Source organism: Amphiura filiformis, chromosome 17 (assembly GCF_039555335.1).
Source record: "Amphiura filiformis chromosome 17, Afil_fr2py, whole genome shotgun sequence".
NCBI classification, from domain to species: Eukaryota; Metazoa; Echinodermata; class Ophiuroidea; order Amphilepidida; family Amphiuridae; genus Amphiura; species Amphiura filiformis.
The window spans coordinates 25,031,745-25,175,923 of NC_092644.1; the positions used below are offsets into that span (position 1 = coordinate 25,031,745).

General features: G+C 37.1%; 1 protein-coding gene across 3 annotated transcripts; it reads right to left on the minus strand.

The window, feature by feature from the left end:
* Positions 1 to 27,110: 27,110 nt before the first annotated feature.
* LOC140137515 (E3 ubiquitin-protein ligase TRIM45-like) lies at positions 27,111 to 84,166 on the minus strand. Of its 3 annotated transcripts, none has more exons than XM_072159231.1 (7): positions 84,032 to 84,166; positions 69,649 to 69,687; positions 47,076 to 48,330; positions 42,700 to 42,829; positions 34,571 to 34,685; positions 30,255 to 30,381; positions 27,111 to 28,713 (listed from the first exon to the last, which is right to left on the minus strand). In XM_072159231.1, exons 1-7 carry the CDS (start codon positions 84,104 to 84,106, stop codon positions 28,199 to 28,201), a joined length of 2,256 nt encoding a protein of 751 aa, XP_072015332.1. In that variant the 5' UTR covers positions 84,107 to 84,166; the 3' UTR covers positions 27,111 to 28,198. The 3 variants fall into 3 exon arrangements, with proteins under 3 accessions (XP_072015332.1, XP_072015331.1, XP_072015333.1); XM_072159230.1 differs by lacking the exon at positions 84,032 to 84,166 and adding an exon at positions 70,542 to 70,774; XM_072159232.1 differs by lacking the exon at positions 84,032 to 84,166 and adding an exon at positions 51,272 to 51,371.
* Between the last annotated feature and the right edge of the window lie 60,013 nt (positions 84,167 to 144,179).

A 144,179-nucleotide genomic window follows, 5' to 3' on the forward strand; every position in this document is an offset into this window, starting at 1 on the left:
GGATGATTGTATGGACCATCCCCTAACAATATATTGGGGGGATTTATGCCCCCTCCCACCCCGGATCTACCCCTATGTCATTAGCTAAAAATGACTGTTTGGAGTTATTACTCATTGGAGTCATAGTGTTACACCCAAATTGTAAAGTGCGTACATTTTGTTGATTTGTAGCTTGAGATTACAAAATTGAATACTTAACATTCGTGCCTTCTTGTACATTTTACTCCGGAATTTTACCCTCGAATTTTTTTGATCCCCCTCTATTAAGGACTGAATTTTTTTTGATCCCCCTTTTTAGGACCCAAAATCCTAGTTATTGAACATTAATTTAGTTCCAAAGATGTGAACAGTTGAAGTTTTTCCAAAACAATATGCAACAAAAAAATTATTTCCTTGGCAAATCAATGAAAAACCTGCTTTTCTGGGGAACGAATCCTACTTATGCTATATTCATTCCTGTCACTGGCGTTTAGTTTTATTTATCAGTTATCGTCGCAGAAAGTTCGCAGAAAATATTTCACGAGTGATCGTGTTCACAGAATATTTTCAGAGCTTCAGAAAAATGATATTAAAGATTATTTTTCCCGTCTTGATTTTTTTCTGCGACTCTGAATATTTTTCTGGGAACGCCGGTACCACGATACCGGTGATTTCGTAGCCCTGTATGCCGCCCTCTTTTGATTACTTATTGTGCTGTTATCATCTGATCTCCGTTAAAAAAATGATATGCTGCCCTCTATCATGTACAGCATTGATCCCTTGTTCTCTAATTCAAATGTAATGCATTCGTAAAATAAATTTACCAAAAGACGAATCCGGATTCGGCCGTCTGCCGTATTCATAACGATATACTGGACTCTCTAAAATTTTTAGTCAGGTCAGATTTTTTGTGTAGGGCGAAAGCCTTGATGGGTTTGTAATTGGATCAAATCTGGCCCTACACAAATGAATGGAATAGCAAATACTCTGCAACACAGATCTGAAGAAACCGATCACAGGCTTACCCTGTTTAAGTCACTGCTATTTGGGAATCATAACTTTAAAAAAGGACCAACTTTGAATTTCATTAAAAAAAAAATAATGCTTTTGTTATGAAATGTTCAACAAGGAAGAACTATAGCCCATTCTTTGGAAATCAAGCTTATACCCATCACAAATGAAGTGACATTATTTGTATAAATATTATATATTTCTTTTTACATTTTGTGTATAATTTGCAGTACAACCCTACTAAAATAAATGGACTTTCCCATATTTTGAAAAATAACTGAAAGCCTCCTATGGTGTATTATGTAATCAATTACCAACTCTACAAGTCCGAGCGCTGGCAACATGAGCTAGGGAGGCAGTGTGCCTTGTGGGGTGGGCATGGTGGGCATTTTGCTCAAACACTACCCCTGTATTGCACAGTATGCCTGGAGTAAAGTAAGATAAGAAAGTCAACTATCTGGCCTCAACAATTCAAATCAATTTGTACAAAGTTATGATGGTAAATAATTATTTCGAAAGAATAACTTTTGAAATTTTTAGAAGATGTGGCAAAGCTTCCATGAATTTTACATTCTCTAACTATGGATGCCAAAGGACTTGAAGCAAGTCTAGTATATAAGAGATAAAGTACACATTAGGGGTTTAGGGCAAGAAAACCCTATCTGCAATAGCTGCCAGGTGTAAAATGTGTACAATATTGAATGCAGAAATTACCCAAATGTCTATGGAGCAGCTATCACTGCAAACCCAGAACGTCTAAATTCAGCAAAACTTCTAGTATTGGAGATTAGATATGAATCTAGAGTATTAGCCTTTGTTAAACTGATACTGGACAAAATTATTTATGGAAACAATTATTATAGACACATTCATGGTCTGCTAGCTCCCTCCCAATTGGTTTGTTATACACTTTTTCTGAAGATCACTAACTATTATGCAATGTTGATTGTTGTACAACTATATGTAAAATTACTGCTCAAATAATACTATTAATAACATCACCATTGAAATCCATGCTTATTGTTTGCTAGCAATTCACTGAACTGGAAATTGCTCCTTTGCAATGATTTAAATAAGAGCCCATAATGTTACCCATGTTTGCTTCTTATTGCAGAATCACCCATGTGTAAAATGCACCCTATGCTATTTTGGGCTTATAGTGTCTAATTTTGAGTCTATTTATCAGACTACATTTGAGGTCTGATCTTCTGGATTGTATACTCCCCAAATAGTGGTCTAAATTTGTGCCTATATTTAGTAATTAATCCTTCATTGTTACTGCCAAACCAATTTTTGAGGATATGCTGAAATATAGGCACTTTGGGTTTGCAGTGTATGGTCCTAAACCCTCAATATAATTGTTTCTTGTTTTCCTTCTCACCCAGTTGTTTGTCTCCAAGATAAGTACTTAGTGGTCCAATTAACATTATTGTTATCTTATTGACTATGCCGCTCGTAAACATTTGGCCCTGCTTTGTATTAAGGTGAGACAGGTGTAATCGGTTTTTGTGTGAAGATCATAGAAATTTAAAACTTGGTACAAAGTAATTGATATAAACAAAAAATACTCAAATGTTAAGCATATTAATTAACTAATTTGCATATTTAATTAGGGAAAATGAGCTACAGCACCATTGGTGCTCTTGTATTTTTTTGAATTTTGACCAACTTTGAGAAATTTGCACCAAAATTGGTCAAAAATGCTTAATTTTCAAAAAATCATAAAGAAGTCTGAATCTTGCAGTATTGAAACTCAAGGGTTTTTATTTTAAGGTGTTTCATAAAGCAATTTGTACCAACAAGTTCCTTTATAAAATTGGTAGATTTGATAATTCCCCACTCCGTGGTTCTTGTAATAATTCTGAAGAATCCTTGGTGCACTTATTTGGTGATTATGATAAAATCAAATTATTTGTGGAACAGTCAGTCCTAATTTATTGAAAGTAAAACTGGTGATAATATTACACTCTCTAACTACCAAAAAATGTTTGGGATTAATGTCTATGAGTATATGACTCTCGAGCAAATGTCATTAACTCTCCTGTTTTTTATTTAAAGTTTTAAATTCATTGATGTCTATTTCTCCAGACTTCTCCTAGTTTCCAAGTTTTTATGAACTTTGTGGGAATGAAACTTAATACAGATTGCTAAAAGGTAAAGGTAAATTTGACAAACATTCCGAGAAATTTATGTGTGACTTAAAAGGGCATTTCGTGATCCACAGCCTCATCCCCCCCACTTTTCTCAAAAAAGTTGAGATTTTTATATCACTGGAATACTCTGGCTACATAATGTTTATGTACAAAATATTTCTTGCAGATTAATTCGTTTAGCAAAGATATCGCGAAATTTGAATTTCGTTCTGGTGCACCAGAACGAAATTACAACGTATTGTCTATGGAGCAGTGTAATACACATAATCATGCATAACTCGCAAACGCAAAATCGGAATCAACTGAAATTTTGGGAATATGCTTTTTTCGTGGATATGTACTGAAAAATGTCATAAAAAGAGGATGCTAGGATCACGAAATAGGATTGAGGTCACTTAGACTGCCAATTTAATATATAAACAAGGGAACAGGCTTACCATCATACATGCCAATGCCATACACTGGAACATAGAAACATTCAAACATCTACATCTCACCAGGATACTCTATAAAGTTGGCAAAAGGCAATATCTAACTGAAAATCAATACAATACTGACTCCGGTCACACATATCAAAAACTGACAAATAATAAATTTACACTTAAAGGGCAGGTCTATTGCAAAAACAACATCATATCATTAGCAAGCTAATATTATAAGGACAATGAAAATGAGAAAATAAGACGTTTAAAATTGATATTCCGCAAAAACCAACTTAAGTGGTGAGTTCCTTCGAACGAGACAGATTTGGCCTAGAATAACGGTGACGTCATGAAATGAGATGTGCCCGCTTTGAGAAAAGGGACTATAAACGCTCTCAATGGACAGAACGTATACTGTTGTTGTTCACAGAAAAAAAACTCTAAAAAGTATTACAAATTTAATGGTTTTCAAACATATGGATAAAATCAGCCGCTTCTTTTTTATATATTAGTAAATTGTGATATTACAATTCATATGTATATCAATATCATGAGAAATATTAGGCCTAAAAAATAAATAAATAATTTGAGCTTAGAATTTCATCTGAGACTAGCATATAAACTGTGTTAAGTCCACAAACTCATGTAGTTATTATAGTTTCAGTTGGATGAAATATTACAAAGCAAACGCATAGTAACGATACTGTGTGGGCTTTGTTGCGAAATGAGAATAATAGTGTATATTGTTATGCAGCATTGTTATGGTAAATGATAGTACAACTCATTGTTGCTAATGTCAAACTTGTCAAGGTGCTAACATTATCAGAGATTTCATTGATATAAACAAGGAACATTAGGGGACTTAAACGGAACCTTGAGGAATGCCCGTTTTTATATGCACAGGTTTGGATATTTGTCCTTGATGTTAACCACTGCATTATCCAAAATTACAAACTTGTGCACGAGATCAAATTAATGATAATCATTATTCCTACCATATCAATATACAGGGGAAAGAAGAATTATGCATAGCACAATTAAACATGAAATTACAAATGGAAACATGACATGCATAGGAAGCTATACCAGAGCATAAACTCCGGACGTACCTGCCTGTGCAGGGACTTGAACCTCAGACCTCTCACTTGCAGGATGAGTGCTCTAACCCGGGGCTCTAACCACCGAGTTACATAGACTGTCCATCTGGAGAATCGCAAAAAACATAGATATTGGTACCTTTGTTAGTGTCATAGATGTGCTAACGTAGCCCGATAGTGGTTAAGTCGAAAGCTGTGTCTTAAAGACAAATTCAGACAATTTCTCTACATAAGTAGAGAGCTATATATATATGGGAGTTCAATTTTGTAAATACTGCTGCTTTGAAACGACATAATGATGTTATGTCATCGTCCGAAAATGATCTGAAATAACATTGTTATAACACGAATACAAGTTCACAAATTTATGCATTTACAATGTAGATGACTTTTATACGATGTAACAATGTAAAATTGTGGGCTGGTATGGGTTAGACTCATTTCCTCGATCGTGTCACATGTCTTTTTGTCTCTGATCCGTACAATCACAGAAAAATGTGTTCAAACCTTTAATTCCCATATTCTTCTTGCATACTACATACCCAGCAAACACAAAAACGTTTTAAATAAGTTATATTTTGGTTTTTGGTTTGGGTAAAAACGCTTTAATAACATTAAAATGTCGGGTTATATAAAGGTCATGAAAACGTTTTAAAACGTTTTGTATGAAAACACACTACAATAATATTTTTTAAATGTTTTCAAAATTTTATTGTAAACTATTTTTGCAAATATTTTTTGCCAAATATTTTGTCAACACTTAAATAACATTATGTTAAAATATTTGCACGCACCAAACACAGAAATGTTCTTAAAATGTCTTTTTCAAAACGTTTTAATAACATTTAAATGTCGGGTTGTATAAAGGTCATGAAAACGTTTTTCAAACGTTGTAGCAAATATTTTGGGCAAACATTTTTCGCAAAATATTTTTTCAACCCCAAAATAACATCCTGTTTAGAATGTTTTGTATCAAGTTTTCAAAAATGTTTTTGGAATGTTATTAAAACGTTTCCATACCCTTTATATAACCCGACATTTAAACGTTTTCTGTAAAACATTTTGTGTGTGCTGCAATGAGCAGTAGATTATCAAAAAATGTTTTTTAATGTTATGAAAACGTTTTATACCCTTAATATACCCTTTATATAACCCGACATTTAAACGTTTTCTGACAACCTTTTTTAACCTTTTGCGAATGATGTCGAAAACGTTTTGTGTTTGCTGGGTACATATGAATCACTGGAACCTGCAAATTCTAAAAGTGTTGCCTCAATTTTCATCTTCCATACACCCACAGTCCCCTTTCCCTTCCAAACAAATTATGTTGGGAGAAGATATGGTGAAGATATAAGCATATTGTGCATGACAACATTGTACAGGGCTTTGAAGGTTTGTTTTAACATATTTTTTTTTTCTATGATACAATCAGAATCAGAATTACAATTATTCAATTCAGTAGCTAGTGAACATGTATAATAGACAAAAATAATAGACTTGGTTTAGAAAATAATAGATTGGTTTAGAAATTCATACTGAGTAACATATTTTGAAGAAATTCATAGTGAGCAACACATTTTACATTTATTCTTCCATTGGAAACATGTTGGTCTTTTTGTTTACATCGTAAGGTGTACGTAGGTGTGACTGTGAGTGTATATATTTATTGTTCCGCTGGAAATGCTTTGCTCATTTTCTTTCCATCATAAGGAGTATTTTGGTGTGACTGTTGTCGCGGTTGTGGGTGGTAGCCCATTTGTCTTGGTCCACTTGGTAGTAGTTTCTGCTGTCTCATCTGCCGCTTTGCTGGATGAAGTTGCTGCTGCTGTTGCTGTTGTTTTTGTTTCACCTGTCTTTGCCTTCTCACAGCTTCTATCTGCTTTTTGGCTCCCATGATCATTTGGCTGAAATAATACCATAAACAGTAAGCTTTAGGCTATTCATAAGCAGAAATAGATATAATTGCTACATCACCCAAGGGTGCCGCCATAACAAGACCAAGTTAGTGATCAGGTGATGGATTGCAATATTTAAGATAAATATCATCAATGTTACTAATAATTTACATGTATATTGCTAAATTTTTACACATGGGGATTCTTAATTTTCCAAAACAAGAACTATAGTTTAAAAGTATTCACTATTTACCGACAGGAGCTGACAGGAAAGAAAATTTAGAGACGGAAACTCTTACAAAAGCAAATATGTTGAAACAAAATCTGGTCATACATGCTACCTTTCCATTCAAATGTACAGGAAGACCACCTGCTATGTGCCAAAGGTCACTTTCCAAACTTCCTGTCTGGAAACTGTATTAAACGTCACTGCCTATCTGGTCATGTGGTGGTTAAATATATATAATATATTTTGTGTTTATAAAATAGCCTATTGCCGTCCGGGGTCTTGAAAAAAATTTACGGGATGTGCCACGCAGACTTTCGGATGCTGACTTTCTCTATACCTACTTTTTGCTGATTTTGCCACCCATCAGTATACCAATTTTTCACAAAAAGCACCCAAATTTGCCCTAATTGGCGCTTTTAGGGGCACTTTTTCCCAAATTGGGCGCATTGGTCTCCACTGAAAACCCACCCATCGATATACCAAAATTGCTGAAAAGGCACCCCAAAACCGTGGCACATCCCCGTATACCTTCAACCAGGGAGAACCCCCTCCGGGATTGCTGTAAGCTAATTGATAACTAAAATAGCTGATTGAATAGACTATGAAAAGATTTTAGCTGATTGCATGGGGTTGTTTTGTGACCGAACATGCAAAATTACATCACATTAATTGGGGAAGAGGGGCCGAGATGCTTCATCTGTCTTTCAGTACCTCCCAAATTAGCTGCTTACCCAGCAAACACAAAAACGTTTTTAACCATATAAATGTTTTAAAAGATTTTTTTTTAATTTTGGTCAAAACGTTTTATTCAAATGTTATGTGAAAAAACACTACAACACTTTTAGAAGTTATCATTTAATGTTTTTGTCAGACATTTGGGCAAAATATTTCATCAACAATTGAACGCTTTACAGCAATGTCTGTGAATGTTATCCAAACATTTTATACCCTTTACATACCCTTTATATAACCTGGCATTTAAACGTTTTCTATATATCGTTTTGTATTTCGAGCCATATCAGAGTAAAGTCTTCCCGACAAATGACCCCTGTTATGCCACTGATTACAAAAACTAATTAACCCACTTACTTGAGTCCTCTCAGTTCAACTATAATACCATTGACAACATTAGCTGCTTCAATGTCTTCAGATCGCAGAGTAGATGAGGGACCACATGGTAGATTTAAGACACCTGTTGATTTCTCTTCCAAACCTATTGGAACACTTTGCCTACCACCTGCCAGCTGGTTGTTTTGTGAAGTATGAATATTCGATGGCTGTATGAAATTCAGATTAGAAGGGTTCTTTGCCGATGCACTCTCTGTTATTGAAAAAAAAAAAACCTTTATGTGAAATGTCACAAGGTTAAGCCATTGCTATATGTAATCAGGATTATGATACCAAAATGATATACAACTTGTCAGGGTTGCTCCCTTGGTTTTCAAAAGTTTTAACGAGGAATGCGTTTGTTTTCTGGCATGTAAAATAAGCCATATTTCCTTTCCTTCCCTGGTGAATTATATTTTCAAAGACATAAAGTACTTCTTAATTCAGTTGCAAACTCTGTTCCATCACTCTACCATCTGTCAGTGACACATGCTTGTTACTTAATACTTCCTTTACACAGTCTCTGTCAAGGAAGTACGAAGATGAAGTTGACTGATCATGCTTCCTTACTAGATACTTACAACCAAGATCATATAATTAAAATGCTTTCTAATTAACAGATCATGACACAAAATGCCCCTTTTTAGGATTTCAAGAACTTATCAATTGGGGAAAAAACGCTTTTTGGAATTTTAGAAAAAAGACATTGTGAAAAATCTATTACCATTACTATAATCACCCAGTTTTCCACAAGAAAGTGTGTTTGATAGTTTGGAGATTGACAGGCAAAGGGTTGTAAAATTAAACTTACTTTGCTGATTAGATGAGCCTTTGTCCAATGTATTCACCATTTTCTTGGCCTCTGTTGCCAGACATTGTTCTTCCATCTGACAGACTTGGGAATATGTGAAATCCATTAAATCATCATCCTGTAACTCATTCTCTGGGGTAATTTCGCCTGTAAAAATCAATCAATCAAGCAATTAACCAATCAATCAATTAATCAAATAAATAATAGCAAAATAAATTTCAATTTGAAAACTGATCAACAAAGACTAAGCCAAAGGGATAGAGCATTGGAATTTACAGGTAGTACATAAACTATTATGAATTATTAAAAAATTATGGTCAAAAAGACCTGATCACATCAAGTTCATAATCAATTCCTGCAGCAGCTGTGCAAAAATGTCTTTTTTAATAAAATTATCTGAATGTCACTTTCAGGTAGACCAGATTTGAAAAAATTAAATGCCCTGAATTAGATTTAGCTTTAGATTAATCACCTTAATGTAATTAAGATTAATCACCTTTAATGTAATTAAAATCAAATTTGTATTTCCCTAAATAATTCAATTATTATTATTATATTTGAAAATATGCACTATTTTTACAAGCTATGAATCTCATTAAACATAAAAGATGCTATAAATTCATTTTATAAAATGAACAAGCAAGGATGTACACATATATCTCATCACCTTTGCCTCTGTTCCTGAATGGGATGTCAGAATGGTACAGCAAATCTCACTTAGGCAAGGGAAACAAATTAGTTTGATATTTCAATCGAACATCGATGCTTGTTCGATCCTTATGAAATCAGTTAATTAAACATTGTTAAAGTGTTATAACTTACGAATATTTGCCTGTGTTGATATTGACCACTATAAATTTAGCATTGATTTTAATCAATTAGGGATTAGTTCATTAATAACAAGCATCGAAGCAGCATCGACGGTCAATCCAAAGATGGAACAAATTTAGTTCCGGTGCCTTATTGCCTCTGCGTTTATCTGGCATGTCATAATGGTTCACTATATGCGACACATGAAAAACTGTCATTTCCTCTCATCTCATGACCAAATTCAAGAAACTAATACTTCCAGGAATAAATGTGACTGGGAGGCTTACACACTGAATTGTTAGGCTGCTAACAAAATTACATTATAATTTTCATACTAAGCTTGCTCACCTGTAATATCTTTTGCAACAACTTCTCCTGGATGTACTTCATCTGTTTCAAGTATATTATCCTGGCCTCCTGTCATATTCCCAGCATCATTATCTTCATTTGCTGGTGTGGCCTTAACTTGTTCACCCTTTTGTCCAGCTAAAACATCAGGTGCATTCTTCAGCTGTGTATTGCCAGCAGCATCTTTGGTTCCTTTATCTATTTGAGCAGATAAAGTCGGCATTCTGCTGTTGATATCACCTGGGCTTGAAACTTTCAACTTCGGTTCAGACATACTTTTTACTGTTTCATTTCCATATTTATTACTTGATTCTCCGCTGCCACCTTCACCGCTCACACCGCCACCACCACCAATACCACCACCATCACCACCCATTATTTGCTCTTCATCATCAATCTTCTCACCACCTTTTACAACATCCTCTTCACCCTTATCACCACACCTGCCTTGACTCCCCTCAGGTCCTGCTGTACTCATATCATTGGATGCTCCACTTCCACTTGATAATCCATTATCACTAATCTCTGTCTTTTCCATCTCATCTTTACTTTGCTCTTGCATTATACTGTCTTTATCATCTGTCCCCTCACATACTTCACTCATGGGATTATCATCTGTGCCTTGATCCAGGGTGCTCTCTGCTCGTACTTTATCAATGCTTGATTGTGCCTCCCCTGAAAGAGTTTTGTGGGATTTTTCATCCTTCACATTAGTAGAATCATCACTGATCCTGATCTCTGGTATCTCTGGTACGAGCAAAGTTGGTGGGTCTGCATTATTCTTGATCTGACTCTCACTTTCACCTGGAATTTCATATCCTCTTTTGCTTCCTTCAATCAATCTGGTTGGTGTGGGATCAGACAAGTTTTCTAGTTCTTCTTTAGGATCTGGTTGATTTGCTTCAGTAATCATCTGCAACAACAATTATGTAACACCATTGTTTATTTAAGATGCAAAGGTTTATTTCATTTTTTACTATCTTCAGTAGATAGCACTTACATTCAACCATTATAGATATCATTTCCAACATGTTCAAATTCTGTGCCTCCTTTTTCACACAACTATTTTTTTGTATGGGAACTGTAATGTTGATTTTTCTTCATAATTGTTGTTGCCCTTTCACATTTCCAAAATTGTTTGTACTATTAAGCAATGATGTAAAATATCTGACAAATTTTGACCTTTTCTCCTTCAAAAATGATAAAATAATATCACTTTTTCACTAATATAAAACTTTTTTTTTTTTTTTATTTCAAAATAAAACATGAAAGTAAATAGCTATTTATTTTTTTAATCTGACAGTAACTATTGGCTAATTCTATCCCGTGATCCTGCCATGAAATCCCATAAGCCTTTGCAGGCAGACCTTTGATATTGTCAAGCAGATGTGCACATCGTTACTGCGCACTTCATGCCTTTCAATTGCACAGTAACAATGCTCGCTAAATGATGTGCACATCGGTGTGTGTGTGATGTCAAATGATGACATCTTGGGTCAAACCACAAATAGGCTTATGGGATTTACTGAAAAGGTCAATTACATTTACAACAGCCATTTGCAGTGCAAAAATTAGTTACCTTATCATGGTGATCAGGATTCTCTTCTCCCCCAGTAAGTTGATCAGCCTGGTCAACATTTCCAAGCAGTTGACTTTTGTCACCTCCCATTTGATCCACATGTTTGGTCAAAGAGTGTTGCTCCAAAGATTGATTTGAAAAATCAGAAGCTTCTCTACTTTCTTGGTGTACATCACTTTCACTCCCTTTTGGTTGCAATGATGACAATGTGATCTCCTGCTCTTTGGAATGACAGGTAAAATCTGCTTGATCTGTGGATGGTCCTGCTTCTTTATTTCCATTCTTTACAGGTGACTTTGGTGGGTCTTGCTTGAATGCTGTAGCCTCTGTTGATAATTTCCTATCTTCAATTTTGTCATTTTTGGTTTTAATATCTTCATCTTCTTCTATCTGCGGAGGTCTACTGGTGACCTCCGCAACTTCCACTGATGTGGTGATTTCCTTTCTCGTCTCCAACATTTCATTCCCTTCAAATTTATTCTGAGAAGCTTTCTCAGCTTCACTCACATCATTGACGATGGCAGACACGTTGTTGAGTTTCTCATCTTCCGTACTTAGTCTGTCTGCTTGTGGTGCCCCCATTGAGGATGTGAGTTTGGCGCTATTGTCAACTGGGGTTGCCATCTTCTTTTTACCAAAGGTTGGTACCAGTTTCTTTGGAGTGGTTTCACAGTCTTTGACATCCCTGTATTAGAAAATGAAATAGGGGTGTAACACATATACACCCAGGGGAATATATTTTTTTTACAGAAGGGCTTACTTTTCACTGTGATTTTTTCCATACCTTATTTTAACGAGATGTTTATATTTCCATGATATGTTTTTTTCTTCCATAACTTCCAAGCGTGCTTATTTTTTCATAGCCAAAAAGCAGGGAAATATCAAGTTTATACACCCCTGTTAATACACCTATATATCAGTAAGATGCACTAAGAGACCAGGCGGAAGAATCCATGTGGATGCATCATGAATTACCGGCAAAATGTTGACTCAGGGTACCGTCTCATTCTACGGCTTATAACTGATAGCTGCATTAAATTTAAAAACATAAAAATCAGTAATATTTTTTTGACATGTTTAAAGAACACATTATGATTTTAAACTACAGAACAAAAATTTTGTCTTTTTAAGTTTTATAGTTTGATAAAAGATTCTTGCAAACTTGCTGAAATAGTCGCAAATCACATTGAAGGCATAAGCCCTTTCGCAATTTCAGAAAACTTGGACAGCGCATCATCTGCGCATCAACATCCGGGTCTGTTTGAGAGATAACTACGATGAGGCTACTGTACATTTTCAATGGGGTGAACTTTGACGCTTGCATAAAAACGTTTTGTACTGGAATTTCGCTGACAGTTTAATCTTCATTTCTTCACAATATTTGTATTTCACAGGAAATATTAACATATTTAGGAATGAATAAAAAATGTTTTACAAAAATATGTTTTTGAAGGAAGTACAAAGTTCACCACCATTGCAAATGCACTGCATCCTCCTCATGTTTATCTCCAATTCTATCAGCAAATATTACCCAGGATGCATCATGATTCTGGAATTGTAAAAAGGCTTATTCTGCATGGGCCATATGTACAAGGTGTATTCAAGTCATGTGATACAAGCAAACAAACAAACACCAAAGTGCAAACAAGCAACAAACTTACAAAACTTTAGATGAGACCGGCAACTTACTTAAGTTCCTGAGATTGTGACTGCGAGTTCTCTTTAGACTTATTCCTTGAGAGTTTTGTACGCTTTCTTGGTGGAGACATTACATCATTGTCACTTGTTGAGGCAACATCTACTACAACAGAATTAAAAGAGAAAAAAATCAGTTAAAAGCCACTATCCCCATGGATATAAGAAACTAACACCATGTTTACAAATTACATTGGGGAAAAAAATTTAATCACATGATTTTGGTTTTGTATTACCTGTGTTGTTAGGTGTATCAACAAAAAGAAACTAGCTGAAACTGGCCCTGCATATAAATTAATACGGCTTAAAACCCAAACTATTAGGTCCTGATTCATATTTATTCCTCATTGTGGCCTAGGTAATAGATTGTCCATGAAAAATAAGCAGATCCGACTTTTTATGAAGATTTGGCTAAGCTTTCATAATGTGTTACATTTTAGAAACACCAAGATATTTGTGAGCTGGTGTAATGCTGGTTTCATACTACCCTGCCGCTTGTCAGCTGAGCGGTGTGGCGCACGCACGTATTGCAGACAAACGGACACAATCAAGGCTTGTCATTGGTTGAACGCCCTGCCGCTTGCCGCTTGAGCGACAAGCGGCAGGAAAGTATGCTGGAGGCTTAAGCTGTGTATGGGCTATAGGGTGATCTAGTTGGCAATTTACTGCAAAAAGTCACTGGGCTCTGTATATTATATGTTTTCACTGAACTGGCTGTCTTTATCTGGCCTTCAACTTGCAGAAAGTGTTAGTTTTAAAGAGCTGAGTCCCTCTCAGGTTGACCCCGTTTGTACATGTACAGAAAGTCAATGTGGACTATTTACTGGTGTGCACCCAGCCGTCATTTAAGTCGATAATCTATTCTACAAGCGTTTTAACTTGGTGATAAGCATGGAAGGGCAACAGCCATAAGGTACTTCTAACAAATATCACTGCACTTGCTGAGAGCTCCATTGATTGGGCTAAGTAGCTGCTAAAAAGACGAAGGGAAAATCTGTACAGATTTGCTGGGTCTGTGTTTTGGGATGATTAATAATGGTATAGCCTGCCCTATATTACCAGTTTAGTATTCATGGACCCAAGGGAGCTTCTAAAAACACACACAGATACATGTAGCTTTTAAAATGTGCATTTTCACTTTTTAGATATATTATATATAATTTATAGACTTTATTTCAACACGGAAAGCCCAATTCAACAAAAGTTGTTCTTCCTTGGGGCCGTGCATATACAAACATACATGTACAAAATAACAAACAATTACAAAAGCTTATATTATCTAGACTTACAGTACACATACAAAAATGTATGACAAACTCAAAATTATTAACTTGTCAAAAGCAAAAATGATACTTATGGTTACATACTTACCAAGTTTACAGGCATGGCTTTATGATTTTTTAAGATTATTTTTGAAAGTATACAATGTTGGAGAATTTTGGATATTATTTTCTAGTTCATTCCAGCTTACAGCACCTCTTTTTTTTTTTTTTATGACAGACTGCGCTGTTTGTACTCTGTTCTTGGCAGGGGAATAGTTACATTACTTTGGCTTTGACGAAAATTATAGCTATTGTTTACATGACTGAAAATATGACTCAAATAAGGAGGTGCAAGATGATTTAAGATTTTGTAGGTTAAAATTAAACAATTTGAGTTTTGTCTGTCAATTAATGGTTTCCAATTAAGTTCAGCACGGACATCTCTGCTAGGTGTGTCCCATTTTGCACCACAGATAGTTCTTGCAGCCCTGTTTTGAATTACTTGAAGTTTCTTTGAAACAGTAACACCACAATTTCCCCATACAACATTACAATAATCTAAGTGTGGCAGAACAATAGCATTAATATACACAGTACATAAAATATCCTTAGGGAGACAATTTGCCCTGCATTGTTTTAGCATGAACATACCTTTTAGGCTTTTTTTACGTACATTATTGATTTGCTCATTCCAAGATAATGTGTCATCAATTAATTACACCCAGATGTTTACATTTATTAACTTTCTTTATAGTTACACCATTTATGTTGATAGATAGGTATTGGATAGGGTTTTTTCATCAAATTATGAAATTGGGCCCAGAAGAGGAAAAAAAAGTGACCCAAAAATGCAATAAATTGAAATCATGCATATCACATAGCCCTAGAACTAATTCTTGATTAATTCTTGGCCTTTATGGAGGAGGTCTATTTTGCCCAGCTGGAGAATCGTGCACTACTTGCTTTTGCTGAAAATATATTTTTTAAAGTTCATTTTCCCTATTTTATTCATTCAGTAGTAAACTTCAATTGTTGACTAAAAACACGGCAAGCTATTAACTGGCAAAGTATAAGTAACTTCCAAGTGTGCACCCAAGAGGCATTGCCCTATATTATAAGTGGACACAAATGGGAACCAAAATTCTGGACTTGACTCGCCAACAATTTTCAGTAACATTGTGCCAGTTCGCCAACATCAGACTTGACTGATGGATGGTCCGGTCTGGTCATGTGATGGTAATTGGAAAAGAAGTTGAGGAGAGGAGGTTTGAGAGGAGAAAGAATGAAATCATCTGGGAAAGAGCCGAGCAGCCAGCATTTAATTTAAAAAAAGGTGGGTCTCTATTTCCGCATGCCGGTGATCTACACAACAAAGGATTGTACCGAATTATGACCGAAGGAGTGGCAATACGTATTGACAACATCGACGCTGGTAGTAAATCCCAATTTTCTTTGCTTTTCCTTTGCCTTATAGTTGTTTGGCTCAAAATTAATCGGGATATCTAACAGTAAATGAACTAACATTTTATGGCAAAGAAATACTAATCTATTTTGTATGAAAATGTTTGGCTTTAAAGTTTTAAATTACCTTTAGTAATCTTGGTTGGTTGTCTCTTCTTTGTTTGTTTCTTCATCTTGTATCTAGATAGGAGTATGGTAATCAAGGCTTTTGAACAGTCAGCTTTGCAAATGTGTCCTGGTAGCAAGAAAGTGAAAGAATGTGTGAGAATATCTTTAAATCATTGGAACTTAATATATAAATTTACCATCACAAGCTTGAGACAAACAATAAAGACAAACAAGTTACATAATCCGGAAAAGCATGAAGGTCCTATATTTTTTGTTGCAACAAAATCGCTTACATTTTCAGGATGATCTTATTTCATGTTGTTATAAGCAAATATAATGTTCCAGATAACCCTAGTTAATAAATACCGTACATTAAGAAAAAGTACCCTAACCCTAACCGCCTAAGGGCTTTTTGGCGACGGGAAGGGAAAGAAGGAAAGAATAAAGAGAGAAAAGAAAGAACGAAGTTGTTTGCTCTGTCTTGGATTCGAACCCGAGACCCTCGCATGCCAAGCACTCGGTCGGCGACACTTTGCCACGGGTCTTGGGCTTCATTGGCCAGCGAAACCGTGCCTATATATCACTTTTGCGATTAAGCGCCATCACACCACGTGGGATGCATGCACTAACAGCGCATATATCAAGTAGTATTTTGTAGTATACAGGAGGGTTAGGGTTAAACTAAAGTTGCACTTTCTGTTTATTATTCCTTTTTGGACTTTAACTTTTTAACATGTTCTAGCAGCCCTATAAAAACTGTGACACTCGAAAAGCCATATCTCTGGAATGGAATGTCCGATTATTTAAATGCCAAAATGTTTCTTTCATAAGTCCCAACCATAGGTTAGGTCTGAATCAATTTATAAGTACTTCAATTAATAGTGGACATGCCTAATAAAACTAAAGTCACCAGCGCTTGCAAAAGTTACGAATGAACGCTATTAAACTCGTCACATGTATGTGGGTGGGTCGACCTGGCAAAAAAATCCTGGGCGTTTGCGGGCCGAAAGTGGCAACACCCAAAATTTATGGTTGACCTGGGACTGGGAGAAACCGATTTACGATAACTTCTTAGGTGGTCTGTCCAGTAACAATATTATCAATACCGGGTCGACCTGAGATTTTTTTTTTCTCAGCTTGCCCCAAAACGCCATAGCAAGAGCCTTGGGGCCCGGCCTATGCACATGGACATGCAGCAAGGACAAGGACAGGTCAGGAGCAGTGCGGGCCCTAAAAACACTTTCCCTTTTCCATTGGCATTGACCATGTTTCCCCTTTATTTCGCTTTTGCTCGGGCCACTGAACCCTCGGGCCCCTGGACTTCATCCTCCCGTTTGCTACCCTGTTTAGTTTGTAAAGGAAATCTGCACAATATTATGATATGGCTGGGCATAGGGCCTAGCCATGCATGCATGCCAGCACATACATGCATAATATAATGATAAGCTTATTAAAAGTTATTATTACCGTAATATTAGCTTCAGTCACAAATGAAGTGCAGACATTGATGTACTTTACACTTACACTGGGCTACTATTATGAAATCATAAAAATACTTACAGGTTTTAAGTGACAAACTTTGCATGCTTTAGTACTAAAAAGACAGTTTTAGTTCACTTCAAGCCCGGGACCAAAAGCTTAAAAATCCTCTCCTCGAATTTTCTCCCTATCCACTGACAGTCCACAGACAAAAACGTGTTAGCGCCCTCTTTTGTTATAAAAACTTTTGGCCAATGATGACGACATTGATTGATTTTTTTGTATGGTTTTTTAGTTCAAAAAGCTATTAGTATAAAGGTATGAAAATCATAATTAAACAATTCCTGCAGAATATTTTACGCACTGGCATTGGACAATTCTGTCAAGTTGTTGTTAATGTTTATTATTATTTTGTTAATGTTGATTTTGTTTGCTTTTGTTGTTTTGGTGTTTGTTTGGGGCAATGACAAATTTCATATCTCTTGCTTAGGGGGCTATCATTTTCTTCGGAAGGGGGGTCCCATATATACGAGGACTGGGGGGTCATATAATTTTAAGACTAAAAATAGGGGGGTTATAATTTTTTAACACCCAATATAGGAGGGGTTAGGGGCTGGCATTTTCTTGGAAGGGGGTCCCAAAAATACAGGGGGGGGCATAGAATTTTCAGACCAAAAATAGGGGGGTTAGGCCTATAATTTTTTTAACCTCTAAAATAGAATTATTAAGGGCTGGTGACTCAAAATTTTCGCATGCTGCACGCACTCTTTAATTTCGCAATCGAAATGTGCGTTACAATCTATGCAAAATTTGTATGTGCTCCATGCACGCCTTCTTTACACTTTACAATAAAAATTTTAACGCACTCACATTAATTTCTTCATTCTTTAAGTTTTGGCGCATTCTGCGCCTTAGTTCCAGCAATGAATAATTGAGTCTGTGTAGGTGGAAGGGGGCCATAACAATTTTTGACCCAAGATAGGGGGGGTCGTAAAAATTGTCTCCAGTCACCGACATATTTGGGACCCCCTTCCGAAAAAAATGCCAGCCCCTTTATAGAATTATTAAGTGCTGGTGACTCAAAATATTTTCGCGCGTTGCACACACATTCTTTAACTTAACAATTAAAATGTGCGTTATATGATGCAAAATTTTATGATCGAAATTTGAACGCACTCCACACATTTTCTTTGCTCTATAAAGTTTTGGTACGCTCTGCGCCTTTCTTCCAGCAATGAGTAATTCGTCTTGAGTCTGTGTAAGCGAATTGACATATTCAGGATCTCCCCTCCCCCTTCCAAAGAAAATGACATCCCCCTTATCCCTTGTTTGTTTGAAATTTTAATGGAAAAAGCCACTTTCCAGATTAAGGGCTCAGATAATGATGTTTTCACATATTTTTGTGGGATCTGAGAGCACATCAGACATATCGAATTGCATTTTGAATACGAGAAATGTCCTTCTAATATCAAATAATTTAGATTTTTTTTTTTTTCATTCGCGATATAATACACATTTTATGGCAAATGATTAAAAATTGATATTTTTGAAATTTAACAGTCCTCGAAGTAAATTGTATAAATCTAATGATATGTACTCAAAGTGTATGCAGCTGGAATGAAAAGCCATCCATCATATGAAAATTTTGACCTTTCATATTGAAGATATAAAAATTTTCCCAAAAACATCAAAAAACTGTAGGTCTTTTGGGGAAAAAATGTATATATTCAATATGAAAAGTCAAAATTGATAGTCGGCTTTTCATCCCAGCTACATTTAAGTACATAATATCATTAGATTTATAAAATTTACTTATCTAAAATATCAAAATTTTAATAATTTGCCACAAAATAATTAAAATTATTTGATATCATCAGGACATTCCTTGAATTCAGAATGCAATTTGATATGTCCCATGTGCTCTCAGGTCCCACAAAATATATTGTGCAAACGTTGCTATCTGATTCCTTAAGGCTGTATGAAATTATTTTAGTACTTCTACATTTGCTTTTCATTGAACTGGCAATTCATTTTGAGATACACAGTACTCTACCCCTCAGAACTTTTAGATAAAAAGGTCTTGTTGTTTTCAAAGAATTTGTCGAAAAGGGCAATTTTGTATTGGGAAAAACTCCCATCCACCCAAGGCTGCGAGTGAGTGAGCGAGTGGGCGGGCGAGCGAGCAAGTGAACCAAAAAAGAAATGAAAGAATGAAAGAATGAGTACCTCCCTACAGGTGGGGGTTGTAAGCTGAAATTACATATTGATTGACTGGTTGGTGTACGCCTCGGGGTACCTCTCATGTATAAAAGTTATAAGCATCCGTGTGAATTGACTTTCCAAATTGACCCAAAGCTAGAATGTCGAAAAGTTGTCAAACTATCCCAAAAGAGGATTTCACTCAAATAAAAACACCCAAAGGGAGGAATTGGTTATGAAATTTGCCCTAAACAAGGATAGACATTTTCACTCAAACACCCGGACCCTGTGAGTTGGAAATGGGCTCAAACATCCTGCACAAGAACACAAAAACATAAAGCTACAAGATGGTCACGTGGGCATTAAATTAAGTGCCTTTATTGAAAAACCCTAGTGGCACCCCCTTACCTACGGGCCTGCCCAAGAACAAGAGCAGAGACAATATGATCTCAAGTAGTGGCTCCTGGTAACTCCTGTCAAATAAGTCCAGATAAATAAAAACACATCCAAATTTTCAATTTTCTGCAGTATTCAATAACTACTTTTATTGTAACAATACCCTGCTACAAAACTTTATACAACATTTGCTCATGAAATAATTAACTTCTAGCCACAAATAGAACTCACTCATTGAGCTTCTCTTAATAGCTTTATGATACATGTTTCAAATACTGCTACACGTCTTTTCGTGGTACCATATTTTTCATTAGGGATGGCTTCAAACCCCAACTGCCTGCGTTCTGGCAGAGCTGGCGATTGGGCTGCCACTGTTCGGAATAAACCGACAGTTTTGGTTGACCGACAGTTAGGTTTAGAATCCATCTCTTACAAGGTATTTTATCACACAAGTAATTGTTGCCATGAGAACACATATGTAACACACCTCACATGATTCACATGCACAGAATGCAGTGGCAAATGGTGGTGAGTGGAGGAGTGCTAACCACCTGACAAATCTTCAAAATCAGCAAAGTTTAAATCATGGTTACAGTTGCAGCAATGACATACGAGGGGGTATCCAAAAGTTTTTGACATCACCCAGAAGGGAAGGAGCTATATCGATGAAATTTTGTCAGTGTAATCACTGGTCCTTATGTACATTATGGTCCAAAAATGGTCTCATTAGTTTACTTTCTTTACAGGTGGCGCTAGATGGGCAGTAGGCGCATAACCTTTTCATGATAAGATCCTCCACTTTCTTGAGTTTCTTCACAGAGGCCGCATCATCCGAAAGTGATGGACGTCCACTTCTTGGCTCATCTGTGAGGGACATGTGGCCAGTTTGGAAATTCCTTTTTCAAAAAGCAATAGTGCCATATGATGGGCAATCATAAACGTAGATAGCTTTCATTTCATTATAGATTTTCTGAGCATTGTAGGCCTAACCCTTCAAATGCAGGAACTTAATCATGCTGCGTGCCTCAATTTTCACCATTTTACAGGTTATGCGCCTACTGCCCATCTAGCGCCACCTGTAAAGAAAGTAAACATACTTATGAGACCATTTTTGGACCATAATGTACACAAGAATCAGTGATTACACTGACAAAATTTCATCGATATAGCTCCTTCCCTTTTGGGTCATGTCAAAAACTTTTGGATACCCCCTCGTACATGTTTGGCACTACATTTAGTTTGGGTGGCCCGATGTGTACCAATGGCTCGTTCTATCATACATTGTACCCTATTTTACATTGCATCATATTCATTCACACAACATGTAATGGCTTTCTACCAATCATTATTATGCTTGATGCAATGTATTCTACATCACAGGGGTACGATAGACAGAGCTATCTGTACCTACCCGGGCACCAATATCGCTATAGGACCAAATTAGACATGATTCCTAACATTTAAACATGTTAAAATATCAGGGCACAAATAGCACTATCGGGCCAAACTAAATGTGGATGTGGTGCAGGGAATATATCTCATACATACAAGAATAATATTTCAAAGAGTCATTAAAAGAGCAGAAAAATCATTAATAATTTCAATTAATTAAGTTATATTTTATATCATGGGAGGCTTGAGAGAATGGATGAGTGAAAAGAACTAAGATTGCGAAGAACTTAATAATAATTAGTGGACAGTGTGTTATTTCTTACAATTTAAAATGCCTTTTCAGGCAAAGATGACAAGGCATGCTACAAGTCCCTAACTTAGAGTTCAGGGCACATGTTGGATCTATTATTTAATAATATGAATACTTCCTAAATATGTGTGTCCACTTCCTATCATAAAACCCAACATTTTTCCCTGGGGTTACACTCATACATGAACATGATTTAATTTTATAGTACATAAACTTGAAAGTGATGAATATTCAGTGTGCCATGTGTATGCATATAAAGTGTTTCCATATGTTAGAGAAGTTTGTGGTCATTTTTGGCAGGGCTATTTCTGAAATAATTATTAAGGGGGTACTACACCCTTGCCTAATTTTGTGCCTAATTTTGCATTTTTCTCAAAAATTATAGTGCATTGGTGACAAGTAAGATATGTATATTATAGGGGCAAGGACTACAACTACTGCACTGAAAATTCAGCAACTCAAGATAAGTAGTTATTGATTTATTGATAAAATATTGGTTTTCCCTCATTTTTGACTGTAACTCCACAACTGTTGTCTGTGCAGAAATAAAATTTCCAGTGCAGTAGTTGTAGTCCTTGCCCCTATAATATACATATCTTACTTGTCACCAATGCGCTATAATTTTTGAGAAAAATGCAAAAATAGTCACAAAATTAAGCAAGGGTGTAGTACCCCCTTAAGGGTTTAATTATCTTCGCGTAAGTTGCAGGAGATTAGATTGGGGTAATTGGATTCTAATTGAATATTTAATTTTTTTGGGTTAGTGTTTAATTATAAGTTGGATTAATACTATTAATGTTCAGGGTTTTGGGTTATTAGTCAGGGTGTCTATCAGGTTAAAGGTCAGTCAAGGGTTAGTGGCTAGCAAAAATCTGACTCCTCCCTGCAATGTGTGGCCCGGGAACGCAATGCTATTTAGTTTCCTGAGGGCTGTACTTTATTGGAACACCATTACTAACATGTGTTTACTATGGAGTCAGAGGTCTCAGTCCTGCCAGGCTTGTGCCTTTTTGTTTTAGCATTGTGTTGTGGTCCTGGACAACGGTGGTTTATCAGATAAAGGTTTGAGTTTGTGAGCAGGATGACAAAGGTTAGGGTTCGTGGTTTAAGCTACAGCTACCATATTCAACCTAACTAGTGCCCTACCCTAATAAGCACCTATCAATTTAATGTGATTACTTGTCTAATAATTGGCCTTTTCAATCCACCTGTACAACAATTTCAAATTAAACATTTACCATATAGGATTATGATGATTTTAATTTCAGACACACTGTATTTTATGTTTTAGGGGTGGTGCAATAATTATGTGTACCGTGGGGGGTGAAAAATAGGGGGGCAAAGATTTTTGGCAGGCCAAAAGGGGGGCAAGCATTTTTGGCAGGTCGAAAGGGGGGCAAGCAATTTTTGGCAGATATTTTGGGCACCGTTTCTATATTACGTCCTAAAAAGGCGAAGGAAAACGTTACGAACACGTTCAAATATGCAAAATTTCCTGCTCGCAATATATGTTAAGACAATTTAAGGTTTTAAATTCGGGTTCCCCAAAATCTTGCATGTGTAAGGGGGGAAAAGATTTTTTGCACATCAAAAGGGGGGCAAAGGTTTTTGGCACGTCGAAGAGGGGGGCAAAGGTTTTTGGCATGGCCAAAGGGGAGGGGCAAGCAATTTTGGCAGACCATTTTGCACTACCCCTTAATGCGTGTGTAAGTTCCCAATTTTGATTGTGATTTTATTGTTTTAATAAGTGCACTCTTAAAGTGACAGACTTAAGCACCTGGGCGCTAATTAGGTAGCTTTGGCAGTTTAGTCATTAGGGTCACCATTGGTTACTGTGTAAGAGTTAGTGGGTTAAAACAGTTCAATGTTCTGGTAAGTGGGCAGGGTGACAATTAGGTTAGTTGTTACGTTCATAGTAGTTGCCAAATTACACACGGTGCCTAACATTTGAAGACATTAACTTATTAAGGCATAAACAGCACTATCGGCCTAACTAAATGTGGTGCATTATCACTTATACACAAACTAAAACTTGCAAAGAATAATATTTTTAAGAAATTTATAAAAAGTGTAGTTAGGTAAGTGGGCAGCAGAAGTAACATTTGGTTTAGTCATTAGAGTTACCACAAGTTTAGTGGATTAGGGTTTGTGGTTAGTGTTGTGGGTAACAATTAGTTAATATAGCACCCTCTCACCCCCAGATTGCTAGTGATGTCAGAAGGCGTATCTGCATGCGTGGCAACATTTCAATTTTGCCACCTTTAGACGCAAGTGTATTATGGTTTGTGCTGCGATTCTGAGAACAATGTACAATCTAAAACATGCAGAGCCATCACTACCAATCTTGAGGTAAGAGAAACTGTAGCAGCTCAATGTTTGGGTTATAATTTGAATTATTTCTTAGCATGAGTTAGTTTAGTCCTTAGGGCTACCATGGTTAGTGGGTTAGGGTTAGAGGTTAGTGTTAGGTCCCGTGTTGGGTTAGAGTTAGTGGTTACAAGTTAGTGATGAAGTTTGCAGTTAGCTTTAGTTCAGTGTTTGGGTTAGTGGGCAGGGTACTACATTATTTCCTAAGAGTTAGTTGGTTAAGTCATTAGGGCTACCACGGTTAGTGGGTTAGGGTTAGAGGTTAGTGTTAGGTTAAAGTTAGTGGTTATAGATTAGTGTAAGTTAGCTTAGTTCAGTGTTTGGGTTAGTAGGCAGGGTAATAATTTGCATTATTTCTTAGTATGAGTTAGTTTAGTCCTTAGGGCTACCTTGGTTAGTAGGTTAGGATTAAAGGTTATTGTTGGGTTAGGGTTAATGATTACAGGTTAATGTTAAAGGTAACATTTAACTTTAGTTCAGTGTTTGGGTTAGTGGATTAGGGTTAGAGGTTAGTGTTCCAGATTAGTGTTTACAGTTAGCTTTAGTTCAGTGTGGTTAGTGGGCAGGGCAATAATTTGCATTATTTCTTAGCATTAGTTGGTTTCGTCATTAGGGCTACCATGGTTAGTAGGTTAGGGTTAAAGGTTAGTGTTTAGATTAGCATATGTTTAAACTGGTTAACATGCAGAATTATACAGGTTACCATTAAAGTTAGTTGTTGGTGTTTGTTTAACATGGTTGGTCTTTAAGAAACCAAGCCAATAAACTGTGTCTAGTATGAGAGTTCAGCTTTAAATCTATATTCAGACTTTATTTTGATTTTCAGCATTTTTTCTGCACTTGCCCTGTACAAAAGTATAGGAGCTTTTCTAATTTCAGAGATTTTTGTTACAATCACGCCTATGATGGTAAGGAGCATAGTTGCCATGTATAAATACTTGTAGCTCACAGTGATACTGGTCTTTGCTACAAGTATCTATACTTTATTTCATCTCCAGCTTCAGAGTGACATCAGTGCTTTGCGCTAGCATGATGATGAAGCACCCTTGCATTTACATAATAGGCATTCTCAAATTGATATTCTGGAGTGCCACTGCCCAATGTGTGTGAGCGGAGCTTGTAACGGGTGGGTCCAGGGTCCAGCTGTAAGCCCCTGGTGGGGTCCAGAGACGAAGCCCTGGGGCAGAGCTCCCGGATGCTCTTGGATTTGAGCTTTCTAAAAGCCACTGGAAGGAGCTCTCCTGGCATTTTATTGTACAAGTTTTCAAATTTAAACAGTCATAATTATACTTCCAAAAATGATTACAAATATAAACTCCAAAGAAAGTAATTTTATTGACTCTGTCAACCAAACACATGTCTCTGATAAATCATATCAATGGTATTACAGGTATTATACTGGTTGCAGAGTGTGTGAAATTTTATTAAGACTTTTTTTCCTGAAGTGAGGTTGCGTGCCATTTTAAATCCCGCCGCACACCACAAGTGGCACGAGCATCGCTATTTGAGAATGCCTGGTTTACACTCATTAGTTTAGCATGACATTTTGATACTGCGATCAGCGAAATACACACCATCATCACTACAAAATTCAAGGTGAAACACATCATCATGTTGAACAACATTTTTCTCTACCCTCATGTATTTCTTATTTATTGCTATCTTGCCTAGAAAAAAGTTTACAATGTACACATTCCACCTTTATTTCTATTATTTCTACTTATAATAAATACAATTAAGATTACCTCATTACAATATATTATTTATAAAACCATTTCAAAAGTTAATTTACAAATATAACAAACAGTACTGTTCCACTATAAACTGCATAGTGCTGTATACAAACTATATATATAAAAATAAGCATAAGATTTCCCAACCGGAATTCATAATAAGTTATAGTATTTCTGCATGTAAGCATTTGGTTATCCGATGCAGATGGTCCCTGTGTGAGTGGTCGCACTTTCATCAGATGTGCCTCTGAATTCATCAGGCCTCTTGGTCTTTGAGGTTATCAACAGATTTGCCAATTTTCAAGAGATAAAGAGGATCTTTATTGAGAGTGTGGTACATGTAGGTATCTCCTTCCAAAAGGAGGTTGTTCATTTTGTCCTGATGAAGTCAGAGACACATCTGACGAAAGCTCAACTACTCACACAGACAGGGACCGGCTGCAACGGTACTGCGTGCTTGTAGAAATAATATGACTTATTTGATATAAATTAATACTATTAGATTACAAATATTGAAGAAAATAACCTTGTTCTACAGGCAAATGACCCGGCTGTAAAATCACACAAATTTGTAACAAACTTGCATTTTGTTTTCACTTGCTTTGCTTGCATTTTTTCATTCAAAACAATTAATTTTTGTCAAAAAACAGCATGTATAAAGCAACAACAGCACAAAAATCCTGAAACACAAAATCTGGCTCAGTCTGGCCTGTAGAACTGGGGTTTTGATTTCATCCCCTTATCTTTTAAAACCTTATTGCATCTTGATGTCTGAAGATTGCATGACCTATACAAACTATATACATGGTCAGGCCTGGAAATATGAGTATTCACCTTCATTTGAAATCATTAAAACAGATTTTCAGGCCTGCAAATGACATAAAATCCTGAAAAATTCCCCCATCATATATTAATCAAAAGTAAAAAAGGTAAAGCTCTATTTCATCCCCTGTTAAATTTGACTTCTTTCCCACAGCCTTTTGCTTCATATGGAATTTGTATTACTTGGTGCAAAATATTTTTTGAATACACTACCCTAACACAACATGATATCTGGTATATATCTAAATACAAATATCCCTACAAATACAAATTATACAAAATACTGCTTATCACAATTCCTCTTACACCTGTTCAATATTTTTAGAAACAATTAAGAGTTCAATAATTGTTAAAGATGATTAAATATACAATTTATATTTACATAATTATATGCATTAAAATTATACTTATTTCAACCAGTTATCAGAGAACTTACATGTAGGCACTTTCTTGTTACTGTATATAACATGTGTACATTTTGATATGTACACATATATATATTCACTATCATTTTTATCAGATGAATATAATTAAATTACCACAACACAATAGAAGTCAAAACCTAAAATAAAATTGGATACCACATGCTTTCTTCGTGCACACAAGATATCAGAGAAGTTTGGCCACATTAACACATACACATCATAAACACAGAAGTGGGTTTCTGATAGGCTGATTGAGTCATGAAACGCTATGAAACATCGATACCTCGTTCAATGACCAAGCCGCGTAGTATCATATGATCTAACATGAACCTATTTTTTTACATGATAAACAGAGCATGTGTCGGCCAGTACCAAACTTTCCTCGTAGCAATGGGTATATAGTCTGTATATATCTACCTTGAGTCACTGGCACTAGTTTTGAAGTTCAGCGTGTGCTGCATTGGCTTAGCGTGGTTTGTTGTGTGTACATATGCGGCACGTTGGTCGCGCACGTAAAAGTATGTACATGCACCAAGTAACGCTAAGTTAACGCAGAACACGCTGAACATAAAAGCTAGTGCCGGTGACTCAAGATAGACTCTAGACAGAGTTAACCTAATAAGACAGGGATTATACAGGTTATGGAATAATGCTGCATAATCCATCAATGAAGTAAATATATGCATTTGTAGGATTGTAGATTAAATAATTCAAACATTTTTGCTAGGCAAATCCAATGAAAAATTAACTTAATACTTAAACTTTCGCCATCTGGGCTGACGGCTTGATCACAACTGTCTTGGTCCACTGCTTTTCCCGCAAAACGGCTTGTTCACACTTTTCATTGGATTTGCCTAAACAGTTTCCAAATTCAACAGCCTTAATACTTCAGAGAGAATTAAAGTACCTACATACTTTTCTCCTACATTCATGTCAGATCTTGGCTTCTGCAGATTTTGGCTTTTACTGTGATTAGAATGTTTATATTTGTTCCAAAATTTCCCAACTCTAAATTTTAGTAACTCACCCACTGTCCCTTTAATAGCAATATCCTCTTTGGTTGTCATTGTGTTGAGTATTGGAAATTTTGAATCTCATGATGCTGTGTTCATATAGAAATAGTTTTGACTTGGTTTGATGTGGAGTTCATAACAGGACTAGGTGCTTTCTTATGCTCCTTCCTCGAACTCATTCCATTCATAGTGGAAGCATAAATACTTCCCTCTCCCACCATAGATGCAGCGCTTGTCATCCTAGCTGCCGTCAAACCGCCATTCTGAGATGTCGTCCCATATCTTGTAGCTTCCCCTCGCGACAGACTCCCTCCAGATCGTGATGAGCCAGTAGTGCCTGTCCCCAATGTCCCAAATCTAGTTGGTTCCCCTCGCGATTGACTCCCTCCGGATCGTGATGAGCCTGTCGTACCTGTACCCGATGTTATTCTGGATGTGCTGATGGCGCCACCGGACACGGGTGCGGTTCCCGTTTTAGATGATGTTGACGTTGGGGAGAATGTAGTGACTGGTACACAGTGGTTGGATTCTTTCTGCATACTTGCACAGCATGACCAATGCCATTGCCCTGGATGACTAGGATGACCATGACCACACCCCTTGAAGCCACCTGGACACAAAAAGACAAAAATATAACCAAATGATTTGGACTTCTGTTGAACAAATTTAATGAGATTTTGAGATGATTAGTTTTTCGTACATGCTAATATTATTGTCCTTTCATCTACCAATATTAGTAAAATATAAATAATTTAAATGGAAAGTCCACTGCACATGCACAACTAGGCCAAAAAAAAAAAGGTGTTTGTTTGCCCAGACACGACCGACCAAAAAATAAAAAACATCATACACTTTTTTTTTTTTTTTTTTTTTTTTTACAATATATAAAAATAAAGAAAATTATGTTTTTCCCCATGAAAATGCCAAATGACACTTGAAAGTTAATATTCCTGTCACAGCTTTCATGTTTCCTATTTAGCCCTCCCCAACCATGCCAACAATATTTTACCATCAATCAACATCAATATAGAGAACCAAGCATGACAAGTACATGTACTAGTATGATCAGGGATTTTGTACTCCAGCCCAATTTTGTTACCAAAGTTAAACTTTATATGGTAAGGTTGAAATCCGGGGTTGAAATACATTCATACGCTCCTACATGTATATCAAAGCAGCCAATCAGAAAAGCGGTTAGAGAAGTATGCGGAGTACATTGATTGTGTATAATGTGCAATCCGCGTACTATGCGCAGTGCTTTCGTACGCTATCGCATAGATTTTCCGGGCAGGTCGTGCATTTATATTTGGTCCTATTTTCCAACATTTTTAGTGATAGTTTTGTTATAAAAACAGCAAAAATCACATGTTTTTTTTTCTTCTCGTGTATGAAATACTACTCAAATAGGTTAATGAACATGTATTACTTGTTGCTCGAGAAATTACACTATTAAAAAAATAATGCACTTGCGCTGGGCATCAACATCAGCGCGCATGCATTATTTTTGTCTAAATTCTCTCCGAACAATACACGTTCATTAACCTATAATTGAAGTTTGACACAAGTACAAAATGTAAGGTTGAATGTCTTACATTTTCTCTTACTCCACTTGCTGCAACACATGTACAGATCTAAAAAAAAAAAAAAAAAAAAAAAAAAAAAGAAATCGACCTACCGACCCACTCCTTTCTACCCCATTTCTGGGAAAACAAACACTTTTTTTTTTTTGCCCTATGCTGATTCCAAATAACCTTTTACAACTTCTGACCTGAACATAGCTGCACCCCATATATCCTTTTGTGCATCAATATGTAAGAATACAAAATGGATGTCTTTGCACTACATTAGGATACTTGAATTATCCATGTTAAACATGCAATTTCAAATATGCCAACTAAAAGTGTCTACCACAAGTTTGACAGGGTGATGGCCAGATAAGTGAAAAAATACAGATAAGTGAATTATATGTAATTCTGCATTGAATGTCTGAAGTGAATGTCTAAAGTACCCATGGCTAAGTGGTTGAGGCACATATCTTGTAAACCTAAGGTCCTGGGTTTGATTCCCAGACTGATCACTCTTTCTACTTATCTTCTGTATTTTTACTACAGAGAACTTAGTTCAATTCCTATCAATTTTTCAATGTCTCACCTGGCATAAATCCTCCACATGCGCATGTTGCCTGCTTGTTTCCTTCACTGGAACAGAATGTACAGCATTGCCACACTCCTGTGTGCTTCTGGGTTGTAGGCTTAACTCGTACTTGGAATGGACTACCCTGTATGCGAAAAGAAAAAAATTATTGCATGGCTTAGTTTTCATGGGAAATGAAGTCACATAAATTGGTTGAGTAAGGCTGACAAAGAGCTATTACAGAGTATCCCACTATGAGTGAGCCCCACCCAACCAAGGGAGTAGAGTGTAGATCCAAATGTCACACAAGTCATTTCAGGAAACACTGTACTAACCCCGACTCCCGCCCGACTGTACCATGTACAAAATACTACTCTACTCTATGACTGCAACACCAAACATCACATGTGATCTAATTGCATAATCATCTGAGACTAAACATGCACTCAAAATTGATTGCATGTAATTCTCACACACGTGACTTGCTATCCCTGTCTTCTGCTCCATTCCTGCGGGTCGGTGGTTCAAAACCATGCAGGGTGGAGAAAACAACTATTCTTTTCAATTTCTTTCTTTCTTCCATCCTTCTCTCCTTTCCCCTTCTCCAAAAAGCAGACGGGTTACCTAAAAAACTAGCATTCCCTAGCACTCACTAGGCATTCCATTGAATGGTAAAGAACCAGTAATGAATGCCTAAATGGTGAATGCCTCCAATACTGTAACATTGAGTTAATAGGCGGTTGTTAGCACTCAACCGCCTGTTTGCTAGCCCTCAACCGCTTATAGTGGTTCATAAGTGGTTCATAAGTGGTTCATAAGCCCTCCTCAGAGGCGAAATATGTAAATGAGCTAAGCACTTTCGAACCACTAAGGAGGCATTCGAACCACCAAGGAGGCATTCAAACCGCCTAGCATTTAAACCACCTAGGAAGCATTCGAACCGCTTGGTAAGCATTCCAACCGCCTAGGAAGCATTCCAACCACTAGGAAGCATACCAACCGCCTCAGAAGCATTCCAACTGCCTACAGGTTAGCACTCGAACCACTTAATTAGCCCTCAACCGCTATAAGTGGTTCGTAAGCGTTCTTAAGTGGTTCATAAGCCCTCCTCAGAGGCGAAATATGTAAATGAGCTAGGCCTCGAACCACTTAGTGGCATTCCAACCGCCTATGAAGCACTCCAACCGCCAAAGAAATTTCCAATCGCCTAGGAAGCATCCCAACCGCATAGGCATTCCAACCACCTATAGGTATTCCAACCGCATATACATGTAGGTATTCCAACCACCTACAGGTGAGGCAATCGAACCATTATATAATTATATAGCTATGCTGGCTAATCAATTCCACAAGAGTGAGAAATAGAATGCACTGCAGAAAATCACACATAGTAAGCCCAGAATATACTCCATTTTTTATCCATTGTGACAGACGAGAGGCATTCTGTCTTTGTCGAGCCGAGATGTGACTCCAAGTTCTTCTGGTTGAACGATATAATTGTCCAATTCTTATCAACAACTGTGGAGGTCCAAACTATTCCTTCATAATAAATGAAATCAAAAGTGAAAAAAGAAAAAATTTCCCTAATGCTTTTTCAGATCAAATGAGGCTCATGATAATACTTTTCCATATGATTTCCCACGTTTTTTTCCCTTCAAAAAATAGCACTTAAACCCCTATATTATAGGGGTTGCTATAGGAATTCTAGGAGAGTAAGGATTAAGAATATGCACAAATTGAACTTGAATATCAGCAAGTATATAGCCATGTGCATCAGCAAGAGCCACTAAATTGCATCAAATTCATAATGATAAATTGAGTAACATATCCCAGTGGGCACAGGTTAGGATTTCGACGTTTTAACATTAAAACAACATCGAAGTTTCAACCTAACCTAATTTCAACCTGACGGTTAGTTGATATCATGTTGAAATTTCAACGTTAATTGATACAACATTGAAACAACCTGATTTCAACCAACTTTCAATGCAAAAATTAAGGAGGTTGAAATCAGGTTGAAGTTCATTTGCAAATACAACCTGATTTCAACCAATCGACATTGATATTTCAACGTGATTTCAACGTTAGGTGCGCCCACTGGGATCAGTGTGTTTTATAAATATGTACACAAAATAATTATAGCTACATAATGATATAATTTGTTGTTGTTGTTTGGTTTCATTGAGGTTTCATTGCTCTGCTTGAGCTCTTCTTGCGCCATATGAGTGCTTTTTAGTGTATTTGTGTGTGTGGTATAAATGTACACTATTATTATTATCAATAATAATGCCCCAACATACTAACTAGCTCCTCCTTCCTAGCACCAGACCATTTCATATTTCAAGAAACTGCCTACATTACATCAAGTCATATAAGCTTACCTATACATACACCATCCATCATTGTGGCATATTATTGCACACAAAGATAACTACATGGATCACATACATGTATGATGTATAATATGCATTGTCATGTAACATCCCAAATGTAAAAAGTGGACAAATACGGCCTATAATAAAGCTGGAAACATGAAAGGATAAAGAGTCCACCATCTCTGCATTCACACCAGTTCAAAATGGCAGTTAGAAATATATTCCCATCATGCACCTGTTTGACCCTTGGGTCAACCACTAAGGAATGCTACTCAAGGCTATTAGCAGAATGCCTAATTGAATGGAATGCCTATTACTTAGACATTTTTTAACCGAATGCCTATTACTTAGAAATTTTTAAACCGAATGCCTAATACTTAGAAATTTTTCAGTGGAATGCCTATTACTTTACAAATTTTTTAACCGAATGCCTAATACTTAGAAATTTTTTCAGTGGAATGCCTATGACTTATCCGAATGCCACTGAGTGCCTATTGCAAACCGCCTAATCCTAGAACCACTAGGAATGCCTAAGTTACGAATGCCTAAGTTAATAGATTGAGCTTTAATGAGGGCTTAATGAGTAAATAGGCATTCGGTAGCATTCTTGTGAGGCATTCAGAATGCCTGTGAACCAGCTCTATAGGCATTCATTAGCTGCTGAGTGCTAGTGACCACCTAGTACCGCTATCCTTAGCACTCGAGGGCTTGGCGAATAGCTACAGAATGCCAAATAGGCATTCATGTTTGGTAAGGGGGAGTATATATAATGGTATATTACTACATGTGACAGTAAAAACCAATGTAGCAGCTGGTGGAATCTTACCAAGCTCAGTGGCATACTGGTAGGGAATGGAGAGGCAAGTTATCCAACACTGGGTTGATATACTGGGGCAAAATTTTCAAAAATTTGCGCTACACCATTTCATTTTAGGCCAAAATCTGATTTTGACGATTTTATTATTAAAACTATATACATTTTCAAGTGTATTTGTCATTCCGGTAGTGGATCAAGGGGCTTATTTTGTATTTTCGACCATTTGGTACATCACAGTTGGTTTCTGAACAAAAATGTTGAAAATTGTACTGTCAGCAGTAAGTTACAGTAAGGAAATGGTAAGAAAGTATGGTAACAAAGTTGTACTTTATAATATCAGAGAGCTTGCAATTTCCAAACATAGGTATCATATATGCCCGAACATCTATTCAAAATCACTCTCATGTGACGGGACTTTGAATAGATGCACGGGCATATGATATGTAAATTTGGAAATCAAAAGCTCTGTATATTATTATTATTTATATTAGGCACAATTCAAAAACATGCATAAAAATACATACTTGTTGGCTTTCTCTCAAAAAGTTGACAATGCTTGAAAATGATATACACTCCCAGTTAGGGTTATACACCCCATAGCAAAATTCTTTCCACATTTGGTTTTTAAAAACAGAATATCAAAGAAAATAAATTATTCATTAATATTCTGGAAACAGGAGTAGGTTCAAAACTGTAAAAGTGGGAGTTTTTGCACTCAATACAAGTACCACTAAAATAAAAATGTGTGAATGTGTTATTTCATACAAGTCTATGTATGGCGATAACTTGAAATCCTGATCTAAGAAAATAGTTGAAAATCAGCAAAGCCAAAAAAAATATGTGTGCGAAAATTTAAACTTTGACAGTATATGTCGTCGTTGGGCAGGAAAAAATTCTATGTACTTGTGGCCCTTCAACAAAACTGCCAAGAGGTTACATAATTGAGGTTTTGCTTTAAACATGTTCAGGGGCCAAAAACACAAGGAGGTTTTTCCTGCCCAATGAAGAAATGTTGGTACAAACTTTGACACTGGCGATTGGAAGTGGTTTGGCCACTGCACTGCAGGACCTCTTCACCCGATCATGACCATTTAGGGATCAAATTGATTAAAGTTAATCAGGTATGTAATTAAACCACTTACCTTAATATGGGTGCCATTAACACACACACTAAGTGAGTGCATGCCACTTTGCTGCGCTGTGTATTTCACGCCATATGTGCCATCCTGGTTATCCTCAACAGGGCACGGAAGTGACCTTTAATAAAAGAAAAACAAAAGTTTATACATATGAAAAGTTAATATAGGGTGAAATAAGGGTGAAATAAGGGTGAAACTCATAAAGAGGATGCAATAAAGCACTGAAGGTGATATGGTGGATCAACAAATGAATAACTTGTAATGACTATGCAAAACAATTTTCTGGGGGGAAGGGACTTTCAACATTTTCAACTACAAGTTTAAACAAATAACATTGTTGTTGATTCATTTGCATAAATTACTAATCAAATTGGGAAATCAGGGAAAAAGTTGAATTCAGTGCCAAGTATGCCTATACTGTAAACAGGTAAAATCACTTCAATTATGACTTCCAAAGTTGTTATAGACCCTTTCTGGAAATTTACAAGAAACACCAATCATGCGCAACCATCAAAATAAATTCAACCAATCAATGTTGGTGATTTAATATGTCTTCATCGAACACACAGTAAATACTGCATTCAATACACACTGACTGACACTGTCGCATTAGAATGTGATTGGCTGGGGTGTAGGGGTGTGATTTTCAGGTAATTTTGTGCCTGGGTACCCGCTGCATTTTTCGGGCGGGTATTATGGGGTATTTCTTGACTTTCTAGTTGAAAATCACCTGAAGAAACAGAAATGTGAGGAATGAGCAATTACGGGGTCTTTTAGAGCCGAGATTATCAAACTCTTTCAGAGCTCTATTTTGGTCAAATTTAGGGTCTCTTTCAGAGCTGCGAAATCCAAAAAGGGGGGTCTTTCCAGGGAACATACCCATAATGGTCACGGGTAATACTCTCTAGCAATTGAATTTGAAGCTGAAATCAAGCTACATATCTGTTAATAACTAGTGTAAATGCCAATGGGGTCCTTTTCCCATTCATAAGCACCCTTTGCCATCCCTGCTCACAGTGTCGCCGAGAGCTATTACGGGCCCGGGGTAAAATGAACGCCACTAGTGCCCTCTTTTTACGGACCCCTCTTTTCTTTGCTTTAATGGGACTCACTGGGGTATGTTTTCTTTATTTTTACGGGCTCCCTAGGACCCCGGGCCCAGGGGTAATGCACCCACTTAACCCCCCTTGTCGGCGGCACTGCCTGCTCATACAAAATATGTATGTGCTCCTTATCTTGGATTACAGTTGCTAAAACCTGTTTCCACTCATTACAGAACTTGGTTGTTACTATCTCTCCACTTTTAACTTAATTATTACAAGACAATCTGTCACATAGAATGAATCTTCCCAATTATCCTGTCAATTATCATCACACAAGTAGTAGTGCAAAAGTTAAGTCTATGACCTCGTTTACACACAGAGAAGTCGACTTCAATTAAAGTGACTTCGAATTCAGATTACAAGGATTAGCATTTAAATTATTTGCTGACAGCAGGCCCGTACGCAGGATTTCATTGGGGTGGCAATTTTGTGAAAAGTGGACTCTCTTTCCAAAATATGAACCTTTTTGTCCAAAAAAGCGTAAAAAACCTGATTTTTTTGCTCGCTACACTTGTAAATTCTGAAATTTTGGTACTTTTTGTATACTTTTCCAAATTTGGGGGGTGCGTTGAACCCGCTGCGTACAGGCCTGGGTGACAGGGTGTTTGAAGTTGACTTCAAAACAAACTTTTATGTCATCAACTCATGGTTTAAGTAAATTCTAATTTTGTGTTATTATTTAAACGTTTTCTTTAAAATGTGGTGTGTTTGCTATGACATAACTAAAGCAGAAAACCCTGCAAAAAAGTCTTTCCTCGTCTTTTCTGGAAGCTCTAAGTATCTCTTTCATAGGTGATTAATTACCTTTATCAAATAATGTGGCAGTTTACCTATTTAGACTTGTCTTTATATTTTTAGTACTGATTATATAACCCAGTAATTGCGACATTGGATTTATTTGTGCATGATGATTGACAGCTGCATTCTAAGAAGGTGACTGGAGCGATGGTACAAATATGTGATCTCTAGGAATTATAATGAGTAGGATGCTCTATATAATGAGTAAGACACTCTAGATAATACGAACACTGTTCATCACTAAACAGACTTGAGCAGTGGTACAGAAGTCCTATTTCATAACTATGGTGACTTCAGTATAAGCAGTTTGTAACTATTATGCTTTATGACCTGACTCAGTTGTGACACCATTTTGAATCACAACCTTCAGGTTCCCATTTTCAACAATCTGTGCATTCAGTTGACCAGGTGGGGGTGCGATGGACTCCCATAAATCTGCAAAAGGTCTGCTTTGTGTGTAAAAAATGGCAAAATTGGGCCAAAAATGTCAAGAATTTTGATAAATATAGGCCTACCCCCAAATCATGAACTGAATTCTGTGAAATTCGTCAAAAAATAGGATCCAAAAATCAATTGCAGACGGACAAAGGTCTACTTTTGGTTGGAATGAAGATTTCTCTTAAAAAGGTATGCATTCGGAAAACTGCACCTCCCCCTCCCCTCCAAAAAAATCTCTGGCTACGGGCCAACAGAACAAAATGATTAAGGGGAATGAATCGGATGTCGCTAATATTGCTTTTGAGAAATTGGCAAAAACAGTGTTTTAATTTATATTATTTTCAGCTATTGATAAATTGCTCATAACTTGGTAATCAGATGTTACAAACTTTTCTAATTGAAAATTGTAAACATGTGACTCAAGAAAAAAAAGTGAGGTTTAGGGTATACATAAGTCACATGCTCTTTCTACCAGTCCCTATGACATGCATTATACAGGACATGTTATAAGCTCAGCTCCACTAATTCCATTTGACAATGAGTCCCTTTTAATTTAACTCCTAATACAGTATGGCTTAGTCTGACTGTGACTTTGCACAATTCTGAGACATTCAAATTGAACTAGCAGACTCCATGCTTTTCTAACGAAGTTTTGAAATCAGAGAATTCCCTTGACAATGAGTAAATGTGCTGTATTAAATCCAAATTGTTAATAAGTCTCACTTACTGAGTAAGAAGTTTCTTAACTCTAACCGAACCCATGTCTCGTTTTTTTTGTTTTTTTTGCTATCGGAAGGGAAAGAAGAAACAAAAAAGGAGAGAATGTGAACAAAGAAGTCATATAGGTACCCCTGGGTTTCGAACCTCGGACCCTCGCATGCCAAGCAGAAGATCACAAACAAGTAGCCACTTGGGTTTCGCTGGCCAGGCCAGAAATTTTGTGGGTATATATGACTAACGTTGATTATGCCATGGCATCACACGTGATGCATACATGCGCAGTAGTTTTTCATAGTTAGATTTAGTGAATTTTAGTTGTATTAGGGTAAACTTTTTGGTGTCTCTGGTCAAAATGTACCACTAAACAAACCTTAAATGTCAAATTGTTGGCCACTCAACCGCATCACTTTCAAGTTGAATGTATGCAGCCACAGATATAATGCAGCCTGGACCCTGGTCTCTGCATTGATTCCGTGGGTAGGCATATAATGCTCTTCATAAATTTCATGAAATAAGGGGTGTTTTTTCCAGATGTGGCAAAATGATATACCATTTATTTATTTCAACTTTCTTTATACAGGGTAGCTCCTTCAGTGTAAAAGCACTGCTATTCTTGGAGGCCCTGTGACATACATGTACAGGTGTAATTCACTTAAATACATTTATTACACAAATATTACAAGAAAAATATGCAATACCATATTACAATGTATAAATAAATTACAAGAATCATGAAAAATAGGAAAATCAATGAACAGTGTGGATTGTGAGAGCTCTTGATTTAAATTCACTTAGGCTCAAGGAAATATAATTAGTGCGAGTGTCAACATCAACAGAACTATTCCACAGATTTGCTGCTCTCGCCTGAAACAATCTCTTACCAGAGTTATTGTTAAATTGAGGAACAACAAGTGAATTGGAGGAAGTACCTCTTGTGACATGATCATGAGTGAATTTGGTAAATGAAAATTTGGAACAAAGATAATCAGGAGCTCTGCCAGTAAGGCATTTAAATAACATAATAAGAATATGATTATTCCACCTTTTATCTAGTTTAAGCCACTTGAGAGAAGACATCATTGAATCAATATTAGTTCTGATATCAGCAGAAAGAATAATTCTGGCAAGGTTGTTCAAGAGAATTTGTAACTTACTTGACAGAGTAAGTGAACAGTTGGACCAAACATGACTGCAATAATCAAAATGTGGCATGACAAGAGAATCAGCAAGTTTTTTGAGAATATAGTTTGGAAGATAATATTTCACGCGACGAATAACACCACAACGTTTAGAAACGTTGGAAGCAATTAAATCTATATGATGTGACCAAGTCATGTGACTATCAAAAATAATTCCAAGATATTTGAAGTTGTCAACTCTCTCAATAGTCTCACCCTCATAAATTAAAGAAATATTTTGGTACTTACTAAGATTTTGAGGGGTACCAAAAAAGCATCAATTTAGTTTTGCTGATATTCAAAGTGAGGTGGTTCTTTTTAAACCAGCTGGCAATTTTACACATGTTAAGATTGAGACTGTTTTGAAGACATACAGGATCTGATGAGCTAACAAGCAATGAAGTATCATCAGCATACATTATTGTTTTACATATAACACTATCAGGCAGATCATTTACAAAAATAATAAATAATAAAGGACCTAATATAGACCCTTGTGGAATTCCAATGTTAATTGGTTTTAAATCTGATAAAGAACTGCCTACTTTTACTGACTGCATTCTACTTATGAGATACGATTTGAACCAGTTGAGTTCAATGTCCCTGATGCCAAACTTCTTGAGCTTATTAAGAAGAAGACTGTGATTGACAGTGTCAAAGGCTTTCTTAAGGTCAAGAAATATGGCACCAGTTACCTTTCCTCGTCCATGTTCAGAAGAATAAAATCTTCAACATCAATCACTGTTGTTGCAGTAGAATATTGTGAACGAAAACCAGATTGTGATGGATTTAGAAAATTATTTACAGACAAATAAGAATACATTTGATCATGAACTGCACGCTCAATTATTTTAGAAACAATACTTAGCACAGAAATTGGACGATAATTTTCAACATTAGATTTACAACCAGCTTTGTAAATAGGAACAACTTTTGCATTTTTCCAAACAGAAGGAAAAACACCAGTAGCTAAGGAAAGATTACATATATACAAGTGATTTACAAACAATAGGAGCAGCAGTTTTGAATAATTTGACATCAATATCATCAAGACCAGGAGATTTGTTATTTGAGAAATTCCAAATTTGATCAAAAACATAATCAGCAGAAATACAGTAGAAATTAAATTTACAAGCATCATTCACAGCATTATAATCATGACACAAATTATTAATTTGAATATCATCTTCATCATGAGAGTTAAATTTACTAGCTAGGTTAGAGCCAATAGTAGTAAAGTAATCATTAAAAACATCTGCAGTATCTTTGTCATTAGTAGTTACTTTATCATCAACTTTAATGTTAGCTACTGAACTCTTAATTTTACCAGGAATAACCTTCCTGATGGTTTTCCATAATTTCTTAGAATTGTATAAGTTATTTTCAATCTCTGTGTTGTAGTAATTTTTCTTAAGAGTTTTACGCAAGTTATTGACTTTATTGCGAAGAGTTTTGGCTTTATCCCAATCAAGTGGGTCATTAGTTTTATGAGCTTTATCATAATAGAATTCTTTATCTTTAGTAAGTTTCAGGAAGTCAGTAGTTACCCATTCAGGGAGATATCCTCTAATCTTCTTTTCCCTAATTGGGGCATGATTATCACATACCTCGTTGAACATATCAAACCAGACTGCCCAGGCAGAGTCAACATCTGAGTAACTAGTAACTATATCCCAGTCTTTAGTTTTAAGTGAGTTAATAAAATCAACATCATTGAAATTTTTATATGAGCGAGATTTAATTAATTTAGGAGGGTTTTTAATTTTCTTACTTATACGTACAACAAAAATTAATGAATGATCACTCAAGCCAAGATGATGTACTCCATGAGCAGTGATCATGTCAGGATGTGTTACAAAAGCAAGATCTAAACAAGATCTTGTTTCAGGAGTAATTCTTGTAGCTTCAGTGATCAATTGAGTAAAGTTTGAGTTTTTAGCCAAGTTTTTAACCTTTTTACAGAAGTTACTTTTAAATAAATCAAGGTTAAAATCACCAACAACTATAACCTCATTATAATTAGCCACAGCATTCTGTAACACAAGATCAATTTTAGTTAAATACTCAGCATTTGAACTAGGCTGTCTATAAACAGTACCAAGCAAAATTGGTTTAGTACAAGGTAAATTGATTTCAGTGAATAGAACTTCAACATCATTATCAATACTTATATTAACCTCTTCATTGTAATCAATACCATCTTTTATATACACAACAATACCACCATGTTCCATACCAACACGGTCTTTTCTATATAAATTATATCCATCAATAACAATCTCGTTATCATCAATGTTAGGTGTTAACCATGTCTCAGTGACACATAAGATATCAATATTATTTGAGAAAAGAAAAATTTGGAGATGATCTGTTTTGTATCTGAGACTCTGAATATTAATGTGACAAATTTTTAAACCTCTATTCAAATGACACTTAAGATCAATAAATTGGCCCTCACTGAAAGGAAGTTCATCTAAACAAATTCTGGTAAAGCAAGAATTACAAAGCCAATTTGAGTGGTGATGAACAGAATTAACTTTGTCAATATCAGTACAATCATAGTGAAAGTCAAGAGAACATTGAGAACAAGAAACTGAGTTGTTTACAAATACCTTTTTAAAACATTCTCCACAGGTGGAGGTTATCTGAGAATTTTTGACATTTATACATTCATTTTTAGAAACATTACTAGAAGAATTGACACTTGTATATAAAGTAATATCATTAGAATTAGAAACATCTTTATCAGAGTCTTTAGACCCTTCATTATTTTGAGAGCCTATATCTGTATAATGACCATTATCAACATCACATGCAGCAGAACCTTTACAAACAAAATTATTAATAGTACCACCAGAACAATTATGATTAACAACACTTTCAACATAAATATCAGATTCAGAAAATTTCTGAATAGGCTCACTAAATGCATGTACATGTATATCATCATGATCATAAATTGCACTCTTAGCAATATCACAATTAGTGGAGTTATCAAAAATAACATCATCTGGCAAGTCATTTCCAACATTAGAAAAATATTCATTAGTATTATTATTACAAGGAATTGAGTCTTTGTAAAGTTCACTTTGAAAGTTCACCTTCTGCGATAAGGATTCACTGTGTTGGATCCACCTGGGGACAGGAGATACTTCAGCCAGTCTGGAGCCCCCGGGGGCACGATGAATTGGGGTTTGCAAGTATATCTGCCTCTAAAAGCCACTAAATGAGTGTTTTGGGGTTTATTTTTTGATGAAAGAAACAAAAGGCAGATGCCTTCCACAAAAATATTATAAATATGGACTTTGAGCAGCTATATTACTGATACAAGTATTATTTTAAGACCAATCTTTTGTAATGTTTTTGTGGAAAATGTCTGGTTTTTAGTCTCTTTTGTCAAAAAAACACTCATTTAACCCTTATGCTGCCCATGGTTTTTGGCTATCAGAAAGGAAAGAAGGAACAAAAAAAGAGAGAAGATGTACAAAGAAGTTGCTTGGTAGCCTTGGGATTCAAACCTTGGACCTCTCCCATGCCAAGCACAAGATCACCAACCAGTGGCCATGGGTGTTTTGCTGGCCTGGTCAACAAAACTGGGTGTATAGGACTCCCTATGGGATGCATGCATGCACAGCATTGGCTCCAATCCAACTTGAAATGTGGGGGTGGACATTCACCCAAATTGTCAAAAAGTGGCTGAAAAGAACAAATATTTTGCCAAAAGGTGGGGGACACCCCCGATTGATGCTCATGATGCGCAGTGCTTTTCCTTGTCCAATTTTGTAAGATTTCTTGTGGTTAGGATTAGAGGCATATGTTTGCAGATGGAATTCTACAGTATCTGCATTCATATAATACTCAGAATTCCACAGAATTGTACATGTTATATACATACCTTCCTGGCTTATTGTTGGCTGATATTTCTGCCGTCACATTTTCTCCCCCTTGGCAATGACGCTGTCCCTCATTATCGTATGTAATCACCTTCAAACTAGCAGACTCCCCAGCTTTTGCACTGCTGGTTCCTGTATAAGTAAACAAGAGAAAATACTATAAATGGATACTGGATGGATATTGATTTGGTACGTAGCATGAGTCATCGGGGATGGGGGGGCACCGACCATGATTGGGGGGCAGTGGACCTGGTTGATGGGGCACAAGTCATTTTTCAGCAATTTTCCTATGGGATTTTCTACATTTTCAAATCAATGGGAGGGGGGGGGGCTTCCATGCCAGGCCAAAAAAAAATGTTTGGTTGCCCTCAGAGACCGACCCAAAAAATTTGAAATCTTGGGTCGTTTTTTTTTCCCAATCACTTGTTTGAAGAAACCTTAAATTTGGACAGTATCAAGGACATTATATGTTTGTTATTCACTCCTTTTATTTATTAAATGCATATTTGATTCAAACATGAAGTATTTCCATTTCAATTCAGCCCAAAAACACATGATTTTTTTAACGCAAAATGATCAAGCATTTGACAATACTAGACTTTTCAAAATGGAGTGAAAATGCAGGAAGAGTAGATGAAAAAAAAATTGACCTACCGACCCTCCAAATTTTTGTTTCGGAAGGGCAACCAAACTATTTTTTTTGGCCTGATGCAATGACATTGATTTTGTAGCAACAATAAACTTTATTTTATGTGAAAGGTTTTTGTACACATATCTATATTTTGGTTGATCAAAAATGGTGTATCATGTCAAAAGTTTCATCTTTAATTGTGTATCTGGAAAAAGAATGTATTGAATGTACCTACATATTGATTCATTTTGCGCAACAACAATTATTTGTTTGCTTGCTTTTTGAAAATTGGGATCTCAGCAAAACAAAATGATAACATCAAATTCAAAATAATTAGTTCCAAACTACAAAGATTGAAAGTTCATTTGGAATAAAACATACTATAGTATACTCCACACTAAAGTTTGATCCTCAGTAGAGTAATTGGAGCTTAATCACGTAGTGACCTCTGTTGACCTATTCCACACATTTCATGCTGGGGTCATGTTTTGGGGGTAAATCTGATTTCTCATGAGGCAGTTACCTGTCAAAATGTTGATCTTGATTGTGATTGAGCTGCTTTGTGATAAGTTTATACATGTAGGCCTTCTGAAATACACATGTAAAATATTTTTTTGCCCTCAAAATAGCTTTACTTTATATAAACACTGAATGAACACAAGAACCAAAAGACCTGGTAGTTTGATAATGAAATAAGAAAATAGCATTTAATAGCATAGGCCTGTAACCCTCCCCCCCATTCATAAATGCCCAAAAAGTCCCCCTCTTTAACCCAAAAAGTCCCATTTGCGAGCATAGCAATCGAAAAAATAGAGGTTTTTTAGTCCTTTTTTGGTCAAAAAGGTCCAAATTTTGAAAAAAGTCCACTCTTTCAAAATCTGCCCCTCCCCTCAAGTCCACTTTTTCAAAATCAGCCCCCCAAAAAAAAAAAAAAAATCCTGGTTATGGGCCTGACCAGACATGATCAGCTCTGAGACCAACAGCATGAAGTGAACCACACGCCATGTTGCAAATTATATTTTCAGATGTGAAATACATACAGTACTGTCTTCACAGAAAGTTCACCACTTCAAAAAAGATGGTAAAATGATAAAACTGTAATTTGTAAAATCCCAGCACATAGTGGGAGGGGTAGTAGATACACACCACATTGTGTATTTAAATAGATTATACAGTCATTTATTTTAACACCAAAACATATGACTGGCCTGAGTTGCGATTAAAAAAAAATTCAACTGGAATGGAATGTAAACTCATATGCTAGATCGTAAACTCATAAAATAGATCATGGTCCCTCAGTTATATTCCCTCAAATACTTTTTGGGACATAAAATACAGTAAAAGACAATTTTTAAAAAAATTCCCCGACCCCAACTTCCTAACCCACCCTTGACGTCTAATAGTGCCTCCCTAATATTATACTACTTTTCCAAACACATTGCATACTACTTTTCCAAACACATGGCACTTCACCTGATAATTCAACACCAATTCTGAATTAGAGCATAGAATAGAAACAGGATGGGGGTTAGCTACCTCTGATGTTGACTTTGGCACACATCATGACCCTTCATTTCCTTTAGGGTAGGTGTGCACAACCTGTTATTTCTGTGATACAACATCACAATTTTTGAGTTACCACTGATGGCTGCTATTGTTGCATACTACGAAGGGTTTATTTTAGGACATTTTTCAAAATGATCAAAATCTAACTTACATCCAACGTTAACATATTTGTTAATTGTATTTACAAAGAAATTGCGACCCATAGCTAAAATTAAGGGTAATGAAAATGCTAAGCGAATCTGCCAACTTCCCACCTTTCAGGCTTTTGTAGGACATTGCACATGTAAGTGACATCAACAATATCACCATGGTATGACTGGTATGTCAAAAAGCAAAAATATACAGGCGATATGTTTATGCATAAGATGAGATCTCCCATATGGAATCGCACATTCATTACATAATTACTTCAAGGCACTTCTTATAAGCTGCAGGTACATTTCTAAAAGAGGTTTACCCAGCTATAGATTTAACACTTACGTTTATTTGATGGATCTGCGGTACAAAGACATAACTCCATAGCTGCTGTGTGCATGGTATGATTGCCTGTGATATTCATGAGTTTACACACAGTGAATCCTTGCGTGCATGCAACAAGAGTGCACAGGTGAAGTCACACAGGCAATAATTATTACAATTTACTTAGTAGCTAATATGGGTTACGTCTTTCTGCCACTGAGCCATTGCACTATGATAAACTTCCCTTTGGTTGCAACATGTAATTAAGAGATAGTTGTTTTCATCATCTGTCATAATAAACACCTCAGCAATGCACTAATTGGTTCTGCAAAATGAACACACTGGACTTTTCTAACCAAATGGTCAATTAAACGATACTACAGCAAACTGCCCAAGGATGTTGTTCTGTGACATTTGTATGTTACATTCTTTAGGAAGCAAAATGGGTAACAGAACATTGGCATGTAGCATTTAAACTTTGCAAAGCCTTTCATATATCATTCTTCTTCTTAGAAGAATTTAAATATAAGCAGATTGAAAGGAAAAATTTTAATGATTTAGGCCTACAGCCCTGATCAGTCAAATTACCTGGGTAGGGGGATCGAGAGTCTAAATTGTTTGACATGGGCCAATTTTACATTCATGTATGTGATTTTGAAGATTTGCTGGCTTGCCCAAGATCTGCCACTAAATTTGTTTCATTTAACAATTAATTTTTAATAAAATTGCTAGCAATAGCTTTTTCTATGATTTGTACACATAATCTCAATTTTGATGAAAAAACAAATTCCTGAAATACAATCTTATGGTTCTTTTAGTGTCTGTTGGCACATATTTTACTGACAGATTGGCTTATAAATAAAGCTTTCAAAATATCCCATCATAGAATTAGTATTTTCTTATGATGAACAATTTTCTTTAGTATTTATTTCCATTAACATCCTATAAACCCTGCACAAAAAAGATCCTTGAATTATATCATAGCTTTATTAGCAATATTTTGAGAGTTGGAAAATAGAAATTAGGCAAGATATTGTCAGAGAAGATTAAATCTTCTTTCTTCTTTCTTCATGGTTGCACAAACACTTGTTAAATCGTGCAATTCAAAGATTTATTATTCAAAAATTTATAAGTTTATCTTGCTTTTAGTATTTCCATGCTTTTAGAGTGTGTACTGACCATGCTGACAGCCCTTTTTGTATGAATAATCAGCATTTCAATCCAAGACTTCAAGACTAAAATTATCTCAGTTCATGAAACATGTTTTACAAGATTGCAGGTCCCTAGAAAATTGCATGTCCCCTCACTGTGAAAATGTAATAGTCACATAAATTAGGGAGGAGAATCCAGACTTCAGTATACCCCCTGTATATTGGCAGGGTCAGTTAATGGGGAAAATAATTGTAGCTATTCAGGTTTTTGCTGACAGCCTCATGCGAAGCGAATGGCAACAATTCAGCATCAAATCATGATGCGAGCATGCCTGTGCCATTCCTGGAGTCCGTCAACACAAACAAAGCATGTCAACTGCACCTCAAGTCATGCACAAGCAACGCAACGATTAGCTGCACATGCTCTCCGAACAAAATATGAAATTCCCACATCCCTGATGATGAAGAAGGTAGCGAGTCCTGATTCTAATCCTCCATTTCTATGACAACATTAAAGTACATCTAATTTATAAATTTTTGTTTGGTTTAGAACACAAATTATTTTTCTCACCTTGGCCCTCGGCAGAACATCTGTTTGGGTCCACGGTTTTGTTCTCCAAGCTCCCATACATCCTGAACCCACCAACATTCCCAACTGAAACGGTCGGTTTAAACTTCAGATTCAAATCGCCTTTCGGAGTACACTGATAGGTCACACGGTTGAGATGACTAAGGCGAAGACTGAGGGCTGGCTTCACTGACAACAGTTCTTCACTGTCACCTTCCGCCAGCACTCTTGAGGAAAAATCGCAGCTGTGTTGCATATCGGCGAGAACTTGATGCAGCTGCAATTTGTTCGCTTGTAGTGACTTCAAACGTTTGTCGCACACCTGTGTGACTTTCTTCAGGAGAGACTGTCTGTGATTTTGTAATATTTGGAGGTAGTTGTCGAAATAAACGTTAATATCTCTAGTTAGGTGGATGGTGTGGTCGTTGAGTGTGGATTCAGCTTTATCGATAGTATTAATCCCAGTACCAATAGCTTGGATGTGAGGTTGCAACCGAGCGATAAGATTGGTGATGATGCGTCGATGATGATCTACCGCATCCTCTGTATATTCCACAAGATGCTCTCGATGCTCCACAAGACAGCAGTCACGACACACTGGACAATCACACGTCTCGCAGTACATTTTAATTTCTTCCTGAGGATGTTTGGTACATGTGACGGGACAACGAAGACACTGTGCACCTCGCTGCTGTGCCTCACCTAAACTTAGCACAACATGACTTGCCGTTCTACGTTGTCGCTTGTGTGCCTGTACACAGAACGCACACACATTTGCCATGCATTCCATACAACGAGCTTCAGCTTGTGCATTATCGGTACAAAGGTCACAGGTCACTTCGCAGGAATCAGGATTCAACGCATCCAACAGTAGCAGCTTACGAGTCACAAAATCAATTGGTAACTCTTTCGGGCCACGTCTTGGCAGCTCAACTTCCACATCACACTGTGGACATAGAATGGATATATTTCCTAGATTCTTTCCATGTACACTATTGAGACTGGTTTGGGAACCTATACTACTCTGGTCATCACTGCTCACAATGTAAGGATCAAGAGTACGTACGCAAGAACCGCAGAATGAATGTAGACATGGCAAGAGACGTGGATCTTTGAAGCGTTTCTTACAGATGGTACATATCAGGCGAGAATTATCAGAATTGGTAGGGTTCGCCGGGATAATTCTAGAGACTGTCACAGAGGACTTTGTCTCTTGGGTATCAACAGCATCCGACATCATTGGCTCCTCATGTTCCTCCTGTATACAGAACAAAGAGAAAAAATGTAAAAAGTTTTAAAAAGGGCACATCTATTTTAAAAGGCAATTACATGTTAAAGAATAGCAGCAATTAATAGGAACATCAAGGCAACTGGTAGGGGCACCAACGGCAATTGTCTTCAGTGCCTTCGGTTATTTTGCAGCCTGGAGATGGGTGTATTAAAGGGAGATACAATAATTATATGATCCAGAGAGATGACTTATAGGGGAGGGGCAAGCAATTTTGGCTAGCTATAGACTGGGGATAAGCAATGTTTGGCAGGTCAAAATGGAGTGTGCAAGTGATTTTTGTTCACATTTTTGAGGCACCTAATATTACACCTTAAAGAGGTCAAAATAACTGTTGTCATATTATTGTATTTCTTTCAAATACATGTCCAAGCTTGTATGTCTGTGCCCAAAACCATAGCCAGGGGGTGCAGAAGTGCGATGCACCCCACCCCCATGGCAATTTGAATAAAAAGGTCCACTTTTTTCTGTACAACCATGAAAATAAGCACTTTTTTGAAATGAAAAAATCACATAACATCCATCTTTTTCACTGAAAACATTGAAAATCAGCCCTTTTTTGAAAAAATATAAAATAACCTTTTTTGAAAAATTTTGCAATTGGTCATTTTTTGAAGGATTTTTTTTTTAAACGTCCACTTTTGAGCCTGCTGCACCCCCAATAAATCCTGGCTACTGTACAGGTCTGTTTGCCCCATCAGTAAATACACACTATAAAGTCAATATAACCAGTCTTTTGAAATGGGGGTTGTGTCATTTGCAAAGGTCTACATTTATAGTTATACACCTCAACATAAGCTCAATAAAATATCAGCAACTGAACACAACCACAGATCCTGGAAAGAAAAATATGACCTTAGAACTTTTATTGTTTGGTGTGAAAAAGAAAACTAAACTTGAACTTAGCAATGAATTAGCTCCTGCACAATCAGCTGATCATGCAGAGGTTGAAAAGTTAAAACTGGCTTTGAATAAGAAAACTTTTGGTATAAAAATAGAGTGAAATGGAAGAGAATTGTTTCCAGTCAATGAATTTTATGGCATATTAATTAATTGGTGTAGATGAATAAACAATATTAAATAAAGATTGACTCTTCCAACACAACCCTAAACTGTATTTTCACCAGCGCTGAAGTTTACGATAAATTTTAAAGTAAAGGACTTTTTTTATTTATTTTTTCAATGAATTTTAAATGCAAATTAATATTTTTTACAAAATTTTTTCATTAAATTAATAAGCAAGTACTAAATTAACATGCAATGATACTGTTTATTGAAAGACAAAATCAGATGTAGAAACTCATTTTGCAAATGTCACAGTAAAATTACTTTTTACTGTCAATCATTACTGCAATCATTTTAAGGACATGTGTCTGAAAAAAATGTATAGATACCAATTATAGTAGATTCTCTAGAGCATTTTCAACAACATTTCGGAAAGGTTATTATTAATCTGAATTTTACTGTCATTACAGGGAAAGCATGTTGCATGGAAAAATTTGAGGTATAATGTTGCACAAACTTATTTTGCCATCAATAGAAATTTAAATTTATAAAACTGTAATTTGTCTCAGTATACTTTTAATTTCAACAAAAATAATATTCCAAATGAAGTATACCATTACCAATATTACAATGTAGACTTAGATATTAACATAAGACTTTATGGCATTTTATCACTCAAATGCTTTGGATTGAATAGGAATTCTTATGCATCTGTATTTAGTCAATGATCTGTATCAAATTGAATACAAAAACTGTACATATTATGGCATATATATACAACAATAGATAATTCTTCTATACGGTTAGTTAATGGTATAACTGAAAATATTATATTCATACAAAATCATATTGTTCACAAATTTTGAAGTTTTGATTTTGCTTGATGGAACATTTAGTGATTTTGACTCGAGCTCTTTTGTTTTTCATTTTCAAAGGCTAAATTTGTATAATAACTCGAGACTTAGATTAATAAATAACCTAACAATATTTTGAGATATACAATTGACTTTTACAGATTATATTTTTTATTCAACCAAAAAACCTGGCCATAATCATATTTTATTTTCTCCATTGAAGATGGATTATGAAAATTGTATGTAAGTTGTAACATATTAAAACATAATATAATAAAAATTTAATCTTATTTTCCACACCACACTGATTCTGCACCAGGGATCTGAATATTTTGACTGAGTCCACTTTTCCTACATCCCTTGAAGGAAATAAACTATAGAACTTTAGTGTATACGCATTGTATGGTCTATGGTCACACTTTGTACAATAGTGGGATTTGCCCCCCCCCATCAGCGATCTCCCTCCCCCAATTGTATGCCAATTGTGTGGACATTTCACGATTTTGGACTCCACCCCCCCCCTCAAAATTCACTTTGTCACCCAATGCCCCTCCGAAAACTGGGGCAGCATGGAGCGCGCAGCATTTCATGTTATTTTCCTAAATACAGCCCTTATTGTTGCCATTAAGCAAATATTTCGAAACACATGATTGTCCCACATCAGCATACAACATTTCATGTGGTAACTTTCAGCATGCATCACACCGTGAAAGTGCTACCTTTACAAAAGTATAGTTACTAAACCAGAAAATGATTCTACCATGATACTCAGTACAACATTGTTCTAAAACCCCAATAATATTGGCCTAAGTGTTAATATTTAAAATCAAAATAGCAGACAAAATAGCAAATGATACCAACCACAAATATTAGGCCTAAATTAAATGTTAATATTTAAAATCATAACTGATAATATTATATTTCCACTGCAAACCTAACACATCTATCCATGAATTAAATACCAACCAACCAGTAAGACAACCATGACTTTACAGTTGTCTCATACCAGTTACACTGAACTTACAGATATCTTTTTTATATTAATACTTTACCATTTGTGATGCCATAGCTAGTCATAACAGTCATATTGGTGTAATTCTGCTTGTTTTAGAACCCTAGGCTTTATCATTCAGTAGACCATATCCCAACTACCTACGTGTAGACAACCAAACACATGTACATGTATAATTATACCTGATTCCACTTTTAATATGGAGGCGTGTGTGCATGGATACCTGATCATGAGGGCACTATTAGTTTCTGGTTTCCAGTAGACCACATTAACAGTGATTGGTAGTGGGCTGATGTGCTAAATCAAGCGGAAACATTGTTGAGATAGTATTACTATCTTATTTTTGATTATACAGGGTGTGTTAAATGTTGACTGAATAAAATTGAGATACAATTTTTGACTGATTTCAAATGATTTTGAGTGGTCCATCATTTTATATTTACCTTGTGACTAAAGACAATAAAAACTACAAGAATACCTAGAAAATAAATGGCTACAGCAACTTGCATTCTTTCTTTCTTTCTCTCTTTATTTTTTGCTCCCCTCTCCCTTCCTTTCTTTCTCTCTTCCTTTCTATCTTTCTTGATTTCTCTCTTTCTTTCAATTTTTCTTTCTATCTTTCTTTCTCTTCCTTTTATCTCTTTCGTTCCTTCATTCTTTTTTCTTTCCAGTAGCGTAGCCTGAGGGGGGGGGCAGAGTGCCCCCTGACAAAAAAAATGAAAGAAAAAGTGCCCTCTGACAAAAAATGAAAGAGAAAATCAGGAGGGCAAAGATAAAGAAAAAGGGCAAGGAGCCCCTTTTCTAGCAAAATTCAGGGCCAAAATAGTGTAAAATACACATTGTTCCGCGCTACGCGCCCACATTGCAACAATAAGGCCCTTTTTTTAGTCGGATAATGGATAATGTTCTTTCTTCCTTCACTCTCTTTCTCTGCCTCACTCACTTTCTTTTCTTTCCATCATTTTCTTTATTTGTCACCTTCTGTATTTGTATATTGTATAATCATTTTTAAAGCAGTTTGAAGTTTCCCTGGACTTCCCCTCTCCCCACTATACATGGGTAGCAAATCATTACCCTGCATTAGCAGCGCAGCAGAAACGTCCCGGTTGATAATGAGAGGATTGAAAATGTAGAGGAATAAAAGCATGGTAATGTTAGGCACTCAATATAAACTTTGATAAACATACCCTTCATGAGTCAAGATGAGCCAATGGGATGAGGAAGTCTACTAACATAATTAAAATATGATTTATGGAATCAACCTCTAAAGATTCACAAATGTCATCTGTCAATTGATTTATATCATACCCAAGTTCAAGGTTAAGATTTACACAGGTAACCATGGCAACTTGTCACTCACAAGTTCAAGTCCGGTACACTTTACTTCTGACCTGTTTTCCTTCATCTTTTATAAAAAGTAATTTGTCATGGGACTTAAACAAGTTCCTAGCCCTCAGATGACCAGTTCAAACAGTAGAGCTCAGTAGTCATTTCTACATAATACATGCAAAAAAAATATTGTTTCCTATGAGTGTCCCCATGTTAATTGACAAGACTACCGCTTCCACATGCAACACATTACTCCCGTTTCCAAAATAATATAGCACTAATTCTTAAAGAATTATTTTATTTTGCAAGATGAAACATACATGTAGGTCAATAGCTCTGTGTATGTTTTATACTGACTAATAGATTAGGGTAAAGTACACTGATGAAAACATCTTTCAGTGTGTTTCTATACTGAGCAAACGGTTGACAGGTATAAATGCACGGCGATGCCAGGTAACATCCGGGGTGGATAATATGCTGTAATGGCCAGTAGAAATGGTTTGGGTGAAGGGGGATGTGGGGTGATGCAAGTTAAACCTCAAGGTGATTAAAATAGTAATACCCATCTTTTATAGAAGTAACTCATCTTTTATCCGTGGCGTAGCGTCATAGGGGCACAGAGGGCATGTGCCCCCCAATTGATCTGAACATTTCGAAAATCCCATAGGAAAATTGCCAAAAACGGCATGTGCCCCCCCCCAATCAGACCCAGTGCCCCCCAATCATGGTCGGTGCCTCCCCAATATGATGACCCATGCTACGCCACTGTCTATAGAAGTAATTTGTCATGGGACCTTAAACAGTTCCAAGCCCTCAGACGATCAGTTCAAACAGAAGTCATTTCAACATACAACATGTGCAAAAAATGATTGTTTCCTATATATGTTGTAATTGACAAGACAGCCACTTCCATAAGTGCAACATAATTACCTGGCTTAATTACTCCCGATTCCAGAATAATGCAGTAGTTAATTTTTGGAATCAAAATCTTTTTACTTGTTTTGCACGATGAAACATAGGTCAATTGACCGTTTTATAGGGTAGGGCAAATATAGCTGGGATTCTGGTATAGGTTCCGAGCACTATTTGAGCGCATTGCAAAAAAAAAAGAGCCAGTTATAGCCCAAACCTGTTAATTTTACCAGTAGACCTACAAAACTGCAGCAACAGGGGACCTGGGGTCTCAATTTTTCAGAGTTGGGGTGCCAAGTAAACATGCAGTGTTGACAGCTAGCTTCCATATACAAATTACAATACATTATTTGTGACACTAAACAGCAGTGATTGTGTTTAGGGTTCCCACTTCCCAGAAATCCCCTGGAGGAATAATCTCTAGGGTCCTTACACAAATAGAAATACAGCTTACCTATGAAGAAGGTCTTTTCCAGGCCAGTACGCAGGATTCTTTTGTGGGGGATGCTGATTTTGAAAAAGTGGACCTTTTTTCAAAAGGGGAAGGGGCAATTTTGTGAAAAGTGGACTTTCTTCCCAAAATTTGGACCTTTTTTGACCAAAAAAAAAAAAAAATTGCAAAAGTATACCCCCCCCCCCCCCCCCTCTCCTGTTCTTTCGATATTGTCCATCCACATTTTGGAATAAAGAACCAAATTAATTTATAAGCCAATGACCTTTACATCAAAGATGAAAATTTATTTTACATGTGGAGTGCAACCTTGTAAAACACACTACTTACCATACTCTATAATCCAAAACCCAATCCTAATCCTAATCCTAACCTTAAATCTTATCCCTTATCCTAACATGCAGGGGCGGATCCAGGAATTTTCAATAGAGGGGGCGCCGAGCCACCACCGCCGCGGCTCGGCGCCCACACAAAGTCAGGCACCGCTCTGCAAAAATACACAGGGTCAGGCGCCGATCTGCAAAAAATAGAGGGGGCGCGCGCCGGGTGCGCCCCCTCTAAATCCGCCCCTGACATGGTAAGGTATATTAAAAGTGTATTCTATTTGGAGGTTTCTTGATAATACAACTAATAATAAGGAAGTTTGTGTCACGTTCTGAGTCAAGTTTGAAACTTTTCATCACATCAGTTGAATTAATACATATAGCCTTCATTATGTCTGACCTGTGTTCCTGCATGACTTGTCAAGACCATGGCCAAATTCCATGGACCCAAATCCCCAGACTCCTTAAATCCCTGATGACCTAATGAGCTCAAGTATTTTATTTTTGACCTGACATTGACAACACCCCCTGTGTTAACAATAATGAAATAATTAATATAACATATGTATCTCTGTCTTCAAATAATTATTGTAATGATTGTTGTAAGGGACCGTTCAGAAACACTTCAGAAACACGTTGCAAAAAGGGGACCTGAAATTTTTGACCCTCCTAAGGGGGGGGGGCCGAAAAAAAAATGACCACAAATTTTCCTGGAAAAATCAAGTTTATATGCTTTTCTATGGGGGTTGACCCATAATTTTCATTTCAAAAAGGGGGGGCCCTGAAATTTTTGAGGTCTGTAAAGGGGGGCCCCCGAAAAATTTTTGCGACGAAATTTTTTTGCATCAGGCCCCCCTTTCAAGTGTTTGTGAACGGTCCCTAAGTTCATTCTATACACAAGATGAGCTATTGCTATTTTTCAGTGCTCCAAGTTTTACAAAAAGTCAAGTTCAACCTGATTTTGCCAACCTAAATCTCTTCTATTTAAAGCCTATACCTCACAAATATTACTTTCTTAAATATAGCATCTTTTTTTATAACATCAGTACAAACCTCTTACTACAGAGGGGGGGGTTTGGGGCAATTGACGAATGGGCATTATCCACGAACAAAGATTAAAAAAACCACCCTTTTTTAATTCAAAAAATTAGGGTTGTTAATACCTTTTCCAGATTTTCAAGATTAAGGTGACAGTCGAAAAAGGACAAGTAAACAGTTTGTTTTTCTTTTCGCCTAAGAATGGGATCTCTCGCTGATGTTGTTTTGAGCCACTGTTTTACTTCTTAAATCAACTTCTTCATAATATAAGAAATAATATGCATTGTCCACTTCACATCTATATTTTGTTTGGCTTATTATTGGCAAAGACTCATAACATAATAGATTGATAAAGAATTAGAATGGCGTTCACACAGTTGGCGCAGCACCTACACTTTTTGCGATTTGTATAAATGCAGGCCCGTACGCAGGATTTTGTTTGGGGTGGTGCTGATTTTGAAAAAGTGGACTTTTTTCCCAAGGGGGGGGGGGGGGCAATTTTGTGAAAAGTGGACTTTCTTTCCAAAATTTTGACCTTTTTTGACGAAAAACCCGTAAAAAAACCTGATTTTTTTTATCGCTACGATCGCAAATTCAGAAATTTTGGGACTTTTTGTACACTTTGGCAAATTTGAGGGGGTACGACGCACCCCCGCACCCCCCTGCGTACGGGCCTGCATAAATGCGCGACTGGTGCGCATCAAGTGCAAGTTGGGACTTTGTTGATGTGCGAAGTAACACAGTAACACAAGTTTTTGCCTTTTACAGTCTTCAACATGTTCACCTCACATTAAATCTACCATGTCCACATGCCAGACATAAAACCTTCATAGTATCGTCCTACTGGGAAATGCAAAAATATCATTCACAGTTTTTCAATGAATATAATGGGCTTCAGTCAACCTGTACTCAATTAAACTTGCTTCCAGGTAAGCTAGACTAAGAGAAGACTAAAAACCTTCATTGATCTGTTAGTGACATTTCAATTTCCACTTCCAGACAGTAATGTCACATACACTTTTCTTCTCAAAAAGTGCAAACTTCCATTCATACAACTGGCTTGAACTCTTTTCAAATAAGCTTGCATTTATACAGCTAATCCCTCGTGCAGTTTCTACACGGAGTTGAATAATTTGATAAGATTTCAACTGATGATGAACTTGGTAAGCCTAATGACACATTTCCCTTTAAAATTCTTGAGCCATTGTGGGATCTAAAATGTTACTGGGTAATATTAATGTTTCATGGTTATTTATTATCTCACTGTGCATTGTGCATGTCACAAATGGGGGTTGGGGTTAGGGTAGGGGGGGTAATGGAGGGTGTTGCCAGGGGTGGGGGTGTGGTTGCCCTCCTGCCCAGACTTTTTAGGGGGGTTGTCATTTTGGGGGTAATGAACATACTGAGGGATCATAATTATTTTACATCTGAAATAGAGGGGTCAAAATGCTTTACAACAAAAAATAGTATTATCAAGGGCTTGTAATCAAATTTTGGTAACTGTGCACACATTTTTTTCCAAAAACTGGAAATTTCAGAGATTAAAAACAACTCTTTTCCTGCAAAAAAGCGTTTTTGACCCGAATCACATTCATTCTGTTTTTTTCCCTGTTATTATGAAGTTATGCAATGTGTACAGTCAGTGCATGGATAGGCTGCTGTGGTGATTCGGTGATACCTGCTTAACCAGCTAGAGGCACCACTTGGGCAAGGGATGCACAAGACAGACAGAAATGGAAGATTCCAGGGGGGGTACTCAAGTTTGGTTTTGGTAGGGACATGCCACTGAGAATTTCGAAGTGGACCCATAAATATACCAATTTTTCAAGAAATTTGGACCCATTGATATACCAAAAGTCAACATTTTCGGCCGAATTTAACCCAATTTGTCTTACTTTTTATAAATTTTCCCAAAATTTTGGGAAAATTGAGAAAATTTTGGCTAGGTTAAGGAAAAATTGGGCTATTTTCCGAAAAATTGAGAAAATTGTGAAAAAGGACCCATTCATATATTTGCGGCACGTCCCCGTATGGTCATTTGTACTGAGTCCCCCCCCCCCCCTCCCGGAAGATTCTTGAAGAGGGTTTCATACTACAGAGGATGAAACAGCCTATGTGAGGTGAGGTGAGGTGAGGTGAGCTTGAGCTGATTGGTTTTGGGCCCTTTTGGGCTTACACAAATGGCTGCAACATATAGAAGGAAGGAACAAAATGAGGTGCCAGGCTAAATTCAATTCCCCATGATCGGTTCAAAAAGCCAGTCTACCCTAACAGACCAAATAATCCTATTTCTACCCAGACATGTATGCTGAAAAAGACTTACAGGAGACTGAAAGGATTACAATCCAAAGTCAACTCACAAACATACTGAACACTGAAATGTGTACAAAAATAACAGTTACAAAAGGTCAACTTTCAAGTGTAAAATATTTGAAAAGCTGACAATAGTCAAAGTTGAAGTCTACATATTGCACAATATGATCCATATTTGGAAATCCAGCTCAACTCTCCTATCCCTCCCAGTGGAGTAACCAAGGGGCAAAAAAGGGGGGGGGGGCAACTGTGCTATCTCTAAGAGAAGTCTTGTCCCCCTCTCATCCCCTGTGGGATACTGTCTGCCATGTTATTTTTAAAAGTTTTGTAAGCTTTTATTGTACCTCTTCATGATTTTCATCTTGCATTGACCATTTTCATCCAAATTGCCCCCTTCAACGTTGCCTTGTTCCCCCCTCTGAAGAAGTTCTTGCCAGCTGCTCCCAATAAATTTTTGACTATGGTTTGATTATGACCAATGAAGTTCATAGTGACATTTACCTGTCTCAGAGAGAGGTGACATTCTAATGAACTTGTGGAATTGTGAATCATATTGAAATGACTGAAAATGTACAAGGAGAGCAATGCAATGAAAGATATCTCTATCTACAGTCAAAACACAAACATCTGTACACAGATCAACTGCAAATTAGCACCTAGCTCTGTGCACATACACTGTGCTAGCTCTCTGATATCTACATGATCTAAATAAATTAGATAGACCCAAATATTCACATCAATTAGCTTTGCTTGTTCTATACTACGGGCCATGCAGGATTTGCTGATGCCCACTATTCAAAGGACACTGCTATCAAGGGTGAAATTAAGAGATCTTGAACCAGGGGCCACTTTGGCAAAAAGGGGCCCCTGGTTCACCAATATTTGGAGGAACCATGGGCCGTTTCCAATTACCAAGGGGCCAATAAAAATAAAGATGTGCTGGATGAGTTAAATAAGCACCAGTTGCTTTGAATTTGATACTTTTGGTTCACTATCCAGGGGGCCAGTTTTGTAAGAAAAGTGTCCCCTGGTCAACTAAAATTGAGATGGAACCAGGGGCCATTTCAGAGTTTCTGGGGGCCAAACGGCTCCCGTCTCCCACTTAATTTCACCCTTGACTGCTATGCTGTCCAGGAACTGAGCCCAGGAACTGAGCTACAATCCTGGAAAAAATGTTGGCATACTTTGCCTGTCTTTTGGTATTATCTCTGCCACCCTCGATCTGCCAATTCAATGTTGGAGAAAGCCATACTGTGAACAGATCTGTGTCACGACACCCTCCAATATTGAAAGAAAGTGAGAAAAGACAATGAGAAGAGGGAAAGGAAAAAAGAAAAGGAAAGGAAGAAAGAACAAAATGAAATGACAAAAGTATGAAACAAAATAGCGAAAAGATAAAGAAAAGAAAGAAAGAACAAAAGAACAAACAAAACATTAGACTGCACTCTAACACTTATTTTCAGCCTACCTGTATCATCTTGGCTCATTTGATTCCAAAATTATAACCGATATAAATTGAAGGATACCTACATCCCGGGATTCACTTCAAATGGTATAAGAGGGTCTGAGTAGCTTTGCTCCAAAGCCAACCTATTTTCCATCCAATTGAAAGAAAAAATGAAAAAACCATGCCATATGCCCTCTGACACTATAGTAAAGACCGGCTATAGTAAAGACCGCTGGCGCGTCGGTCACTGGACTTTCGCGGTTGGTGTGTGGAGTAGACCAATATCTCAGGTAGACAGTGATCTATAAGTGGTCCTACTTTACTTGTTGGTGACTCACACTCGGCAGTCCACGCTTTATAATGCGTGCCGGTTCGAAATTCTGAAAATTGGTGAAAGCGTGGGGGTTTAAACTTTTTGGGTAACAAGCGTGGACTGATATAAAGCGTGGGATTAAAATAAAAAGCGTGGGGCTTCTTCCAACTTACAGTATATTTTTATTGAATGATAAAATAATCATAGTTCCAAGAAAAATCACCAAAACTTGCACACTATGTCGCAAGATAAAATTCCATTTGATGCAGGCTCGCGCTTGTTTACGTGAATCCAGTGCAATGTACACAATATCCTCCCCGAAGCGCTGCCAAAACACCTACGCTATATGCAAATGTCCGATTTTCCATGACGAGGTATTTTGCTTTACATGGATCGTATATGAGTGACGACATTAACATGCATAATTGATTGAGCGAAGCAGCACGGAAGAAGTAGGATATAGTCGCTGAACACAGCGTCGCCAAGTTTCATGACAAGAACAACATTTGAACACCATAAAAGTACAGTTATTCATTAAAATGCTTATTTTACAGTGCAGTAGTAGTTTTTCACATATAATTTGCATTGTTCACGTAATGTATCAATTAACTTATTGGAGAGAAAAACATCGGACTCGCACATGTGAAATAGGTGCAGAATTCGGCGTACTTGATACTTACGCGTGTGACTTCGTCAGTGTTTACAAATAGTGGAAAAAGCAAAAAGTGGTGGGGGTCAAGAATTTTCAGTATAAAGGGTGCCTCAGTAAAAAGCGTGGGGGTCAGGAATTTTCAGTATAAAGGGTGCCTCAATAAAAAGGGTGGGGGTAAAATAAAAGGGTGGGAGTCAAACCCCACTGCCGAGTATGTGACTTGCCTATAGTGAAGCTTGCCTTCGGCAAGCTCTGTACAAATACATGTACTGCTGGGTGATGCATGGGAGTGGTATTAATTTTTTACAGAATGGATTGGCCTATATACATTTTCTTTTACTAATACTAGTCACTTGCTTGGGTTTATTTTACTTGGGGATCTCTGGATCTTCTAAGGTACTGCGAGGGCTCTGATCAAGAGCTAGGTCTGAGTAGCACTGTGGTACTGGTTCATGTGATAACTGCATAATGATAATATGGGAAGACTAGCATGCTAAGGTCTTGTATTTTAAGCTATCTTATAATCTTCTAAGATCCTAGTACTCTATTTTCCTAATCTGGATGTATACCCTGTGTGGGTAAGTCATACTTCAGTATGACTTACCCTGAACGTCCAGATATACGCGTAAGATATAGAGATATTGCACGAGAGCCTGCCAATTTAAGCTTCCTATAATATCAATTTCATTAAATATACGAAGTCACAAACTTACAAACTTCAATATGCACTTCAAATACTGCAGACCAGCTGTTAATCATTACCGATCCTTTAGAATAAATAACTCTTGTTGTTGTTTGATGCAAAATGTGATTTCACTTTTCCGTTTTTCCTCCATGAACTGTCAAAGTGTGCGGAAATGGTGCAAGGCATTATGGTCGGTATCTAATAAGTTGCCAGATAAACAAAATATGCAAATAGCTTATGAATATTAAATAGATCAACGCCATCGATTTATTAAATACTCAGTAGACGCTTATGTGCGATTTGTGATCGCTGGCGATATGAAAAATAGATAATTAATATTTTAATATAGATTTCAGTGTTGCCAAGTCAGCAGTCGCTCAAAATTTATAGAGAAGTATGACCTGACCAGCAGGATGACACTAGCCAGGTTAAATGTCGCAGTTCAATAAAGAGATGATATAGAGGCCTTGCATTCGTTTATCGATTGGCTCCAAACAAAGGATTTGAAGCGGTGTCCTTCACCGTAGTTATGGCGGAGTGCAGTCCATTCAATCAAATGTTGTCATCAACCTATTTGATCGTAGTGCAGGGTTATGTGTGTGAGACGAACTGTCACGGTAGATTGCAATCATGCTTTTGTTGAATGCATTTGAGTACTCCGCCATATTTACGGGATGATACGTCACATGGAAGGCCTCTATAGGCCTACCCCCCATTTGCGGAAACAATAAGGGAGCGATCGTTATTTACGCCACGGTGGGGGGGGGGGTCTCCCAGTCAGAACCCCCCCCCCAGTAAAAACCCCAAAATGCAAAAAATTGTCCGTAACATTTTTTTTTGTTTTCCCCCGCCCCTGAAATTATTTTTCTACTCAATGCCCCCCCCTAAAAAATTGGTGGCGCCGCCATTGAGGGGGGGAACCCTAAATTTTGTGTGGGCTTTGAGGGGTGAATTTTTGGTAGAAACAGGAGGGGGGATATTGAATTTTCAATGGAGTAATGCGGAACAACAAGGGGGAATCCCAGGGGGGATGGTTGATACATTCACCCCCCCAATGTTGAGGTCTGGTAGGCCTAATGGGTGTCTGTCCAAGTTGACCTCATTTTTAGCCCAAATAGTGCAAATTGCGCACCTCGTGGGGGTACTGACTCAAAATGGGTAACGGGGATGTGCGGCCACATTGACCCCCATTTGAACTCCCTCGACCCTCTCACCCCCTAATTGTTTGTTTTCTTGAAGTCCCCCTTTTTTCACAAATTTGTGGGAACATTCTGATAATCTCTCACTGAATGATATCAGTTTTTTCAGTAGGCCTAGACTATTTTGTCTCGATCCAAAAATGTTCCCAGTCTTATTGAATAAGGGGCTGTGCAATAATTATGAGCCCTGGGGAGGGTAAAATTGGGGGGGCAAGAAATTTTTATGAGCGAAAGTTATAATTTAAAGTTATATTGTATATTCTGTTTTTTGCTGTAATTTTATGTTGAATTTTAATCGAATAAAATCAATCAATCAATCAAAGGGGGGGGGGGGCAAGAAATTTTTGGCAAGCCGAGAGGGGGGCAAGCGATTTTTGTACGCATTCACAGGGCGCTTTTTAATAAAACGCTCTAAAAGGCTTAGGAAAACAGTACGGAAACGCTTAAATATGCAAATTCTACTGCTCGCTACGCTCGCAACATAGGGCCTACATCTAGACCCTTTAAAGTTTGGAATTTGGGATCCCAAAATTTGGCATGTTCAAGGGGGGGCAAAGAATTTTTGGCGGGCCGAGGGGGGCAAGCGATTTTTGGCGGGCCGAGAGGGGGCAAGCGATTTTTGGCGAGCCGTTCAGAAATTTTACCCCCCCGGGGGGGCTGATAATTATTGCACAGCCCCTAATCCATTTTGGGTCCAATTTTTCCCAGTTTCACTGAAACACCCCCTTTTCCGGGGTCTAGGCTTTCACCGAAAGACCCTAGTTTCGAACTGCTGTCCGCATATCCCTGTCACTTGAAAGTCAAGTGCCCCGCACCAAAAAAAGTGACACGTTTTAGATTGTGAATGTTCATTACATTTTCATATACAAAATAAGTGTATCCACATCAATGTGGCATCACCAGTGCCATTCCTCTCATGGCTTCAATAACAAATCGTATATTTCTCTGAGAGGCCAGTCTAAAGGTATCAGCCAAAATCGGACGTTATTTGGGCGCACTAGTCCTAATGTTATTGTTTCTTTTGCCAGTCGTTTAACACGCAGCAGTCGTTTAAAGTTATTTCACGCCGTCGCAGTGTGGAAGATGTGTCAGCCAGGCCCGAAACTAGTGGAGGGACAAAATCTCAAAATGCCGACAAAAGTGAACCAAATATCCCATTTCTTTCTTTCTTTCTTTCTTTCTTTCTTTCTTTCTTTCTTTCTTTCTTTCTTTCTTTCTTCCTAAGTTCCTTCCTTCCTTCCTTCCTTCCTTCCTGGCTTCCTTCCTTCCTTCCTTCCTTCCTTCCTTCCTTCCTTCCTTCTTTCTTTCTTTTTTTCTTTCTTTCTTTCTTTCTTTCTTCCTTCTTCCTTCTTTCCTCCTTCTTTCTGTCTTTCTTTCTTTTTTTCTTTCTCTATTTTTCCAATCAAAACAGGATAACATTTTGTTAATCACAAGAAGTCATAAATGTAGCCTATTGTCTGCAATCGAGAATGTCGACTGCAATAAAACGACTGGACAACAAAAACTATTAAGGTGTTGCCACACAACCTGTTTTGGTAACATTCTACAATCGTTGTCACCAAAATCAATACACACGCAAATATATGCAAATCAAAATCGATCTGACAACGTCAAGCCTGGTCAAAGGTCAAACCTGGTCATAGGTTAAATTTCAATTTCTTTTGTCGTAGTCGAGATAGCATGGTGAGGCAATGATTCTGCTGAAGAATTTTTATCAATTTTGTTCATCAATATAGTGGCGATGACCAGTGTTTACGTACATTGAGGACGACAGGCACGCTTTGTTCGTGATAGGGTAGATTAGATAGCTGTACAAATTGTACAAAATATCAATTTGATAATGACCTGAAATTGTTTACAAAAATAAATTTCTCCATACGTTGTCATTGTATCCAGTGGTTCGACATTTAATCTGGATGCCTGGATACTGGTAAAACAGACTGATAAAGAATGGAAAATAAAGTGATGGACCAAAAATGTAAATAAGTAAATAAAAATATGTACATGGGCTGGGATGAGGACAACAATACCAAGCGTCCCTATCAACCTTTGACAGGGTTAGACTTAGGATTGGCGTAAACACAATGCGAGTAGCCGAGTACCCTTTGATACCACAGAGACCTGAGGTTAACCATCAACATGTACATAATAATTAACATTTTATAATATATTATACTGCAGCCATCTACAACTTAAGTTTCTGTCTCAGGCCTGGAAAAAATGTTCATTTCCCAGGAATGTAGACAAATTTCCCTCCAACATATCCGGATTTCCCACCATATCTTATGTATTCCTTTATCCCCCCCCCAAAGCAATTTCCCTCCAGATTACCAAATTTTCTGGGAATGGAATTCCTGAATTGCCCATTTTTTCCTGTCTGTCCACGTAAAAAATGTTGCCATACTTCAAAACAAGATATGTTCCTTCAAGTCCACTATTCTGATCTGATGAGTTTTCCTGGTTTCCGTAAGGCCATTATAAAATTAATATTTTGGTTCTCGTCCCAGAGGATTTTCATGAATTGATGAGGGAGGGAGGTGTTTTTTTTGTTTGTTTTTTCAGTGTAAAATCAGCATTGTCTGTAGTTTTTGGTCTTTTCCAACAGTGCTCGAGGAAACGATGAGGAGTGTGATCGGAATCCGTCCCTCACGTGAGGGACGGACATCAATAGATTAATTGCTGTGTTTAATTAACCCTTGTTAAAATTTATTCCTTTAAGTTAGGTTAATATATAACCCTTCAACCAATAGTTATTTCATGCATGAAAATGTTGCCACATGTGCATCAATTATTTCGCTATACAAAATTTTCACGTGTGAGGGACGGAAATCAATAGAATAAGCAATCACCACCATTAGTTACATCTTCAAGTTTTCTATTGAAACTTATACACATGTTTAATCAATATATACTTTTCATGAAAGAGTAATGTTCCATCCCTCCAAAAATTAAGAAATTTGACTCGGTTTGTTTTCAAGGCGCCTATGAAGCGGGTCCAAAGTTTATGTGAGGGACGGACATTTTCTATGTGAGGGACGGACAAAATGTTACAAAATTTCAAATTTGGCAAGATTTCTCCAAATCCACCCCTAATGCTATCCTTGACATCTAAATGAAATGCAGTTGTCAAAATAATTCAAGTTCAGTGGAAATATCATATGATTATACCCGCTAAATACTTGTGTGAGGGACGGACAGCTTGTCTGTGAGGGACGGACATATGATGGCCTAAATATCTTATTCAGTGTGTATTTCACTTTTAATTTCAAATTACACAGAAGTTTTACTTCATGCTGTTTGTTTTCAATATCCAATTGTAGTTTTACTGATAAAGAAGCAGTAATTAACAATAATATTAATTTTAATAAGTTGGTGTGAGGGACGGACAGACCCTCTTTTTTAGCAACAGGATCTTCAATTCCAAATGTTTGGGAGCATGACCTTCTGGGATTGGCATGAATTTGTTTTAGACAGTCTCTCTGACTGGGTAGAAGAATTGGGTTTAATATTTAGTGGCCAAATATTTTCACTCAACATACATTGGTACCTGTACATCCAAAATAAGTTGGTGTGAGGGACGGACATGTCAGTCCCTTAATTAGTTAAGGACTAATAACTCTTAGATTTAAAGATTGGTAATTTTAGTTTCTTTATCTCTAGTAAGGTGAGCACTAATATTGATAGATGGGGTGTATGCTATTTTAATTCCTTAGAATATTGCTCAGAGAAACAACTTTTTTGGATTTTTATCTGTGAGGGACGGACAAAATTTCTAGCATTCACCTTCCATGACCTCCAACTCTCTTCTGAAAGACATGTAATTAAAAATCTCATTGATATTTCATGTGGCAGGGGTTGCACTATTGATATGTAAAAAAAAATATTTTCACTCAACATACATTGGTACCTGTACATCCAAAATAAGTTAGTGTGAGGGACGGACATGTCCGTCCCTCACATTAATTAAGGACTAATAACTCTTAGATTTAAAGATTGGGAATTTTAGTTTCTTTATCTCTAGTAAGGTGAGCACTAATATTGATAGATAGGGTATATGCTAATTTAAATCCTTTAAAAGTTTCCTAGAGAAAAAACCTTTTTTGATTTTTTATCTGTGAGGGACGGACACAATTTCTAGAGTTCATCTTCCATGAACCCTCCTATCTTCTGGAAGACATCCAATTAAAAATCTCATTGATATTTCCTGTAGCAAGGGTTGTACTAATAATCTGTAAACAAAAATTGACAATAGCATATAATCTCTTCCTAAGAGAAGTATTTTCATAAAAATGCAACATAGTGTCCGTCCCTCACGCTACAAATAATGCACGCAACTTTAGCTTTTCGATTATTAAAATATAATCCTTTCCACCAAATTAAAACCATTTTTTATGGAAATTTGAATAAATCCTATTTTTTCACCAAATGTTACCCAATTTCCGATCACACTCTGAGGCACTTTTTTTTTTTTCAAATGTGAGATTCTGAGGAATAAACCCCCTAGAGTACCACAAAATGACTTGGAAGTGGTCCTTGTTCTCTAATAAACTTATTTATATGTATGCAAAATTCATCAATCATTCCAAAGTCTAAAATAATTGAAAAATCTAAAAAAAAAAAAAAAAAACAAACAAATCCCAAAAATTGAGGAGGAAGGGAACGAGAACCAAAATATTCATTTTATACGGCCTAATGTTCCTTTTGTTATAGATTTAAATTGCCTATTCCTTCCATTTAATTTAAGGAATATGGGTCTTTCCAAACTTGTTTTACAGCATGCCAGTAAGTTGTAAGATACACTGATTGATAAAGAAACAAATTGACATAATAAAGATAGAGACACAAATCACTATGCAAACTCTAACACTGTTAGTATTTGTGTAGTGATTTGTGTACAGTAATAACATAGATTAGATTCCAAAGATATTTAGCTACATATCATATGAACTGCAAATGAGTTGGATGTCAGCCATAACATGAATCTTCAGATATATGGTGAGAGTCTTGTTTCTAATATCTCTTGCATGCTATGGTTTTTACGCCATATGAAATTTTAAAAATTACCATTTATTATAAGATCTGAAAGAAAGGAAACCCAATTTTTCAAAATAAAATAGCGTATTTATATGAAGTCATAGAACTACATACAGGACTACATACTAAGATAAAAATTGTAACTTCATTTGCTAAACAAACACATAATAAACAAAAAAATATAGACATTTCGGGCTATTCCATTGAAGTCCACACTACCCCTGTGGAAGATTTTGGAAATATCTTCCACAAGGGATGGTATGAATTTAATAAATACCTCCTTTTGAATTCATACATCATACATGTATCCTCCAAGAAAGTATCAACTGGAATCTTCCATAGAAGGAGGGTGGGTTTCAAATGAAGTTGGCTATACATTGTATGTTAATTTAATTTGAAATTCATACTCCCCCTGTGGAAGATGTTTCTAAATCTTCCATGGGGGAGTGTGAACTTCAATTAAGTCAATAAAGGCAAATTTCTTTAGGGGTCCCAAACCTTTTGCCTTGGTTCCCCACCTACAAATCTGTATCTTAAAAAACATATTCGGTAGCATGTGCATACTGGAATGGTCTGAAAATGGGTGCCTTCTCAAAATAAAATTTTACCCTGCAACTTTCATCCTTTTCAGTACTGGACAAGAACATCACTTTGGGACACCTGCATAACAGTCACTACCAGGTACTACTCTTTACCAGAGGGGCTTTCCCTTAAGTACTTCAGGAAATGTCCAACACGCTTGAGTAGACTCTAATAAGCCCCAATTGGCTTTGCAATTGAGACCTTAATCATCGCTATCTTCTGCATCACTAGTTGCTATGACGATGATATCTAAATGATCGCTATAATCAGCAGCATTACATTGGTTAGATTTCCTATATATTTAATTTTTTTGTGAGGAAATTCTGTACATGACAAAAGTTTGTGTAACATAATTTTGTGAGAAATTTCAAAAGTTCAGTATTATTTTATTTATAACCCAAGTGCTATTTGTGAAGCAAAATGTCAAAAATGTTGCAGTCAAAACATTTCCATTTTCATAAATTTACCTGTGGATTTTTTAAAACAATTTTACATACAATTTGAATTTACATTTCATTCAAGAATGTAGACATTTATTAAGTTCCTCGAACTTTCCTTCAACTTTTGTAGATTATAGCAGAAATTCTTCTGAATCCATTTAATGCCAATTGCAAATGAAATTTACTTTTGCATGTAATTTCTACTTCCACAGCGCACACAAAAATGATTTAATAACCATAGTGACGGAATATAAAGAGATCACCAACGTTACGGGAATTGCTTAAAATATCAAATGACAAATTTACATGGCTTTCTGTAGTACTAGTAGGGCCCAATATAGAATATTTATTTTATCATAATTATACATTCAGGATTCAGATGCTGGTTTGTTGGCTTTTTTTAGAAATTTTTGCAAGTGATCATAATAATTTAAGAAATTAATTATGCAATAGGGTTAAAAATAAGCAGGAACCAGATAGTGAAGCAAACAGCAATTGGTATGGTTATCAAACTTTTTAAAACACGCCTTAAAGTACCAAAATGTGATGCTGCGAATGTGCCAGCAGTTATCACATAGTCTGTCTGACTCATAATTCGGTCAAATTAAGCTTACTTCCATATTGGGCATGTACCTATTTCATCACTATTTACATTACATTTCTTGCCTAAACATGATAATCAAGTGCTCATTCAGCATGTTTACATCTGTGATTCACACAGAATATCATATCTTTCCTGTAAGTTTTTTTTAAGTTGATCATACAGAAAATCAGCAGTTTACATATGCCACGTAGGTGCCAAATGTTTCAGAGTAGGAGGGGGGAGGGTCTTGATTTTGGTAGAGGGTGCAGCTGAGATTGCAAATACCTACTCCTAAAATGTACTAATTTTCTATTATTTCTGTTCAAAATTAGAGTAAATTTTCCCAATTTCTGGAAAATTGTTATATAAAAATAAGTTGAGAAATTTGAATTTTCCAGATTTTTGAAGACAATTTTGAAAAACATCCTATCTTAAAACCAGTTTTGTAAAAAGTTTTCTAAAACTGTACAACCAAAATCTACCCCAAAATGACTGAAAATGTTCTCCATATCTGTGGCACTATGAACATTTCCACCTGAGCCTTCCAAATGGTTTTAAACAGGTTAAAATGGTTAGCAGTGACACATATTTTTCTCTGTAATGTACAGCTCTGTTCGGGATTACTTGGACAATAAACCTTTGCCCGTAGTACTCTATTGCCAAACCTAAAGGAACTATCACCCCAATACATAAGCTTAACACCTATTCGATGAATCCAGTTACAAGAGTTAAATTAAAGCCATAATGCACAATCTTTTAAGAAATTGGTAAATTTTTTCAAACCTGATTTTTTGGCATATTCGTAATGTTTACACATGTCGAAACTTACACCAAAATGGAATCATCAAATATGTTGTGTTTGTCAGGTCAAAGAACAATAATTTTTAACATTATTATGTCATAGTTTAGACATTTAAGTTATTAGAACTCGATCCACTGTAAACAGCAAAAGCTTTACCTTGTTATTTGGCATAAAATGGACAGAAACATTTCTTGACAGTCAATATTTGAATAAAGAAAAACAAAATTACAATTTCCAATTTTAATGGAAATCGTGCATTTTAAGGCTTTAATGTGAAAAATAGTGGTCATGATTATCTTTGTCTAACGACTTACCACAAACGGAACTGTCTCCTCGTATTTTGATCCTTCAACCTGCAAAGAAGTAAACACAAAAAGCAAAAAAAATGAGTGAGGCACCAGCACCAATCAAGCTGCTACATCCATCACTAGATAGTTTTAGTTCAGCTGCGAAGGTGCCATCCCTTGACAACACTACATCATCACGTAGTGAAATCCAACATCTCACCAAGTTTAAGTCAGGATGTACAGTGTATTTTAGCTCTTTCTGATTTGATGTTGTTCACTGCATACGGCATACATATCATAGCCTGGATTTGAATATTGATGAGTATGATGGCGATGTATATATGAGTACTATTAACCATATGTACCATACCTTTTTACTTTATGTAGCTGTAAGAGTTAACATCCTCATATTCAAAAAAGGTTTATGCATCTACTACACAGCTAAACCCAAGCCCCACCCCACCGCCTTTTTCAATGTATGCATTTTAAAAGTTCTAGATCTATTTAGGCCCGCATGCCTTTCCCGAACAGACACTGAATAAATGCTACATGTTTTCTTTTAACCCATTCTTTTATTTCTATGACAATAACCAGTTCAAACCACTTACAAATTACAGACCATGATGGATCTGTGCCAAACTGATGACATTTTAAGAATCTATTTATAAATTGAGAAAACTTTTATGGATATAAACCTACATCTGGTTAGAATGGTTCATAGAAATATGTACCTGAAATTACACAACCAAGTTGTCCAATCAAGTTGACCAATCAATTTTTTAAATCAAGCATGGTGGTCAAACAATAGCATGATACGCTACAGCATAAACACCAAGCATAGTCTCCTGCACAGACACCTCAGCACAATACGTATTGTGCCAACTTATAAAGACTGTGCATGGTTATGTCTGTATACATACCCATTTTTGATGTAACTTTGGATAGAACCAATACACACTGCAAAACAACACATAGATCAACAGTACACTCAGCATTTTCAATATAAATCCTCCATCCTGCATCAAAAACTACCCGATCCTAGTAAACTAATCCTAAAACTAACAATTTCCAGCACATCGCTAGTGCGTAGTGTATCCATACTCTTTCATCACCACAGAACTGATCACGTCTACCTCTGTCTGCTCTTCAACACAAATTTAATTAACTGCAAAAGAGCCCTCTATCTCGCATATCTTTCCGATACATGCGCTCTTAGTGCACTTAGTGCTTACACTGCCCAGCACCATTGGTTACAACTTGAAGTATTCCAATCCCCATGACAAAAGTTCACTGACTCACCCAATACTTACTTAACCCAAAGCATTCTTTAGTACAACCTCATACCCAACTGAACTGCTCCACACAAATTCACACAGGTTGTCGACCTTTGTCAAGGAAATTGAGTTAATATATGTACCAGTGCTAAGCGCGTAACTTTGTACGTTTTTTATCTCAGGGGAGCCAACCCATCCTGCGAATGAATTTGTCATTTCCTTTCCTGATCACTGTACACTAACTCGTTCCCTATGCCTCCTAGGCAACCCTGTCATGGGGGTCTAGCATGGTAAGAAGGCATGGTAAAACTGCTTTACACTCAAGTTAGCTCCATTTCCACTCAGAAATCACTTCTTATAGAGATTTCAAATTTGGCACGCTCAAGATTAAAGTCTGTTCACTTGAACTTTGTTGGGACTTCATGATCAAGGTCGATATCCTGTGATACTCTTTCATTCTGTTCTTTGAATCTCAGCTGACAAGTGCTTTTCCTCATCCAAGTTATTAATTCAAAAGTGTGAACTACATTGTACAGATGTTTAAACATCTATTTTATTAGAGAAGAGAGTGACGAGCAAGAAACAGATATTCTGCATACTCGTACCGTGAAAACAAATCAACTGCAGTAACGTTAACAACAAACAAACCCAGACCAAAAATTACGGTACAAAACTAAAGAACAAAAAACAAAAAAAAACCACAGAAACACCTTTTATGCAAAATTAAATTAGGATTAAATATCACTTGGTTAGATAGGGGAAATTGTAAAATAATTTATAACTTATAAATTATTTTACAATTTTCCCCCTATCTACACCCTGAGCTTCATTCTTCTAAAATCATTTTCTAAACACTGTATAAAACTGTAAAAGTAATTCAGTTTCAATTTCCTGGAATTATTGTACAATGTAGTTCAGTGACCTTTTCACTGTAAAGCTTACTTAAGAAAAATATTCATAATTTGCATCAAAAGCAAACAATCTATATTTTGGTAATATTTTTAAGCCATATAATTTCGGTCAAATTCAATGCCCCCCCCCCTCCCCCGCCCCTCTAAAATCCACATAGATGAACAAATAAAGCAATATTCCTTTTCAGTGCAAAAAGCACTGTCATTTAGGCCAAAACAGGGTAAAATTGCACAATTTTGTGTACTTCACTTACACTGGCCCTTAAAATACCAAAATATACTTTATTTTGGGCAAAAGTAGTCTGAAATTGAAATTTGTACACATGCATATGTCCCAGTAAAACAAGCATTAAATATACTTGTACACACCCTGTCCCCCTAAATTTTAATACTTCCTCTGCCACTGGTTATCATGCTGTTGTAAGCAAAGTACTATGAAAAGGAAGGAAATATACAGGTAATGGGAACTTTATGAATACATGCATGTTGATTTAGTTTCAGACATTTAATATCTGATCAAACACTACAAGACATCATATCACACACACACCCCCACCCACACCCCGACTGAACCACTGATGACTGATACTCACTCACTCACTCAACAATCATTCACTTACTTGCTCACCTTTTCACTCACTCACTCACTCACTCTCTCACTCACTGACCCACCCAGTCACTCTGACATTTGTCCATTCACCCTTTTCTTATTCACTCAATCAGGCAATCACTCACTCATACACACTCAAGCAATCACTTCTCAAGCAATCACTTGCTGGCTCACTCACTCACTCACTCACTCACCCCTACTTACTCACTTACACATTAGCAATGAGATAAGTACATATGATGAAGCTGTATTTCAGTTGTTGTACATGTATCACACCTATTACAATAATATACATACAGTACATTGCAAATTGGTGGAACACCATAGTCATAGAAACACCCACACCTTAGGGGGAAAGGCGGGTGTGTCAAATTTGAAATGATGTGACATGCACTGGTTGTCATGTAGAACATATAATACCGGGTGTCCCAAAAAAAGGTTACATGTAGATTTTTGAAAATAATCTAAGTTAAAGTTGACAAACATAAATATCCTTTTCATGACATAATCTATGTACCCTCTACTAGTACCCCTGTGAATGTCAAGTTCACAACCTACATGCTTAATCTGCATTCCACGCATTCCTGAGCAAGCTCTTTACGCGACACAATGGAACACAAGGTTCATTATACCACCTTCACAGCCACCGTGTATTTGGCGGGGCACATGAGTAGGCCCAGCCATAGCATGGCAGATGCAGTATTTTATTCTGATAAATAAAGAATAGAACTTGTTCAGTTTTGTTTCAAGAGTTCAGTCAGAAATGTAAAAACAAACAGCAGCGATTTCAAGTCAACAAAATCCAAACAAGGCCTGAATGCAAAATATTGTTATTCATTTCACTATGTTGATGACATGAGATACAGCGTGCAGCAAGCGCGGATCCAGGGGGGGTGCTTTGGTGGCTGCAGCACCCCGGGGTATGAATCGCAAAAAAAAAAAAAAAAAAAAAAAAGAGAAAAAAAAAGAGAAAAGAAAGAAAGAAAGAAAAAAGAGGAAGAAAGAAAGAAAGAAAGGAAAAGGTATGCACCAAATCGCGCGAATTGAGTTCAGAAATGCGAAATTTCCCTAGGCAAGGGGATGCAGCCCCCTTCCAACACCCTGGTCACTTACTTTACAGCAGGCGCGATTTGGGGGCGGGCCCTCTTCCCACAAAAAAGGAAATGAGAGAAGAGAAAGGGGAAAAGCTAAAAAAAGGAGAAAAGAGAAGAAAATGGAGAAAAGGAGGAGAGAAAAGGTTAACTTGCACGTAATTGAGTAATTGAGGTTCATGCCTAAAAAACCGCAGAGTCGGGTCGATCGGAAGTAGGCCCTATAATATGGGCCAGCAATTTTTAGGCATTGCTTGAAGGCGGGACCTCGTACCAAAAGCATTTGAAAATTACTGCGGGCCCATAGGGCCTATCACATTTTGTCACCAAAGTCACTACAATAATAGGAAAAACTTCATGGACGGGCCGTCATTCACAAATTTTCGGCTTTTTCAAACTAAAATATTTTACACAATAATAATACCAAAATGGTCCACCAAATCGCTTCAATTAGGTATTCAGTTTGCAAAATTTTCCAACTTCTGAGGGGGAATATATCCCCCATCAGACACCCCCCAGAGGATGATTTAAGCACTTCCCAGCAAGTATTGCGGTTTAGCACAGCTGTGTGAGTGAATATGACACCACTGCCCGCACACTGCATACACACGTGCATGGTTAAATTTGAATTTGGACAGATATATTTACAATAAAAACACCTTCAAAAAGTTGGTCGATTTCACATTTTATGTTATCTACTCTCTAAATGTGAAAGAGTGAAAAATCACTCAAAAAGAGTGAAATCTCACTCTTTCAAAGAGCCATCTGAGTGACAACTCTTTTAGTGAAGCTCACTCTCAAGAAAGAGTGAAAAAATTAACTCCGGAAAAGAGTGAATCAGAAAAGGGCATTTATTTATTTATTTATTCATTTAGGCCTATTTTATATACAAGAATATCACAGCAGTTCAAAACAGCTACTAGGCCTATGTGCTTTAAATTGTTGTGAGGCTAGGCCCCAGGTTAGGGTAGGGCCCGGTCTAGGAATATTGAACTGGTCTAAAGCTTAAGCACATACACAATGTGTCGAACATCAGTGTGGGATGAATGATGAAAAACTATGGATTTAGTAAAGCTAATAGTCAAACTGTTCAATGGTGAGTACACTTAGTCTGGAGAAGCGTGATGCGGCGTAACCTACATAAGCTTACATATGCGTACATGTAAACCGGCACTGGGCGGTAACAAACTGCTCACATATGACTTAAGCTTACTGCCGCCGTTGTCTCCAGACCAAGTGTAAACCTATACATTGTACTTTGCTTTCTGAGTTATGACCTACACATAAATGTAATCACTATTGAGTATGCTGTCTATTTCTTCATCAAATCCGCTTTCTTTTAGCCATTCATTCACACACTGTTCGCCATTTTGTTACACAAGTTTAACAAACATCGGCCGATTTTCGGCGCTTCTGATTGGCTGACAGTTCACTCCAAGAAAGAGTGAGATTTTGCGCCACTTTTGAGCGAGTGAGGCTCACTCGAAATCGCGAGTGAAATTATGTGTACTGTTTTCACTCTTTTAGAGCTAAACCCCACTCTTTTAGAGCTAACTTAAATTCACTCTGAAATTCAGAGTGGTTTTTCACTCTTTTACATTTAGAGAGTACAGAAGATGTGAATTATCCTTCATGCATACATCACTTTAGATCTGAAATCGACCAAGTAATAATGACACACGGGCAATTCTAAAACAACGTCTTTTGCACGGAGTTCAATGGGATTTGAAAAGTAAAGTGGCAGTTGAAACTCTAGTGATAACACTTTTACAGTGCATGATGGGGCTTCCTTAAATCATCCTCTGGACACCCCTTACGTACTGGATAAATAAGTGGCCAATTTCGTTTCTGCTCATTTATGTTTCAAACAATTTATAGGCCTACAACAATAGGGAAGCGAAAGGCTTCATGGCCCGTCATATCACACATTTTCGGCTTTTTCAAACTTAAATTGTACACCAATAATGCCAAAATGGTCCACCAAATCGCTTCAAGGAGGTCTTCATTTTGCAAAATTTCCAACTTCAGAGGGGGGGACACATCCCCCTCAGACACCCCCTCAGTAGTGCATAAACAAGTGGCCATTTCGCTTCTGCTTTCAAAATTAATTTGTTTTAAAACAATATATAGGCCTATAACAATAGGGGAAACTTGTCCACGAAAGGCTTCATGTCCCATCATTTCACAAATTTTCGGCTTTTTCAACATGTTCAAACAAAATTTACACACTCTAGTGACAAAATGGTCCACCAAATGGCTTCAATTAGGTCTTCATTTTTCAAAAGTTTCTTACTTCTGAGGGGGCACATTCCCCTCAGACACCCTAAATCAGCATAAGCCTTGACGCGATGCTTCGCTTTCAGCCCATTTTTACTTGTTTGTGATTTTTTAAAGCACCCCGGGGGGAAGCAGTCCTGGATCCGCCCTTGGCGTGCAGAACTGCTTTCACCAAAAACGTGTTCTTCTCTAAAGACCACCTTCCTTTATTTGTAACCACCAAGAGTCAAGAAGTTCTAAAACTGATTTATTTTCAGTGTATACAATATTTTATTTTTAAGTATGTTTCTTTTGTTCAATAAGTTCAACAATGAAAAATAAGAGAAACATAAAAGGTGATAAAGAAAAAAATCTGAAAATAAAGGTGTGCGTGTGTTCAACTTTCGTTGTGCGATATTTTGATGGTTAGCGACTCTTGACACCCCTGTCATCTTAAGCTCATAAGTGAAGTTGCTTTTAAGATACGGAATTGAAACTTAGCTATCAGTTACAGGAAGGATCATTAAATAATATCTGAAAAAATGACATTGTTTTGTTGTACCATCACAAAATGCGGTTCATTTTCTACATGTAACCTTTTTATGGGACACCTTGTATATTCTTTTACTTTAAATCTTTGGTAAGCTGAGAGGGGAGGGACAAGCAATTTTGGCACACATTCTTTTAAATATGCTCTAAACAGGAATATAGTACAAAAAACGCTATATATGCTAATTTTCGCGCTTGCTGCGATCGCAATGTATATCTTTACTGCCTATGCTCCCAGATTGTGGAATAAACTATCAGGTCAAATCAAAATTGTATTTTTGAACAGTTTAAGAAACTCCTGAAGAGCCACCTATTTCAGGATGCTTCGCAGTAGTTTTTGAGCTAATGAGCGCCGTTGAACATTTTGAAATGATTTTGGCGCGATGACATATATGTAACTGATTGATTGATCTCAAGACAATTTAAGGTTTTCAAATTGGCGATTTTTGGTATGCTGAGGGTTGGAACATCCGACAAACATTTATAGGCACACTTTTTGGAAATTTCTTGCACAGACCCAAAATAAGTTCTTGAAGCAATTAGGATTCAATTAAGTCTGAACTGTGAAAAAGGACTAGAAACTTTTACAGTACGGTAATTTAAAACAATATTGCAACCATTTAGCTGTAAAAACAGGAGCAGTGGCAGCACTGGTAATTTTTTTCATGGGAAGCAATGGGGGGGCAAAGTGAATTTCAGGGGGGCAAAATCGACAAATTTTGCGGAAAATTGCCGCATAAATTTACGTAATTTGGAGGATTTTTGCCTCAAAAGTTAGGGGGTCAAACTGGGGACAAGAAAAATATTGGGGAATGCCCCCCCGTAGCCCGCCACTGATCACTAAGTGATCAGGAGAAACTTATTCTTACCTCCATGTATGGTACTGTAGAATTTCAAATTATAAATAGTTTAAACTTTAATTTTTATTTCAGCGCATTTTTGTATACCGCTCATTCTACGAAATCGGGTGCCAATAGCCTTTTTTCCATTCTTTGGTCCACAAACACTTTGTCAAGCATTTAGGGCATCAAATATGTTGTTTTTCTGGTAGAACTCAGCGAGATCTACATGGACATATATAGTTTTCCATACTTTAAATGCTTTCTTCAGCCTGATTAACCCTTGCAAAGGCTCAAAAATAGCTAAAAATGCTTTTCCACTGCTCAAGTGTCAAATCTGACCCTAAATATTTCCATTGAATAAATGCGATTTTTTTTACATATTTGGTTTTTTTTTTAGATAAGGCCAAGTAACAAAAAATAACATGTATATCGTCCCCGCCCTCACCACTTTTTGGAGATTTTCAAATATTTTTGTTATTTTTCTTATTTGCACCCTTACTTAATTTCTAAAATTGTTGTGATGAAAAGACATGTTCAGAAGTTCTTGGTTGTCATTTATAAACACATTGCAAACACTTTCTTCAAGCTAGGGGTAGGGCTTTGGAGAAATACATGTAACAAAAATATCTGGGGGCCTCCCTGATTTGATGATGTGTTGACAAACGCTTTGCAATTGCAATATTACACAGAAATGAATGGTAAAAAAATAACACAATAACAAATAATAAGGACCTCCCTCACCGATTTTTGAAAAAGTCCGGACGATATACAATGTACATGGTCGCATGTCATAAGTTGGGTATGCAAAAAGGGTGGAGGGATTACACTTTTCTGAAAATTGCGATACAAATTTGATTGGCTTTCCGTAACCCCATATCCTACAGCAGTGGTTGATACCTCATTTTAAGCCTAATTTTATACTCTTTCAGTCTACTGAAGCATATAATTATACATTATTCAGTAAAAAATCACATCAGTTGAAATGAAAAATGCCAGGGGTGGAGGAGCAGGCGGATGTGGAGCAGGCGGATGCGGGAGTGTGCAATAGGGCCTATGTGAAAATTCACATGTCAGCATGTCAAAACTACTGGTTACTTTTTCAAATCTAGTGAGGGTATGATGTATTGAAAGCTTTGAATGTTGAATTTGTACACCTAAAACAATTACTAACTATTTAAGGTGGTACTACACCCTGTGATAAATTTTGTGACTATTTGCATTTTTCTCAAATAACAAACTACACACTGGTTACAAAAGTTATATGTATATTATAGGGGCACGGAATCCAATTACTTCACTGAAATTTCAGTGATTCAAGACAAGGGGTTCATTATTATGTTAAAGGTGAACCTCATTGAAAATAAAGTTATATATCAATGGAAAGCTTATGATGTCAGGATATTAAAAATTATTTTTTCCGATTTTTTTGATGGCCAATAAAGCTGAAAAATTAAAAAAATGATTGAATTTTTGGTCTTTTTCAAGGCGCCCAAAAAGCACCCAAATCAATCGTCTATGACCTTGAGAATGCTCGTGGCGTAAGCTCAGGGTTCGCAGTCACGTGATCTTACTCGGAAACGTGTAAACAAGACTTGCTTCCTGTACTTTGCAAGCTGCCCGGCAAGTCTGATTTTCACAATAAAGCTTGAAATTAGAGGAATCTTCAAGTTGCTGGTTCCTTCTATATTAGAAATAATAGAATTATTGTCAACACATAAATTTTCCGTAAATTTTTGACAAAATCAGTCATAACTGGCTGGGTATAACTGGGTAATAATTGAGTTTGAATTTCGCTGGGATCAATCCCATGCGCAAATGCTTGCTGCTACCGTTCATGTGTCATGGACTGAATAAACATGATCGAATAACAAATTAAATACTTGTTTGTTACATTCCCTATATATTCTTGATTCATTGTAAAATGTCTGATTAACAAAATATCGTCTTGCAGTAATCCAAAATTAATAAAACCGCCGATTTCATCAAATCCAGCCCATATAAAGGTTTTCATATTTAGCGCATTGCGGTAATACGTGTACACGTTCTTTCCACACAATCACGATTGAAAGAAATAGGCCTAGATACTTTATTATGAAATAAATACAATTTAGACTTAGTAGACCGTTATTTGATGGAATTCTGAAATCTGAATAAAATTAAAATATTGTCGCTTGTGTCATGATTCTTTAATGATAGTACAATCAGTGTACGGTACTGAAAAAGTGAAACATTCATGTTTTATGGATTACCGAACACGATGCGTAAATTGCTGCTGAAGTGCAGGGACGGATATGCACAAACACAGCGACTCGCCGATGCTTCGTCCTCTGTGTTTCATGGGGTGTTTCAGCAAATTTGATCAATCGTTCCCTTATATTTGGAACATTTACAGGAATAAATTTTGCTGATGAAGTAGCAATAAGTTGGAATTATCAGAATGTGAATATAATTGGTCATTTTGTCTGCAAGTACAGTACAGTCGCGGATACTGAACACTCGGCGTAGTGAGACTCATTCAGTTACTGAGCTCATCCCGTATGTATCTATACGAGTTCGCCTATCATACATGACCGGATGTAAAGCTAAGAAATAATTAAAAAATCCTGTACATGTACCTTATTCTATTCCTTCATTTTCTCATTGTGATAAGTTCATCTCAACTTGGTGTGACGATCTGAACTGGTAGCAGCACTAGCAGTTATTTTTGTAATCTGTTTTCATTCCGGTTCTTCGGCGAATCTTCGCTCTTAGGTGCTTTACTGTAATATTCCCTATGCATATCGTGGATGGCTTGGCCTATCCCAAATCACCCGCCAGCACTTTTCCCATTTTAAATCCACACACTTTATTCAGGAACTTCATTCTTAATTTGATCATGATATTTCCTTCACGTTATTCTTATTTTATTGAAGATATTTTTCATGTAAAGTAAGTTGACAATGACTGAATTAGTGCATTGGCCCGATGCATGCCACAGTAATACACGGACATTGTGTTTACAATCAAACCCGGAAGTAACTGTGTGTCCCTGGGCTGACGTCATCAACGAAAGCCCCCAATTTGAACGATTTCGTTTTGTAATTTAGGGGGGGTGCCAATATCCAATCTTTGCATGGAGATTATGTCTAGCCTGGTACGCTATGCAAAAAAAAAAATTCTTTCCTGCTTCCTGATATCATAAGCTTTCCATTGATATATAACTTTATTTTCAATGAGGTTCACCTTTAAGAAATGAGGTACATTCTAGCGGTACCTCTTTTCTTATCATAAATAACGTACCGCTTGTCTTGAGTCACTGACATTCCAGTGTAGTAACTGGATTCCTTACCCCTATAATATACATAAACTTTTGTTACCAGTGTGATATTATTTTTTGAGAAAAATGCAAAAATATTCACAAATTTATCAAGGGGTGTAGTACCACCTTAAAGGGTTATATGTTCCTTTTTTTTCATTTTTAATGAAACCCTAGTTGAATTTCAGTATTTTTAGCAATATGCTAACAAAAAAATGTACATTTCTCTTCTTGATATTCATTTCCTCAACAATAGAATAACCATCTTGCTATATTACTCGTAAAAAGGTCATTGACCTCCACAATGTAATTAACATACATACAATTATTTTAAATAGTTCATTTCAAGCATTAATGTATTGAGAACATATCCTCCAAATCTGATGACATTCTTATATAAAAAAAAATATTTTACAGTCATTTTTGTAATTGAGGTCCGATTTGAGAAAAATGCATTTGAAAATTGAGATTTACATAGACGCCTTTGTATTAGGTCGCATGTCATAAGTTGGGTATGCTAAAAGGGTGGAGGGATTACACTTTTCTGAAAATTGCGATACAAATTTGATTGGCTTTCCGTAACCCCATATCCTACATCAGTGGTTGATACCTCATTTTAAGCCTAACATTATACTCTTTCAGGGTACTGAAGCATATAATTATAAATTATTCAGTAAAAAAATCACATCAGTTGAAATAAAAAATGCCAGGGGTGGAGGAGCAGGCGGATGTGGAGCAGGCGGATGCGGGAGTGTGCAATAGGGCATATGTGAAAATTCACATGTCAGCATGTCAAAACTACTGGTTACTTTTTCAAATCTAGGGAGGGTGTGATGTATTGACAGCTTTGAATGTTGAATTTTAAAGGGTTATATGTTCCATTTTTTAATTTTTAATGAAATCCTAGTTGAATTTCAGTATTTTTTAGCAATATGCTAATGTACAATTCTCTTCTTGATATTCATTTCCTCAATAATAGAATAACCATCTCGCTAATTACTCATAAAAAGGTCATTGACCTTCACAATGTAATTAACATACATACAATTATTTTAAATAATTCATTTGAAGCATTAATGTTTTGAGAACATATCCTCCAAATCTGATGACATTCTTGCATAAAATGAAAATTTTACAGTCATTTTTGTAATTGAGGTCCAATTTGAGAAAAACGCATTTGAAAATTGAGATTTACATAGACGCCTGTGTATTAATTAATTAGTAATTAAGCATTATCTCAAAAATTAAGCAGGTGTTAAGGTTAAAAATGGTGTTGCTTATTAGAGATTGTCAATATTATATACAACATATCAAAGAATACATTTTTTGTCATTTTTTACCATGTAATGGAAATTGTACCCAACTTATGACATGCGACCATTAATTAATTAGTAATTAAGCATTATCTCAAAAATTAAGCATATGTGCTAAGGTTAAAAGTGGTGTTAATTGTTAGAGGTTGTCAATATATACAACATATCAAAAAAATCATTTTTTGTCATTTTTGACCATGTAATGGAAATTGTACCAACTTATGACATGCGACCACATGTTATTTTTGTTACTTGGCCTAACGCTCCATCATATTGTTTATCAACATTATTTTTTAGTGATTAAAAGCGTCTTTGTGTAATTCTAAAATAAATTGCACTTTCCGGCCACCCGTGAGCTACATTAGGCCTACCCCTTTTTAACACACGTTATTGGAAAGAAGTAAAACAGAGGTACATGTATCATTGACAATGTAGTTGGCAGTCATAGAGGTTTTTAAAAATCACTATCACTCTATCTTCTATCCACACAGTAACTATCGTGTCGTCGTGGATAGTAGATAGATTTCTCGATCAACCCCCCCCCCCCAAAGAAAATGACGTCGGGGCTTCACTCGGCCCGACATCCGGGAACATTGTCCCTTCATCCCTTTGCACAAGCGCTTGCATAGCAACCAGCTCGAGAAAGGGGATCTGGACATCGTACACTGGTTTTACTTGTAAGGATATTTCCCCTTTGTGACGTCAGCCCGACCGAGAGAGAATCCATGAGCAAATTCGTTGCTTGTGTTTCTCGAGCAACATCCCTAAAGCTGAGTGAAAGTATTTTTACTCTATGACATATTGATATTCAGCTAGTACGAGGAACCCATACCGTAGTAGCTCTCTGCACAACGGTATAGGATGAAGTGTATTCAAAAAGCTAGTGCAACGTTGCACTAAAAAATACAAGGCTCCTGTAGCTAAAATAGTTGCATGTTTGTCATAATATTAAGGGGGTACTACACCCCTGGCCAATTTTATGCCTATTTTGGCATTTTTCTCAAAAATTATAGCACATTGGTGGCAAGTAAGATATGTATTATAGGGGCAAGGACTCCAACTACTGTACTGAAAATTGAGCAACTCAAAGCAAGTAGTTATTGATTTATTGATCAAATATTGGTTTTCCCTCATTTTGACTGTAACCCCACAACTGTTGTCTGTGCTGAAATACAATTTCCAGTGCAGTAGTTGTAGTCCTTGCCCCTATAATATACATATCTTACTTGTCCCCAATGTGCTATAATTTTTAAGAAAAATGAAAAAATAGGCCCAAATTTGGGCAGGGGTGTAGTACCCCCTTAATTACACAGCTTCTTGTACTTCTTGTCTAAACTCTTAAGCTGAATTTATACTCGATCGCTTTTGCAGAAAAGCGATTTTCACGCATGCTCAATGTTTACTTACATTCCAGAGCGTCAAGCCGATCAATCGATTCAAATCGCTGAGGCATAAACGACGTCGCTTTTGCAAGTTGAAGAAATCTCAACTTCCCTGCGATATCGCTTGACACGTGAATGCGTCAACCAATCATACACAACCATCTGGATATATTATTTTGCTAATTAATTTACCTTTCTCGATTATTAATTTTTGATGATGAATTAATTCAAAGCAATAATTATTGACAGCAACTGATGTTTTAAAAATGTATTTTGTGGCATTTAGAATATTTTAATTGCCGTCTGCAATCGCTATCGCCGTGATAAGTATAAATGCAGCCAAAAGCGATGAGCGATACATCGCAAAATTCGGCGATTGTCCATCGCTTTTCAAAAGCGTTTAATCGCAATCGCTCGGGGATTGAGTATAAATTCAGCTTTATGCTTTTAATTGTAATTAATACCCCATTATTTATCCAGAATAAATAAAAATTCATTAACACATGATCCACATCGGCGCACCAAAACTGAGATGGCACTTCAGTGCAAAGAGATAGGGCAGCACCAATACGAAAATGTCATAGGCCTACCGATAAATGATATGTCTGTTTTGCCCGTTATTTAAGTTTGTGTTGCGAACTAATATTCAGCATTTATGTTTCGTATATACGCATGACAAGTTAATTCATAAGCTTTTATATTCATATCATTGTCATAATTCATTGACTGTACAGTATCTGTATTAAAATTAAACTTACAAGAGTACAATGTGAATGTGTAACTGTAATCAGTAAGCTTTAACATGTTTAAGCTTAACTGTTAATTAAAAAATGCAAACAAAGGGAAACTGATTGCCATGATTGTTTATGAAGTTCAAAATAACCTACCTCTTGGTTACTTTGCAGAGGTCTGGGAGACCTAAAAGATGATGGTCCAGCAGAATTCTGATTGAATGAACTCATGAAAAGAAACAAATTTACAATATATCGGAGATTATTAAACACAAGTCATTCACACCCAACTGACGAATGCAAGGCTGCCAAATTTTGTTACCCCATCTGGGTTGCCAGTTACATTTTGTTGTAAACAAACTTTTTCTGAATCTAAAACACCCTCTGGCAAATCGCTGCACGATACACACACTGTCATGTCACACACACACACACACCCCGGCACACACCCCACCCCGCTCGGCTATTTCGATCAACTTTCTCAGAAAAAATAAACTTAGTTTTTCCAGCTGAAAACTTTTTTCTCACATGATTGAAATTTTCCAGGGATCAACTGAAAAATTTAATAGCAGATAAACTTAGTCTCTCTAACTCCGATAAACTTGTTTTTAAGTAAAAAGTTATTTTTCCTCAGATAAATTTAGTTTTTCTCATTATACATATTTCAGCCTCAGTTGACAAACTAGATTTATCAAAATCCCTGGATCAAAATCTTGTTGTAAAACTAAGAGCAACTAAGTTTATCTGATATGTTTAAATCTACCTCGGGTAAACTAAGTTTTTCTGAATTACTGAACATCTAGCGTCAATATCAGACAAACTAAGTTTTTCAAAATGGAAAAAGTTAATGTCGTATTAATTAGACTAAAGTAACATTGCACAATTTTGCCCGCTTCGTTCGCATTGGCCCATCAAGTAGCAAAGCACACTTTCATTGGGGTTAAAATATAGTCTGACATTGATATCATCCCTCCACCCCTAAATTCCACCGACATTGCCTGAGGGGAGAGTCCCCCTCAATCCCCGACTGAGGCACAAGCATGACAAGGTTTATTTGAGATATACGGTACTTTGGCTAAACTAAGTTTTAATGCATTTGTTAGGAAAAACTATAGGTTTCATAAACAAAGTTGTATTGTTAGCATTCACGTGAACGAAAAGGCGGAATATGCGGTGGCCTGTACACCATCCGCGATAATGAAAACGCGTAAAAAGGGTAGTTTTTCGTGGATATGCACGATACGCGCGTAACGTGTTTAGGGTGTCAAAAACATGAAAAATTGGAAAAAAGGGTATCAAAATTGCAACTTGCTAATACGCGGAAATGAAATTTAGGGTATGAAATTTGATGCAAGGAATAAAATCCCTGTTTAGGGTATCATTTTAGCCAAGGGTTAAATCCTTGTTTAGGGTGCTTTTCAAAAGTTGATTATCGCGGATGGTGTACAGGCCACAATGGAAGTGACCCCCCCGGGAATATGTAAGGGGTTTTTTTTTTGGGGCGTGTTATGATATGTCAACTTCAAAACTTAGGCACAGCCCCGTGTTATAAGGACAATTTTTAAAATAAGAGTATATCTTTTTCGACTTGAATATCCTTTTACATTCAGTAACAAAGTTCCTTGTATCTGATCCAATTATTACACTTAGGCCTGCTTGTGAACGTTTCAACAACAGCACTTGATGAGGATTTCTCATCTAGTGTTGACAAAGGCAACAGTGGTTGTTGAAACGTTCACAAGTAAGTGTATAATTGGATCAGATACAAGGAACTTTGTTACTGAGTTTACTCTACCGATCCTGATGAATTTGTTCAATCATATCCTTTTACATGTTTACCGAGCAAAATCCTTCTTAAGGTTGGTCTGAACCCTGGAATTATGGAAACTTTCGGGCCTCATAACTGCTAAATTGTTTATCTAAAGTATATAAAAGCATACATATTTAGAATGGCAAAGTCTTGATAAGTTCATCTGTGAGGTCAAATTTGGGCCAAAATGCTCATTTTTAGCCCAAAATCCCAAGAAACTGTTTTTTGGCCCACTTCTTTTTCGTGCATCCTACCAAAAAAATTCTTGAGCCAAAATGGTTTTTTTATTATTAATTTTTAAAAACTAGATAAAAATATCTAGGAGCCGCTTTTTCATTTGTTTGAATTTCGACCAACTTTCGAAATTTTGGTGAAGTTGGTCAAAACCAACCTTAAGGATCACTTTTCATTCTTTTGAAAATTGAAAGTTTAAAGCTAAAAAACGCTATCAAGCCAGTCTAAATAAAAATATTAAAAACAAAGAAAAAGGCAAAAAAGAAGGAAACCAAACAGATTTGAACTTGAAGATACAGAATTTTAAGGATAGCAGGCCTATACTATCTACAGTAGATAGCAGGAAACGAATATAATGCTACGGTATACCGGTATTCCATATAGGCCTATCAAATTTTGATAATTTCTAAAAAACTGGTCATTTTTGCAGAAATCTATTATGCCTTTCTAATGTGTATTCTTATTATACAGTTCATCATTCTCTCTTAAATTGCCCGATTGAATATTCAATCAAAAAGATTGAATTTTCACTCTCGCCTTCCCGGATTAGGGACAAACCGTTTTCGACTGTATGGCCTATATAATTATAATTCGGTCGGGTGATTTAAGGGTTTTTTTCAATCAAAAGGAGTGATTCTCAATCTTTTACACTCTTTTAGTGATTAAAATTATAGGGGCAAATCTTTTTCGATTGAATTTTCATTGTTTTTCAATCTTTTGCCGTGCCAAATTAGGGCCAAGACCATTCCAGTTGAAAAAAAGATTGAAAATGTTCACTCTAAAACAGTTTGAAATCTCATTCCAAACATATGCAACACTTGTCATTTGGCAGTACATTATTAGGAATAACATTTGATTAGATAGTGAAATTAGTCTACAAAGAGTGAAAACAAAAAAACCATTTCAATCTATTGATTCCTATCATCAATCGTTAAAAATCGTTAAAAGACCGGCCAAAAAATAAGAGACTTACATTAATTAGAGATACAATAAAAAACAATATCTAAATTACTGACTCGAGGAAGGTATACAGATATCCAGTATAGCATGAAACGAATAAAGTGCTGTACATTATAGATAACAGATAATGAATACAGTGCTATCTACTGTAGATAGTAGGAAACGAATAAAGTGCTGTACATTATAGATAACAGATAATGAATACAGTGTTATCTACAGTAGATAGTAGGAAACGAATAAAGTGCTGCACATTATAGATAACAGATAATGAATACAGTGCTATCTACAGTAGATAGCAGGAAACGAATAAAGTGTTGTACATTATAGATAACAGATAATGAATACAGTGTTATCTACAGTAGATAGTAGGAAACGAATAAAGTGCTGTACATTATAGATAACAGATAATGAATACAGTGCTATCTACAGTAGATAGCAGGAAACGAATAAAGTGCTGTACATTTTAGATAACAGATAATGAATACAGTGTTATCTACAGTAGATAGCAGGAAACGAATAAAGTGCTGTACATTATAGATAACAGATAATGAATACAGTGCTATCTACAGTAGATAGCATGAAACGAATAAAGTGCTGTACATTATAGATAACAGATAATGAATACAGTGTTATCTACAGTAGATAGCATGAAACGAATAAAGTGTTGTACATTATAGATAACAGATAATGAATACAGTGTTATCTACAGTAGATAGTAGGAAACGAATAAAGTGCTGTACATTATAGATAACAGAAAATGAATACAGTGCTATCTACAGTAGATAGCATGAAACGAATAAAGTGTTGTACATTATAGATAACAGATAATGAATACAGTGCTATCTACAGTAGATAGCAGGAAACGAATAAAGTGCTGTACATTATAGATAACAGATAATGAATACAGTGCTATCTACAGTAGATAGCAGGAAACGAATAAAGTGCTGTACATAGTAGATAACAGATAATGAATACAGTGCTATCTACAGTAGATAGCAGGAAACGAATAAAGTGCTGTACATTATAGATAACAGATAATGAATACAGTGCTATCTACAGTAGATAGCATGAAACGAATAAAGTGCTGTACATTATAGATAACAGATAATGAATACAGTGTTATCTACAGTAGCAATAGCAGGAAACGAATAAAGTGCTGTACATTATAGATAACAGATAATGAATACAGTGTTATCTACAGTAGATAGCAGGAAACGAATAAAGTGCTGTACATTATAGATAACAGATAATGAATACAGTGCTATCTACAGTATATAGCATGAAACGAATAAAGTGCTGTACATTATAGATAACAGATAATGAATACAGTGTTATCTACAGTAGATAGTAGGAAACGAATAAAGTGCTGTACATTATAGATAACAGATAATGAATACTGTGTTATCTACAGTAGATAGCAGGAAACGAATAAAGTGCTGTACATTATAGATAACAGAAAATGAATACTGTGCTATCTACAGTAGATAGCAGGAAACGAATACAGTACTGTACATTATAGATAACAGATAATGAATACAGTGCTATCTACAGTAGATAGCAGGAAACGAATACAGTGCTGTACATTATAGATACCAGATAATGAATACTGTGCTATCTACAGTAGATAGCATGAAACGAATAAAGTGTTGTACATTATAGATAACAGATAATGAATACAGTGCTATCTACAGTAGATAGCAGGAAACGAATAAAGTGCTGCACATTATAGATAACAGATAATGAATACAGTGCTATCTACAGTAGATAGCATGAAACGAATAAAGTGCTGTACATTATAGATAACAGATAATGAATACTGTGCTATCTACAGTAGATAGCATGAAACGAATAAAGTGTTGTACATTATAGATAACAGATAATGAATACAGTGCTATCTACAGTAGATAGCAGGAAACGAATAAAGTGCTGTACATTATAGATAACAGATAATGAATACAGTGCTATCTACAGTAGATAGCATGAAACGAATAAAGTGCTGTACATTATAGATAACAGATAATGAATACAGTGCTATCTACAGTAGATAGCAGGAAACGAATAAAGTGCTGTACATTATAGATAACAGATAATGAATACAGTGCTATCTACAGTAGATAGCATGAAACGAATAAAGTGCTGTACATTATAGATAACAGATAATGAATACAGTGCTATCTACAGTAGATAGCATGAAACGAATAAAGTGCTGTACATTATAGATAACAGATAATGAATACAGTGTTATCTACAGTAGATAGCATGAAACGAATAAAGTGTTTACATTATAGATAACAGATAATGAATACAGTGTTATCTACAGTAGATAGTAGGAAACGAATAAAGTGCTGTACATTATAGATAACAGAAAATGAATACAGTGCTATCTACAGTAGATAGCATGAAACGAATAAAGTGCTGTACATTATAGATAACAGATAATGAATACAGTGCTATCTACAGTAGATAGCAGGAAACGAATAAAGTGCTGTACATAGTAGATAACAGATAATGAATACAGTGCTATCTACAGTAGATAGCAGGAAACGAATAAAGTGCTGTACATTATAGATAACAGATAATGAATACAGTGCTATCTACAGTAGATAGCATGAAACGAATAAAGTGCTGTACATTATAGATAACAGATAATGAATACAGTGCTATCTACAGTAGATAGCAGGAAACGAATAAAATGCTGTACATAGTAGATAACAGATAATGAATACAGTGCTATCTACAGTAGATAGCAGGAAACGAATAAAGTGCTGTACATTATAGATAACAGATAATGAATACAGTGCTATCTACAGTAGATAGCAGGAAACGAATAAAGTACTATCCAGTAAATAGCATGAAACGAATACATAGTGCTGTACAGTGGCGGCGCCACGGGGGGGGCATGAGGGGAAAATACCCCAGTCAGAACTCTTGCCCCAAGTAAAAACCCAAAATTTCCACTTTTTGCCGCAATTTTGCGCAAAATTTGTTACCCACCCCTGAACTTCACTTTCCTCAATGCCCCCCCGAAAAAACATTCCTGGCGCCGCCGCTGGTGCTGTTCAATAGATAACAAGGAATGAATACAGTGATAATCTACAGTAGATATAGCAGGAAACGAATATAGTGCTGAGATATAAAATGGAAAAAAAATCCCTATGTTATTCCAGCACCACTTCCTTCCTTCATTCATTCCTTCCTTAAAAGTGCAATGCTCACATTAGTGAGAACAGGCGCACTTAGATTGTGACATGTGTGAACATGGTTGATTTAATGCCTGAATTCCGAACTTTATTGAAATTTTATCATATGAATTGGTCAAAATCATGAGAAAAACAAACAAAAACGCATCCCCACAAAAAACAAAAACAACTAGCCTATATGATTCGACTTTTGAATGGCCTATATAAATATGTGGTTTAGGCCTACATTTACAATAACATGAATAGGCCTATTTTATACTCTCTGCTTTGAAGTTATAGTTCTTTGCATAATATTTTGATATTGTTGGTAAAACATTTTGGATTTCAAAAAGAAGGCCAATCAGCTTCAATTGTAGGCATAGGCCTATAATAGCTTCATCATTCACAAATATAATCCTGTAGTTCTTGATACGTACGGCAAGTTGCGCTTTTGTTGCCATCTGCATGATCTGCGAGATCGAGAGAGGGCATTTGAAACGTAGGCTAGACGGGTCCATGCGTAATTACGCGCGCGTGTGCGTCAATATGTCGTGTAGTAACAAATGGTCAACATAATCAAGCGTAATCGTGGCAACGCTTCAGACACCGTATTGAACTCAAAGAGTCCAGTGCATAGTCTCGCAGCTCTGCGATTTGTAAGTTTTTTAGACGTTTACTAGTTTGTGATTTTGAGTCATTTTCGTTTAGTCGAAGTGAAGTCGGCGTGAGAAGTCAGTGAAGTCAGTTTGCGACGTGAGAAGTCGCTGATTTATTTTAGTTCGAGTGACGAAGAGTTTCGGTAAGTACATTTTTCTCTTACGGTATCATATTTACCTCTACCTCTACGTAAATACTTGGCAAGGTCCATACGTCCATAAGTTTGGATGTAGGCCTATATTGAATTTGGCACAAAATATGGCAAAGATTGGTCTAAATTCTGAGGTAGGTCTTTAGGCTCGGCTAACTAAGTAGACCTATTGCTAAAATAGATGGCACCGGCTATGTGGGGGGGCACCGGGTCTGGTGGGGGGGCACCGGGTCTGGTGGGGGGGCACAAGCCGTTTTCGACAATTTTACTATGGGGTGATTTTCTCAATTTTCAATTTGCAAGGTCGTCTCCCTCTCTTCTTTCTTTTTCTAACTTCGTCTAGTTTAAGTTCGTTGTTTTCCCTCCTATCTCATTTCTCTCTGGCCGCTCCGCTTCTCTTTTACATCTGCCTTGTCTCTCTTTTCCCCTAAAGCACATCTTTAAAAAATAGTTTGAATTAGGGCCTAAAGCTCTTGCGAGCGTATAGTAAATTTGTAGCACTATGTTTATTTTTCCATTCATGTTAATTATTGAACAGAAAACATCGCAAGTAGATTCACATAGAAAAAGTGTTTTCAATGTCTTCTGGTGGTCTCAATCATGTCAATACCACTCATTTGACTGCATCCTTCCGGCCTACCTTTGCTTTTCTTAGCTTCTCTAAAATTCGTTCGCTTCTCTTTCTTTCTCTGAACTTCACTTCTCTCCCTCTGTGGGGTGTGGGGTGGGTGTAGGTGAGGATGGGGGTATGTGCGCGTAGGGGAGGGGGCTAGCTGTTTATCATGCCTATCTTTTTAATTTATCTGCACTAGCGGGATACCCGCGCTTCGCGCGGGTCCCCGCTAGATGAGTAAATGGGAGCGTTCACTATAACAGGAAGAATTACTGAACAGGTAGAATCATTGAAAAGGTACATTTTTATTTATCTAAATCTGTCTCTTCTAACATTTTCTTTTTTAGTTTCCTCTGCTTAGCTTGTGATTTTCCGTTTCCATGTTATTTATTTATTTAACCCAGTTCCCATTATTTTCTAAATCTGTCCTTTCTTACATTTCCCTTTTAGCATCTTTTTTTATTTGCTGCTTGTGATTTCCCGTTTCCATGTTTTTTATTTAATTCTGTTCTCATTATTTTAGCTTCTTTTTTTCTTACATTTCCTGAATAGTTTCTTTCCTTCTTTGTTTCGTTCCCGTTTCATTTAGTTACTTTAACCCGTTGGTCTAATTACTCGTACCTTTTTGTCCTCATTTTAATTTAATTTTTCTTTATAGTACCGCTTGGCGTAATGCGCATTACGCACGCGACGCCGACGCGCTGCCGGCCAGCTGCAGTGACGCGTAGGCTGGTAAACGATTTTCATAACGAAACCCCCGTTTTTACCCATATTTTCACTGTTTTTGCAGCCAATTCTTGACCGTTTTCAACCAAATAAAGTTTAAACACGTCCCCGTATATTCCTCGATCTCCCGTATGAATTTGGCGACATTTGGATCGAAACTGACGGAGCCTTTATAGGCATACATAGATACATAGATAGATAGATAGATAGATACAACATTTCCCTATTTATAGTAAGATAGCGGGACACCCGCGCTACGCGCGGGTCCCCGCTAGGTGAGTAAATGGGAGCGTTCACTAAAACAGGAGGAATTACTGAACAGGTAGAATCATTGAAAAGGTAAATTTCATTTATCTGAGTCTGACCCTCGTTAAGCCTAAGTTTCCATTTTAGCTTCTTTCTTTCTTTTTAGTTTCTTCTACATGGACCAATTTTGTTCCATTTTTTAAAAACATTTTGCTGCTAAGCTTGCACATTTCCGTTACCATGTTTTTTATTTACTCAATCCCGTTCCCATTATTTTCTAAATCTGTCCTTTCTTACATTTCCTGTTGACTTCATTTTTTATTTGCTGCTTAGCTTGTGATTTCCCGTTTCCATGTTATTTATTTAGTTCTGTCCTCAGTTTAATAGCTTTTTTTTAAATTTAAATCATCTAATTTTATTAGATTTTATTATTCTTTCCTTCTTTAGCCTATTTTATTCCCGTTTTCATTTTCTTACTGTGACTAACTATAGGCTAACCCACATACTCGTAGGCCTACCTGTTTGTCCTCATTTTGTTTTCTTTTTTAATTACAGTAGGCCTACCTCTTCATGTTGTTTGTACTTTTTAACGCGGCTGTGTACTCTAGCCATTGTTTCTTTCTCAAAATTGAGTTTTTATGATATGTTTGTACCTTGTTATGTTTTTTATAAATACAAGGAATGAAAATCCAGATTTGTAAACTCCAACTGCAATATTTTAAGGATTTTATTTCACTATTCCACTCGTGTTTGAAATTGAAAAGGAAAGAAAATCTTTGTTGTACCAGCAAGGTACACGCGCGCAACAACTCATCGCGTTGCGTATCGCGCAATTTGTTAACGCACAAATACGCGACGCATACGCGACGCTTATCTGCATGCGCGGCGCATCTTATGGAAACACCACGGAAGCACTGATTTCACAAAAACCTAGTGGTCAAATGGCTCCGTTTTAGCTGATAAAATCTGGGTTTTTTCAAGTTCTTTCCCCCGATTTAAATATCAAGTTATGAATGGATTTCGCTCAAACTTCTCAAGGGGCTGTGGATTTACCCGATGTTCACGTAATATAAGTTACAAAAACGAAAACTGTCGCATTCTCCTGTGAGATTCGATGAAAGTGCAAAATGTGACCACTTTAAACTTCAACGGCCATTATTTCAATGTTCATTTTCTCGGTAAAATGACGATTTAGGTACACGATAACTCAATAAATACAGCATCTATAGGTAAGCAAATATGATCATCGTAAAAAGCATGATCGACTCAAGAAACGGTTTTCTCATTTTTTTATATTTTGGTCTATTTCCGATTTTGGGCATCATTTTGTGCAAATAGGCGTTTTTGAATTTTAAAAAGTTCATTTTGATGCCTTATATGGTCAATATCTCAAAAAATAAGGCCAATATCAAAAAATAAAAAACCGTTTTTGGAATGGAGCCTCAAGATTGAGCTAAAACAAAATAAAATATTTTGGAAAGAGTGTTTTTTTTTTTTTTTGTACATAAAATTAAAATAAAAAAAAACTCACTTTTTTGTGATTTTCTTCAAAATTGTTGTTTTTACTCCAAATCTGTATTTATATTAAGATTTATTGATGTCTTGCCTTCATAAAAATGTATACTTTTATATGTTTTGCGCGAATAATTACAAAGTTATTGCACTTTTACTACATGCATGTCTGAGAGTACACAGCCACCTTAACACACATCTTTTCCCCGTATTTATTACGCCTACGGTCGGTCGTTCACCCGTATTATCATTCATTGCGCGACTCTGCGTCGTTTACTCGCGACATGGCGTAGTGCTGCGTTACCCGCGCGCTATCGCTGCGCTACGCGAGCGGCTTGGCATTAGATACGCCCGTACGACGCGCACGGGCTAGCTTGACAACTGACTCCCGTTTTTGTTTACCCAGCCTAGCAACGTACCACATTTTCACTGATTTTGAGGCCAATTCTTGACCGTTTTCAACCAAATAAAGTTTAAACATGTTCCCGTATATTCATCGATCTCCCGTATGAATTTGGCGACATTTGGATCGAAACTGACGGAGCCTTTATAGCATACATAGATAGATAGATACATACATACAACATTTCCCTATTTATAGTAAGATGATTATTAGGCCTTTGCATACCGCGGAAACATACCTGCGGCGCGTCATCGGTTTCCCGGCTACACACATGGATAAACATACGCGCTTATACATACGCATTTGAATAATTATGCAAATCACCCACGCGAAAACATGTAGGCCCTAATGGTTAATGATTGCCCAGAGGTATAAGGGGGCACACCACTAAATAATCGTCCCATTGAAATACACGTGAAAACACAAGAAAGTAAATTCGTTTTTCTACCCTTTTGCCTAAAGTTGAGAAAATGTCGTATGGATTTTCTAAAAGTATAAAGTCTGAAATTTAATAAAATTTATTTTTGGGGGTCCTTCAGTCGAACTTTTGAGCTACGGGCGCCTGAACAGCGCCCTCACGAATTTCAGCCGATAATTTCGCCTCTTTACCAGTTCTGGCCTTGATATTATTCCGACAGCCTGTCACTAATTCACAATCGATTTGAAACATTTTTGGAACAGATTTTTAATGTTGAGGTGCTACTCTATTCTTTTCATAAAAACAAGTACGATTCACTTCAATTCAGTACCCTCTAGAGGCTGATATATTTCGCCCAGGCGCTATTTTTTACCGGGACTAAACAAGGTTACACCAAATGCGGAAGGATTTAGTGTAGTGCCCCCATAATATGTCTTGAAAGCGAAACCACCGCCAGTGCAAAGGATCAAAGTTGGTTTACTCACATGTTTCTGTCAGACCAGCCGGGGTGCAATACAGATCTGCATGGGGTTAGGGGTTTTAAGAAATGATGATCTTGAAAACGTAAAGAATAAATGCGGATGTCTGATTAATTTGAGTGTTGATGTAGGCCTATACTCTCCATTCTCTTGGTCGGGCTGACGTCACAAAGGGGAAATAGCCTTGTAAAACCAGCGTGCGCATGTGCAGTTCCCCTTTCTCGAGCTGGTTGCTATGCGCGAGCTTTTGCAAAGGGGACGAAGGGGATAATGTTCCCGGATGTCCGACCGAGTGAATGCTGCCAGATTTTGGCGTGGATAAAACAAATTTTGGGGGCAACCATTTCACAAATTCAAAAGACGTTTAAGACAAATGTTAGTACTCGTGGGATGTAGGCCCTAGGCCTAAAAGTCACAACAGAAGACAAATAAAGCATTACTTGCCATGTGCATTTGTCTTCGTAGTATCAAAAACACTTGTTTTGGGACCAAATAGGGCAAAATTGCAAATTTGATCCACAAAATAACAAAACATACCTCATTTGGGGCTAATGGTCTGAGAATAAACATTTTGGTCGCTTCGCGGGCGTAAAAATACCCCAGTAAAACCGGAACAAATTATGCTCGTCCACGACCCCCCCCCCCCGCCCTAAATTTTAATGCTTTCGCCAACACCGCCAATGGCGAAATTAACAGCTTGTTACGAAAACAACACTTACTTAATTTACTTTGACTTTCAACCAACCAGAGAGAAATATGATAGACCCGTCTGAATTGAAGAGAGTGAAAGACCGACATGGAAACGATAGAGTCGTCGGGAGTGGCATATTCGGTGACTGCATAATCAGGAGATATCGAAACAAACTTGTAGTAGAGAAGCTACTGCGATTGCGAGATGTTCAGAACATGAGTAAGTTATTATAACCAGAACTAAACCTGAGACGAATATCCCAGACTAAACTGCACTCAAGCAGAAACATGCAATAAAAACATGCTAATCCTGTCCATCAAAATGAATCAAAATTACACACAGGATTACTTCATACGGTACTCTATAACACAAGTCAGTAACTAAGCAGTTGCCCAACTGACACAACAGCAAATTACACTAACTTGGCACAGCTTCCTGGATCACACATCACAGTCTATTTGATGGTACACACCGACATCGCCCCGGTTAATAATTACATTATACAGTCAGAGACACTAAAATGAATACCCGGGATCGATACACGTGAATGTGCTATGCACGATTGATATTCAGACGATAAATCTTTGGATACCGGGGTAGAAAATGATGAATATCTCCCGTAAATGATTTCGTATAAAGAAACCAGATTTGGTTCCTTGCACTTGAATATATATGTTCAACGGATATTATCGTCGTTAGCTAGCGTCTTGAGAAAGAAGCGAGCGTCTTGAACTCAGAAACTGACAGAAATGTTCTGATTTTCTTATGTGAGCGCTCACTCACATGGCGTAGGCCTATACATGCTCACACACAGAGAAGTCAATTACCGAGCTATAATTGTCAGAAGCCTTTAGTCGGGATGTCCCTCGGCTCATTATGCGTCTCAAAGGTCGGAACAAAATGGCCATGCGTGGCTGTGGATTCAACCTACCATGGCGATTTCTACCATGAAGATATCGGGGCGATTACACTGTGTGGTGTAAAGCAATTGTATCAGCAATGTGGACTTTCCAGTCTCAGGATTACCTCACAAAAATAACACTCGTATACCAACAAACATAACTTCACACCTACCCCGACGCGAATACGTATACATCATACGCCCCAACACTTTCTCACGAATGTCTTCATTGGTTTTGAGTTAAACCTTTTTCAGGACCCTGGGTCAGACAATGGGTCCATTTTGAATTTAGGGTCGATTTTGGCTATCGGATCCACTGGCCACGCGTTACACCCCATCACGGCCACGTGATTCATTTCAAAACACTGCCCGTAAATGTTCCCACTTTCCTTAATTCTTTTGTCTTCGTTTATTAATATATTACTTTCTTCCCCCTTCCTCTCTGGAACGTGGGTCCAGGTCCTAGATTAATCTGGTAATGGCCCTTTTGATAATCCGACCCTGATGGCGTAGTTCGTACTATAGTGAGCTCGGATCTCTAGTCTTGTTTTGGGTATGTGGTATTTTAGACAGAAACATCACCATATATATATATGCTAATTAGGGTTAGGTTCAGGAGTTGTTTGTCTTAAATGCAACATTTACCTTGTATTGTGTTTGCTTCTGAACAGCTTTACAGGTTGCCGTACACAATCGTACGAAGGCACTTAACAAAGAGGTGAAAGCGTTTAAGGCTGTATCTGGAGTTGCTGGATTCCCGGAATTTTACGGGGTAGTCGATCGTACCCCTGTCGATGCATTTGTCATAGAATTCATTGGAGACCACTCCACTTTCAAGACCTGTACTCTAAATGACGTACTACGAGGACAAAATTGCCCACCACTAAACAGATGGGAACTTGTAAAGGTAAGGGGCATATAAAACCTAATATATATAGTTTGATCAGATCGTAATCGGCGGGCCTTATAACATCGCGGATTAATATCAATAGGCGGATATTTTTTTTGTGAGATTTGTCTTGTAAAATGTCGCCACACTGCAAAAACAAGTGTTTATATTTAAACACCATATTGTGTTTATCAGAGCAACACTTAATAAACACATAATTCATGTTAATGGTCTAACACTAATGTTAATGGTTCTAACACTAATGTTCATGTGTTATATTACAAACATTAGTGTTTGAAATATAACACCAAGTGTTAATTTATGAACATTAGTGTTAGGCCATTAACATTTTCATTTCATTTCATTTCATATTTATTTAGTCTTATCAACAACAACAATTGACATTTTAAAAGGCACATATAGAAAATACTTAAATACATTTTTATAAAAACAGAATAAGAATATAAACAGCACATATTTATAGAGAGCACGTTGATAAGACCAAGGATAGCCCAAAAAGCCATGGAGGCTTATTTCCATTGGGGTCCTTTAAAAGGGGACAACATCAATGACAAAAGAAGGCAACAAACGAATCAGTCAAGTACTAGAACTACCCCCCTCTTGTGATCTTGCTTTTGTAGCAAGATGAGCTTTTACTTCTTTTTTGAAGTTGGCATAGCCATTGATGGATTTAATATTGCTTGGGAGACAGTTCCAGGCCTTGACTGTAGTGTATTGGAAGGTGGTACTACCAATTTGCCCATGAAACTTTGGAACAACAAAATTGAGGTGGCTATCCCTGGTATTATACCGGTGTCTTTCAGTTACTTTTATAAAATGGTCACTCAGATAATCTGGAGACATGTTATTAAAAATTTTAAAAGCATGGTTAAGCTTCAATTGTTTAACTCTATCAACAGTATTTAAAAACTCAAGCCTATCAAGTTCAGTCTGGCCAACATGTGTCCGTGAGTCCAGACCAAGAATGAACCTAACAATTTTATTTTGCATGACTTGAAGTTTATTTTGGAGTTTTTTAGAAAGACCAGAGAACCTAGAAGAACAAGAATAATCAAAATAGCACTGAATCAAAGCAGACACTAAAGTTTTGCGAGTTTTTTGATCAAGAAACTGAGCTTGTCTGAATAAAAATTGAGTCTTGCACCAGCCTTTTTTAGAACCATATTAGCAATTGATTCACCTGATAAGTACTGATCTAATGTGATACCCAAATATTTAACAGATTGGGTAGATTGGATAGGTTCATTATTGCACATGACATTAAAATCACATTGTTTCTTCAATTTCCTGTGTGAACCAAACAGAATGGCCTCGGTCTTACCCAAGTGAAGAGACAGCTTATTGTCAATAAGCCACTGTTGACAAGACTCCAATTCCTTGCTGAGCTTGGAAGAAATTTCCTTTGGATCTTTGCCGTCAATAAGCAATGCACTATCATCTGCATAAAGTAAAAGCTTACAGTCAACACTAATCGGCATGTCGTTGACGTAGCAGAGAAATAAAAGTGGCCCCAGGACACTGCCTTGGGGCACACCGCATGTAATTGCCATAGGTTTGGAGTTGGATTTATTAACACAGACTATCTGCTGTCTCTCACTTAGGTAAGACCTAAACCAATCTACTGATTCAATCCCCATTGCACGGAGCTTATTGCACAAAATATCGTGGTTGACCGTGTCAAAGGCTTTCTGTAGGTCCAACATCACCATACCAGTGTAATTGCCTTGAGAAATCTGTGTACGCACGTGATCAGTGAGGTGAATAAGGCAAGTGTCGGTAGAGTAAGTACCTCTAAAACCAGATTGATGGGAATAAAGAAGATGATGGTCAGTTAAATACTGGTAAAGTTGATTGTGCACAGACTTCTCAAGAATCTTTGAGATTACACTTAGTATGCTGATGGGCCTATAGTTACCAACCATTGATCTACTACCTTTTTTAAATAGTGGGGTGACACGTGCACACTTCTATTCCACATGAACTGAATTGGTTAAAATAGACAAATTAATAATAGAAGTAATAGGATCTTTCAGGACAGAAGCCCCATCCCTAAGAAATTTAGCAGGAATGTTGTCCAATCCAGTACTTTTATTAGGATGTAATTTGCACAATTCAGAAAAGACAAAATCAGTGGTAACAGGAGAGAGTTTAAAACTACATTCAGTGATACCTTTATCAGAATAAAACTTCTGGAATTTTTGCGAGTCAGTGCTGAATTCATTTTTAGTGAGAGGAAGCTTTTTGACAAGGTTACTAGCAACAGTGGTATAAAAAGTGTTGATGTGATCAGCAACTTTAGTAGAATCAAAACAAGTTTCACCGTCAATTTCCAAAACAACTTTGCACTGCTCTTTAGTTTTAGTACTGTAGCCAAGGGCTTTCAACTGCTGCCAAAGTTTTTGGGGGTTATTTTTATGCTCATCAATTTTACTACTAAAATACTCAGCTTTTGCTCTTTTAATATCCCTTTGAATTTTGTTTCTAACTTTACAGTACTGTTTGTAAAGATCAGCATTTGAGCGGTCTTCCTTGAAATCATAAAGAAGTTGGTCCCTTGTCCGAATACTTTCAAGAATTGTATCATCCATCCAAGGTTCTGTTCTTGACTTCAACCGGATTTGTTTCATCGGTGCAATATCATCAATAATTTTCAAAAGTATGGTACTAAACAGGTCCCATGCATGGTTAACATCAGTACATTTGTACACAGAAGAGGACAGTTTGGACAAGAAAATGTCTTTACTGTAGTTCTTAGTAGACCTGATATTAATAACTCTATGCTGACCTACCTGACCTCTGACAGCTTTTCGAGTACAAAATATTAGGAGATGATCGCTGAGACCAATACTGATCGTACCAGATTGACACATCTTCTCAGGATTGTTAGTGAGAATATGATCAATACAAGTTGATGTTGTATCAGTAATACGAGTGAATGAATTATGTGTTTATTAAGTGTTGCTCTGATAAACACAATATGGTGTTTAAATATAAACACTTGTTTTTGGAGTGACAGAAGCATCCCAAATGATATTTCAAGTCCTACTTTCTTAAATACGCACAATATAGACCAGACAGGTCAACTATATCACACTTAGCATGGAGGGTCTACTTTTTGGCGTAGTGGTTAGGGCAGGATTTACCATTGGGCCCGATGGGCCTTAAAATTTGGGGACCCAAAATTGCCCTGTGCATCTTCCATTTTAGCCGAAAACACCATGTTTTGGGCCAAAATAGGGTACGAAATTGCAATTTTGTCGCGCGCACTGGCCTGCAGTCATAATAGCAAATTTCAGCAAATAGCAAATTTGGGCTAAAATAGTCTTAATTTGAAATTTTTTTCGCGCGCATCGCGTGAAATATCCTACTAAAATCTATGCTTGTCTCCCTCTAAATTGTAATGCTCTCGCCGACACCATTGATCATATAAAACTGAAACTGATATCTAAACCAACACTTGGTCACTTGAGTGCACATGCCTTCCTCAAGGTGCGTTTTTTCAGGCCCTATAAAAGACAACCACACGGGCCAATCAGTGGTTCACAGCAGCTTAGAGTGGGGGAAGGGGGTTGCTGGCCCCTTCACCCCAGATACTCACCTAAGCGGTGCGGTGGGGGTACACACTATACATGACCTAAACTGAAAACATCCTGACATTCAGAACAGTTTGGGCATCCAGATGGCAGACGATACCTCTCGATCAAGGATAGGGTGGTCAATGCGTTAGGTTAATGGCAGACGATACCTCTCGATCAAGGATAGGGTGGTCAGTGCGTTAGGTTAATGGCAGACGATACCTCTCGATCAAGGATAGGGTGGTCAATGCGTTAGGTTAATGGCAGACGATACCTCTCGGTCAAGGATAGGGTGGTCAGTGCGTTAGGTTAATGGCAGACGATACCTCTCGGTCAAGGATAGGGTGGTCAGTGCGTTAGGTTAATGGCAGACGATACCTCTCGATCAAGGATATGGTGGTCAGTGCGTTAGGTTAATGGCAGACGATACCTCTCGATCAAGGATAGGGTGGTCAATGCGTTAGGTTAATGGCAGACGATACCTCTCGGTCAAGGATAGGGTGGTCAGTGCGTTAGGTTAATGGCAGACGATACCTCTCGATCAAGGATATGGTGGTCAGTGCGTTAGGTTAATGACAGACGATACCTCTCGATCAAGGATATGTGGTCAATACTTTAGGTTACACCCCTCACTACCCTCTCATTTGGGGCCTCCAAATTTTAGCCTGGCCCTAGGCCCCAAAAAGGTAGATCTGGCCCTGGTAGTGGTAAAAGCCTAATCATTTCTGTCGATTACGAGCTGATCAAACTACTTTTTGCAGTCAGCTACCTGCACAACCAATTCTTTTGTTCTGCAAGGCTCACTCAGTCATTTAATGAGGCAATACAAACGATCGAAATTGGTGTTGAAATGAGCAAAATTTTGAGTTACACCTTTTCAGTGTAAAAATGTTTTTCTCAGCCAAATGAAAAGCAATAATTTTTATTTTTTCAGTAAATGGCTGCAAAAACTATAATGCTTGATACTGATTTTTTTTTAAAATCCTGGTGTTAAACTTAGGCCTGAAATTCAGTCATTTAGTGTAAGATATTCGATTTTTATAGGCTTCAGCTCGGCCCGCGAGCTTTTTCTTGGATCAACCTTTTAGCTTTTCAAAGTAATATAGTTCGCTAATGAAGGATTTTCCCCAACTTTCTAAGGCACATCACCGTGAGCTATATATCATAGTTTTGTCAGAATTTCCGTTTTGATTTCACCATCTTTCACTGTCGTCTGAAAAATTTCTAAATCAACACGTGAAATCTAAAGGCTAGTACTAGCATTGTGGATCGATATCCCTGGGTTTAATAGGAATACCGGCATGGCTATAGTGTTGCCAGAACTTCAATATAGCAAAGGAATTCCCAGACCTATAGCGCTCCTACTGATCATGTTTAACCAGAACACCCAATTGGGGATTTAATCGCTGGTCGGGCAATTTGCTTTCAATGAAAAATTGACCTGGATAACAACAAAGGAAATATCGACTATTTCAGCTGGTTGCTCTCGAGATAAAAGTACTCACCATTGCCTACTTTTACTTAGTTTGACATTTTCGGACCATGAATGGAAAAAGGGTAAAACAAAAACGGAAATTCTGACAAAACTATAACATATAGACCCACAAGATGTGCTTTACAGAGGTGGGAAATATCTTTCTTTAGCAAACTATGTTAGTTTGAGACGCTAAAACATGAATTCCGTAAAAAGCTCGCAGGCGAATTCAAGGCCTATAAAAATCAAAAATATCACACTAAAAGACACAATTTGATGCTTAATTTTAACACCAGGATTTTAAAAAAAATGTATATTCAAGCACCAAGTTTTTAACTGACATTACTGAAGAAAAAAAAAATATTGCTTTATATTTGACCGAGAAAATTAATTTCATAGCAAAAAGGTGTATCTCTGAATTGTGCTGATTTTTACATGTATCGATCGACTTTTAGCGCGACTAAGCATTTCTAAAGAATTGGTTGTCCTGGCGGCAGACTGTTTGTAGCGCGTTTTAATTCAAATATGCACGAGATGAGGCCCGTTACACAGTTTATGTTACGAATTACGAAGGGTACGGTATTGGAATTAGGTTGGGTTCCCATGCACAACTGCATGGGCAAACCGCGAAGGGTATCAAACTATAGACAAAAATATGAATCAAATTCTGGACTCACCAACGAATTTTCTAGTAACGTTGCGACCCGTTCACCGGGTCTTCATCAGACTGCGCAGAGACTTGACTGATGGTTTGGTCACGTGATGGTAATCGGCGAGGAAGTATAGAGGAATCCAAATTCACGCATTCCTACACCTGACTATGAGCAGCCTTTAGTTGGGTAGCCGTTGGCTACAATGCACTCAAAATGTGAAATGATTCGGCCTTGGCGGAAATATTAAACTGCATTCCATCACCCGTTTTACACCTTCCGCGAAAACACAGGTAGACAGTCCCCTTCGACAAAACACACAGCAGGGTCTATTCGCTGTTGAAGTGACATAATAATCGGATTAACTACACACGGTATCTATGCATTGATGTATACTTGCGAACAAAAGGACTATGTATGAATAGATGCGACGGGATTACCTGCGGAATTATCTCCATTATATATCAGGGAGGTAAATAACATGTTAACTGGGTGGGCAAATGCCCACCCAGTAAATTATTTTGCCCACCCTGTAAATTCAACCTGCCCATTGCCCAAAAGTGCCCACCCAGTAAATTATTTTTCCCACAACAAATTGGGCACCATAATAATTATCATAAAACTAGTACCAACATGCATATCTTGAAATCAACTTGCATTTTGAAAGTGATGTTGAATAATAAAAGTGATGTATCTTTTCTTAACATTATATTTTGCCAATTTATTCATTTACCATGTTTACAACTTCGGAGTAGGAATAATTATCACACAGTATATGATTTTGAGCAATTTCCAAACAAATCCTGTAAAGATTCTTATGAGCCCATAAATTTGAATATTCTTGAATAAGGTGTGTTTTTAATAGACTTAGAACTTTATAATTATTTGAAACTTAAATCCAGATATACATTGCTTATTTCACTGAGTCTTTGAGCATGCACAAATAGGTAATAGTTTTATGAAAATTTCCTGAAATCAATCTAAATTTTAAATGTTGAAAGAATGCATGTTATTTTACATTATCATCTTTTTACACCTTTTGACTGTGATTCTACATCCGTCTTTATTATTATTTTGTGCAACATTGGGGCCTATGTTATAAGAATTATAAAAATTGGCAAAATAATAATTTCAATTATAGTTGGGAAATAGGTCAATTTAATTCAGGGTTGTCCATATATTGCCAGATTCCACGGTAGATTCATTTACCAGGTCTACATTTCCGAAAATCCAAAGGCCTTGATCAAATTAATTATCGTTGTACAAATGAATTCCTGCATAAGATAGGCAGAATTACATCTCCCAATTGCTTCTTTTGTGACAGGTCCACCGAAACCCTTGTGCATTTATTTTGTGAATGTACTATTATCACTCCTCTTTGGGATAATCTCTTGGTTTTCATCAATGATATAACTAAGGAGAATCAAACCTTTTCCACATTTGAGAGATTATTTGGAGTTACTAAGGACGTCTCTCCTCATAGTACTGGCATTAACTTTTTATTTCTCTTTCTTAAATTTTATATTCATAGATGCAAATTTCAACAGGTGGCTCCTTCTCTTCAGAATTTCCGCAATTTTGTTAAGCTTAAATTCAACATTGAGTACAAAATTGCTGAGAAAAATGGCAATCTTGGCAAGCACTTTAAAAAGTTTTCTTTCGACATCGATAAAATTTGATTGTGGTTTTTTTTCAAGTAACTTTTATATTATGTATATTATGTATATATCATGGCTAGATTTTTTTAAGTGTGTGAGTAGAATATGAATCCTTTTTTTTTTTCTTGTTTGTCTTTTTGTATGTTTTGTATGAGTGTGAGTGTTCGTTGTCTTCGTCCATAGTCTTTGTCTCGTCTGTCTCTCTTTGTACCTGTTGCTCAAAAAGAATATTTTGATTATGTAATTATTGTTCATGATCGTTGGGAACTGATGGCTCATTATGTATGTCTTTTCTCCCTCCATCAGTTCCAAGCACAGGGAATAGGAATAAAAAAAAAAAAAAAAAATTAATTATCGTTGCCCACCCAGTAAATTATTTTCCTTAACTTGAGGGCAAAAATAAATTAAACTAGACTTAATAGCTGTGGTCTAAGACCACGAACACAGCCGTGTTGTGACCCCTTAATGACCTTTGACCCCAAAATATATGAAAACCCCATAGACATTGGCTAACTAGCTACTAGTTTCAGAGCACGCGAGTCCATAAACTAGGTTAAACTGTTTCTCTTTTGGAATTTTGTCTTTTACTTGCACCATTTTGCTCCGTAAATTATTGGAGGGCTAGGAGGCAGCTATGCCGAATGCCTTGAAAGTGTTTTTTAATCTCTCTGAGAAGCCTGTGGAGCGGGTGTATTGTTAACTTTGCTAACTGTGACATCTCCCGTGTTATTTTGTTGTGGGGTGTCTCGGGGGTGTCTCTGGTTGTGGCAGCTTTTTCAAAAGCCCAGTCTGGGTAGCCACACTGTTGAAGGGCACTGCGGATGTGATCTTTTTCCTTCTGAACGTCACTTTCTTCAGAAGTAATGGTATCCGCGCGATGATATAAGGTACGGATTACTCCTAATTTGTGCACAACTACTTCCTTGCCGATTATCATGACCAAACCATCAGTCAAATCTCTGCACAGTCTGATGAAGACCCGCCACCACGCCCTGGGCGTGTCCTGAAACCTTTCAACCCGGGAGCTATAAGTTAAGGTTGGACCCTGGAATTATGAAAACTTTCGGGCTCATAACTGCTAAATTATTAGTCTAAAGAATATAAAAGTATACATTTTTAGACTGGAAATGACTTGCTGAATTCATCTGTGAGGTCCATTTTGGGCCAAAATGTTCATTTTTGGAGAAAATCCCCCAAAACGGGTTTTTTGGCCCAAATTTTTTCGTGCAACATCAAAAAAAATAGTTTGGCCAAAAATTTTTTTTTATTAATTTTTAAAAACTAGATAAAAATATCTAGGGACCGTTTTTTCATTTTGACCAACTTCACCAAAAATATTTGAAATTTTTTAACCATTTTTGGTGCAAATTTCTCAAAGTTGGTAAAAATTCAAAAAAATTAAAAAAAAGTCCCTAGATATTTTTATCTAGTTTTTAAAAATTAATATAAAAAAAAATTTGGCCAAACAATTTTTTTGTTACGTTGCACGAAAAAATTTGGGCCAAAAACCCCGTTTTTTGGAATTTTCTCCAAAAATGAACATTTTGGCCCAAATTGGACCTCACAGATGAATTCAGCAAGTCATTTCCAGTCTAAAAATGTATACTTTTATATTCTTTAGACTAATAATTTAGCAGTTATGAAGCCCGAAAGTTACATTGAGCATGAATGCGGTAATGATATCTTTCAAATTAAATTCTCCATGTAGCTCCACTTTAAACAACGGAGATAGCCTATATCCTGCTTGACTACTTAAACCCATGACTTTTTATGGGGCGGGGGGTGGAAGCTGCTCAGGGAGAGGATTAGGCCTATGCTTGTACGTCTGGATGCAGATGGGTATTTTCCGGTGTTTTTTTAGATTAAAAAATTCTTTATTCTTTCATTTTAATCGTTTTCACAGCTGTTGTTGGACGTCGCCGAGGCACTAAATGGGCAGCAAACTATCGGCTTTCTTCATGGCGATCTGCACAATAAGAATGTAGTTATTCATCAAGTTGAAGGGCTATGGCGGGCAAAGATTATCGACCTCGGCCTTTCCGTAGAAGTACCGAAGGATAGGTACTACAGCAAGCCAATCAACGTATGCAAACCACAAGATTTCCAGCAAAATCAGTTAGATTACCCTCATGTTGCTCCAGAGATTTTACTAAACAAAAGTGGAGATACATTGGCAACCGAAACCTATGCCATGGGGAACATGATCAGAGAGATGGGCAATGCACGCCATCTTCTAATTTTAGTTGCTCTTGGACGCACCTGCCAAACAAGAGATGCGAGACAACGCCCGACCATGGTCGAGGTTGTTATGAACCTGAAGGGGCTTTTAAAACAAGTGGAGAAGCACCGGGTAAGTTGGCATATTTTACACCTATTGACACTGCGATAATACCTACTACACCGTGACCATGCAGACTCAACCTTCCCACACAACACAACCACATAATACACCGCCTACACAGGTACACCGTCGCCAATGTAGGACTACTTGCCTGATGGTACTGTGCAGTACCAGTGCAGTATCACTGCTGGTGGGTCCTGTGCAGTAGCAGCATTGGTACTATACTACATGTAGGTACTCTGTGTATACCAATCAGGTACCTTGGTGATGGTTTATCTGTGCAGGCGGTCACAATAGGAATCTATCTGGTGTACCAAAACACCCTTACATATGCAGTGCTTAGTGACCCGACTATACTCAACCATTTATATAAATCATCGTGCCTGGATATTGCGTCATCCTCATAACCAAACATCAATTCTAAGTCATTATTACATGTTTCTCATTTGCAAGTTTGCTTTTCTGATTTGTAAACCCAGATCCAGCCGCATTCTTCCACAAGTTAATAATGAAGAATGCGGCTGGAAATTTGATTAATTATGGGTTTATTACTCAGAAAATCAAATTGCAAATGAGAAACATGTAATAATGACTTGATAATCAATGATATGAGGTGCTTTTCATGCTTTTGGTAGATACTACAGATCACTTGATTAAGCAATGTACAAATCAAATCTTTATGTCCAATCAAATCTGATTTATTTTGAATATGTTGCCTCTTGTATTTATTTTAATTCCAGCCAAAGCCTGGTAAGATCCGGATCCCACAGAAAGTCGTGGTGCCAGCAGCATGCACCCCTATTGTGGATGCTCTAAGTTTCAAGCGGAAGTCTCACACCACGCCACCGTTTCTGGCAAAAGCAAACACACGACCTAAAGCAGCCAGAGTTGCTAGACCACCTGGGCCAATTCCAAGTTCACGAAGTACCACTCCCGTTGTCAACAAATGTTTGCCCATTATATCTGACTCATCCGACTCTTCAATGTCAGATAAATCCAAGTCATATAAAACATCAGGATCACCTAAGGTCGCAGGCACTGTTCTTCATAACACCGGGTCAGCGACACCAAAGGCAACCACTTCCAAGCCTCGTGAAACAGCTCCTGTCAGTGAATCTGTAGCCATCATAACAAAACCTGCTGCTACGGATATGACCGGCTTAGCTGAGCAACCCGATTCCTGTGGAGACAGCAAATATCAGGGTAAAAATACAGTGTCATCAAACATGCATTCTTCAGCAGTAACCAATTTGGATCTGACAAATGGATGCACATCTAGCGCATGGGCCATCAAAAACGATGTTTGGGATCAGAAGCTACCTAACCAAGGACGTGGTGCTGACGTCGACAGTCAAAATCCTGAATCAGTTCCATCGGTCGTGTCCCAGAAAAGTACATCAAATATCTCAGGGTCTCATGAAGGTACCTCAAGTCAGTGTGCTGCTGAGTCCGGTAGACCAATTTCTGCAACCGCTACTTCTCCTACATTCACACCGGTGATGGACACATCCTCTAATGTAGTACGACCCCGTGTAAACACCACACCAGGTCCATCCATCACAACATGTTTTGAAAACAGATTGTCCGTATCAAACAGTGCCGTGGCCGCATCTAGATCAGACAGAGATGAGGGAATGTACAGTGCATCGGGCTTCGCTTTACCCGTCTACCGCTACAGCTATGCATCAACTGGGTCTCAATCCTCTAACAACTTCATGTTGTGCAACATAAGCAAGGATTCCTCATTGGCCAATTCGAGCTCATCAACACATACTTCTAACATCCCGTTAGCGCGCCACAAAGCTTTGAAATCACGCTATTTAAGGTCAAACTCTTGTAATGTTTTTCCCACTACTAATCTGGGACGGCGCATTAAATCAACGGAATCGCAATCACGTAAGAACTTCGGAGGATCACGCATGAGTAGTACCGGGAGACTCTTTCAACAGAAGGCCAATCTGCTATCACAATCAAGCAGCTCACATGACTATACACCACAAACCGTATCCAACATTACCGTCAAACTGCAAGAATCAAGGGATGACCTGGCAACTGTATCTGAAGTCAAACAGACCACAAGTAATACATCACTCGCTGAACTCATACCTAACGACGGCCTGAAGGCATCAAATGAGACCAAGAGTGTACTCATCAATGACGTTTCTAACCTTAGCACCCAGAAAAAGAACGAAGCTGGAGATGAAGCTGGCATCCTGACTAAAACAGTCATTGAAGAAATTACTGCATCCGAAGTCAAACAGACCACAAGTAATACATCACACGCTGAAGTCAAATTTGAGGTACCTAACGATGGCCTGAAGGCATCAAATGTAGCTGAGACCGGAAGTGTACTTAACAATGACATTTCTAATAGTAGCACCAAGGAAAGGAACGAAGCTGGAGTTGAAGCTATCGACGTGACTGAAGCAGTAATTCCCGAGGAAACCAAAGAAAAACGTCACAAAGGCCGCATCCGCAAATTTTTCAGCAACTGCTTCTCATGTTTCAATTTCCTCAAAAGGAGGCGTGGTCGGCGTTCTTAGGTCACTCTGTTTGACAAGCATTCATGTTTCTATGTATGTCAAGCTAAATATATCCTAGATGTTTTCTTATATCTGCCTTGATTACCTTCAAAATATGCCCGTAAGTCTTTCAGTTCCAGTGGGGACGATACAGACGACCACAAAGAGATTCAAGAATCGGACAGGGTAATAAAAATGGAATTGAGCTCAGAATTGAAGACAACCGTGGCAATGGCAAAAGATGCCAACGTGCCATCGACGAAGCGAGCCAGATGTGTGGAAATCATAGCAGGCGACAAGCATGAAAAGAAAGATCGAGTCTCGAAAGGTCTTGTTGAAAGGAGAAACGGCAGCTCAAGATGAAGAAGTAGGGGTGATCAAAACATTACATTGTATGGATCTTTAAAATGGTATATGGATTGGGCCTGTTATCATAATTAATTTATTGAGGTATTTCGTGGTTTATTGAGGTATTTCTTGGTTTATTGAGGTATTTCTTGGTTTACTGCGGTATTTCTTGGTTTATTGAGGTATTTCTTGGTTTATTGAGGTATATCGTGGTTTATTGAGGTATATCGCGGTTTATTGAGGTATTTTGTGGTTTATTGAGGTATTTCTTGGTTCATTGAGGCATTTCTTTGTTTATTGAGGCATTTCGTGGTTTATTGAGGTGTTTCTTGGTTTATTGAGGTATTTCTTGGTTTATTGAGGTATTTCTTGGTTTATTGAGGTATTTCGTGGTTTATTGAGGTATTTCGTGGGTTATTGAGGTATTTCTTGGTTTGTTGAGGTATTTCTAGGTTTATTAAGGTAGTTTGTGGTTTATTTAGGTATTTCTTGGTTTATTGAGGTATTTCTTGGTTTATTGAGGTATTTCGTGGTTTATTGAGGTATTTCGTGGGTTATTGAGGTATTTCTTGGTTTGTTGAGGTATTTCTAGGTTTATTAAGGTATTTTGTGGTTTATTTAGGTATTTCTTGGTTTTTTGGGGAAATTTCTTGGTTTGAGGTAATTTCTTGGTTTCTTGAGGTATCAGAATCATTTCCTTTGCATTTTTGAATGATTATTTGGGGGTAGTTGCACTGTCACCCGTTTGTTGTTTTGCTATTGGTTTTGTTTTTGTTGGCCTTTTACAGTGTTTCTGTTAGTTTCTTTTGATTTGTATTTTTTTGTTCGTTTATTTATTTTTTTAGATACAATTATAATATCTTTTAAAGTTGCAGCAGTTCAGGGTAGCGAGGCCACTTGTGTTTCACCTTTTTCTGTTGTTCTTTAGAGATTTATTTTTGCATCTTTTTGTTCATTTATTATAGTTTGTTTAAATACAATTATAATATCTTTTAAAGTGCAGCAGTTCAGGGTAGCGAGGCCACTTGTGTTTCACCTTGTTCTGTTGTTCTTTAGAGATTTATATTTGCATCTTTTTGTTCATTTATTAGTTTGTTTAGATATAATTATAATATCTTTTCAAGTGCAGCAGTTCAGGGTAGCGAGGCCACTTGTGTTTCACCCGGTTCTGTTGTTCTTTAGAGATTAGTTATATTTGCATCTTTTTGTTCATTTATTAGTTTGTTTAGATTTAAATTAGTATTTAACAATGTTGCTGTTGAGTTCGAAATTGTCTGTGTTGCAACTACCTCTCCAATAGTCATTTCTCTTTGTCCGGGGACCCAGGCCATATACGAGACTCAGTTTCATCTTGTAGTCTCGCTACTGTATAATATTATCTTGTATTTCTGTTTATTGCTGAAACCTTGGTTGCTGACCATGTTCCTTCTATTAACACCAATCGAGTCTATGGTCACATAAATGGTAACAAAGGCATGGAGCTATGCTGGCCACAAATGATGAATCACATGATGACATTATGAGTAACAGACCAGTTTCATCAAAGGTGGCTACTGATATATCAAAGTCGGTCGTGTCCATTTTAAAGATCCATGCAATATAATGTTTTGATCACCCCTTCTTTTTGATCTTGAGCTGCCGTTTCTCCTTTCAACAAGACCTTTCAAGACTCGATCTTTCTTTTCATGCTTGTCGTCTTCCATGATTTCCACACATCTGACTCACTTCATCGATGGCACTTTGGCATCTTTTGCCATTGCCACGGTTAGCTTCAATTCAGAGTTCGATTCCATTTTCATCACCCTCACCGATTCTTTAATCTCTTCGTGGTCGTCTGTGTCGTCCCCACTGGAACTGAGAGCGTTGCGGGTATATTTTGAAGGTAATCAAGGTAGATATAGGAAAACATCCAGGCTATAATAGCTTGACATACATTGAAACACGATGCTTGTCAAACTTAAGGGGTGGTGCAATAATTATGCGTAGGCCTACCCCTGGTCTGGTGAATTATAGGGGGGGGCAAAGATTTGTTGGCAGGCCAAAGGGGGGAAGCATTTTGGCAGGTCGAAAGGGGGGGGTTCAAGCGATTTTTGGCAGGTCAAAAGGGGGTGGGGCACAGATTTAACGTCAGAAGGGGGGACAAAAGTTTTATGTCACGTCAAAAAAAGGGGGGGGGGGGACGATTTTTGGCACGGCCAAATTGGGGGGGGGGCGATTTTTGGCAGACCATTTTGAAAATTCACCACCCGGGGGTACACATAATTATTGCACAGCCCCTAACACAGATTTTACATAATCATTATGATAAACAAATAAATATAAAAAAGTAGGATGTCTCTTGAATAACTTTTCCTTTGTATGTCATAACGTTCTGTGAATGCCTATATAGGATGGTGAACAAACTATATCATCCAGGTGTCGAATATTCAAAGGACTCATGAACATTCAAAAGCCTCATGAATATTCAAGAGCTTCATGGATATTCAAGTATCATTCAATGCACACATGAATATTCAAAAGTCTGATGAATATTCATGGGCTCATGAATATTCAATAGCCTCATGACTATTCTTAATGAATATTCAAGTGGACTCACGAATATCCAATAGCCTCATCAATATTCAAGTGGACTCATACATCTTCAATAGCCTCATGACTATGAGTCTCGTGAATATTCAATAGCCAATGCATATGACCCATGAATGTTCAATAGCCTAATGAATATCAGTGGACTCGTGAATTTTCAATATGTGACCCGTTCTGACAAAACCAGGAACAAGTCGCATTTTTAACATTTCAAGATTTGCATAAAAATATAAGCACGGGACAATAAGCTGCAAAATGATACCAAAATTATATACATCTTACTATAAATAGGCTAATGTTGTATCTATCTATGTATGAAGATCGAAAGGCTCCGTCAGTTTGGATCCAAATCTCGCCAAATTCATACGGGAGATCAAAGAATATATGGGAAATGGACTGGACTTTATTTGGTTGAAATCGGTCAAGAATTGGCTTCAAAATCAGTGAAAATATGGGTAAAAACGGGGTTTTTGTTATGAAAATCAGTGCCAGCCTACGCATCACTGCAGCTGGCAGGCAGCGCGTCGGCGCCGCTTGCGTAATGCGCACTACACCAATGCGCGAGTAAACGGCGCAGAGCCACGCGACTGGCGAGCCAGAGACCAGTGGACATGGTAATACATACGGAAAGAAGGAAAAATAAAGGTACATGGACGGCATTGGACGGGTCACGGGATTATGATAACGGGTGAACACGTCCGCAGACACTATATGATGAGAGAATGGAATAAATACGGGAAAAAGATGTGTGTTGTATAATAAACAACATGGAAACGGAAAATCACAAGCTAAGCAGCATTTTTTTTTTAATGGGAACAAAATAGCCCTATGTATATAGAAGAAACTGAAAAGAAAGAAGAAGAAAAAGGAAATATAAGAAGAGACAGATTTAGATAAATAAAATGTACATTTTCAATGATTTTACCTGTTCAGTAATTCTTCCTGTTATAGTGAACGCTCCCGTTTACTCATCTAGCGGGGACCCGCGCGAAGCGCGGGTATCCCGCCAGTCTTACTATAAATAGGGAATGTTGTATCTGGGTATGTCCATAAAGGCTCTGTCAGTTTCGATCCAAATGTCGCTAAATTCATACGGGATATCGAGAAATATACCGAGACGGTAATGCGGAAGTTTGGTTGAAAACGGTCAAGAATTGGCTGCAAAAACAGTAAAAAAGTGAGTTTTTCGGGCAATTATATAGCGGTTGTTTGTTTACGGCCTATGCCAACCAACGCGTCCACATGTCTAGCATAAACCGCGCCGTCGTTAGCGTCGTCGGCGTACACGACGCGCGCCACTTGACTTGCACGCACGGCGTACACGGGTCCGCATAGCTAACTTGCGTACGGGGTTATGGTTTAGGGATACGGGATGGGACAACGGGATTAGGCCTACGAAGACCTAAAATAAAAGGTAGGCTTACTTTGGATGGATTAAATAAATAAATAATTAAATGTGAAAAAAAGGAAGCTAATATAATAAGAACAGAATTAAGTAGGCCTATTTCATGCAAACGGAAAATCACAAAAGAAATGTAAGAAAAGGCAACGGGGTTAAATAAATAAATAAATAACATGGAAACGAAAAATTAAAAGCTAAGCAGGAAATATTAAAAGGGGGGAGAAGAAACTGAAAAGAAAGAAGCTAAAAAGGAAATGCAAGAAGGGAAGGGACAGGTCTATAAAAAATGAAATTTACCTTTTCAATGCGTCTACATGTTCAGTAATTCCTCCTGTTTGAGTGAACGCTCCCGTTTACTCATCTAGCGGGGACCCGCGCGAAGCGCGGGTGTCCCGCTAGTAACATCAATTCTTTTCAAGATATGGATAATTTTGTTAACGATACCTTGATATTTTTGTCGACCTGCCATTCTGAGAAATTAGTTTCCTGCTTTACACAGGATTGAATAGAGATTATCATAGTTCAACTGTCAATTATTGATTATATAAACCTCTTTTGAATAAATACTTTCAAGGATTTGAAAGTCCACTCAGTCCCAAGGTCAAATACCATGAAATGAAGAATTCCCAAATTTGATTTTTTTATGGGCCTATAAATAACTCACAAACATGCCTGGCGACTTGTTCTGGGTTTTGTTGGAGCTGGTCATATTATAGCATCATACATTTTCAAGTGGACTTGTGAATATTCAATAGCCTAATGAATATCCAAATTGACTCATCATTCATCAATATCCAAAATGGACTCATGAATACTCAACAGCCTCATGAATATATTCAATAGCCTGGTGAATATTCCAGTGGACTCATATTCAATAGCTTTTCATGACTATTCATCAGCGTCGTGAATATTCAATGAACATTCGTGTAAGTGGACTCGTGAATTTTCAATAGCCTCACGAATTTTCAAGTGTGCTTGTAAATTTCCTACAGCCTCATGACTATCCTCGAGTCTCGTGAATATTCAATCATCTAAATGAATATTCATGTAGACTCATGGATATCCAATAGCCTCATAAATATTCGAGTAGACTAATGAATATTCAAGTTGACCCATAATATCCAATAGGCTTATGATTATTCAAGTGGATTCTTAAATGTTAAATAAGCCCAATTAATATTAAAGTGGACTCATGAATAGCCTCATGAATATTCAAGTAGACTCACAAATATTCTACAGCCCTAACTATCAAGTGACTCATGAATATTCAATAGTCTCGGGAATATTCAAGTAGTCTCGGGAATATTCAAGTAGTCTCATGAATATATTCAAGTGGACCCAAGGATATTCAAAGCCTCGTGAATATTCAAGTGGACTGATGAATTTAATAGCCTCATTAATATTCAAGCGGACTTGTATGCAATTCAAGTTGGCTCATGATTATTCAATAGCCTCGTGGATATTCAAGTGGACTCGCCAATACTTAGTATTCAATAGCCTCATGAATATTCAACTCATGAATAGTCAAGTGGACTCATTGATATTCCAGTGGCTCATAGTAACAGGACCTCTCTTTCAGTCACTGTCAATGGATGCAACATAAAAAAAGGAAGGGTTTGTTTCAAACTCTAATGGTGACCCGCAGGTCAAATTGCTAGAATTGTACATTAAAACAACTAAACAGACACAATGCAATTTGCAGGCAGCAGCTTAATCAGCGCCAATATTGCAACATTGAAACAAACAACTATACAAACATCCAATCCAACCCAACCCCATCCCCCAGTAAGCAATGAGGATAAAGTGCCTTGCCCAAGGACACAACATGTTGGCACGAGCGGGGCTCGAACTCACAACCTATGTATTATGAGTCGGGCGCCTTATCCACTCGGCTCCCATGTGACATGGGCCTCTTTTCAGGCAAATTGGTATATCTCATCTCATGATATTGAGAGTCAATAGAAGAAGTCAATGAATATATATATATACCTGGGACAGCAATTCAGCTTGAAGGAAAGGGGACAAGAGCAGGAAATAAAGAGAAGAACTTCACAAGCTTGGGTGGAGGCAATATGGAAAACTTAGCAATATCATGAGAAGAGATATACCAATTTGCCTGAAAAGGAAAGTGTTCAACCAATGTATAATCCCAACCAATTACATGGGGCTCAGGATGCTTATTGCAAAAATGGAAAAGAAGCTACAAGCCGCACAGCACAACATGGAACAAAATATGTTTAGGGATCACCTACAAAGACAGGAAGACAAACAAATGGGTTAGTTTAGTTTAGTTTATTCTTTCTTTATTGAGGGTAACAACTTCAGTGACCAGCACTGCTTTCCAAGCAGGCCCTCAGTCAATACAAAACATAATATTTATAGTATAATACAGTATAATACAAAAGTGATACAATATAAGAAAAAAAATGCAATGACAACTTCATAAACTAGACTTGACGTTAAATGAGAACATTTGTTTTGAATTGTCTCAACGGACATATTTTCCATAATGTGTTCAAATCATTGGTGATAAACTGTTCCAAATATGAGCAGCTCTGACACAAAATGTACACAAAACATCAAGAAGAGATGAAGTTGTCGAATGATTGGCACGAAAACCAGATTGTGCACTAGAGAGAACATTTGCATCATTTAGGCCTAAGTATTATTTCCAGCCCCTTTCTATTCACAGATTATCCATTGTATTTCTTTTGTTCAAGGTTCTTGCCCCGACCATTACCTACTCCCTATTCCAGAAAAAACATTTTAGAATTAAAAAAATATTATCCTGTTTTGCCAAATGAAACAGCTAAATCCTAATCCTTTACTTAGTTTTAACTGGCAATAAAAGTCAAATTTAATATTTTGGCAATTTGAGGTAAAAAGGTCCAAAAACATGCAATTTTGCATGTTTTCATACAATTGTAGTGACACAATTGTAAGACTTGGCACAAGTCTAAGCATTCAAAATCTTGAGTATAGGCTACAAGTTAGCTCATAATTTTAATATTATATGTTATTTTTGCTAATTGGTTATGAAAAAGATTTGAAAATGTGTTTTCCAAAAATTAGAATGCATAACTTGAAATTAGTCTTTGTTTAAGTCTTTGGGCCTGATTGTCACAGAATACGAAAAAGGTCAAAAAACACCCTAAAAATGCATGTTTTTGGCCCTTATTCCCAAAAATTGACAAAACATTAAAATTGTACTTTTATTGCCAGTTAGGACTACCTAAAGGATTAGGATTAAGCTATGTTTCATTTGGCAAAATTGGATAATATTTTTTTAATCAAAATGATTAGTTCTATCTGTATTTTTCTGGAATTGAAGTAGAGTAATGGAAGTAGCTAGCTGCCCATGAGACCATTATCAACACAACAGCTAAAGATAACGAAACACTATGGAAAGAATCACAACATACATGTAGAATCTGAGTTGGTTACTAGTCTCAGGTAGAACAAATGCATTTATAGCTCGATTTATATGCAAATGTTACATGGCAAGAGAAAATTATAGAGGGCTACTTCAGTACGTATAACAATATACAACTGGTGCTTAATTAATAAACATAGTTAAATTCATGCAACTTTAAATTAAATTAGCATAACGAAGTAATACTCATAAATAAAAAGTAACTGTTTCGCTGAATGTATTCAAACTTGCCATTAGCTTTTAGCAGGGAACCCCAAAATGTTCAACGGTCCATGCAAATTGGCTACTAGGCAATAACCCCCGGGATACTCCCCGACCAGGGGAGCTTCCCAACTAACCTGCGGTACTCATTCCCAGGGGGTCACTCCCATTGTGGCCTGTACACCATCCGCGATAATAAAAAACGCGTAAAAAGGGTAGTTTTTTCAGGGTAGGCACGATACGCATATCGTGTTTAGGGTGTCAAAAACATGAAAAATCAGAAAAAAAGGGTAACAAAATTGCAAAGGCTAAAATGCGGAAATGCAATTTAGGGTATGAAATTTGATGCAAGGAATAAAATCCCTGTTTAGGGTTTGAAAATCCCTGTTTAGGGTATCGTTTTAGCCAAGGGTTAAATCCTTGTTTAGGGTGCTTTTCAAAAGTTAATTATCGCGGATGGTTTACAGGCCACAATGGGAGTGACCCCCACTCCCCGGGTACTCATTACAAGTCAAGAGGCAAAGCCTTACTGTGACCTACCCATAATGGTAGTTGGTTTAAGGTTCAAACCAACTAACATCTCACCAGTAGACAGTCATGAACAACATGCTCATTATTTCTGATAATGGTCTGTTTCTCGCCCTTTATCTAATACATATAATTGATTATGTACAGCCCTTTCAATGATCTTTGACACAATAGGTAGTGTTTCACACTGGGACTGAAATTGGCCTTTAATTACCAACATTATTTTTATCACCTGAGGTGTTACTTTTGCCTTTTTCCAATCATCAGGAAAATTAATACAGAATTAGCTTAAAGACATGTTATAAATAAACGCCAGGCAATAAGAAATAAACGGTGCAGCCAATTTTGAGCAACTTTACCTGCTGATTTGTTGTTATGCATAAATTATTATATATTTTGTTCTAGTACGAAATCGGAGGCTACTAACTATAAGCAAAGTATTTTAGCCATTTTGCTAAAAGTTCTACAAACTTATTACATTACAGTACGGTATTGCTTAAATGGTTACATGGATAAGTTTCATTTGTTTGACTGTCAAATTGCATGTCAAGTGTATTATAGATAGACGTAAAACAATCGTTAAATTCATTTGCAATACTACCACTTGAATTTGTCGGACCACTATCAGAACTACGAGGACAAAATTGCCCAGCATTAAACCGATGGGAAATTGTAAAGGTAAGTGGCATATCGGAGCACTTTGATGTTTTCGACCCCCCATAGAGGCAAAAACGTGACCTTTGACCTTTTTGGTTATAACTCATGCTGTGTGTGAGGGGAGAACAACCCATCCTGCACCCTCTGCATTCAGCGCTTGGTGCCTCCACAAGTTTGTTTAGATCTTTAAATGTTGCAGCAGTTCAGGGTAGCGACTCCCACTTGAGTTTTACCTTGTTCTGTTGTACTTTATAGATTTATACTTTGATGTTTTCGACCCCCATAGAGGCAAAAACATGACCTTTGACCTTTTTGGTTATAACTCATGCTGTGTGTGAGGGGAGCACAAACCATCCTGCATCCTCTGCATTCAGCGCTTGGTGCCTCCACAAGTTTGTTTAGATCTTTAAATGTTGCAGCAGTTCAGGGTAGCGACTCCCACTTGAGTTTTACCTTGTTCTGTTGTACTTTATAGATTTATATTTGTATCATTTTGCTCATTTATTATTTTCATTTTCTTTAGATTTAAATTTGTATTTATCAACTTATTTAATTACCATGATAGTGTCATGTGCATGGCTGTATTATTTCATTGCTTTTTTTAGTTGTTGCTGCTTTATTTATGTTTAATGTTGCTTTTGAGCTCGAAATTGACTGTGTTGCAACTACCTCTCCAAAAGTCACTTCTCTCTCCGGGGACCCAGTCCAGCACGGCGTCCCTGATTGTACTAGCTATCTACCTCTATCTACCTCTGTCCATTTTACTCCACTGCAGAAGGGCGGGCCATCCCAACTAGCTCATTTCACTCCACTGCAGAAGGAAGGGCCATCCCATCTAGCCCATTTCACTCCACAGAAGGAAGGGCCATCCCATCTAGCCCCAAAGCAAAGGCATCAGGCTATGCTGGGGCCAAAAATGGTAGCAAAGGCATCATGCTATACATGGACAAAACATCTAGGATATAATAGCTTAACATACATTGAAACATGTATGCTTGTCAAACACAGATTTCACATAATTATAATTTCCTTGTTGTTGATAAATAAATAAATATAAAAAAGTAGGATGTCTCTTGAAGAATTTTTCTGAATCAGTATAACTCATAAGTTAGGATGATATACATTTATCTTTCCTTTGCATGTCATAACATATAGTATGGTGAACAAATTACATTTTCATTACCCTGTCCGATTCTTGAATCTCTTTGTGGTCGTCTGTATCGTCCCCACTGGAACTGAAAGAGTTACAGGCATATTTTAAAGGTAATCAATGTAGATATAGGAAAACATCTACGATATTATAGCTTGACATACATTGAAACATATGCTTGTCAAACATCTACCATGCTGTGGGTGAGGGGGAAAATAACCCATCCTACATCCTCTCCATTCAGCCCTTGGTACCTCCAGAAGTCTGATTAGTTTAGTCCTTAATATAATTATCTGATAAGTGTAGTCCTTAATAATATTTATAAACATCTAAAGAGCTACCATGCTGTGTGTGAGGGGAGAATAACCCATCCTGCACACTCTGCATTCAGCGCCTGGTGCCTCCACAAGTTTGTTTTAAAGTTTCAGCAGTTCAGGGTAGCGACTCCCACTTGTTTCAGTTTCACCTTGTTCTGTTGTTCTTTAGAGATTTATATTTGTATCTTTTTGTTCATTATTTTTTTTTTTTTAGATTTATATTTGTATCTTTTTGTTCATTAATTATTATTTTGTTTAGATACAATTATAATATCTTTTAAAGTTGCAGCAGTTCAGGGTAGCGAGGCTACTTGTGTTTCACCTTGTTCTGTTGTTCTTTAGAGATTTATATTTTTATCTTTTTGTTCATTTATCATTTTGTTTAGATACAATTATAATATCTTTTAAAGTTGTAGCAGTCAGGGTAGCAAGGCCACTTGTGTTTCACCTTGTTCTGTTGTTCTTTAGAGATTTATATTTTTATCTTTTTGTTCATTTATTATTTTGTTCAGATACAATTATAATATCTTTTAAAGTTGCAGCAGTCAGGGTAGCGAGGCCACTTGTGTTTCACCTTGTTCTGTTGTTCTTTAGAGATTTAAATTTTTACCTTTTTGTTCATTTATTATTTTGTTAAAATACAATTATAATATCTTTTAAAGTTGTAGCAGTCAGGGTAGCGAGGTCACTTGTGTTTCACCTTGTTCTGTTGTTCTTTAGAGATTTATATTTTTACCTTTTTGTTCATTTAGTATTATTGTTTAAATACAATTATAATATCTTTTAAAGTTGTAGCAGTCAGGGTAGCAAGGCCACTTGTGTTTCACCTTGTTCTGTTGTTCTTTAGAGATTTATATTTTTATCTGTTTGTTCATTTATTATTTTGTTTAGATACAATTATAATATCTTTTAAAGTTGCAGCAGTCAGGGTAGCGACTCCCACTTGAGTTTCACCTTGTCCTGTTGTTCTTTAGAGATTTATATTTTATCTTTTGTTCATTTATTATTTTGTTTAGATACAATTATAATATCTTTTAAAGTTGCAGCAGTCAGGGTAGCGAGGACACTTGTGTTTCATCTTGTTCTATTGTTCTTTAGAGATTTATATTTTTATCTTTTTGTTCATTTATTATTTTGCTTAGATACAATTATAATATCTTTTAAAGTTGCAGCAGTCAGGGTAGCGAGGCCACTTGTGTTTCACCTTTTTCTGTTGTTCTTTAGAGATTTATATTTTTATCTTTTTGTTCATTTATTATTTTGTTTAAATACAATTATAATATCTTTTAAAGTTGCAGCAGTCAGGGTAGCGAGGACACTTGTGTTTCACCTTGTTCTTTAGAGATTTATATTTTTACCTTTTTGTTCATTTATTATTTTGTTTAGATACAATTATAATATCTTTTAAAGTTGCAGCAGTCTGGGTAGCGAGACCACTTGTGTTTCACCTTGTTCTGTTGTTCTTTAGAGATTTATATTTTTATCTTTTTTGTTCATTTATTATTTTGTTCAGATACAATTATAATATCTTTTAAAGTTGCAGCAGTCAGGGTAGCGAGGCCACTTGTGTTTCACCTTGCTCTGTTGTTCTTTAGAGATTTAAATTTTTACCTTTTTGTTCATTCATTATTTTGTTAAAATACAATTATAATATCTTTTAAAGTTGTAGCAGTCAGGGTAGCGAGGTCACTTGTGTTTCACCTTGTTCTGTTGTTCTTTAGAGATTTATATTTTTACCTTTTTGTTCATTTATTATTATTGTTTAAATACAATTATAATATCTTTTAAAGTTGCAGCAGTCAGGGTAGCGAGGTCACTTGTGTTTCACCTTGTTCTATTGTTCTTTAGAGATTTATATTTTTATCTTTTTGTTCATTTATTATTTTGTTTAGATACAATTATAATATCTTTTAAAGTTGCAGCAGTCAGGGTAGCGAGGACACTTGTGTTTCATCTTGTTCTATTGTTCTTTAGAGATTTATATTTTTATCTTTTTGTTCATTTATTATTTTGCTTAGATACAATTATAATATCTTTTAAAGTTGCAGCAGTCAGGGTAGCGAGGCCACTTGTGTTTCACCTTGTTCTGTTGTTCTTTAGAGATTTATATTTTTATCTTTTTGTTCATTTATTATTTTGTTTAGATACAATTATAATATCTTTTAAAGTTGCAGCAGTCAGGGTAGCGAGGACACTTGTGTGTCACCTTGTTCTTTAGAGATTTATATTTTTACCTTTTTGTTCATTTATTATTTTGTTTAGATACAATTATAATATATTTTAAAGTTGCAGCAGTCAGGGTAGCAAGGCCACTTGTGTTTCACCTTGTTCTGTTGTTCTTTAGAGATTTATATTTTTATCTTTTTGTTCATTTATTATTTTGTTTAGATACAATTATAATATCTTTTAAAGTTGCAGCAGTCAGGGTAGCGAGGCCACTTGTGTTTCACCTTGTTCTGTTGTTCTTTAGAGATTTATATTTTTATCTGTTTGTTCATTTATTATTTTGTTTAGATACAATTATAATATCTTTTAAAGTTGCAGCAGTTCAGGGTAGCGAGGCCACTTGTGTTTCACCTTGTTCTGTTGTTCTTTAGAGATTTATATTTTTATCTGTTTGTTCATTTATTATTTTGTTTAGATACAATTATAATATCTTTTAAAGTTGCCATTTGTTTGACTATCAAATTGCATATCAAGTGTATTATAGATAGATAGACGTAAAATAATCGTTAAATTCATTTGCAATACTACCACTTGAATTTGTCGGACCACTATCAGAACTACGAGGACAAAATTGCCCAGCATTAAACCGATGGGAAATTGTAAAGTTAAGTGGCATATCGGAGCACTTTGATGTTTTCGACCCCCCCCATAGAGGCAAAAACGTGACCTTTGACCTTTTTGGTTATAACTCATGCTGTGTGTGAGGGGAGCACAAACCATCCTGCATCCTCTGCATTCAGCGCTTGGTGCCTCCACAAGTTTGTTTAGATCTTTAAATGTTGCAGTAGTTCAGGGTAGCGACTCCCACTTGAGTTTTACCTTGTTCTGTTGTACTTTATAGATTTATATTTGTATCATTTTGCTCATTTATTATTTTCATTTTCTTTAGATTTAAATTTGTTTTTATCAACTTATTTAATTACCATGATATTGTCATGTGCATGGCTGTATTATATCATTGCTTTTTTTAGTTGTTGCTGCTTTATTTACGTTTAATGTTGCTTTTGAGCTCGAAATTGACTGTGTTGCAACTACCTCTCCAAAAGTCACTTCTCTCTCAGGGACCTAGGCCAGCTCAAGGCGTCCCTGATCGTATTAAGCTATCTACCTCTGTCCATTTCACTCCACTGCAGAGGAAGGGCCATCCCAACTAGCCCATTTCACTCCACTGCAGACGGAATGACTAGCCCATTTCACTCCAATGCAATGCAAAAGAAAGGGCCATACCAACTAGCTCATTTCACTCCACTGCAGAAGGAATGGCCATCCCATCTAGCCCATTTCACTCCACTGCAGAAGGAAGGGCCATCCCAACTAGCCCATTTCACTCCACTGCAGAAGGAATGGCCATCCCATCTAGTCCATTTCACTCCACTGCAGAAGGAAGGGCCATCCCATCTAGCCCATTTCACTCCATTGCAGAAGGAAGGGCCATCCCATTTCACTCCACTGCAGAAGGAAGGGCCATCTCAACTAGCCCATTTCACTCCACTGCAGAAGGAATGGCCATCCCATCTAGTCCATTTCACTACACTGCAGAAGGAAGGGACATCCCATCTAGCCCATTTCACTCCACTGCAGAAGGAAGGGCCATCCCAACTAGCCCATTTCACTCCACTGCAGAAGGAAGGGCCATCCCACCTAGTCCATTTCACTCCACTGCAGAAGGAAGGGCCATCCCATCTAGCCCATTTCACTCCACTGCAGAAGGAAGGGCCATCCCATCTAGCCCATTTCACTCCACTGAAGAAGGAAGGGCCATCCCAACTAGCCCATTTCACTCCACTGCAGAAGGAAGGGCCATCCCACCTTACCTAGTCAATTTCACTCCACTGCAGAAGGAAGGGCCATCCCATCTTGCCCATTTCACTCCACTGCAGAAGGAATGGCCATCCCATCTAGCCCATTTCACTCCACTGCAGAAGGAAGGGCCATCCCATCTAGCGCATTTCACTACACTGCAGAAGGAATGGCCATCCCATCTAGCCCATTTCACTCCACTGCAGAAGGAAGGGCCATCCCATCTAGCCCATTTCACCCCACTGCAGAAGGAAGGGCCATCCCATCAAGCCCATTTCATTGCACTGCAGAAGAAGAGCCATTTTCCTCACTTAATTTTCCATCTTACTCTATATTCCTGCACTGTCCTCTTCCTCATATTATATATCCTCTGATATTGGAAGTAATCGATTCCATCGTTACCTGCCTCTCCTGGTGATATGTGCTGGTCCAGTCTGTTTACGAGTCCATCTACTCGGTATCTAGGTGACCACACCCTCTCCACTAGTTTCATGTATAATATTATCTTGTATTTCTGTTTATTCCTGAAACCTTGGTTGCTGACCCTTTTAACATAATTATTTGCATTCAAGTCAGATTAGTTTAGTCCTTAATATATTTATAAACATCTAAAGAGCTACCATGCTGTGTGTGAGGGGAGAACAACCCATCCTGCACCCTCTGCATTCAGCGCTTGGTGCCTCCACAAGTCTGATTAGTCCTTAATTTGCACTTCAAGTCCGATTCGTTTAGTCCTTAATATAATTATTTGCACTTTAAGTTGGATTAGTTCAATCTTTAATATATTTATAAACATCTAAATAGCTACCATGCTGTGTGTGAGGGGAGAACAACCCTTCCTACACCCTATGCATTCAGCCCTTGGTGCTTCCACAAGTATGATTAATCTGAAGCAAAGGCATCATGCTATGCTGGGCACAAAAATGGTAGCAAAGGCATCGTGCTATACATGGACAAAACATCTAGGATATAATAGCTTGACATACATTGAAACATGTATGCTTGTCAAACTTAACACAGATTTCACGTAATTATTATTGTTGATAAATAAATAAATATAAAAAAGTAGGATGTCTCTTGAAGAATTTTTCTGAATTGGTATGACTCATAAGTTAGGATGATATACATTTATCTTTCCTTTGCATGTCATAACATATAGGATGGTGAACAAATTATATTTTCATTACCCTGTCCGAATAAATAAATAAATAAAAATGTCCAATTCTTGAATCTCTTCATGGTCCTCTGTATCGTCCCCACTGGAACTGAAAGAGTTACCGACATATTTTGAAGGTAATCAAGGTAGATATAGGAATATATCTAGGATATAATAGCTTGACATACATTGAAACATATGCTTGTCAAGCATCTACCATGCTGTGTGTGAGGGGGAAAATAACCCATCCTGCATCCTCTCCATTCAGCGCTTGGTACCTCCACAAGTCTGATTAGTTTAGTCCTTAATATAATTATTTGCACTTCAAGTCTGATAAGTTTAGTCCTTTTAATGGTAGCAAAGGCATCGGGCTAAACATGGCCACAAAACTTATATTAAAATATATTTATCAATATCTAAAGAGCTACCATGCTATGTGTGAGGGGAGAACAAACCATCCTGCACCCTCTGCATTCAGCGCTTGGTGCCTCCACAAGTTTGTTTAGATCTTTTAAAGTTGCAGCAGTTCAGGGTAGCAACTCCCACTTGAGTTTTACCTTGTTCTGTTGTATTTTATAGATTTACATTTGTATCATTTTGCACATTTATTATTTTCATTTTCTTTAGATTTAAATTTGTATTTATCAACTTATTTAATTACCATGATAGTGTCATGTGCATGGCTGTATTATTGTATTGCTTTTTTTTAGTTGTTGCTGCTTTATTTATGTTTAATGTTGCTTTTGAGTTTGAAATTGACTGTGTTGCAACTACCTCTCCAAAAGTCACTTCTCTCTCTGGGGACCCAGGCCAGCTCGGCGTCCCTGATCATACTAGCTATCTACCTCTGTCCATTTCACTCCACTGCAGAAGGAAGGGCCATCCCAACTAGCCCATTTCACTCCACTGCAGAAGGAATGGCCATCCCAACTAGCCCATTTCATCCACTGCAGAAGGAATGGCCATCCCATCTAGTCCATTTCACTACACTGCAGAAGGAATGACTAGCCCATTTCACTCCAATGCAATGCAAAAGTAAGGGCCATCCCAACTAGCTCATTTCACTCCACTGCAGAAGGAATGGCCATCCCATCTAGCCCATTTCACTCTACTGCAGAAGGAAGGGCCATCCCTTCTAGCCCATTTCACTCCACTGCAGAAGGAATGGCCATCTCATCTAGACCATTTCACTCCACTGCAGAAGGGCGGGCCAACCCAACTAGCCCATTTCACTCCACTGCAGAAGGAAGGGCCATCCCATCTAGTCCATTTCACTCCACTGCAGAAGGAAGGGCCATCCCAACTAGCCCATTTCACTCTACTGCAGAAGGAAGGGCCATCCCAACTAGCCCATTTCACTACACTGCAGAAGGAATGGCCATCCCATCTAGACCATTTCACTCCACTGCAGAAGGGCGGGCCAACCCAACTAGCCCATTTCACTCCACTGCAGAAGGAAGGGCCATCCCATCTAGTCCATTTCACTCCACTGCAGAAGGAAGGGTCATCCCATCTAGTCCATTTCACTCCACTGCAGAAGGAATGGCCATCCCATTTCACTCCACTGCAGGACATGAAGGAAGGGCCATCCCATCTAGCTCATTTCACTCCACTGCAGATGGAAGGGCCATCCCATCTAGTCCATTTCACTCCACTGCAGAAGGGCGGGCCATCCCAACTAGACCATTTCACTCCACTGCAGAAGGAAGGGCCATCCCAACTAGACCATTTCACTCCACTGCAGAAGGAAGGGCCATCCCATCTAACCCATTTCACTACACTGCAGAAGGAAGGGCCATCCCACCTAGTCCATTTCACTCTACGGCAGAAGGAAGGGCTATCCCATCTAGCCCATTTCACCCCACTGCAGAAGAAGAGCCATTTTCCTCACTTAATTTTCCATTTTACTCTATATTCCTACATTGTCCTCTTCCACATATTATATCCTCTGATATCTGAAGTAATCGATGCCATCGTCTACATTACCTGCCTCTCCAGGTGATATGTGCAGGGCCAGTCTGTTTACGAGTCCATCCACTCGGTATCATCTAGGTGACCACACCATCTCCACTAGTTTCATGTATAATATTATCTTGTATTTCTGTTTGGAAGTAATCGATTCCATCGTCTACATTACCTGCCTCTCCAGGTGATATGTGCAGGGCCAGTCTGTTTACGAGTCCATCTACTCGGTATCATCTAGGTGACCACACCCTCTCCACTAGTTTCATGTATAATATTATCTTGTATTTCTGTTTATTCCTGAAACTTTGGTTGCTGACCCTTTTAACATAATTATTTGTACTTCAAGTCAGATTAGTTTAGTCCTTAATATAATTATTTGCACTTCAAGTTGGATTAGTTCAATCTTTAATATATTTATCAACATCTAAATAGCTACCATGCTGTGTGTGAGGGGAGAACAACCCTTCCTGCACCCTATGCATTCAGCCCTTGGTGCCTCCACAAGTCTGATAAGTATAGTTTACAATTATTTGTACTTCAAGTCTAATTAGTTTAGTCGTTAATATATTTATAAACATGTCTAAAAAGCTACCATGCTATGTGTGAGGGGAGAACACCCCATCATGCACCCTCTGCATTCAGCGTTGGTGCCTCCACAAGTTTGTGTAGATCTTTTAAAGTTGCAGCAGTTCAGGGTAGCGACTCCCACTTGAGTTTTACCTTGTTCTGTTGTACTTAAAAGGGCATTTCGTGATCCACAGCCTCATCCCCCACTTTTCTCAAAAAAAGTTGAGATTTTTGTACCACTGGAAACCCTTGGCTACATAATGTTTATGTACCAAATATTTCTTGCAGATTAATTCGTTTAGCAAAAATATCGTCAAATTTGAATTTGAAATTACAACAGTGGCCTATGGAGCAATGTAATACACATAATCATGCATAACTCGCAAACGCAAAAACGAAATCAACTGAAATTTTGGGAATAAGCTTTTTTCGTGGATATCTACTGAAAAATGTCATAAAGAGGATGCTAGGATCACAAAATCCTCCTTTAATAGATTTATATTGGTATCATTTTGCTCATTTATTATTTTCATTTTCTTTAGATTTAAATTTGTATTTATCAAGTTTGTTTGACTATCAAATTGCATATCAAGTGTATTATAGATAGATAGACGTAAAATAATCGTTAAATTCATTTGCAATACTACCACTTGAATTTGTCGGACCACTATCAGAACTACGAGGATAAAATTGCCCAGCATTAAACCGATGGGAAATTGTAAAGGTAAGTGGCATATCGGAGCACTTTGATGTTTTCGACCCCCCATAGAGGCAAAAACGTGACCTTTGACCTTTTTGGTTATAACTCATGCTGTGTGTGAGGGGAGAACAACCCATCCTGCACCCTCTGCATTCAGCACTTGGTGCCTCCACAAGTTTGTTTAGATCTTTTAAAGTTGCAGTAGTTCAGGGTAGCGACTCCCACTTGAGTTTTACCTTGTTCTGTTGTACTTTATAGATTTATATTTGTATCATTTTGCTCATTTATTATTTTCATTTTCTTTAAATTTAAATTTGTATTTATCAACTTATTTAATTACCATGATAGTGTCATGTGCATGGCTGTATTATTTTATTGCTTTTTTTGTTGTTGCTGCTTTATTTATGTTTAATCTTGCTTTTGAGTTCGAAATTGACTGTGTTGCAACTACCTCTCCAAAAGTCACTTCTCTCTCTGGGGACCCAGGCCAGCTCGGCGTCCCTGATCGTACTAGCTATCTACCTCTGTCCATTTCACTCCACTGCAGAAGGAAGGGCCATCCCAACTAGCCCATTTCACTCCACTGCAGACGGAATGACTAGCCCATTTCACTCCAATGCAATGCAAAAGAAAGGGCCATACCAACTAGCTCATTTCACTCCACTGCAGAAGGAATGGCCATCCCATCTAGCCCATTTCACTCTACTGCAGAAGGAAGGGCCATCCCTTCTAGCCCATTTCACTCCACTGCAGAAGGAATGGCCATCCCATCTAGTCCATTTCACTACACTGCAGAAGGAAGGGCCATCCCATCTAGCCCATTTCACTCCACTGCAGAAGGAAGGGCCATCCCATCTAGCCCATTTCGCTCCACTGCAGAAGGAAGGGCCATCCCATCTAGCCCATTTCACTCCACTGCAGAAGGAAGGGCCATCCCATCTAGCCCATTTCTCTCCACTGCAGAAGGAAGGGCCATCCCATCTAGCCCATTTCACTCCACTGCAGAGGGAAGGGCCATCCCAACTAGCCCATTTCACTCCACTGCAGAAGGAAGGGCCATCCCAACTAGCCCATTTCACTCCACTGCAGAAAAAGAGCCATTTTCCTGACTTAATTTTCCATCTTACTCTATATTCCTGCACTGTCCTCTTCCACATATTCCTCTGATATCAGAAGTAATCGATTCCATCGTCTACATTACTTGCCTCTCCTGGTGATATGTGCTGGTCCAGTCTGTTTACGAGTCCATCTACTCGGTATCATCTAGGTGACCACACCCTCTCCACTAGTTTCATGTATAATATTATCTTGTATTTCTGTTTATTCCTGAAACCTTGGTTGCTGACCATGTCTTAGGACAGCACCAGATTCATTGATACACAGGAGCGTAGCAAGAGAAGTGAGGGCCCTTTTAACATCACCCTTATCAGCCCTTTATTTTATTGTCACTTTTGCTCGGTGCCCCTAAACCATCAGGGCTAACTACGCCCCTGCACTAATTGAGATCTGCTTGTTGAGAGGAAGATCCTTATCACGAAATAATGATTAGTTTAATCCTTAATATATTTATAAACATCTAAATAGCTACCATGCTGTGTGTGAGGGGAGAACAACCCATCCTGCACCCTCTGCATTCAGCGCTTGGTGCCTCCACAAGTTTGTTTAGATCTTTTAAAGTTGCAGCAGTTCAGGGTAGCGACTCCCACTTGAGTTTTACCTTGTTCTGTTGTACTTTATAGATTTATATTTGTATCATTTTCCTCATTTATTATTTTCATTTTCTTTACATTTAAATTTGTATTTATCAACTTATTTAATTACCATGATAGTGTCATGTGCATGGCTGTATTATTTTATTGCTTTTTTTAGTTGTTGTTGCTTTATTTATGTTTAATGTTGCTTTTGAGTTCGAAATTGACTGTGTTGCAACTACCTCTCCAAAAGTCACTTCTCTCTCTGGGGACCCAGGTCAGATCGGCGTCCCTGATCGTACTAGCTATCTACCGCTGTCCATTTCACTCCACTGCAGAAGGAAGGGCCATCCCAAATAGCCCATTTCACTCCACTGCAGCAGGAATGGCCCTCCCATCTAGCCCATTTCACTCCAATGCAAAAGAAAGGGCCATCCCAACTAGCCCATTTCACTTCCATTTCACTGGAAGTATTGGAAGTAATCGATTCCATCGTCTGCAATACCTGCCTCTCCTGGTGATATGTACTGGTCCAGTCTGTTTACGAGTCCATCTACTCGGTATCATCTAGGTGACCTAAGGAAGGGCCATCCCATTTCACTCCACTGCAGAAGGAAGGGCCATCTCATCTAGCTCATTTCACTCCACTGCAGAAGGACTCCACGAGTCTGATATAGTTTAGTCCTTTATATAATTGCACTTCAATTCTGATTAGTTTAGTCCTTAATATAATTATTTGCACTCAATGTCTGATTAGTTTATTCCTTAATATATTTATAAACATCTAAAGAGCTACCATGCTGTGTGTGAGGGGAGAACAATCCTTCCTGCACCCTCTGCATTCAATGCAATTTATGTGCTAGCATATTTTTTTCTTTTGATAGTATTGCTGAATTAATTCTACTATAATTTCCATGGATAATCACAAAGGATTGGAAAGCCTGTGCAGAGTATGTGGGAAGAGGCTAGTAAAGAGAAGGGATAGAAGAAAATCAGAATGTATGACAGCAAATGTATGTAAAAATCAAAAACAAATTGATGCTGTTTGGGGAATAAATACATGACATGACCAACCAGATATTCACCCCTGCTACATCTGTAGCAGATGTCACAGGCTGATCAGACATTCTGTGGAGGGAAGCAGGCCTGGCACACGAATGCAGGGGCACCCTAATATAGACTGGGCTTAAACAAGACACCATAGAGCTGGCCCTTGCATTCTGTGCCAGAATTGACAAATTATGGCAAAAAGAAACTGTTCAACCCCCAGTAATTTGGCCGCAATGTACTACTAGTACTGCAGACCCAGTGACTCTATTCCATACATACTTTTGACGCAAGTCAGGACAATATTTTTATTCCATCCTCGTCATCACCCCCACCTCATTTCACCCCTTCAATTATTGGCAGATCTACAGCAGAAGTGTCGTTATTCACATGTCCCATTTGCCTCTGTATCCTGCACTTGCCAGTCTCATCACCATGTCATCACAATTTCTGTTCATCATGTTTGACACAGTACTTTAAATTTCACATGTCAGATAATGTAAACTGTCCCATTTGCTTCAACATATTTTCTTATGACAATATCACACCAGGTCCATCGTCAATTTCCATTCCTTTTTGCCATTTGAAAGTATTGTTTTATTTGTAAGACATTATGTTCAGCAGATCAGTTGCAACTACCTCTCCAAAAGTCACTTCTCACACCCGGGTCCCATGCCAGCTCGGAGTCCCTGATCATACTATCTATCTACCTCTACCTATCTCACTCTCTCTTCCCATCTAGCCCATTTCACTCCCCTGCTGAAGAAAGGGCCACCCCATCTGGCCCATTTCACTCCCCTGCTGAAGAAAGGGCCATCCCATCTAGCTCATTTCACTCCCCTGCAGAAAGAAGGGCCATCCCATCTAGCTCATTTCACTCCACTGCAGACGGAAGGGCCATCCCACCTAGCCCATTTCACTCCACTGCAGAAGGAAGGGCCATCCCATTTCACTCCACTGCAGAAGGAAGGGCCACCCAATCCGGGCACCCAAGCTAGCCCATTTCACTCCACTGCAGAAGGAAAGGCCATCCCATCTAGCCATTTCACTCCACTGCAGAAGGAAGGGCCATCCCATCTAGCACATTTCACTCCACTGCAGATGGAAGGGCCATCCCATCTAGCCCATTTCACTTCACTGTAGAAAGAAGGGCCATCCCATCTCGCCCATTTCACTCCATTGCAGAAGGAAGGGCCATCCCATTTCGCCCATTTCACTCCACTGCAGAAGGAAGGGCCATCCCATCTAGCCCATTTCACTTCACTGCAGAAGGAAGGGCCATATATGTTTTTATTTAGATTCTTTGACTAATTTCTTTTCCAAAAATATTTTCCGAAAAACAAATTGAAAAAAAAGGTTTTTAATTAATGCCTTTATGAGAGTGCACAGTCTAGTCCTTCCCCTTGATAGATCCTTTTACATAATAAATGCCACTGCAACTTTTTGAATCACACCATATTCCATTCAATAATTAGTTTTCAATTATTCCAATATATTTTTACATAAGTTTGGTATCATACTGCAGCTAATAAAATTCTCCACACATTCATATCAATTTTATTGCTTTAAGTTAATTGTGCTAAAAGTTATGGTCACTCAAAGCAGTGGGCACATTTTTTTATGTCTTTATATGGCTAGAAACTTGAGCTGATCAACGTTTAAAAAAAGTCTTACTCAAGCCCTCAGTCTGATTTCCCATGTTACATTGTATCACTCACACCAATTGAAAATTATCAGTATCTCACTTTCTCATTAATTATCTAAGAGTATAGGCAGGATTGTGCTGACAGATCATCTCATATAAAAATAATTTAATCAGCAGAAAACCATTATGCAGTTGCTCAACTATCTCCTATTACCTTGATTTAATCAAAACTGTAACCATTATGCCGAGGCCAAACTATCAAGTGATTTTGATAAGCCACTTCTAGGCTACTACAGGACTTGCAAACAAATTGTCCTCATCGTCAGTTCAATCAAGTGATTTTGATAAGCCACTTCTAGGCTACGACAGTACTTGCTAACAACTCATCCTCATCGCCAGTTCAATTTTATTTTAACTATATCACATTTCTGATATTACATTAGTTTCAATTGTATGACATTGTCCAATATCTTGGTTTGCCTGAATCTGGATGGAATAGAAGCAAAAAAGGGTTGGCATCGATAACCATCTAAAATATTTACCTTTGAGACTCGGATTGAGATTTAAGATATGTACGTATATGCAACAGAAAAGTTTGATTCGAGGAAAATCCAGCAAGAATATCTACAAGATTGGCTAACCCTATTTGCCTAAATCTATGTTGGTTTGAAGTGTTTGAAACAAGGAAAAATAAAGGGGTTTGCATCACCAAACTTGGATGACCTTGTATTACTGTGACCTTGGATTTCACTTTGGATAAACTTGGAAATTACATGCATTGTGATTGAGATTTAGGAGTTATACATCACCATCATACTATTCCACAAAAATCCAGTGAGAGCATCGATTTCTACAAGATTGGCTGACAAAAAGCACCAATTTGACTGGGACACTGTGTGCGAATCTGAGATAGCGCGACAGGTACCATCAAAGAGACCACCTACATGGTCATGCAAGGCTAGACCAGAGGTGTTACCTCAAGCTCACGTTCTACAACAAAATCTTACTGTGTAATTCTAGTGACCACATGATCCCATACTACTTATTGCGCTTTAAAGGCTAGTAGAAACCAGCCACAAGCTACATCAACATCGCTTCTTTTTCAAAATTTGTGAGAACATAATGTAAACTGTTTTTCATGCTAAGTAACATTAACCACTTTCAATTAAAGTTGTGAAACCTTACGCTGAACTGTTTTATGTAACATTACTTCTTGACACAGTCAGTTTGTGAAAAAACATAGTTAGGTATCGAAAACACAACAAAAATGGCAGACTTTCACAAATACATGTACCGTAAACCATTCTCACTTTTCCGGTTCACCATCGTCAATATAATTTGTAGCCTGATTTTACTTCACAACAATGAAACGCTAGCAAAGCTTGAGACTTTTCCATCGTGGAGCACTGAGAATACCAACCAATCCACTTGTGCCATACAGATTTTAGAAGACAGCGATGAATATGAAGCAGTGTCTATCAAAGGTACAAGGGATCAGGACTGCAGCGTTCACATCAAAGTTCCTGAAGGATCTGCCATCCTATTTGTCATCATAGATGGTCACTTGCAAGGTACAGATTATTTATATGTGGAAAGGATAGGTAACCATGGTAACCTGAGAAATGACTCCTACAAGTATACAAGCTTCAGGGGATCTTCACTCCCATGTCACACTGTGTTGTATAATTCAGAGTTGATCATTGATTTTCGTTGCAACATCACATTCTTCGTAATTGAAATATCAGCAGAACAAAATTTCTTTGAATATCGTGAACCTGATGCTACGAATGAATCATCTAAATGCAACAATAGGGACGATTACGATGGTAAGATTCAATGCAATGAGACCAATTTAGATTTCAACAAACGGTATGTGTTATACGCTGATCTTTGGACTGCTCCACATCAGTCATATGGTGTCAACTGTGATGTAAACTGCCCCATAAACTGTACATGTACTCTATCTAACATGGAAGTCATTTATAACTGTCCACAACGAGTAGATCAGCCCCTGCAAGAAAGAGTGATGTTGATTTTCCCAAAACAAATTTCCAGTCTGTATTTTATTGGAAATTCAATAAGTTCTATTAAGTCATCAACCTTTGCTACTATAGGATATGAAGTACGTACCTTGCATGTTGATTCAAACAAGCTGCAATGTGCAAATCTGAGTGCATGTGTGTTTCAAAATTTGCCAAAGTTACAAAAATTAGGTCTCACTCATAATGAACTGGTCATGCTAAACCCTGGCCTATTGAACAATCTTACTGAATTAACTCATTTATGGTTGCAACACAATAATTTAAGTGAGCTCCACAAAGAAACATTTTGCAATTTACAAAGCTTACAAATTCTGAACCTATGCTGCAACAATCTCTCCAGCTTACATCCACATTTGTTCCAACACCTTGTAAGCTTGAAGGAGCTTGTGTTATATAGAAACAAAATAGTACACCTGGAACCAGTGATTTTCAATAATTTGAGACTTCTTCACTTTTTAGATATTGGAGCAAACCAATTGGAACATTTAAAACCTGGATTATTTGACAGACTCCAGGGTCTATCTGTACTTTATCTTGATGGAAACAAGCTGGTTCATTTACAATCTGGATTATTTCAAGGACTTCAGAATCTATCGAGACTGTACCTTAATTCAAACAATCTAGTTCTTTTACAATCTGGAATATTTCAAGGACTTCAGAATCTATCGAAACTGTACCTTATATCAAACAAACTAGCCATGGTTGACAAAGGTATATTTCAAGATCTTGTGTCACTGAAAATGCTATACTTAAATACAAACAACCTTACAACTGTGTATGAAATGTTTATCAATTTAAATATGCTTTCATCATTAATATTGCATCACAATAAGATATCATTTTTACCAGGTTTTTGTTTAGAAAATTTAACTATGATAGACACTTTGGATTTTACTTACAACACATTGAACAGTATTCATAGTGACGCATTCTCACATTTGAAACATCTTTCAAACTTATCGTTGGCCTTTAACAATTTGACTGTATTGGAAACAGGAGTGTTTCATAGTCTGAAGAATTTGTCGTATTTGTATTTAAATAATAATTCTCTAGTCTCTATAAGCAATGACATATTTGACAATTTATACAATCTCAAAATGTTAAATCTAGCTAGTAATAATCTTACAACTCTATCATACCATCTCTTCAAATCTTTGATGAAGCTAACTCTGCTAGATTTATCGTTCAACAATCTGAACAATATTCCATACATTGATCATATATCATCATTGACATTGGTGAAGCTGCGTGGCAATGAGCTTAAAAAGGTTTCAAATCTATTAATTTCAAATTCAAGCAGAAATCTCGAAGTATATGTCGATCAACCTGAAATATGTGAGTGTTTTGTGCCAAGATCCGTCAATTGCTCATCAACAAAGAAACAGTCTCAATACCTTACATGTAGCCGACTACTCTCTAATGCAACTTTGATGATATTTATGTGGATATTAGGATCTTGTGCCTTATTTGGCAACATCCTGGTTCTCTACTGGAGAAAACATTTTCACAAAGAGGGGAATAAAGTACAGAATATTCTTCTTGGCAATCTTGCAGTATCTGATTTTCTGATGGGTATCTACATGGTCATTATTGCATCTGCTGATGTTCATTTTGGACAGTACTTTCCTATGAGTGCTGAAATATGGCGGTTAAGTCATGTTTGTAAGCTTGCTGGAGCTCTGTCTATAGTATCCAGTGAAGCATCTGTACTGTTTATAACTCTTATCAGTATTGATAGGTTTATCTGTATTAAGAACCCATTTACAATTTATAAACTAACAAAAAGATCTACATTAGCGATAGTTTCATTGATGTGGTCCTTTGCTCTTGTAGTAGGAATAGTTCCTTCTGTTCTCAGTGGCGTTAGCCCTAAAATTTACGATAACTCTCATGTATGTATTGGATTACCGCTAGCACAAAATCCAATTTATAGCCATGAGGAAAAAGCAGAAGTTCAGTTCAAATTAGGCTATACATGGAGTAAAGCAGTAAATGTCTCTATTTCAAGTGGATCAAGCCCAGGAATGTATTTTTCAGTGGCACTGTTTCTTGGCTTTAATTTTTCATGTTTTTTGATTATTTTGGGGTGTTATATGGACATTATCAGAAGATTTATACGGTCATCTAAAGAAGCAGGGCGTCAAGCTGAAATTGCAGAACAGATACGATTGACAAGAAAAGTAGCAGCCATAGTAGCGACTGATTTCTGCTGCTGGTTTCCGATCATCATTGCTGGAATTCTTGTACAATGTGGAGTGGTTACGATCTCACCAAATTTATTCGCATGGGCAGTGACATTTGTTCTTCCTATCAATTCTGCCATAAATCCATTTTTATACACACTTTCTACTGTCATAGCTGATTATCTGAATCAGAGAAATCAGACCTCTTCTAGTCAAAGTCAAAGTGTTTCTCATGAAAAAGTAAAAACAACTGCAACAAAATTGTAGGCTGTTCTAAATTACATCAAATGATACCTGAATGTGATCCTTTACAGCAAAAGCAAAAAGTACCTTATGTCAGCCACAACATACAAGACCTTAAATTACACTAACGTGGTCAGGGCAATGAACTCCATTCTTCTCGCACAAAAAGCATGATGCAGTATAAGCGCTGTAACACATTCTACGCAAAGAATTATGCTTGGTTATGCAATTCTCGCTCTCACTTACGCTTGGGTAGGCCCTATGTGTACGCGCTCCATCTTGAAGTAAACAACATAAAATGTTTTGGGAAAAAAAGCGCACATTTTGTGGTAATTGAATAGAAATAAAGGGTGCAGCATTAACCTTTACGTCCCCAACTAAACTGTCCTCGACAGTAAAAACGTTTCGGCTGAGCCTCACCCATTATTAACGTTTTTACTGCCTCGGGCATCATTATTTCTTAAATCTTTATTTCTTAAATCAAACTACAGCTTAAGAATTATGATCACTTTTTTGTGTGTTGTTCATATTACATTACTACAAATGTCTCATTTTAATACACTTTGTAAGTACATCTGTATGAACTTTTCTTTTAATCTAATAAATGGTTTAAAAACTATAAATATACAATATGAATATTTCATTCTTGTGTAATTATTTAATTGCAGTGATAGGTGTACATTTTACACTACTGTAATCACCAATGTATCTTATTCTTTTCAGCATATAGCACACAGTCACACACACACAAGTTATACGAAAATTTGATCAATATTGCAATAATACTTGATGCTGCCTGATTCACCATTTCTTGTTTGTTTCTTACAAATATCTAAAAAATTCAGAGGTTGTAAAAAAAGTGTCATAATTGATCGTATTATAGCTCTGTTCACTTCAGGGGCACATGTTATTTACTATATATATCAGTTTGGGGGCGCTGCGAAGTCAAAGACACCTCTGAATTCAGTGAATTCAAATACTCTTGCTAACTCCTTACTGCATTTTTAGATAGTTTTGATCCAAGGTGCTTATGGGTGCACACCAGTAAATAGCTCCCATTGACTTTCTGTACAAACATGGTCCAGGAAAACGTAATTTTCTTGACTCCAGAGCGACTCAGTTCTTCAAAACTTACATTTTCTGCAAGTCGAAGGTCAGATGAAGTCATCTATTGTAGAAATTATATACGGAGTCCAGCATTTTTTTCCAGAAAAATGCCGACTAGATCACCCTATAGCCAATACAGTGTTACTGAAATGTAACACATTTTGAAAGATTAGCCAAATTGTAATAAAAAGTCAGATCCTGCTCATTTTTCACACACAATCTATTTTCCAGGCCTAAATGAGGATTAAATATGAATCAGTGCCTAATAGTTGGGTTTTAAGCCTTTTCTAATGGATTTAATTCAGTCGTATTGCACGTTTCCTCGTTTGAGTCTCTGATTTTTTTCTCCCAGGGTGTAGGAGACTTGTATTTACTGGTGTGCACTCTTACATGCTGTTGTTTATATTGATGTGGTTTAAAATTTCCTATGTGCTACAACATAATATTTTTTAAAAACAGTGAACAGAGTTATGCTGTATGCTTTTGGGTATTTCTGCTTTATTGCATTATTTTGCTCTGCTTAAAAAAATTGCACAGATAGAATTTTAATTTGCGCAGATGAATTTGAGGCAAAAAGTTCATTAACTATCTAATGTAACAAACAGACTGCCTAATTGTTTTATTTGCTGCCAAAATTGAAAAGTATTGAAAAAACATTGAAAGTGAAAAGTATGTGAAATCACAGACCCTGGTATATGATTTCACAGACCGGGTCTCTAAATTCAGAGGATTTTGTTAATTCACAGTGCCCCCTAACTTATATTTTGAAAGTTAAACTAAAAAATTTTCCAAGCAAAACAAGTATTGAAAAATGAATCCTAGTCAATCAGAACTCAGTTGTGTGATGGTTAACAACTTTGAGGCAAGTTGATTAACACCGGATATTATAATAAACTTGTTTGTGATTGAAATTTTCTGAATACAATGAAGAAAGGTGTGCCCTGTGGTTAGTTTTTCACCTTCCAACATACAAACCATCTCAAATGTTAGGTCTTAGTAATAGTCTTAAAAAGTTGCTTTGCCTTGGAAAAGTACTGAAATTGTTCGCCATTTTTTTGGATTCCTTTTCTCCAAAGAAAGCACCAGATAACACAATACTAACCAATCAATGGCCGTAAGGAGTTTAATTGACAGAACCGTGAGCGGGATTGTGAGATGTGTACTAGTTTCTTTATCCCTGCCTTTTAATATTTATAGCCAGTGAGATGGCTGCTTGATGAACCCGCTCCAATCATGTGACAGTTTAACTCTTATTTTCCCCACTCTGGCTGACCTTGGGCTCTTCCAATTGAATTCATTACCTCCCTGTGAATTCCATACATGACCTTAATCTCCAACACTAGGGGGGGTGGTATGGATTTCAAATGGAGTCACCCATTCAGGTAATCCCATTTGAAATTCACACTCCCTGTGTGGGAGATTAAGGTCATGTCTTTCATAGGGGTGTGTAGATTTCAACCAGAATAGCCCAATCTCCTCCACCCAAGGTCACGGTCATCATCCAACCAGCTAAAGACCCACGGTTTTGGTGACAATGCTGTGATTCCATCGAACATGAGTTGTGGTTGACTAGAATTAATTTACTCACAACACTATATTTGGCGTAAAACAACTCGGCTTCGCCTCTTTGTTTTACTTAAAATAATAATGTCGCCGGGCCGTGTTATATGAGAAGATAGATGCACTCCAGCGGCTAAAAACAATACCTTTATTCTCTAATTATAAAACTCCCAATTCACCACAAAATATGATGGTAAACAATGATTTATAAGGTTTGTTAGGCTCATTTTTAAATTTATATGATTTACAAATAGGAAAAACATTTTGCCAATTTTATACCAAATACATGAAAATTCAAATATGAAAAAAAAAAGCAAACAAATTGACCCTAAATTTGTAGATGTTTGGGTTGGTTGGAAACAGCAATACAAACTTCTTTTTTAGGCCTACATTAAGTTGTTTTTAAGGTACAGAGTTGACACTTAACAAATACTTAAAGGAAGGATCAACAAATAATATTTGAAAATGTTACATTATTTTGCTGTACCATCCCAAAATGTTATTCATTTTCCTCATCTAACCTTTTTTGGGACACTGTTTCTAAATTCAAAGAAAGAATCCAAAACCTAACCCTCAAAAACCTACTTGTACAATGACAACATATTGCACATTATCACCATGCATGTGATATTATATCAGCCTGCATAGTTGCACATGATCATTATAAACTGGGACCTTTTTTACATATTTCAAATTTCAATTGCACTGAAAATTATCAAAAAATATCAAAATATTACATTTTTTGATCAACTCAAATACCTCATCAAAAGATTTTGAAGGCACTTATTAATGCAGATTTGTAAAAATTCCTTAATGTTGAATGTGTCCTCTTGGATACACACCCACACTGGGCTATGCACCCCATAGAAGACAACACCTTTATTTCTCAAATTTGTTCTCGAATGAAGTTAGTCAAGTTACTCATTCAAGTAACCTCATTTGAAATTAACACTCCTTCTGTGGAATATTAAGGTCATGTCTTCCATAGGGGTGTATGGATTTTGACAGGGATAACCCATTGTCATGAAATATACCATCCTCTTTTAATCACTTCTTTGGAGAAAGTTTAAACTTCTATACTTTAAATTTGTTTCTTTCTAAACCTGAGATGTACATACATAGGCTCAGAAACATAGAATTGCACACCTCAGCTCACTAGAAGAATCAGCAAAACCTGGAGTTTGGACTATACTTTGATCAGCTCGTAATCGGCGGGCCTTATAACATTGCGGATTAATATCAATATTTTATTTTGAAAATTTTCTTGTGACATCTCGCCAGAATCATCACAAATTATTAATTCCAAGTCCTATACTTTGTCTACTTTCTTTAACACACAAAATTTAGACTAGACAGGTCTAATAGCACTCTGAACGTGGTTCTACTTTTCGGCGTAGTGGTAAAAGCCTAACATTTCCCGCCTATTACGAGCTGATCAAACTATAGGTAGGGGATGTGCCTTTGAAAGTGGAACCCATATTATACCAATTTAGCCAATAAATGGGACTCATAACAATTCCTAAGCCTCAGCTTTTGGACCAAATTTAATATAAATATGAGACTTTCTCTCAATTTGTTTTCATGTTATGGGAAAATTTGGCTCAAAACCTACAAAATAGGGCCAATTCCTGACAAATTTGAACAATTTGAAAACAATAGGCCATAGGCCAATTTTTGGGCCATCCATGGCAATGGGGGCCATCCTTAGTATATATCTAAATCCCAAATAATCCATCAAATTTTCAAAATGGGGTTACCTAGCTGAATGGGCGATTCCATTTGAAATCTACACTCCCTGTCCCGAAGATTAAGGTCATGGCTTCCATAGGGAGGGTAAGGATTTCAAATGGAATAGCCCAAAGTGAACAAGTCTATGCTTTCTCCAATGACAGCATCACCAAAATATGAATACTATACTCATATATTAAATTCTTATTACTTAATCACAATAGCACATAATATCAAGCACACAAATTTCAGCTGACTTGTTTTGAAACCCTTTCCATTTCCGCCAGTTTTTCATCTTTGAGACGTTTAATTGAGTCCATGAAATCCTGCATTCTGGAATCTCTTTCTGTACCTGGTATTGAATGAGAAAGTGAATAAAAAAAGAATTAAAATGTTATCAGACATTTGACAAATTGCTTTTACACCAATTGCACATGTATCGTAATGACAGTAGATTATTGATTGCCTCATATTTCATTGTTTATTGCAGTGCCCAACTCTTTTTTCCTGCTGTTCCAACTCCAAATACGTGTTTGAAATTGTGACTTCTCTCATCCAAAGGATCGCTAGTCCAAAGGGTCGCTAGTCTGAAAATCAAATTAAGTTCGCTAATCCGAAGGTTCTCTAGTCCGAATATAGAATAAGGGTTAGGGTTTAGGGTTAGGGTTAGCAAGCCTTATTCTATATTCGGACTAGAGAACCTTATTTATTATTCGGACTAGCGAACCCTTGGACTAGAGAACCAGATATTCGGACTAGCAAACCTTTTTCAGAATTTGGACTAGCGAATGGTAAATTACGTGTTCGGACTAGTGAACCTTCGGACTAAGGAGCCTTCGGACTAGGGAACCTTCGCACTAGAGAGTTGTCACCGTTTGTAATAAGCCAAAATATTTTAAGGCTGTTCAGGTCCTTGGATTTGATATATGGACCATCATCACTTTTTACAGTCAGGAACTCAAATAGTAAAATTGTAGCGTCAAATTGGTCTACATTTTGTGACACTTTGTCAGACTTTCAATGGGCTATTCCATTTAAAATCCACACTACCCCTATGGAAGATTTAGCTAAAGTCTGCCACAGAGGGAGTTTCAATTTTGAATAGAATACACAATTGAGTAACTTCCATTTGAAATACTCACTCCAGTTGTGGAAGATATAGGTAAAGCCATAATCCAGGGGAGTATGGCTTTCAAAATGATTAACTATTTGAAAAACATACTCCCTCTGTGGAAGGTATTTCCAAAATCTTCCACAGGGGTAGTGTGGATTTTAAGTGGAACAGCCCACTTTTCCAAACAGATAATACCACAAATTGTTTGAGGTGGACATTAAAACTTGAATGTGGTTAGAATTTCAAAGTTTTCCTCAAGGGGAGTATCCCTTGTTATTGAATTACATTTCATGCTAAACCATTATCACTTTCGGTGCATGCAAAAAGAAATTCAAGCTGGCACTTTCCCTTATTACTACAAGCAATTACATTACTGGTGAAATCAAACTCCAGTTAAAATCAAAGACTGAATTCAAAAGACTAGTTTGTGTCTGACGTCTCTGTCAATCAACACCCCCACAACCCTTGATTAGTTGATAACGCGTAAAAGGAAGGTTGATTCATCCGATACCAATCAGAGGAATTGAATCACAGAAAATAGTGTAAAATTTTGTACTCTTTCAGGCAAAAAGCAACTTTTCTAAACATTGTTGACAAGGTACCATCAGGAAAGAAAGCTTCTTATTTACTAAGACCTAACTTTTGAGACAGTTTGTATATTTGAAGGTCCCACAAGGCATGCTGTTTTATCACCGGCACCGCGTTCAGAAACTCAATCAAACTATACATAAAAATAGGCATGGCGGTCCAAGATAGGTCGTCTGTAGATATGAAACATTTTTTTTTCATTTTAAGCCC

What these genes read in the sequence shown, in the direction of transcription:
- LOC140137515 (XM_072159230.1), bottom strand. Translation starts at nt 70,643, where the DNA reads ATGCAGGATGGAGGATTTATATTGAAAATGCTGAGTGTACTGTTGATC. An exon ending in ATGTTCTGCCGAGGGCCAAG is followed by an intron (nt 42,830 to 47,075) that starts GTGAGAAAAATA and finishes TTACTTATACAG; the next exon opens with GAACCAGCAGTGCAAAAGCT. An exon ending in GCCAACAATAAGCCAGGAAG is followed by an intron (nt 34,686 to 42,699) that starts GTATGTATATAA and finishes CTTTTATTAAAG; the next exon opens with GTCACTTCCGTGCCCTGTTG.